This window comes from Solanum dulcamara, chromosome 9, assembly GCF_947179165.1.
Source record: "Solanum dulcamara chromosome 9, daSolDulc1.2, whole genome shotgun sequence".
NCBI classification, from domain to species: domain Eukaryota; kingdom Viridiplantae; phylum Streptophyta; class Magnoliopsida; order Solanales; family Solanaceae; genus Solanum; species Solanum dulcamara.
Genome location: NC_077245.1, coordinates 43,695,191 through 43,839,369, shown reverse-complemented (window position 1 = coordinate 43,839,369; position 144,179 = coordinate 43,695,191). Strand labels below are relative to the sequence as shown.

Sequence of the window (144,179 nt, the reverse complement as noted above, 5' to 3'; positions counted from 1 at the left end):
CGGAAAAAAGTTATGAAAAGAGGAAAAGTTGAGTAATTTATGTAGAGATTTTTGGATTTATTAATTTAAGCTTATTATTATTATATAGATTATAGATGATAAATACTATTATTAAATTAGATATTTAATTAGGAATTAATTTAAGAAAGTCGAAAATTCATTAACATTTTAATTAAAATGATACAATTTAATAATTAAATATTTTATAATATTTTAATATACAGTAGGCGTAAAATCGTAATTCAACTTTTAAGTTTAAAGCTTTTCACTTTTAATAATATATGATATATGATATGATATTATGATGATGATACATGCATGTGTGTATTAGAAATGGAATATATATTACTCTATCCTTTTTCTTTTTCCTTTTCCTTTTTGTCTTTTTCTTTAATTCTTCTTACTTGCTATTCTTTATTACTCCTAAATTAAGAGTCCGTTTGGATGGGCTTTAAGTTGGTCAAACCAACTTATAAACTCTTTTTTAGCTTTTGGACGTATTTGTCTAATGTTAACTTTAAGCCATAAAGTTCTTAAAGTCATTTTGTTTGACCATGGAAATTATTTTTTTATCCCTTATATTTTAACTAAATTTTCAAACTACCCTTTTTATTCTTTTAAACCTAAAATCCAAACACTTATTTTCAACATAAGCACTTTTATCCAAACACTCAACTGCTTATTTATAAAAATAACTTTCAGCAATTCAAAGTTCTAAAAACACTTCATACATAAAAATTGCTTTTTTTAAGCCCATCCAAATGGGCTCTAACTCTTTTTAGTTTTAGTTAAGTTTTGACTTTTTATTTTCTCTTTCTTTAAATAAGTTAGTCTCTTGATACGCATATTGTGTGCATATTTCATATCAATGAGTATTATTTTAAAATGTCACATAAATATTACTCCATAAAAATATATTTCAATAATAAATTGTAATTTTTTTAAAAGGTTAGATTTTTGAAAATGATAAATATTTTTATGTTGAGAATTTTTAAAATTTAAAGGTTATTTTAATTGTTCACTGAAGTTTACAATAAGTGAAGATGACTGATTTGAAGCTATAATTATTAAATTTTTTTCAACTATATATCTGTAATAATACACAAGGAAAATGGAGTATGAATATATTGAGGTAACTGTATTAGAGGTTTATACAGGTAAAAATTTTAATGTGAAAACTCTTTTTCTTTCTCAAAATTTTAGAGAATATTTATTCCTAAAAGAATGGACTGCATAGGTATTTTAGTCTCGAAATATCTAAACCAGAATATTACTAAACAAATTTCCATATTCAAACAATTTGCCTATATAAATCGAAAAGATAATTAATCCTAACTGTATCTATGACCCTATTTGAACGGTATGGCACCTGAAATCTCCAAATCTTGAATCCACTTTTGTTTCTAGCATTTCCATCCAGTAGAGCAGTGTTGTAACTTGTAACTATAGCCATCACCAGGTCACCGTACCCTCATTCTTTAGTGATTCTGGATAGCCTCCTCCAAATTCCCATCAACTTTGTGTTTATACAAGAGATGCTTGAAGGCATTGTACGAAGAATGGGAAGGAAAAGAATAAGTTCTCTACGGTCTCTACCCTATCTCTATTGGGAAAACGCGGACTAACATAAAAAATACATATGGTCAAAATAATAAAATAAAATGGAACATAATGACATCAAAATATTACGTGAAAACTCTTTTAAATAAGGGGAAAAACCACAGGGGCAAGAGCAGGAACAGATATCACTGTAGTAAGAAATTTTACACCGTGTAGTCACGAGTACAATACTCAAAATGACTACCACACACTCAAAAGGAATAACACACTTTTGATTTACCACCTTACTAAAATATCGCTCACACTCTATTTTTCTTCACAGATTATTTTATTATATATAGTCTATGGAAACTTCACAACTCTCTAAATATTTTTCTTTCTCTCTGTGAATTGGTGTGTTTATAAAGAAGAAGTGGTACTCTATTTATATAGAGATTTCCAACAAGTTGAGCCAATTAGACAATGATGAAATTTTTGCAATTTGCTAACAAATTGTTTGAGCCATATCATCTCATTGCCAGCTTCAGTAGCTGCAATATACTTAGCTTCAGTTGTAGATAATTCAACACACTTTTGTAACTTTGGCTGCCATGATATAGCTCCCTCCCCCCCTCCCCCCTCCCCCCCGAAAAAGTAATAAATATCCAGTAGTGGATTTTCTGTTATCAAGGTCACCTGTCATATTTATAGCCCTTCAAGATTGGATTTGATCCTCCTAAACACAAACATTTATTCGAACTTCATCTAAAATACTTGAGCATCCACTTTACAGCTTTCCAATGTTGTTTCCCTGAATTATCGAGAAACCTGCTGACAACACCAACTGCGTGAGCAATATCAGGTCTAGTGGATACTATTGCATACATTAGACTTTCGACGACGGAGGAATATAGAATTTTGGCCATACTCTCTTTTTTCTCCCTAGCTATAGGACATATTTTCTTGCTCAACTTCATATGACTAGCAAGAGGTGTGCTAACAAACTTCGCATTCTTCATGTTGAAGCGCTCTAGTACACGTTTAATGTACTTCTCTTGTGACAGATAAATCTTCCTTTTATCTCTAAGACGAGTAATCCTCATGCCCAAAATTTTCTTGGCATGACCTAAGTCTTTCATGGAAAAAGACTTACACAACTCTTTCTTTAACTCATCAATCTTTGAAATATTTTTGCCCACAATTAACATATCATCCACATATCGTAAAAGGATGATAAAATCATTGTTGGAATTTTTTTGGACAAACACACAGTGATCTGAAGAAGTCTTCTTGTACCCTTGCTCCCCATAACAGATTTAAGCTTTTGTACCACTATCTAGGAGCTTGTTTTAGCCCGTATACACTTTTTTTGAGTTTGCACACAAAATTTTCTTTACTATTTACTTTGAAGCCCTCAGGTTGTTCCATATAAATCTCCTCTTCTTAGTCACCAAGAAGAGAAGTCGTCTTCACATCCATCTACTCAATCTCTAAATTAAGACTAGCAGCCAAACCAAGAAATATACGAACGGGGGACATTTTCACTATAGGAGAAAATATTTCGTCAAAGTCGATATCCTTTCTTTGACTAAATCCCTTAACAACCAATCTAGCTTTGTGCCTGGGCTTCAAGTTGTGTTCTTCAATTTTAACTTTGAACACCCACTTGTTCGTCAAAGCTCTCATTCCCTTAGGTAATTTCACCAACTCATAAGTGTGGTTTTCATGCAAAGATTTCAACTTATCTTGCATGGCTTCAATCCATTGATCCTTATGATCATCTTCCATGGCCTCCTCATAAAACTCAGGTTCACCCATGTCAGTGAATAGCATATACTCATTAGGTGAATAACGAAAGGAGGAAATATGTTCTTTTTTGGACCTCCTAAGAGAAATATTTGATTCATCCACAACTTCATGAGTAAGAGTATCATTAATAACAACATCATTGCTATTATCAACATCAATATATTGATTCGAGACTTGATTCTAAGCACTACCATGATCATAAAGCCTAATAACGTTATACATACTTGTATGAGGAACTTGATCATGATGGACTATTCCATCTGAACTTAAAGATTTTAGCTTCTGCGCTTAGTCAATATCTTCAATGGTTTGATTTACCAGTAGAAAATATGCCAACTTAGTTATTTGGTCCACTATAACCTAAATAGAATCATGATGTCTTCTAATATGAGAAGAACCCATCACAAAGACGATACTGCAGCTTCTCACAAGCTTTTTCTCAATTAGATCATATAGCCTATAATCAAATTCATCAAGGTCATAACTAACAAAGATGCACTGCCTTGTCTTGGCATCTAACTTTGACCTCTCATATTTCGGCACATATATAAAAGTTTTGCAACCAAATACTATTAAATGTAGTGGTCAATAAGGCTTCACTCTAAAAGGAGTTTGGCAACTTTGCTTTAGAAAGCAAATATCTAACTTTTTCCATCAAGGTCTTGTTCATCCTCTCAGCCTACCCATTAAGCAAAGGAGTTTTTTGGTGTTAAATACCTTGATGCTTGCAGTATTCATCAAATGGTCCATAATATTCACCACCAGTATCAATACGAATACATTTTAGTTTCTTTCCAGTTTCTCAATCAACTGAATCTTGAAAATGCTTAAAGACACTGAACACCTGGTTTTTAATCTTCAAGACATAGACCCAAAGCTTTCTTGATCATTCATCAATGAAAGTGACAAAGTAGAGTGCACTATCTAGAGTCCTTGTCTTCATTGGACCACATAAATTAGAGTGCACCAACTCAAGCAACTGTCTTTATTGAAGGAGGATTAGACTTAAAGGAAGCTCTATTTTATTTTCCAACCAAGGAGTGCTCACACTTTTCTAATTTGGCACTTTGGAAATCTGACAACAATTTTTTCTTGTCTAGAACATTAAGTCCTTTTTCACTGATATGGCTAAGCCTTTTGTGTTATAATGTTGAAGAGTTATCTCTCTCAACTGCATTCTCCATATTGGCACAAGTAAAAGCAGTAGTCCAGTATAGACCACGATATTTGTTACCACAAACCACAACCAAGGAATCCTTAATGAGTTTTCATTTTCCACCGCCATTGGTACTAACATATCCTTCATCATCTATAACACCAATAAAAATTAGGTGCAAACGAACATCAAGTGCATGTTTTATATTGTTCAAAACTAGTTTAGTTCCAACACTAGTTTCCAAATAAATTGTCACCATCCCCCTAGATACAGTCTCATTATCCATACTCAAGGTTCTAAAGTCATCAGGAGTATAGGAAGAGAAGAAATCCTTCCTTTATGTCACATGAGATGTGGCACCAGTGTCCACAACCCAGCTTGACTCATCACAAGCAATATTTATCAATTCTGCATCAAGGAATGTAATAAGATTTTCGGTGGAAATGGTGGCTAAGTAATTTTTATTGTCATCTTCTTTATTATCCTCTCTATCTTTGTTCTCCTTCTTCAATTTCTAGCAAAACTTCTTTGTGTGCCCTTTTATGCCACAATGATAGAACTCAATATCTTTAAGCCTGCCTCTGTATTTTCTCCTATTATGTTCTCTATTTTGAGAACCACGACTCTTGCTTCTCCCCTTGGAGACAATTACCAGCATATCCGATGAAAAAGAACCTTGTGATTTTTTTCTCATCTCTTCCTTCAAGACACAACTCTTGGCGAAATCCATATAGATCACACTATTCAGAGAAGAATTTGACAATGAAGTTTTAAATGTTTTCTATGAGTCCTTGAATTTCTTCATCAAATTTAATGTCCATAGCAGGTAACTGGTTCATGATTCCCTGAAAATTATTCAGGTGATCTGTCATTGGAGAACCATCATGATATTTTAAACGTAACATCTACTTTATTAAGAACATTTTATTGTTTCCTGTCTTCTGAGCATACAAGCTTTTAAGATGCTCTCATAGGGTACGATCATGTGTCTCCCCAAAAATATGGTACAACATATTATCGTCAACCTATTGCCTAATAAATTTACAAATTTGTCTGTGCAATAGATTTCACTCTTTATCTATTTTATTATCTGGCTTTACAGTGGTAAAGACTAGTTGATAAAAATTCTTGACAAAACAAAAATCCTCAATTTTCTCCTTCCAAATGACATAATTAACACCATTCAAAATAACCATTCCACTAGTGCTGTCTTTTATCGTTTTCTCCAAAAATATATAACTATTCCAAACCAAAGTAAATCTTTTTTTATGTGGAAGTTCAGACTATGCTGCAACCACAGAGCATACTCAGATAAAACCTTGATATGATACTAATTTATTGGAAAAAAGTGGACTAACACAAAAATATATATGGTTAAAATAATAAAATAAAATGAGAAAATAATGACACCAAAAATTTTACGTGGAATCCTTTTAAATAAGAAAAAAAACCACGCCCAAGAGGAGGAATTGATATCACTATAATGAGGAATTTTACACCGTGTAGTCATGAATACAATACTCAAAAAATAATTATCACACACTCAAAAGAAATAACACTCTTTTGATTTACCACCTTACTAAAATATTGCTTACACTCTATTTTTTCACAAACTATTTTATTATATATAGTCTATGAAAACCTCATAGCTCTCTAAATATTTTTCTTTCTCTCTATGAATTGGTGTTTTTATGATTAAAAAGTGGTTCTCTATTTGTAGAGAGATTTCCAACAAGTTGAGCCAATCATACGAGGATGAAAGTTTGTAATTTGCTAACAAATTGCAACATTTTTTTGACAAAGAAAAAAAAGGGTTGCAACCTTTTATGACTTTGGAAATGCATCCTTTTATTACTTTGGAAAAAATGGGGAATGGACCCCACAATCTCCACATAGTAGACGTTTGTCATCCATACTAATTTCAAGTCTAGATAATCTATCCTTGGTAAGTAGCCACTTGTGCATTATAAGCCAATAAATAAAGTTATGTCTGGACATGCTTCCCTACTTACACACATCTCTACCAAGGTCATTCCTCAATGTACCCCATTATATTTTGTAGTACCTAATAATAGTGTAGTTACCATAATCGACAATCACTCATTACCATTCTAGATATAGCCTAGAACAATTATGTCTCTCCTGTTGCATTATTTTTCAGTACCAACACAGTCTTGAAGATAAAAGTATCATCATGTGTACTTTAAGTATATCTAGTTGATCCATTTTATCCAAAGAGTATCATACTTCTGATATCTATTCCACACATCCTTTATTATGGCATCTTCATTCCACTTGACACATTAAGTGGGTAAGACCCCTTAAGTTGAAAACTCGAAAGAAGGAAAATTGTTGCAGAAATCTCCTGGTGTCAGTTTGTACGATCCTTCTTATGATTTGTACAAGGATCTACGGACCGTAAGAGGTAGACGTGGAAAAGAGACCTGAGACATGGAAGAAAATTTTTGTCACTGGTGCTTTGGACGAGACCATCTACTAACTGTATAAGGTCCTACAGCCCATAGAAGGGACTGTAGATGGAGATTCAAAGACTTGAGTTTTTGAAAGTTGGAACGATGAGAGAGTTACATGATTTGTGTAACGTTTTTTTGACCGTACAAGCGGATCATGGAAGGAATCTTTTGAGATTTGACATTCAATGCTTTGGGTCTATGGAGGGTTGGAACAGGTCGTACAAGGTTCTACGGGCCATATAAGGGACCCATAGACCTTGAATTCAGAACACAAAAACTCAAGGTACACCCGTAGAACCTTGAATTCAGAACACAAAAACTCAAGGTACTTTCTAGGGATGGCCCTTTATGGGCCATATAGGCTTCTACAGTCCGTAGAGGCATAGACTTGAACGTCTGTTATTTTTCCCAACGCTACTTTGGACATTTTTCATTCTTTTAATATTAAAGTTGTGTCATTTTTTGGTTATTTTCTAATACCTATAATTATCCAAATTCCTCAAAAACTACTCATTCCCTCAAAATCACTCAAAAGTTCCTAAAAGCTCTCAAGGTTTTCTCTCTGAAGGTCATCTTCTTCTCCAAGCTAGGGTTCCAAGAAGTCAAGTCTCCTCTGAAGTTTCAAGTCTAGATTTTAGTAAGGTATGTGGGAATTTCATCCATGGATACCATTCCATCCATGGATACCATTCCATCCATGGAGTCCCAAAGAATTTCTCTACTTTTTTATAAATTTCAATCTAAATTTCTAGGGTTTTGATGATTTTGCATTGGGTTCATTCAATTATGCTTTTACTCACTCTATATGATCTTATTATGCATGAATGTATCTAAATTACATGTGTTTGATGAGTTTTATATGAACTCATGCATCATGAATTTATGACTATGATTTCAAGAATGTTTTTATGTAAAGAATCAATAACTATTTTGATGAAGACAATGGTTGCTTCAATGTAAAGTATTCTATCATGAATTTTATGAAACTAAGGTTTAATTTGAAGGGGAAGTACTCTAATCATGAAGGTTTTCCATGATTTTTTATGAATGGGCTTATTGTGATTTTGATGCTTAGATAAGTATCCCTATGAAAATGGTATGATTCATGATAATTTGCTAAAGGAGTTATTCTTATGATTTTTAAGGATACTGTGATGATATTATGATATGATTATTACTATTCTATTTCAAGTATACTATGATGATATTATGATATGATTATTACTATTCTGTTGAGAGTATTATCTAGCATCGATTTGGATTAGATGAGATTACCTAGGTCCCAGAATTACGTGCCCCTATAGGATTGCCTTAATTGGCCTTAGCTAGTGGATACACGGTAGCTTATGTTTATGGTTCTTACCGTGGCAAGTAGGACAATATCTTTTTGGTGTGGGAGGTATGACACCATACTCCATGTTATAGCTCACATTGTTTATTGTCGGTTAAAAACATCTCTCACTATGTTATGCTTTACTATGATTTCCTTATGAGTTATTTTGCATTGATCATGTCTTATGTTTTCTTATGATGTTTTAAAGGTTTTCTTATGATTTTAGCATGGTCATTGCATTATCATATTTATGCCACACATTGCATTCTCCATATCAGTACGTTGCATAGTACTGACCACATATCTCTTTTGACTATATTATTTTATAATACAGGTCATGACTCTCCTCATCTGACTCGCAGTTGGTATTTTGTTTATTCCACGTACTTGTTGGTGAGTCTTCATGCTTTAAGGGCACAATGCTTCATGATGTTTTTTGTTTCATGTTACTTTTTTTGGGTGAGCTAAGACTTGTGTTATTCCTCCATCTATGGTAGTAGAAGCTATGTCATACTAGTATGTTTTCTTCCGTATCTCAAATATTGTTACTAGATTCTTTTATTTGGGTTGTTATGAAAAGATTATTTTAAAACTTATCTTCTGCATTTCTCATATGTTGATTCTTATATTATGCAAAGTCATGTTATATTATGATAAGAGGCTTGTTTAGGATATCTCGGAATCATATTTTTCATGTCATATTTAAGGTATAGCTTGAATCCTGACAAATTTGGTATCAGAGCATCAGGTTTAAGTGTCATAGGTTGTCTGACAAAGTCGCATCGAGTAGAATATTGTTCATGAATGTGAAGCACTCCACATTTATGAATGAGAGGCCAAGAAACTTTACTTCTTTTATCACTCTTAAGTCATGCGATAGAGTTGGACTCTATAAGGTTTTCCTTCTAGGTCTTGTTATTTGCGTTACAGAATCATGCCTTCAAGAAGAACTTAAGTGAGAACAAATGTGAATGCAAGTACGGATGAGGAGAAACAAGCTCCTATAGATCTCTTGGCCAAGCAAGTCTCTCATGCCAAATTTTGGGCCACTTTTAAAGTGCTTGTTAATGTGTCTCCAAAAGACGACATTTACGACGCCCAAAATATAGAATTATTATAAGTTCTCAAGCGCGTTTGTTAGTTTGATATGTGTTTTTGCTTAGTTTTCAGATAAATTGAAGCGCGCTCGACTTAATGATCTTTGGATTGATTTATATGGAGATGTGAGTGAGTTTGAATTAAATAAGTATCTTGGTGTTGAGAAGAGAGCACAAGGAAAGCACAAGGAAATAAACTACTCAAGAAGTGCTAAATTTACTTGATCTTGGTGAGGTTTTGGGATGACTTGAAAGGAGAAATAAAAGAACGAATTTCACTGTGTATTAAAGGACCTTGACTTGGATGTTTGGAGATTAAATCAACATGTTTGGACTAAGGATGTACACCACGAGACCCTTCAAGGGTCGTGGTGTACACCACTGCCTGTGAAAGGAAGTTCTCCATCCGTGAAAAAATAATCTAGGAAAGGTAGCCAAGAATTTGGCTAAGGCACACACCAAAGAGCACCACCACGATCCATGGTGCTCTCTACTGGCCGTGGTGAGTACCGTGGTGGGATGGCCTCCATCAAATGGCTAAGGCAACTACCAAGAAGCATCTCCATGAGCTATGGTGCTCACCACTGGCCGTGGTGGTGCCCGTCTAGGGACCATATGAGCCCAACAACATTAGTTCTCCTAGTTATTTTAGGATTATGTTTCAACTCCTATAAATACCCTATTTTATTCTAGGTTTGAGACACTTTTTCCTACACTTTTCACACGTTTTTTATATTGTTTTAAGGCTACACTGCATGACTCTAAAAAATATTTTTTGAGACATTTCCATAACCAAATACACACTTGGGCAGCAGCTTAAGAACACAAGTTTTTGTGTTTTCTTTTTGGATTTTGTTTTGGTGATTCGATTGTAAGTTTGGTTCATTGTTATTTGTAAGCTTTATAATACCTGATTTATTCATATTTTTTGAGTTATTCATCATAATTATACAAGGCTAATTCCACAACTAGGGTTGTGGGAACCATGACGACTTAACTAGATAGGCAAACGCATGATTGATATTCATGATTTATTTTTGCATGTATTGTGATTTTGTTATTCAAAAGTCTTTCATAGTGAGTGCATGCATTGAGAAATTTTCTGTATTCATTACATGCCCAGAAGTGAAGTAGTGACTAGAAAAAGAACATCACAATAGAAATTTGAAGAGTCGGGCTTTGACAGAAGGGATAAACTTTGTCTAAGTTACTTGAGACCAGGAGGAAATAGTACTCTAGGATCTATGATGAGGGTTAGTAAAACATATATTCTGAGAAAAGATGAATTAGATACATCTAAGAAGGACTGGGAGGTGAATTAGATGTTATCTAACTCGCTAGATTTTGCATGTAATACATTGAATCGATATCATGAATAGAGTTGTCTATTAAGTTATATGTCATGCGGCATGCAATATATTGAATTGATATCATGAATACGAGTTATCTATTAAGTTATATGTCATGGGGATCATAACTCTAACCTAGTCTTCATCTTGTTTGAAACCTAATTACTGCTTACTTGTCATTACAAGGTTATTTGTTCTTTAACCAAACCCAAAACCCCCACTTTTACTTTATGCATATTTATTTTCAGGAAGTAGCAACTACAATTGAATAAGTGATAGCTAATAGTCTTTTTTTAACCTATTCCCTCTGGGATCCATCCTGACTCTTAGTTGGGTAAAATATATTGCTAATGATCATTTATATTTCTTTCGAGAAGTATACTTGAGAGTAATCAAAATGGAACCATTGTTGGGGAATATAATTTTGAAATAGTCTATTAGTTGCTAGTTCAATTTGTGGTTCTCTTTTCTAATTTTACTTTTGGTTTCTTATTTTTATTTCTGAAGGGAACGGATAGTGCATGCCAAGAACTCGCAGTATGGGTGAACCACTCTTTCCCTATGACCCTGAATTGTAAAAGACCATTCAAAAGATTAATGCGCAAGAGCATAAGGCGCAAAGGCTGAGCGATCTTGACGATAACCATGTCAAGGATGATTTCCTAGTGGACGATAATGCTGATACATATGGCGCAGGAGCGATTGGAGCTATAATTCTTCCACAACTACCTCAAAGTTTTAAGTTCACTATCACTAGCGCCATGCTGCAGATGTTGAACCTCAAATGACTATTTGGTGGAGCAACAAGTGATGATGCTAACCAGCACTTGATGATTTTTATTGCTATCTGCAAGTCATCTAAAAGGTTTAGCTAATCAGCTATATGACTGCGTCTATTTTCATTATCATTGTCTGGGGCGACAATGAAGTGGTTGAATGAGGTTCCTCATCAATTTATTACCACATGTAGGGAGGTAAGGGTAGAAATTCTGGAGAGGTTCTTCCCACCATCTAAGAAGTTGCAAATCAAGGATGATATTAATGCACACAAGCTAAATGCCTAAGTTGAGGGTGGATGCTATAAGGAGAATTAGTTTGTGAATCTTTATCTTGAACTCAGTCCCTCCTAGGAGATTATGTACTTCAACTCAGGTCAAAAGCCTAAGTTGAGGGTGGCTATCCTAAGGAAAAATAGAAAAGTTGGGTTATGAAAAGAATGGTGGGATGTAAAAAAAAGAAATGCATGGGTTGTGGCCTCAAGTGAAAAAGAAAATAATTGCGAAAATGAGTCATAAAGAAAGAATAAGATCAAACAAAAGCAGAAACCACTCCCAAGAAGAAAGAATGAGAAAATAAGGAAACAACAAGAATTTGGGGGAAGCTGAAAATAAAAAGCTAAGACAAAGTAGCGTTTGAAGGGCAAACTAGTCACTTTTATCCTAAATGTACCCTACCTAAGCCTGAGCCTATGTTACAAACCTAAAAAGTCCTATTGTAATCCTAAAAAGGTTATTCAAGAGTTGAAGTGTTGAAAATAAGGGCAAGCCTATGATCTTTACTTTTGAATTGTTTAAACTTCTTTTGAGAGTGGGGGTAGCTTATTCCAGTCTCTGTTTATCCTTTATACACTGTGTGAGAGACTTCTTTGTGGTGAGGGCACTATGATTGTATTTTTTGGTTGCTATATTGACTAAGTGTATGACTATTTGTATTGATTTGGGTAGATGTGAATAGTACGATGCTATGAAGTAATCCATGAGAGTTGGTTAGAGCATGAGTGCATTTTATAAGTGAAGTTGGGTATAAGGTTTATGTTGTAGGGATGCTATAGATTTCTATGAGTTGGTTGTATTTGCGGGTCGTATGATTTTATGTTGTGTTATTGGTTGAGGACAAGCAACAATTCTAAGTTAAGGGTGTTGATATGTCTCCAAAAGAAGATATTTACGACACCCAAAATATAGAATTACTATAAGTTCTCAAGCGCATTTTATTAGTACAATATGTGTTTTTGCTTAGTTTTCAAGCAAATTAAAATGCGCTCGACTTGATGATCTTTGGATTGGTTTATGTGGAGATATGAGTGAGTTTGGATTAAATAAGTATCTTGTATTTGAGAAGAGAGCACAAGGAAAGAAAACTACTCAAGAAGTGCTAAATTGACTTGATTTTGGTGAGGTTTTGAGACGACTTGAAAGGAGAAATCAAAAAATGAACTTCATTGTGCATTGAAAGACCTTGGATTGGATGTTTGGAGAATAAATTAGTATATTTTGACTAAGGTGTACACCATGAGACCCTTCAAGGGATGTGGTGCACACCACTACCCGTGAAGGGAAGTCCTCCATCCATGAAGAAACAATCCAGGAAAGGCAGGCAAGAATTTGGCTAAGGAACACACCAAGGAGCACCACCACAAGTTGTGGTGCTCAACACTAGCCGTGGTAGGTGCTGTGGTAGGGTAGCCTCCATCAAATGGCTAATTCAAGTACCAATAAGAACCACCAAAAGATGTAGTGCTCACTATTGGCTGTGGTGGTACCCGTCCAGGGACCATACAAGACCAACAACTTTAGTTCTCCTAGTTAGTTTAGCATTAGGTTTCAACTTCTATAAATACCCTATATTGTTCTAGGTTTAAGACACTTTTTCCTATAATTTTCTCACGTTTTTTATATTGTTTTGAGGCTACATTGCCCGACTCTAAACATCATATTTTTGAGAGGTTTCCATCAACAAATACACGCCTAGCGGCAACTTAAGAACACAAGTTTTTCTATTTTCTTTTTGGCTTTTGTTTTGGTGATTTGAATCAAGATTTTATTCTTCGATTGTAAGTTTGATTTATTGTTAAGTGTAAGCTTTCTAATACATGATGTATTCATCTTTTATTGAGTTATTCATCATAATTATGCAAGGCTCATCCCACAACTAGGGTTGTGAGAACCATGACGACTTAACTAGATAGGCAAATGTATAATTGACATTCCTAATTTATTTTTGCATGTATTGTGATTTATTCATTCAGAAGTCTTTCATAATGAGTGCATGCATTGAGAACTTTCCCATATTCATTAATTTTTTAGAAGAGAGGTAGTGATTAGGAAAAGAATATCACAATAAAAAATTTAACGAGTCTTGCTTTGAAAAATGGGATAAACTTTGTCTAAGTTACTTGAGATCGGGAGGAGATAGTACTCTTGGTCTAGGGTGAGGGTTAGTAAAGCATACATTCTAAGGCCGGGAGGAAATGAATAAGCTATGCCTAAGAAGGAACAGAAGTTGAATTAGATGTTACCTAACTCTCTAGATTTGCATGCATTACATTAAATCGATATCATGAGTATGAGTTGTCTATGAAGTTATATGTCACGGGGATCATAACCCTAGTCTATTCTTCATCTTGTTTGCAACCTAATTATTGTTTACTTGTCGTTACATGGTTATTTGTTCTTCAACAAAACCCAAAACCCTCACTTTTACTTTATGCATCTTTATTTTTAGAAGTAGCAACTACAACTGAATAAGTGATAGCTAACAGTGTTGTTTCAACCTATTTCCTATGGGATCGACCCCGACTCTTAGTTGGGTAAAATATACAGATAATGATCGTATATATTTCTTTCGAGAGGTATACGTAAGCGTTATCACTTTCCCAAGTTGTGGCAGCACAAGCTAACCGAGAGGTGGTAGCTCCCTTGAAACCAAATATGGATACGGTGGCTACAAGAGTTTGTGAGTTCATAAGAATATATTCTTCGGGATTCCATGGTTCAAAGGTGGATGAATATCCACAAGAGTTCATAGAAGGTATTCAAAACATTGTTGATATCATAGGTGTGACTCCGGTGGAGAAGGAGGATTTGGCTGCTTATCAATTAAAAGGAGTAACTCAAGTTTGGTTAAACCAATAGAAGGATGAGAGAGCTATAAGTAAGGGTCCCTTGGATTGGGGCAAGTTTAAAGATGTATTTCTAGACAGTTACTTCCCCTTGAGTTAAGGGAGGTAAAAGTGCAAGAGTGCATAAACTTGAGACAATATAGCATGAGTGTGAGGGAGTATGCAAAGAAGTTCACATAATTGTCTAAGTAAGCTCTGTATTTGGTGGCTGATTCTAAAGCTAGTATGAGCAAGTTTGTTTCTGGTGTCCCAATCATGAATGTCAAAGAATGTAGAACCACAATGTTGATCTAGGAAATGGATATCTTGAGGTTTATGACTCAAGCCGAATAAATTGAGGAGGAAAAACTTAAGAAGAGGGATAGAGAGTCCAAGAGGGCCCAGACAAATAGTAGTGATTTCTCTCATTCAAAGTCCAGTCATGGTGTTCACGCACAGTTTGGACAAAATGTCTCATGTTAGAATTCATCTAGTGCTCTGACTCAGAAGCTCAATAAGGATAACATGTCTAACCCTAAGCCTGAAGGAGGACCTTCGATTGGTTATACTATCCCAAAATATAGAAAGTGTAGAAAGAACCATCGGGTAGATTGCTTAGTAGGTTCTGATGCAAATTTAGTTGAGGTAGGATGGCTCACAGGGTGAAAAATTGTCCTTCACTTGCTAGTAAAGGTGGGGATGGTAGAATTCTGACTCAGGCTACTTCTTTGGGTCACCTAGCTCAGCAGGTTACGTTATCAAGTTTTGGTAGTAGTCAGTGCCAAAATATATTTTAAGCTCTTCAAACTTGACAAGATTTAGAGTATTCTCCAAATATGGTTACTAGTACGTTACGAGTCTTTCAGTTTGATATTTATGCTTTGTTAGAACCTAAAGCAAATCTTTCTTAAATGACTCCTTAGTTTGCTATGAAGTTTGATATCAATTCCAAAATCTTGTTAGAGCCCTTCTTAATCTATATTCTTGTTGGTGATTTGGTCTTAGCTAAGTGGGTTTACAGAAATTGTCTGGTCTCAGTTTTTTATAAAATCACCTTAGCTGATCTTATAGAGTTAGATATGACTAACTTTGATGTTATTCTAGATATAGATTGACTTCATGCATGTTATGCCTCTATTGACTATAGAACCAGTGTGGTTAAGTTTCAACTCCCTAATGAACCAGTCATAGAATGGAAGGGTAGTAATTCTATATTTAAGGATCAGTTTATGTCATGCCTTAAATCTTGAAAAATAAAATTTCTAAAGGTTGCATATATCATATGGGTTATGGATGCGAATTCAGAAGCCCCTACTCCTGAGTCAGCTCCTGTTGTGAATGAATTTTCGAAAGTATTTCCTGATGATCTTCATAGTATTCCTCCCAAAAGGGAAATGACTTTGGTATTGATCTTCTCCTAGATACCCATCTTATTTCTATTCCTCCTCAGAGAATGGATACGAAAGAACTTAAGAGATTGAAGGATCATTTAAAGGACCTCTTGGATAAAAGCTTCATTAGATCGAGTATCTCTCCATGGAGTGCTCTAGTTCTATTTGAAGGATGGTTCTCTCCGTATGTGCATTGATTATAGATGGTGGAATAAGGTCATAATCAATAATAAGTATCCTATTCCAAGGATTGATGATTTGTTCGATCAGCTTCAAGGTACTTCTTACTTTTTTAAGATAGATCTTCCATCGGATTATCATCATCTTAGAGTGACAGAATTTGACATTTCGTAGATGACTTTTAGAACTCGATATGGTCACTTTGAATTTTTGGTTCTCTTTTGGACTAACAAATACTCCTACAACTTTTATGGATTTGATGAACAGGGTGTTCAAGTAATATTTAGAGAATTCACTATTGTGTTTATCGATGATATTTTGTTCTATTGTCAGAGTGAGGATGAGTATGCCAATAATTTGAGGATTGTCTTGCAAGTTCTCAACGATCATCAATTGTTTTCAAAGTTTAGAAAATATGAGTTTTGGTTGAGGTCGATTGTATTCCTTTGACATATTATTTCCGATAATGGTATCCAAATTGATCCTAAGAAGATCGAGATGGTTAAGAATTGACCTAGACCTCTTTCTCCCTCAGATATTCAGAGTTTCTTGGGTCTAGTCGGTTACTATAAATGGTTTGTGGAAAGATTTCCATGTATTGCTTTGCCTTTAACTTCATTGACGCAAAAGAAAGTGAAATTTCAACGGACTGAAGCATGTGAGGAGTTTCCAAGAGTTGAAAGATTGACTTACTTCTACCCCAGTTTTGAATTTATCAAAGAATTTGATAGTTTTGTTGTGTATTGTGATGCCTCAAGGATCGATCTTGGTTGTGTATTAATGTAAAATGGTAAGGTGATAGCCTATGCTTCTAGGCAACTAAAGGTGCATGAAAAGAATTACCCGACTCATGACTTGGAGTTAGTGGTGATGGTGTTTGCTTTGAAGATATGGAGACCCTATCTTTATGGTTTCCATATGGATGCATTCACTGATTATAATAGATTGCAATATGTGTTTAAGCAAAAGCATTTGAATCTCCACTAAAGGAGGTAGCTTGAATTGTTGAAAGATTATGACATGAATGTTCTTTATCATCTGAAATAGGCAAATGTGGTTGTTGATGCTCTTAGTAGATTGTCTATGGATAGTGTTGTCCATATTGAGGATGAGAAAAAGAAGTTGGTCTCGATGTGCATAGGCAAGCTCATTTGGGTATTGACTTGGTTGATTCTGAAGAGGGTGGCATTATTATGCAAACTGGCTCAAAATCATATCTTGTGTCGGATGTGAAGGCAAAATAAGATAGCGATCCAACTTTGGTTGAATTGACGAAATTAGTTTTTGAAAATATCATTGAAGCTTTCTTCCAAGGAGGAGATGGTGTGCTCTGTTATCAAGGTAGATTATTTGTTCTCGATGTTGATGGTTTGAGGGAAATGATATTGTCCGAAGCTCATAGTTATCGATATTCTGTTCACCCGAGATCCACCAAGAAATACCATGATTTAAGAGAAGTTTACTAGTGGAATGACATGAAGAAAGTTATTGTGGAGTTTGTGGCTAAGTTTCCAAATTGCCAATAAGTGAAGGTTGAGCATCAAAAATTGGGGGGTGTGGCTCAAGATATTGAGATTCCTACTTGGAAGTGGAAGAATTTGAATAAGGAATTCATTATGGATTTGCCTCGTACTCGTAGGCAACATGATTAGATTTGAGTGGTTGTATATCAAATGACTAAGTCGGCACATTTTCTTATTATCAAGACTTCTTATTCATCCTAGGATTATGCTAGGCTCTATCTTTGAGAGTTTGTTAAGCTTCATGGTGTTTATTTCTCTATTATTTCGAACTGAGGTACTCAGTTTATTTGTCAATTTTGGAGATCGTTTCAAAAGGATCTTGGTACTCAATTTAAGCTTAGTACAACTTTTAATCCTCAGACTATGGTCAAGCTGAGCAAACTATTCATACTTTGAAGGATATGTTGAGAGTTTGTGTGATTGACTTTAAAGTTAATTAGGATGACCATTTTTCATTAATTGAATTTGCCTATAATAACAATTATCATTCGAGCATTCAAATGGATCAATTTGAAGTTCTCTCTATGGTAGAAGTTGTAGTTATCATATTGAATGGTTTGAGATTGGTGAGGCCACTTTTATAGGGCTCGAGTCTGTTCATGAAGTTGTGGATAAGGTTAGACTCATTAGAGAGAGATTGAAGACTGTCCAAAGTCAACCAAAATCCTATTCAAATGTGAGGAGAAGAGAGCTTGAGTTTCAAGTTAATGCTTGGGTTTACTTGAAAATCTCACCTATGAAGGGTATGATGTGTTTTAATAAGAAAGAAAATTTTAGTCCCCGTTATGTAGGCTCATATCAGATTTTTCAGCATTTTGGTAATGACTTATGAGTTGGATTTTCCTTCGTAATTCACATCGGTGCATCTGATGTTTCATGTTTCTTTGTTGAAGAAGTGTATTGGTGATCCTAACTCTATTGTGCCATTGGAGAGTGTTGGCATGAAGGAGAATCTATCTTATGAAGAGGTTTCGGTTGAAATTCTTGATCAACAAGTTCGAAAGTTGAGGAATAAAGAAGTTGATTCCGTTAAATTTCTTTGGAGGAATCAATTAGTTGAGGGTGCTACTTGAGAGGGAGAAGCCGATATGATGACATGTTATCCTCATTTTTTCCTCTGCTTCAGTTTCATCTTGAGGTATTAGTTTCTCATGTTTACTCTTTCGGATTCATGTGTCTCAGTTATTCTCGTATTTTTATATGCATGCATGTTCATAAAATTGAATTTTAAAGTCATGTTTTAGCTCGGAGTTGATTATCCATGTTTTTATACATTTTAATTTGTTTTTCATTCATGTTAGGTTGTAAGATATTTTCCCCTACTTTATTCATGCTAGCTTGAGTCCCATTCGAGGAAAAATGTTTCCAAGGGGGAGATATTGTTTGACCTCGAAAGTTGAAAAGTTGAAACGAAGAAAAAATATTATAGAAATCTCTTGATGTCAATTTGTACGAGCTTCTTATGGTCCGTACAAGAATCTACAGACTATAAGAGGCAGCCGTGGAAAGGAGGCCTGAATTTGGAAGAAAATTTTGGTCAATGAAGCCTTAGACGAGACCATCTACGGACCATATATGTTCCTATGATCCGTAGAAGGGGCCAGAGATGGAGATTCAGAGACTTGAAGTTTTTAAAAATTGGCAGGACGAGAGGGTTACACGGTCCGTGTAACGTTCTATTAACCATACAAACAAATCATTAAAGGAATCTTTTGAAATTTGACAGTTAATGCTTTGAGTCTACAGACGATTGGAACGGGTCGTATAAGTTTCTATGGGCCGTATAAGGAACTCGTAGACCTTGGATTCAGAACTCAGAAACACAAGGTACTTTCTACAAATGTCCCTTTACACGTCATATAGGCTTCTACCGTCCATAAATGCATCCGTAAACCTTGCCGTCAATTATTTTTCTCAAGGATATTTTGGAAATGATTTCTTATTTTTTTTAATACTAAATCTTTGTCATTTTGGGTTATTTTTCAATACCTATAACTATCCAAACCCTTCAAAAACTACTCCTTCCCTCAATCACTCAAAAGTTCCTAAATGCTTCAAGGTTTTCTCTCTAAAGTTTATCTTCTTCTTCAAGTCTCTTTTAAATTTTCAAGGCTAAATTTTAATGTGGTATGTGGGAATTTCATCCATGGATATCATTTCATCCATGGAGTCCCAAAGATTTTCCCTACTTTTTTTTATGAATTTCAATCTAACTTTCTTGGGTTTTGATGATTTTGCATTGAGTTCATTCAATTATGCTTTTATTCACTCTATATGATCTTATTATGCATGAATGTATCTAAATTATATGTGTTTGATGAGTTTTACATGAACCCGTGTATTAGGCTTATTTTCATGAAATTGACCTATGATTAAGGACTATGCATGCATCATGAATTTATGACTATGGTTTCAAGGATGTTTTTATGCAAAGAATCAATGACTATTTTGATGAAGACAAAAGTTGCTTCAGTGTAAAGTATTCTATCATGAATTTTATGATACTAATGTTTATATTGAAAGGAAAGTAATTTAATCATGAAGGTTTTTCATGATTTTTTAATGAATGAACTTATCCTGATTTTGATGCTTATTAGATAAGTCCTATGATAATGTTATGATATCATGATATTCTAAAGGAGTTATTCTTATTATTTTCAAGTATACTATGATGATGTTATGATATGATTATTACTATTTCATTGAGAGTATTACCTAGCATCGAGTTGTACTAATGGCGATTACTCAGGTCCCAAAACTATGTAGGATTGTCTTAATTAGCCTTAGTTAGTGGATCCATGATAGCTTACTTACTTATTGGTCCTTACCTTGGCAAGTAGGACAATCTCTTTTCAGTGTGGGAGATAATGACACCAGACTCCGTGTTATAGCTCACATAATTTATTCTCGATTAACTGTATCTCTCATTATTATGTTTTACTATGATTTCCTTACGATTTATTTTGTACTGACCATATCTTATGTTTTCTTATGACGTTTTAAAGGTTTTATTATGAATTTAGCATGGTCACTACATTATCATGTTTATGTCATGCATTGCATTTTCCATATTCAATACATTCTATAGTATTGACTGCATACTTCGTTTACCTATATTATTTTATAATATGGGTCACGACGCTCTCCATCAGGCTCACAGTTAGTATTTGCTCCAGTCGACGTACTTGTTGGTGAGTTCTCATACTTCGAGGGCACAACCGCTTCATGACGTCTTTCGTTTCATGTTACTTTTGTTTCAAATTATTTGGGAGAGATAGAATTTGTCTGATGCCCCCATCTATGATAGTAGAGGCTATGTCTAGAGCTGTCAAAATGAGTTTGGCTCGTGAGGTCGGCCCAACCCAACCTTTGAATTAAGTGGGGTTGGGATAAAAAAAAATAACTCATTCAGGAATGAGGCTTTTTACCCCAGCCTCATGGTCTCAACCCGCGAGCCTCAGAGGCAAGCCTGTGGGTCATGAATTTTAAAAATACTTATTAGATATATTTTAAGTAGTATTTTATTTTGCCAAATATTTAGCAACTAAGCAATTGAAGTTATTATAACTATGAATTTTTTACCTTTTTTACTTTTGTGTTTATGCCTAATTTCTCGTTTCTCCTTTCTTGTCTAGTTTATAAAAAAATGATCATATAATGTATGTTATTATGATGAATCTTATGATTGATGACTTTTGTATTTTGCATGTTCTATTATTTTGTAAGTATTCCACTAAAGTCTGTGGAACTCATGGATGTGTAAATATTTGACGTATTGATGTTGTGTTGATCGATGTTCGATAGTCTTTCTAAGAGGCCAATGTTGTCCATCTTTTGATTGAAGGGTCAACCCGTTCTAACCCGTAGTCCGCTTATGTCTGGGTTGCACTACTATTTTATAAGCCCTTTAGTTAAAAGTGTCAGCCCGTCCTAACCCATTTAACTCGCTAGCCCTTTCGAGTTGGGTTGGGTTGGGTTGGGTTGGGTTGGGTCAGCCCATTTTGACAGCTCTAGCTATGTCAGACTAATATGTTTCCTTCCGCAGAATGGGCATGTTTGTGTCATGAACTTTTTCAGTCAATTATTTTGGAATTTTGACTTTTTTTATCAAGTATACTTTTGTTGAAAAAAGAAACTCCGTGTAGGAATTTAATTATAATAAAAAAAATCTTCTTCATTTAATTTTTATTATATTTATTATAGTCAATATTTAATATCATTAAAATAATGGTATAATGATTGAGAAAAATAGTGAAAGACGATTTTAGCTAAAGTGGGGTCTTTTAATAAAGGGAACAATTTCTAAGGAGTTTCCTGTTTTTAATATAGTATAGATAAATAAATTATACTAAAAATAGATATCTATTTTTACTTGTCCAATTTGAAAAATCAGAAATATTTATTACTTATTTTCTAATGTATTCTTATTACTAACTATAATAATTTTCAAAATATTAAATTCATTATATGTAAAAAAGATGATACAGTAAAATTAACATTTTATTTCTTGCTTCTAAAAACATATGTTAAGTCAATATCAAGTAAAATAGAAGAGAGGAAAACATCATATGTCCATATCATTATAGTTTCTTGCATTTCACTAAAAAACATTAAAGTGTGTCGGTATTAATTGATGTGCAACTACCGGTTGTTGAATGAAACACTATGTAACCAAGGCAAACGCTGTGTACCTAATGCAATGAAATTCTTTACTTCGTGCTTAGTACACATGATATTAGTTGTATAAGGTTCTTTCATCTCATAAATTTGTGAACTCAAAAACATAAGATTTGGATCCACTAATTTATCAGATCAAAAAATAATGTCATACAATTAGGGTGAAACACACAGTAACAAATTGGGAAAAGATATATAAAATATATCCTAAATAAAAGTAATTACTCAAAATTGTTTCCCCCAAACTAAAATTGAGCAACTATTTCGTTGCTCGAAAATATCTACCCTAGATATCTTCATTTGTTTACAACTGGAGGCTAGAAGCTAAGTGCTCTATTCTTCTTTTTTTTTTTTTTTTTGGCCTTTCACTTATTGTTTATCTTTTTCTTTACTATATGTTCTCCTTTTCTCATTTTTAATGAAACTTACCGAAATCTCATTAGTCTAGAAGCTAATTATTTAGAAATATACTAGTTTACAATATTATGAATCTTATTAAATTTTGGTGCATTCAAATATGTCCAGATATATGAGGTCAAAATTAGATACAATGTATTTTAGATACACTGTATATAATTGAATTTGCAGGTATCTAGGATACATAGGCAAATCTTGCTCACCTCTCTCCTATGTATTTGGTATCTCATATACATGTGAATTACATCAGATACAGGTATCTAGTCAATATCTAGTTTGATTCGCATATATCTAGGATACATAGACAAATCATGCTCGCTTTCCCTCATGTTCTCGCTCGCCTTTCCCTATTTTAGTGTATTTGGTATCAAAATATATGCATTTGGGTATATCTAACTTGAAATTTGGTATGAAATTATTAATTAGTGAAATAAAATGTAATCATTTCAAACTATAGAGAAATTAGTAAATATGATATGAATATTTGTGTAATTAGAAAATTTCTCCAAAAATCTTTTGTCTCCTTGTATACTTTATTTGAGATATTACTAGATAACATTTTTATCATTTTTTTCCCTTTATTGTTTTATTTTGTTTTCTTTTCTTCTTCTTTTTTCTGTTTTTTCTCTTTTTTGTTAGTTTATGTTCTTTTAAATATTTTATGTCTTTAACAACCTAAAATCTAAAAGATATATAAAAATGTTCGATTAAGAAAAATTTAATTGACTCTTGAAATTATAATTGTGTCACATAAATTCAGACGAAAGACTTAAAAAAAAGGGCAGTCCGGTGCACTAAAGCTCCCCCGCTATACCCCGGGCCGGAAAAAGGCCTAACCACAAGGGTCTATTGTACCTTATAAATGATCATAAAATATTGTGTTAGAAATGTTTTATAAATCGTCTTGAATATCATATTTCAAAAGAATCAAGTTTTGTAAATCATTCAAAATATTGGTAAAAAAACCCATTTATAATATTTATTAGGAAATTATAGTTAAATCTCATGACACACTTAATTGATGAACTGATAAATAATATAAAATGGATGTTAAAATTCATTAATAAAATAAATGAATTCACTGTCATGGTTTTATAGTATATAACTTAAATCTTCTTAAAATTAAAATGTAGTAATATTTGTGAATGATAGTTTTGGGTTGAGATTCCCTCCAGTAACCTTTTCTCCAAAATTTTTCCAATAAGGTGTTAGATGACTGCCATTTATACACTGAAATTATTGATAGTGATAATTTATTTGATCCAATTCAAAGACTAACCACTGTTAAAGAGACGGATTTAGATACTAACAAAGCTCCCCCTCTTCTTTTTCACTCTGAGATGTGAATCTATGTACTATAAATAATATTTTACAAATTTCACAAGTGCTAGTGGCAAATTAAAATTCTGCAACTAAAAATTCGATTAATATATATATATATATATATATATATATATATATATATAATCTAGATAAATATTATTGAAGTTAGGTAAAAATGTGATGGGGGTATAGGGGTTGGGGTGAAATTAAATGTATTAGAGGATAAAAAGAACACAATCAATATAAAATTCCACTTGTAGAACTTATTTTTCCTAATTTTATTATGAAAATCATTTTTTTCATTATTAAAAAAATTAATTTCCTAAAAAAAAAATCCAAAAATTTAACCAACTAAACATAACAAATTATTCCGTACGAAACACACCCATGGTCTCTTCTATTTATGCATGCATATATGGTTTGCTTCGAAATATGTCGATTATAGACCAAATTAGCGTGACAGTCTCTCCCAAATTAGCATAAAGTGTCGGCTAAGCTTTGGCTGTTAAGTTAGCTGTACGGATTTCATTTGTAGACCTACACACTTCAATTTTGTCCATTTCTTTATTGTACTATTTTTATTTCAATTGTTAGAATAGCATTATTATTATTTTTTGTCTTAATTTAATTTATGTAGTACGATTGAAATTTTATAGTTTAAAACTTTTATTTTGAATTTGGATATTAAATTATGTAAAAATTATTATAAATTATAATAATTTATTATTAATTTTAAATATTTAAAAGCTATAATAAAAAGATTTGATTAAAAACAATAATTAATTCTCAAAATTTGCGCTGCATAAATTGAAATAAAGAAGCATTATTTAGCCCCCTAGATTAGTACATGTCGGTTGTCACAGAAACTATGCATGTGAAATAATAAAAAGTGCCACTCTGTTTAATGTCTTGAATATTATCATTGTACTCTGCATATATAAAGATTATTCTTCTGGCATTTAAGATTTTTGTGAATATGGGTGCATTATCAAAGAAAAAAAAATTGTGATAGAGTGGTAACTCTTTCTTCGTTCTTAATCAGAAGTTTTCAGTTTGAGTCCTCTCGGCTACACAGTCCCTTTTGATAGAGAGCACTTTATCTCCCAATGTGGGACTTTTCGGTGCATCAAAAAAAGGAGGAAAAAAATATATATTTAATCGAAATAATCTCTGATATTTTTGTATAAATAACTCAACATTTAATCAAGTGCATCATTCAATTCTGACAATTTATATATATTATAATTTAACTAAAGAATTATGAATTCACACGCAGCACAATTTTCCTACTAAATTTGCCCTTGACAAAAATAACTTGAGCTTTTCATTAAGAGAGGAATTAAATATATCTACACGTAGTATGTTGAGTTGTACATTGAGCTTTTTTTGTATTTCCTCTTCTTTTTTTGTACATTAATCTTTCGATTTTGTTGATTTCCATGGGTTGTTGAGGTTCCACATCTAATAAAAAGATGCCAAAAGCCAGCATGTGCTGTGTGCCATGTGCAAGGGAAGCTACAAAACAAAACACAAATGGAAGATTCCCTACGCAATCACTATTATTCTTATTTTACTTTACATAAGAAAAAAATACCCACCAAAAATAGTAACAAATTCATTTTTAAATGATCAACTTTTTCATAGTCATTTTCGTTATCATTACTATAGTCGTTTGCTTATTGTTTTCCACTTCCCATAATCATTCATATCAAGATTATAAAATATACTAATATACTAGCCTAAATCAAAAAGTAGTAATTATCGAAGTTTGAAATTAGAGGATTAAGCTTTCACAGTAAACTTGAGATCCACCCATGGCGTGATCCTTTCAGGATATGTCACGCGAGAGGGAGAGGGGAAGAAAAGAGACTGCATCTTTGTGAATTGTGAAATTGAAATTGTTTCATTCCACATGTATGACAGTATGAGTACACTATATAGCATGTTCAACTCTAGTGAGGGATTCGATAGCACTAATTTGTGGAAGTGTGGCACAAGGAGATGAGACCCTCATGTAGTTAATCCCTCACAAAGTGGAAACCCACCTCGATGTGTTTTGTTTTTTCATGAAGAAAAATATTTATATGCAATGTTAAGAGCTGTATGACGTGTCGCAGAACACCGATATAAGAGTGGGATAAGGGACAATGAGTTCTCAAAGTAATATTTCAAGTTGTCACGCAGAATCTACACCATATGCATGGCCGATACTCGAAAATTATTGATGGTTCTAAGCAAATTTGGATGACTACTAAGCAGAAGACCAAGCTTGTATAAATGAGCATTTTAAATTATTTGAGAACATCTCGAGCAAAGTCTGAAATAACTAAATATAATCAATAAGAATGTTTTCCTTTTAGTTATGTTTTTTAATAGAAATGAGCATTTTTAATTATTTGGGAACATCTCATGCAAAGTCTGAAATAACTAAATATAATCAATAACAATGTTTTAAAAACAACTGAGAATATGAAAGTTGAAATGATTCTCTATCCTACCGATGAAGCCTTTGTTAAGTGAAGTCAGGTGTCGGGACAAGACCCACAGCTACCTCAATATGTACTAATTGACTATTAATATTGAAAAGCATAACTAAAAGGAGCCCTCTGAAAGTAAGGATATCTCACCAAAGGCTGATGAATTGATGATCTCAACGAAGCGCATGTTGATGATTCTAAACACATGTATCTGCATCATAAAATGATGCAACGTTGAATAATGTCAATACATGAAATGTCTGGTATGTAATAAAGCTGAATGAAATAATAATTGAACTGGATAAATTTACTGAAAGGAATATTGAAAACAACTTGACTGAAAATAAAGCAATGCAGGTGTAATGAAATTAAAGCGAAGCTTTACAACAAAGATAATGCAATAATACACTTTCTAAATTAATAACTTTACTTTTCTTGGGGAGTTTCTCTAAACAACAACCACCACTATGAGCCTCATGGTGCTACAACGTCTAGCCTACGTTGCCAAAGCCATCCAGTACCTTGCCAAAGTATGGGACAACAAAATTGAACTTATGGATCTATCTAAAATTCCTAATCAGGGGCTGGGTGAGGAGTCACCCAAATCAATGGCACGATCATATCTACACTGGCAACGCAGTTTATGGAGTTTGAATAATATGAACTCGTACCCAAGTCAGTGCTCAATATTACTCCAAAAAAATATGTATTAACGCTCATAATAATAATATAGATGTATTGAGTAACTACTCAAAATACTCTTTTATAAGTATACTGAACTTACTTTATCTGACTGAAACTGCTTTCTCAAACTGATTAGGCTTTCTTTAAACTCGCCATGCTCTTACTTGTGAAAATAATGCATTTAGAACAACTCGGGTTTTTAAAAACCCTTCTTCAACTGATAACTTAAAATATTTTGTCTTTACCTTTTTTCATAAATCAATGCCTGAAAATAGTTATGCAAAAACTTTCAATAATTTTCTTAACTAAATGGGGTTCATGTGGTAAAATAAGCATGAAAAATCATTCAAGAATCAGAAAATACATGAAGAGTTATAATATCAATGATGAGAATCAGAATTCAATGATAAGAAATAAAGGCCAATTCAAATTTCAAGAAAAAACTTGGGTAGAACCCTAGGTTTAAATCTTACTGACTGAATTTGAATGTAGGGCATGAATACGAACTTAGCCCATCATTATGAGTAGCCTTACTTACCTGGAACAATAAGGTTCTTGAAGAGGATGCTTGAAATCCTAGAATTCTCCTCTTGAATCTTGCTCTAAGTCTTGAGAATGAATATGAGAGTAATTCGGTCGAACTATACTTAGAAAGACCTTATTGTGTTCCAAAACATCGGAGTTTAGGCTTAGAGAGGATGGAAAAAGACTGAAATATCCTTTTTTAAAATTATTGAAGTTGTCTACGAGAGCCATCTATGATTCATAGATCCTTTTACGGACCGAAGAAACCTCTTCGTAGAATTAGGTAAAATTTTTGAAATTTCTGAAATTTTGATTTACGAGTACTATTAATGGGTCATAAATCTTTTTACGGGTCATCCTGATCGATCATAGAAATTAGGTTAAAAGTCAAATTTTAGGACGTCATTCTACAAAATCAACTACGGCTCGTAATTGTCTTTATGGCTCATATTAATCGATCGTGAAAGTCAGGCTAGAAAGAAGTTTTAGCTCTTTGATCTACATACCCAAACTTTTGTCCGTAAAATGATCTACGACTTGTAAACCAAGTACACCCTATACACATAAAAATGTTAAGCTTCTAAACTTAATCTACGGATCAAGTCTACGACTCATAAAAATTTTACGATCCCTAAACTTGATCCGTAAATCTCAGACCTTTTTTTCCAATTTCTGAAGTTGATTATACAAGTTTACGAGTTGTAGTTCTATTTATGATTCATAAATGGTGCTCTTAAAAATTGTCTTTCTACAGACTTGAATTCTTTTCCTCAATTTTTTTGTCTAATCTAAGTTGAAATTTTTGGAGTGTTACAATACCAACTCACCAACTACTTTTCTGATGGACTTGTATTTAGCCTCAATAAAAGATAAAGAAATAATTTTCTGCCTTTTTTTTATATCCAACTGATAGGACTATTACCCAAAAAAACTAAGTAGCCATTAGAAAATTTTTTGAAATCTAGGAATTAAATCTAATCAGAGTCACAAAAGGCTTTGACAATGCAATTAGATAACTTGGACATGAAGAACCCAAAAGTGGTATCACCCTTCAACCATCTTAGGAGATGAAAAGCAACCTTCAAATGTGGCTCTCTAGGATACTTCATAAACTAACTGACATATTGAACAAGATAAGTTATTTCTACCGTGATATTGGTTAAGAAGTTTATTTTCCAACCAATGACTTCCTGTAGTAGGTAGGGCCGGACTATAGTACTCTCTTTAGACTTAAGCTTCACATTGGGATCCAAGGAAGAAGTAAAAACAATAATGGTTGAGAACTCATAGTCTTTGAGTACATCATGAACAAACTTCTTTTGTGAGATTTCATACCATCATCTTTGTACAAGATTTTTAGATCAAAGAAATAGTATAACCTGTTCGGATCCTTAATCCTGACATTGTCATGAAGGAAAGCTTTGCATTGTTGAATCTCAAGCAAGTAAGTTTCAATGATTAGAACATCATCAATATATACTACTCCAAATATGACTAAAAAGTTGTATTTTAACAAAATAGTCCTTAATAGGGTGACTATAACCTTTGGAACAAAAAGCTTATGTGATCTTTGCATTCCATTGCCAATTTGCCTACTTTAGATCATATAGTGATTTCTTTAACTTGTACACAAGAGTGGAATTATCAACAAATCCTATGAAATTTGCATATAGACTTTCTCATGGAAATCTTATGAAAGAAGGCATTATTGACATTCAATTGATAAATACCCCAGCCTTTCTTTTCTATAGTGACAATCAAGGACCTCACAGTGGTCATCTTAATGACAAGAGAGAAAGTCTCACTGTAGTCAATGTTCAGTTGCTGAGTATATTCTTTCACCATCAGTTTTACCTTAAATCTTTTAATACTACTATTAACTTTGTGTTGTACCTTATACACCTACTTGCACAGTTGCACTCAATAGTATGATTATTTATTAGTAAGGAAACTAAATATCAAGTATGATTTTTATAAAAAGTTTTGAACTCTTGTGTCATGGTCCTTTGCCAAGAAAGATTGATAATTGTTTTTCTGTATGAAAAAGATTTATTTTCATGACAAATATTTCATATATGTTGACTGTCATGTTTCAATTCAGGTGTATTATATTGATGTAATAAAAATAAAACACTAGGAGAATGAAGAAAATAATGAGTAGAAGGAGGTTTTTGAGAACACGGTAATGAATATAATATTGAAAGTGAGTAGGAAGTTTTGATTCTTTATGGAAACTCCTCAATCTTTGTGTGTGAATGGGACTAGGGATAGTAAAAACATGTATTGATGGTGTAAGGAGATTTGAAGATGAACTATTAGGAGATAAGGTAGGTGGTACATGGTCAACAATGTCACCTTGAGGACTGTGTATAAGGAGTTCCTAGGAGGAGGTGTCATGACCCAGCCCATCGGATCGCGTAGGCACCTACATTAACACCTAGATAGAAGAACTTTTCCATCCTTTCAAAAACTAGGTCAATGCAAAAATTAAGAAAACATAAGAAATCTCTTTCATAATTTAAAACAGTTATGACAATACATAGAAAGTCTTTTGAAATACCCAAAAAAATCCTCCTAATCAACTAGTCTAAACAGGTATAAGAGTTTCTCAATGAATAAGAGATTTAAAATAAATATGACATAACTTCCACCATAAAAAAAGAGTAGAATCTGTTGAAAACAATCATCGTGTTCACCTAAGAGGAATCACTAATCCATCAAGCAGACTATACCAAATGGTATAGCTAAAGTAGTCTTAGTACAAATAATACATATTTGTAGGCATCATCGATCGATCCGAATCTATCACATAATATCATGTAAATAGTTAGAAAGAAAACATGCAATATAATAATTATGCACTCCAAACCTGATCACTATGCCCTATCCTGAATATCCATAACTAGTACACTTTGATCTCGATTTTCTACCTTCTTCCTCTGCCAACTCTACCATTTATCACTCCACTCTCTCATCTTTCTAGGGCTTTACCAAGATTACCCCTTATAGTATACTAAGGATTTTCAAGTCTGACACTTTATGAACACTAAGGCTTCACAAGACTAACCCTTGATACACTCTAAGGTTTCCCAAGCCTAACCCTTATAATACACTAAGGCTTTTCAAGCCTAACACTTCATACACACTAAGGCTTCCAAAGTCTAACCCTTATACACACTAATTCTTTCCAAGCCTAAAACTTTATACATAATAAGGGTTCTCAAACTTAACCCTTATAGTATACTAAGACTTCCCAAGCCTAACACTTTATAAACACTAAGGTTTCCCAAGCCTAACACTTTGTACTCACTAAGGCTTCCCAAGACTAAACTTTATACATACTAAGGATTTCTAAGTCTTACACTTTATACTCACAAAGATTTTTTGAGCTTAACACTTTATATACACTAAGGCTTCCCGATTAATAACCTAACGTAATCATCATATGAGTCATGAATAAACCATCATGCTCAGCTATACCTGAGTCTCACTCACATTTCAGGCAACCCGAACCACTAAAGGATCCTTAAGACAAAGCTACGATATTTAACATACAACCCTGGTCTACACAATAATAATTTTTGCATTTAAAAACAACAACCAGGCCATTCATAGACCAACATGGCTAACACATATCATAATAAGTCATTAACAGAAATAGACTCTCAGTCTCAAGTTTAGACTTAATAAACACATGAAATATTTCTCACATGATCACAAACTACCCGATCCATATAAGGAACCAATACACAATCAAACCCCTATCAAGCATGGTATCCGATCCAACCAAATGATAACTTATACCAGATGTAGTAATCGAGCCAACCGATGATATCATGTATCACAATCACAACACAATGAATAGAAATCTCACTTGTATATGCAAGTAAACAGTTTGATCGCATGTGAGTGACAATATTTATCATTTCAAATAATGTTATTTCATTTTTTTTCTAATCATGCATGCAATACTAACGAAGAAATTGACAAGAACATATAACATAAAGGGAAAAATAATAACCAATTTGGTTCTCTCATGAAACCCACACACAAACTATTAGTGTACCGGTGTGGTACCCATTTCAATTATTACTGTACCATCGTGGTACCCAAATATATCAGCATGGTACCCAATCAAAATGTACCAGCGTGATACCTAATCCAAATGTAACCAATATGGAACTTGATCCAAATATACCAGCATGAAACCTTGTAACACCCCATGTTGTTCTAGCCTAGATGGAGTTCGAGAACCATAAGAAGAGTTGAGAAAATGAACTGACCCAGTGGACCGCGAGTGTCACCTACAATTCGTAGATAGTTCTATGAATCATATGGATGACTCGTAGGTCCCTCCAATACTTAGTGAATAGTTTGCTCCTGAAGACCCTTCCTAGGATTGACCTTACGACTCATAATGGTTTCTAAGAGTTGTAAAAACCCTTATGTATAACCCCTTGACACTTAGCCAAATTTCAAAAATTGAAGTAATTCCTATGAGTAGAGATGATGACTCAAAGATTCAGGGTCTAGGAAGTTCCAAGGACGAGTGGTCCTTACGATCCGTCATTCTTTCTACAACTTATAGAAAGGAGCCAATTTTAGTGAAGTCAAATTTTGGGCCATAATTTCTAAGACTGATCTTCTACGATCCGTAGAGGTTTCTAAGAGTCATAGAAGGCCCCGTAGATAGCCAAAACATAGTTTTAATGGGATTAGTTTGTCCTTTTCCCACCCTTCCCAAATAAAAATCCAGATGTTTTGGGACTATTTTGAGTCTCTATCAGTAACATGAATGCCTAGACTCTCATTAACACTTAGAATTATTTGAGAGCAAGGATTGAAGAGGAGAAAGAGACTAGGGTTCAAGCGTTCACTTCCATCTTTCAAGTTTTGATTACTTTTTTGAGTTCTAGGTATCTAAGGCTAATCACAATGTTGGACTATATTCGTCTAAACATTCCTACATCTTCTTTGAGTTGAATTGATCCTAGAGTCAAATTCAAATGTTCCTATGATTTGAGTTTTTATGATACATTTATGCTCCTAATAAGTCTTTGCATATACAAATTTGAATATGTCTTATTGATGTCGATGAGTTGAGTAATTGAGATATGTGTTCATGCCTTCATTCCCATAAACCCTAATTAAATATTATTTTTAATGTTTTATCATATGACTTAGTCTTAAATATTTGATTGGTGAATGTTGAATGAGAATGAGTTGACCTTGGGTTGCATATTATAAGTCTTTATATTTACTATCATTTGATTGAAAATTTTAGAGTCTATATAATTGTTGATTCAAAGTCTTAATGAGTCATGAATGAGTCTTGAAAAGAAATCTAAATGAAAGAATTGATGAATTGAGATAGGATTGAGTTGATTAGAGTCCGATGTGACTAGATAAGGCGATTTGCATGATTTGATTTGATTTAAGTCTTATGAGTAGGAGGAGTATTGAGCATCGAATAGAGTGAGAGTAACTAACAAATCAGACTCAATAACTAGTAGCCAGCGTAGGAGAGGATTGAACCATAAAGTTGGATGTTTCCCTTTTATCCCAAAGAGGACTTGATTTGATTGATTATGGATTCAAGATTGGTCGATTCACTCCTTCCCATGGAAAAGTATCGAATGGAAATGGAAATGACATCGGTTCGTTTATATCACCGGCTCATAGGTGGTGGTATTCAAATAAGAGAAACTCCCAAATTTAGAATGAATGGTTTGAGTGGTTGAGTTACATATTATTGAGTCTTTTCTCTCTAAATGCATTTGTTTACTCTAAGCTTTCTTTCTTTATCAAGTCGAGTTGATTGTAGAGTTGTGTCCCTTAAAGTGAGTTGATTGATGTTGAGTCGATTTATCACATTCTTCTCTAACTATTTTACATACTTGTATATTTCATGTATTGATATCATTTGGCCTCCATCATTTTATGATACAGATACAGGTGCAAGAGATTATCAACAAGTGCTCTGTTGAAGATCTATTTTCCTATTCTGATAGTGGTGAGACCTTCTTGCTTTCAGAGGAATCATATTACTTCATTTTACTTTTGATATTTTTCTTTTGGAGTAGTCATGTACTTGTCATTGGAACCTCCTGGATAGTGATAGAGGCTTCATAGACATATAGTGATAGTGTTGATTTATTGTTTTATTTTCAAAACTATTCTTTGACATGGAGTTGAGTTGAGATTTCATTTAAATATGTTATTCTTTCTTGAGTTGTTGATTTGGTTAGCCCAATTGATTATCCCCTTTTCTGTTATTTTAAATCTTTCACTGAATGAATGAATGTATGAATAGACCAAGTGGTTCTCTTGGGGACCAGTAATGGTCTACGAGTGGTGGCCATGCCTAGGGTACCACTCAGGGCATGACAAACTTGGTATCAGAGCACAAATTTTAAGAGTCCTAGGGTGTCTATGAAGTCATGTCTAGTAGAGTCTTGTTTATGGGTGTGTCGTGCACCTATAATTAGGAGGCTATAGAATATTAAAATATTTCACTTCTTCATATTTTGAGTTCGTGTGAAAGAGTTCAGCTATAAAAATTTCCTTCCTAATTCATGTGTTTACACGTTTATAGATAATGCCTCATAAATGTATTGTCAACCAGTGGAACGGAGCTAGTATTAAGGTTCCATAAGAGATGCCCCCACCTTCTGGAGTGAGAACTAGGGGTCGACCTTCCCGGTCTATGGAGGTAACCCAAAGGAGTAGCCAAAATTCACCAGCTCCTAGCTCTATCTCTCAAGAGTGATCAGCTCCTATAAGGATTAGAGATTTCTTGAGGATGAACCCACTAGTCTTCATAGGTTCTAAGGTTGAGGAAGACCCCCAAAATTTTGTCGTTGAGATGTTGAAGATATTGAAAGTCGTGCATGCTACTGATATTGAGGAGTTGAGTGGTTTATTACTAGCTCAAAGATGTTGCTAATGTTTGGTTTAGCTAGTGGGAGGAGAGTCATGGTAAGGATGCTGAGCGTACTGTTTGGGATGAGTTCGAGGGAGCATTCCTGGATCACTTCTTTTCCAGAGAATTAAGGGAAGCACAAGTTAAGAGTTTATGAATTTGAAGCAAAAAGGAATCATGGTGAAAGAGTATTGTCATAAGTTTGTCCAGTTGTCTAGATATACTCCAGAGATGATCCCAGATATGAGATCCAATACGAGAAAATTTATCTTCAACCTGGGCAACATATGAATAAAGAGTGTAAGGCATCACTTATGATTTCATACATAGACATTTCCAGTCTTATGGTGTATGAACAATAGGTTGAGGATGACAAGAACAAAGACAAAGAAAGGCATATGAGCAAGAAGGCCAAGTCAGCCGAACATGAGAATGAGAAGAAGCAAAGTAAGGGCATCAGGTCCTTCTTCTAGAAAAGGTCTTCTAACTATGCTTCATCATCGGTAAATGCACCTGTACCAAATAAAAGGTACGATCAGAAGGCACAGAGACTAGAATTTTGAATTCCAGGGTTTGCAATCCCAAGCAAGTGCAGCTCAAGGTTTGAAAGGGAAGCTACCTTGAGGAAAGTATGGTAAGCTCGACTTGGGAGATTTAAGATAGAGCGGGAATGGTTGTTATAAGTGTGGTCAGGTGGGCCATTTTCAAAGAAAATGTCTAACATGGGAAAACAAAGCCTAATCTTCCACTACGGCACCACTAGTTCGAGCTAATCAGAGAGTTGTTACTTAGGGTACGAGCGTAGGTTCAAATCATCTATATGCTATGGCTAATCGCTAGGATTAGAAGAACTCACCAGATGTTGTCACTAATATGCTTAGAGTCTTCTTTTTCAATTGTTATGCTTTGCTTGTTCCATGTGTCACCTTGTCTTTTATGACCTCTTATGTGTCTAATAAGTTTGATAAAATCCCTAAGTGTCTTCTTGAGCCTTTTAGTGTGTCTACTCCTGTTGGTGAGTCTATTCTAGATAAGAAGGTCTATAGAGATTGTTTAGTGTCCATCTATCACAGAAATACCATGGCTGACTTAGTTAAGTTAGACATGGTTGATTTTGATGTCATTCTTAGCATGGACTAGCTTTTTGCTTGTTATGCCTTAGTCGATTGTAGAACCCAAATTGTTAAAATTTAATTTACGAATGAACTTATCCTAGAGTGGAAGGGTCATCTTGTTATGCCTAAGGGTAAATTTATTTCCTACCTTAGGGCCAGAAAGTTAATCTCAAAAAGGTGCATTTAACACATCGTGTGAGTTAAAGATGATATTGTGGAATCTCCATCCCTTGAGTCTTTCTTAATTGTTAATAAGATTCCCAAAGTCTTTGCTAAGGATCTTCCCGAAGTCCTTCCAGATAGAGAGATCAACTTTGGTATTGATATCCTTCCTTTTACGCAGCCTATCTTTATTCTGCCATATAAAATGTCTAATTTTGAGTTGAAAGAATTAAAATATCAATTGAAGGATTTGGTAGATAAGGGCTTCATTAGGCCAAGTGTCTACCTTGGGGTGCTTCTATCCTATTCGTGCGAAAGAAAGATGGGTCATTGAGAATGTGCATTGACTATCACCATAAAGAACAAGTATCCCTTCCTAGGATAGATAACATGTTTGACCAACTTCAGGTGCCACTTGTTTCTCAAAGATAGACCTCAGATCAGGCTATCATCAATTGAAAGTGAGAAAATGTGATATCCCAAAGACTGCTTTTCGGACCCGATATGGTCGCTTCAAATTTCTTATTATGTACTTTGGTTTGACAAACACTACTGCATCAATTATGGACTTGACGAACTGAGTGTTCAAATAGTATTTGGATATATTTGTGATTGTATTTATCGATGACATATTGGTCTACCCCAGAGATATGGAGGAGCACGCCAACTATCTCAGAATTGTTCTTTAGACTTTCAATAATAGGGAGTTGTACCCTAAGTTTTCAAAGTGTTATTTTTGGCTTGCTTTGATGGCATTCCTAGGCTATGTTATATTTGGTGACGCTATACGAGTTGATTCGCAGAAGATTGAGGTGGTAAGGAACTGGCCCAGACCCATATCCTCGATGGACATAAGAAGTTTCTTCGGCTTGGCTAGTTACTACTGGAGGTTTCTTGAGGGGTTTCCATCTATATCATCTCCATTGACTAAGCTGAATCAGAAGAAGGTAAGTTTTAATGGTCAAACGCTTGCGAGAAAAGTTTTTAAGAGCTGAAAATAAAGTTGACTACTACTCCAATTTTGTCCCTACCCAAGGGAACAGATGGGTTTGTTATCTCTTATGATGTGTCTAGAGTTGGATTGGGTTGTGTATTGATGCAGAAGGATAATGTTATTGCCTACGCTTCCAGCCAGCTTAAGATTTATGAGAGAAACTAACTGACTCACGACCTTGAGTTGACAGTCATAGTGTTCACTCTCAAGATTTGTCTTCACTATTTCTATGACATGCATATTGATGTGTTCACTGATCACAAGAGCCTTCAATATGTGTTTACTCAGAAAGAATTGAACTTGAGGCAGAGAAGATAGATTTAGCTGCTCAACGACTATGATATGAGCATTCTCTACCACCCAGGTAAAGATAATGTTATTGTTGATGCTCTTAGAAGGTTATCTATAGGGAGAACTGCCTATGTAGAGGAGGGATAGAAAGAGTTGGATAGAGAGGTGCATAGGCCTGCACATTTGGGAGTTCAACTTATTAACTCTAGTGTAGGTGGCATTATTGTTTAGAATGGGGCTGAATCATCTTTAGTTGCTGAGGTGAAGGAAAAGCAAGATCAAGATCCCATCCTCCTCCAATTAAAAGATGATGTTCACAAGCAGAGAGTAATGACTTTTTCCAAAGGGGGAGATGGAGTATTGAGGTATCAAAGGAGATTGTGTGTTCCAAGTGTTGATTGTATTCGAGAAAGAATCATGGCAGAGGCCCATAGCTCTAGGTATTCCATCCATCCGGGTTCTACAAAGATATATCATGATTTAAGAGAACTATATTGGTAGAGTGCAATGAAGAAATATATACCAGAGTTCGTGTCGAGGTGCCCAAACTACCAACAAGTCAAAGTTGAGCATCAAAGACCTTGTGGAGTGGCTCAGAATATTGAAATTCTAGAATGGAAATGGGAGATGATCAATATGGATATTACAGCCAGTTTATCGCAATCCCACAGGCATCATGACTCTATTTGGGTGATCGTGGATAGGATGACCAAATTAACCTATTTCTTACCCATTAATACTACTGATACCATAGAGGACTATGCAGATTCTATCTTCGACAAATTATTAGACTTTATGGGGTTCCTTTGTCTATCATCTTAGATAAAAGAGCTTAATTCACTACTCAGTCATTCCAAAAAGGTTTGGGTTCAAGAGTGAACCTTAGCACTACCTTCCATCCATAAACAGATGGTCAGGTAGAGCGTACAATTCAGACTTTGAAGGATATATTGAGAGCTTATTTCATCAACTTCAAAGGTAATTGGGATGACCATTTACCTCTTATTAAGTTTGCGTATAATAATAGCTTCCATTCGAGTATTCAAATGGATCCTTACAAAGCTCTATATGGGAGGAGATGTAGATCACCAATTGGTTAGTTCAAAGTTGGTGAAGCTGAGTTGATTGGACCAGACTTAGTTAACCAGGCCATAGAGAAGGTGAAAATCATCCAAGAGAGGTTGAGGATTGCTCAGGGTCACCAGAAATCCTACACTGATGTTAGGAGGAGAGATTTGGAGTTCGAAGTGCAGGATTGGGTACTTAAAGTTTTCACCTATGAAGGGTGTGATGAGATTTAAGAAGAAAGAAAAGCTTAGTCCCCATGCATTGGTCCTTATTAGATTATGAAGAGGATTGGTAATGTAGCCTATGAGTTGAAGTTTCCATTAGAGTTAGCAGCTATTCATTTTGTGTTTCATATTTCTATGCTTAAAAAGTGTTTGAGAAATCCTTCACTTGTTGTTCTAACTGAGAGCGTTGGGGTGAAAGAGAGTTTGAGTTGTGAAGAGATTCTGGACCATATTCTTGATCGTCAGGTTTCGCAAGTTGAGAACCAAATAGGTTGCATTCGTCAAAGTTCTATGGAGAAACCAATTTGTTGAAGAGGCCACATAGAAAGCTGAAGAGAATATGAAGGATAGATACATGCATCTATTTGTGTTTTCTAAGGATGATATTGAGATTAATGTTCCTTTCTTTTATCTTTGAGTTGATGTTCATTTCGAGTTTGAGTATATGATACGTATTCTTGATTTTGAGTAGTTGATTGTTAGAGTGTTTGAATATTTGAGCTCTTGATTGTATTCATGCCTTGAAAAACCCTTATCTTGGTCTTCATTCGAGGACGAATGATTCCAAGGGGGAGATATTGTAATACCCGTGTTATTCTAGCCTAGATAGAGTTCGAGGACCATGAGAAAAAGTTGAGAAAATGAACTGACCCAATAGACCATGAGTGTCACCTATGATTCCTAGAGAGTTTTATGAGCCGTATGTATGATTCGTAGGTCCCTCCAACACTTAGTGAAAATTTTAGTCTTGAAGACCCTTCCTACGATTGACCTTATGACTCATAAGGGTTTATACGAGTTGTAGAAACACTTACTTAGAACCCCTTGACACTTAGCCAAATTTCATAAATTGAAGTCATTCCTATGAGCAGAGATGACAACTCGTCGAGTCTATGAGTCGTAGAAATGACAAATAGAAAAGGTTCAGAGACTCAGGGTCAGGGAAGTTGCCAGGATGAGTGATCCTTACGACCTGCCATCCTTTCTATGACTCATAGAAAGGATCCATAGACCCAAAGTGCCAATTCCAGTGAAGACAAATTTTGGGTTATAGTTTCTACGAGTGGTCTTCTACGATCTGTAGAAGTTTCTACGAGTAGTAAAAGGACCATAGATGGCCAAAAGTTAGTTTTAATAAGGATTAGTTTTGGTATTCTTCAACCCTTCCCAAATCAAAACCCTAATGTTTTAGAACTATTTTGAGTCCCTTATCAGTAACCTGAACGCCTAGACTCTTACTAACACTTAAAATTATTTAAGAGTAAGGATTAGAGGGGAAAGAGACTAGGGTTCAAGCATTCACTTTCATCTTTCAAGTTTTGATTGTTTTTTGAGTTTCAAGTATGTAAGGCTAATCACAAGATTGGACTATGTTCGTCCACGTGCCCTACATCTTATTTGAGTTGAATTGATCTTAGAGTCGAATTTGAATGTTCCTATGATTTGAGTTTTCTTGATATATTTATGCTCATAATAAGTCTTTGCATATACAAATTTGAATATGTCTTGCTGATGTTGATGAGTTGATGAATTGAGATACATGTTCATGCCTTCATTACCATTAACCCTAATTGAGTATTATTTTTAATATTTTATAATATTATTTAGTCTTAAATGTTTGATTGGTGAACATTGAATGAAAATGAGTTGACCTTGGGTTAAATATTAGAAGTCTTTACATTTACTATTATTTGAATTGAATATTTTGGAGTATAAATGATTATTGATTCGAAGTCTTGATAGGTCATGAATGAGTCTTGAGAAAAAGTCTAAAGGAAAGAATTGGTGAATTGAGATAGGATTGAGTTGATTAGAGTCCAATGTGACTAGATGAGGCGATTTACATAATTTGATTCGATATAAGTCTTATGAGCATATTAATTCTTAGCAGGAGTATCAATCATCAAATTGAGAGAGAGTAACTAATAACTCAAACTCAATAACTATGTAGCCAGCGGAGGAGACGATTGAACCATAAAATTGGATGTCTCCATTTTTTTCCCAAAAGAGGACTTGATGACATGACCCAACCCCGTAGGACGTGACTGGGGTCCGAGCTGGACCCCCCATAAACATATCTATTAGCTATGGTCACATTGAATCAAAAATAAGATAATATCATGCAATAGAGCCCCACTGGGCGATAATATTTTCATAAACCTGTAGCCTTTTTCGTTTGTGTCACAACATGACAGGGCACGCAAGCCGACAAGGCTGCCATAACATAATCAAGTATATCATATATCAGGTAGACCCAGCTGAATCAAACTGACATACACAACCCACATATACATGTCTACAGACCTCCAAAAATAAGTATGACAACATATGGCGGGACAGGGCCCCCGTCGTACCCCTGAATAAATAAAATGATGATATATATCAGTGGCTAGTGCCAAAACTAGGCTCCGATACAATGGAGCCTCTTTCAGCTGAGCTAAGCGGAATTCTAAGTTGACAGACTCCCAAAACCCATACCTGTACCTGGGGGCATGAAACGCAGCCTCCCGAAGAAAGGGGGTCAGTACGACATATGTACTGAGTATGTAAAACATAATATAATACAACTAGAAGCATATCTGAAGTAGAGAAATAGGGGATAAACTATCAAAATTGGAAACCTGTACCTGTACTCTGTGAGTCATAAAAGCATGCATGCTCAAATTATACAATATAGCCAGCCCTTTCAGGGATCCGGTGAATCATATCTGTAGTATCAGTATCAGGCCCCGTACCATCGTCACCTTATTACAACATATCATCATTATATATATATATATATATATACGTACCCAACCCTCTAGTGAAGGGCTAGGTGGACAATGTAGTGAGTTGTGCACGATAACGGACCCGGCCCGGGACTCGGTGAAAGAAGTGTTACAGTATACACGAGTAGAGTAGTGAGAAATAAAACACAGTTTAAATCATTATCTGAGACTCAATGAAGTCATCAAGTGAACCATCACCTGGGGATCAGGTCAGAAGGTATCTGACGTATACTCTCTAACTGTCACTAAGGACTATGTAAAAAAGAGTTTTTAGAAATCTTAGACGTATGCCAATGTGAAATATCTTATAGCAGTCCGAGCATTGATTATCTCAGAGCCTTTCTTTTTTACAAACAAGAATTTAGTTGAATCAATTGTTATACAGTCGTATAGAAGACTCGAAGATAGCAGCTTACTACTTTAAAGTTTAACATTCAAAAGTGAGTGAGGGTCCTGAAGTCATATTCAGAACCTGTGAATGGAATTACCCCCAAAGCTCATATCATATCCTGCTTACATCTAAGACATGCCAAAAGAAAAAAGATAGGCTTTACATACCTATACCAAAAACATACCAAGAGAAGCTTCACATACCTCTTGGGAGTTACTCTTTATCCTGCTCGTCTCGTCGTCCTCTGAACTTATTCAATATGAAAGTAATACGAATATCAACTACTCTTAGCTTTCCAGCATCTTAGGTTACACCTTAGTATTAATGGAATCTATTTCCTTAGTCGTTTCCTCGACTAGTTCTTTAGTTTGTTAAGGCATTAACAAAAATTGGGCAGCACCTCTCCTATAATGTGGCCTATCCAAATTTCCAATTAGTTCCCTAAGACCTACAGGCAACCAACAACAACAACCTGCAGCATATGCTTAAGTAATCCACACCAACAATATACAACATAAACTCCAAACGACTTATTCAAAAATACGATATTATAATAGGGCGTCTAGCCTTTATTTTGTAACGTCTTTCATTATACACAACGAGGGGTAGTGTGTCTGCAACCAGAAGCATCCACATCCCTTTTAGAATGCATTTAGGCCCTGCAACAATATATTACACCCCTGCAGCAACAACTCACTCAAAACTATCAAAACGTGAATTCTGGACAGCTTACTATTTTACCTTGTCGCTTCATTTCAAAGGGGTAATGGAGGGAAACAGGATTTATATCCTTCATGAAAGTTATACACATGTGTCTTAGGGTCGCATACAATTTTTCGAATCACCCCTACATCAATTTTGTACAAAATGATATGCCCAAAACACCAACAGCAATTCGTGTAAGATTTCCAAAACCAAAATCTGGGCAGTACCTCCTCTACACTTCATCACCCTTTCCAAAACATATTGAATCACCCGAAACGAAGCTATACACAAGAAGTTATACCAATATTACTAACTACTGTCCCCTCCAAAAATGGATTTGTTAACTAGTTTTTAACGTTTTCCCTCTTTGTTCTTTCAACTTCCTCTCAAGTTCCAAGCTGAAGAATTAATTCCGTAGACATCGTAAAATACATATATAAACCTCCACGTGCTTAGGGAAAACCATAGATAATTAATTCACAGAACAAAAGTGAAGAAATTACCTTAATTTCTTAGAAACCATGGCTGCCTTCTTTCTCTTCCTCTCTACGTTTTTGTTTTCTTGTTCTTGGCTGAATTTTTGGCTAAGAATGAGATACTTAGTCACAATACACATATATATAGGGTGGATATGGGGTGACACGTGTCAGCCCCTTAGGGTGAAACATGTCCAGCCGTGATTGGGCCACCATATCTATATAACCAATTAGGGGCTGCCACGTGGCAGTGGAGCCCACCTTCCCCAAATAGATGGGTCACCTATTTGACCCCAAGCAGGTAGGTCACCTTCTTGCTTGAGGTGCTGCCACATGGCACTCCTACATTGGTTGCCACGTGTCACTTTTTTCTTCTCCCTCGTGGGTTCGTAATCTCGTCTTATTTTAAGAGCCTATTTAATCTATGCTATGCAAGCTTGGTACGTACTCCAATAGCTTAAGTATATAAGACTTCCAAGTTAGTAGCTTACATAGGTAAATCGAGTCCTACGACTCATTACTTGGCCTCAAATTCCTTCCGGATTCTTATGACTTCATCTTCAACCTTCTGTACTATGGGGTATCACATCCTCCCCTCCTTGGAGTCATTTGATAGTGTCGTAGCGTATCCGTCTCACATGATAATGTCCAAGGAACTTATGAGACATTTCGAGTTTAAAAATAGTGGGGTGTAACACTTGATTTTTTGATTATGGATCCAAGATTGGTCGATTCGTCCCTTACTAAGGAAAGCATTAGACGGACGTTGCAACAACGTCAGCTCGTTGTACATCCTCAGCTCATAGGTGGTGGTTGTCAGATAAGAGAAACTCCCAAATTTAAAATGAACTATTTGATTAGCTGAGTTACATATTACTAAGTCTGTTTTCTGTAAAAGCATTTGTTTATGCTAAACTTGCTTTCTTTATCGAGTCGAGTTGATTGTAGAGTTGAGTCCCTTGAAGTAAGTTAATTGATGTTAAGTCTGTTGATCGTATTCTTCTCTAGCTATTTTACATACTCGTATATTCTATGTACTAACATCATTTTACCTGCATCAATTTATGATACAGATACAAGTGCTAGAGATCTCAACAAGCACTCTATTGAAGATCTATTTTCCTTTTCTGATAGTGGTGAGACCTTCTTTCTTTTGAAGGAATCATACTATTTCGTTTTACTTTTGGTATTTTTCTTTTGAGGTAGCCTAGGACTTGTCACTAGTATCTCCTGGATAGTGATAGAGCTTCATAGACATATAGTAGTAGTGTTGAGTTATTGTTTTGGTTTTCAAAATTATTCTTTGACATGGAGTTGAGTTGAGATTTGGTTTAAATACGTTATTCTTTCTTGATTTATTGATTTGGTTAGCCCACTTGATTGTCCCTTTTTCTATTATTTTATGTTTTTCGCTGAATGAATGATTGTGTGATTGGACCAAGTGGTTTGATTGGGGACCAGCAATGATTTTTGAGTGCCAGCCAAGCCTGGTACACTCTCAAGGCGTGACATAGCCGATCCAATAATAAACATACAATACAATCACAACCACAATGCAATAGCCACACTTAAGGCATAAGTCAATCAATAGGTTCATTGCATGAGATTATTAACATGAAGTCATTTCACATTCACCCTTTTATTCCTGAATATGCATTATACACACACATATGAGTACCCATTCTTTTTCTCGATTTGCCTCCCTAATTCCATGAATTAAGTACTCTTTGTTTTGATTTTGCTCCCCCCGATTACCCCAAGTATCAGGATCTTCCCATAACCCAACAATGTTCTTACACATTAATCTTACAAGAACAATCAACCATATCAATAATAAATATCAAGGTTAACAATCAAGAATTGGACAACCACCACTAGTCATAGAATACTCATACCCATACAACACACTCTACCCTAACAAAAATAACAACTCATTTAACCATTTATACTCAATGTGTAAATGCATATATATGATATCTCCTGTCAATTCATAATATATTGTGCAATGGGAATAAGTCTATAATTACTTAGTTAAGAAAACCTAGTCCACTTGGGCACCAAGCAACTGCTGTAGAAGTCTGATCACGAATTTTAACTCATTTGAGAACTTTACCTTATTTTCGGTCTAAAACAATAACGCAAGTGCAACAATCAATGACAATGGCCTAATATACCCAAATTATAACTTAATATATCATACGCCAAATTCATGATCATCCATCCAAATTAGGGTTTTTTCCCGCCATTAATTCAAGTTAAAACCTTCTCCTAAGGTTACCATCATAGATTCTAAGGCTTGAGAATCGAATTTCAAGTTAGGAAAGTAATTAACTTACCTTTATCAAAATAATTGGTGGAAAATTAAAGAAAATAACCCTCGGTCGCACTTTCTTTTCTCAAGAACGAAGTTGCAGAATAAAGAGTAGGTTTGAGACTTTTTTGTATTAAATTTGTGATTGTCCTGCTATAATGATCACCAGCCCGTTATAGCGGCCCCACTATAATTGTATTCCTTCCTCTCCCTCTATGGAGGCTTGTACGGAGACAGAAACTCGAATATTCCCCGCATCTATTTTGCAACACTCCCTCAAATATTGATGTTCTAATAACCTTTTCACGCCAAGTTTCATATTGGGAGTTCTACTAACCTGATTTCAGTTCTGAAAAGTCCTATTAATTCCTTAACACCTTAGCTATAAGAAAATAACATGCTTAGTCATTAACCCCAATTTTTTTTTAGATTTTTCTAGACCTCACCTTACTTAGATTTTGTTTGAGACTAGCCTAGTCTGAACCTTTAACTTACTATTATAGAAATTTTCTAGCCCCATTATTTTCACCATTGGTTTACCCATAACGATCGAAGTGGTCATTATAATAGATTCTAATTTTCCCATCTCTCGTCTTCAGGAGATTAAATAAGAAAAAAGCTGACTGAGTCAGGAATAAGGTGGTACTTGAAAGCTCAAACAAATGAGAGTATTTTTACAACATTTCCTACTAGATTTTCTAAGTGGCTCCTTCAATCAAAAAATGCTTCCATTCAACCCTTACTAGCCTTATTTCCTTAATACTCAACTTTCGAACATTCTGATCAAAATTACAACTGGCTTCTCTTCATACTGAAGATCCATATCCAATAATATCAAGTCCCCCTTGATAATGTAATTTCCATCTCCATTGTACCTCTTAAGCATGGATACCTGAACCCGACAAACTAGGCGACAAGGATAATTTGTAGACCGCAGACCCCACACTGTCAACAATCTTACATCTAGGGCTAAGTTTACCCTTCTTTCCAAACCACATGACTCATTTCATTAGTGACACTTTCAATAGAACCTGTTCAACCAACCTGAAATATTATGTCCCTTACCTTTTCTTGATCATAAATCAACTACCCACGATCACCTTTTCCAAAATAAGACACATCAATCATCACAATATCAACATAACCTAAGGCAATCTAACCCCAGCCTAAACTACAACTAACCACATATTTAACCATCCATCTTCTCTATTATTTAGGTCCCAAATATAACCCTAATACCGACACAACAATGCATATCCCAAGACCAAACCCAATGATGCACATCTCAAGACCAAATACAGCAGTGCTTAACTAAGACTTAACATCATATTATCATAAAAGCTATTTATGAATCACACCTAAATATAGTTTACACATAATATTTTCACAATTACATTAGAATAGCCTCTTTATACCATGATTCTCAATAGGGCTGACTGTCTTGAAATCAAAATTTCCCCACATTCATAATTTAATTCCTTCCCCTTACTATTTTTACCAACGGTAAGTCCATGCATAACTTTAACACATAGATTTTTAGTTAATCACATAGAAATTTATCACTAAATCATTACATATAATCAACTTATGACCCTTTTTCTGACCATAATATCACAGAAACCCAAGAAATTATATACCACATAATTTCGAGAATTCAAGCAAGTACACTTCACATATTTGAATTCAATCAGACTATCACGATCAAAGCCTAGGGCCTAACATGACACGGTGAATGAGGAATCCGAAAGTACCTCGAACAAGCCTCTTAGCATTCAATAAGTATTTCATTTGTAATGATAAATAAAATAAGTGAAAACATAAGGAATGTAGGGACTAATGGGCTTCACATTAATAAGAGTCAAAGACAACATAACATCCTTTACTAAGTCCAACAATACCTTCTACATCAAGACTCGGCAAGGGCTAAGACATGTCCCTAGCTCACCCTCAAGATTAAGTAAAAATACCAAACTTAATTTAAATGTCTAAACATAACATAAGCTAGATAAGATAGGAATGACGTTCCTGGAAAATGGGCACTCACCAAAGTGGTAGCCTTCAATGATCAACTTAGACACGGGGAGAAGAGTGTGAAGCGACGTTGGTCCCTACATGGTGATATCATGTAGGCAAAAGTATGTATTAGTACTTTGAATGTACTAAATATGTGAGTATGCTATGAAATGAAGAACATAAGATAGACATATGTAAAAGCAATATGCATAAGTGAATGCATGCATGAGAAATCATCATGTGAAAACTTAAACATTCATTTTGTGTGGAAGAGACCATAACCAACATTTAAGATCATGCGAGATATTACATGGAATCCAACATATCCCTTACGTTGGCACAGGGAGACTGCTTGCCAGGTAGAGATCCGATCAACTTTAAACATTCTTTAACTTTAACTTTAATGGCTAATCGTGGATCCACTAGCCTAAAATAGCTAACAAGGGCCCCTATGGTGGCACAGAACTAATGCAATATGAGACTTTACTTAAGGACCTCTTTGGCCGAGCCCCTATCTACATTCGATGCTAGGTCAAGTCCCACGGAATAACATTTAAACATCAATTTAACATAAGTATTATATAACTTTAATATTAAAACATTAATCGGTGGAATAGCTCGTTAAAATATTTGTTTTATAATATCATCATGGATGTCTAACCCCAATTACCATGATACTAATGAAGCTTGATTTATAAGAAAATTAGGTCTACAATCAGTGATGGTATTCCAGGTACTATGCTAATTGGACCTAAAAAATGTTCAAAAGCATTGACAACATATAGGGATGTCATATATGTCATATCATAATCTTGAACATTTCATTTGATTCAATGTGAGAATTGTCCTTTCAAATTGAAACCTTACTTTGGCTAAGAAGCTCTTTCATCAATCAATCATTTCATAAAGACTCCCCTTCATAAGCATTTACTCCATAACATTCATTGGATTCAAACTTTATTTCAACTTTACTTTATCATAGGAAACTAGGTGGGTTCATTTTATAAAAACCTTTCAATGCCTTTAAAGACTTTGTGCATGCATGGGAGTGATGAAAAGGCATAAAATATAGATTTTTAAAATAACCCACCATATATGTCTTAAAACTCTTTTTGAGCCTTCATATAGGCACTTAATAACATCATAATTTCATAAAATCAAGAGTCAATATACATCAATATATGTAAGAAAACTTCAAATATATCATAATTTATGCATTTAAAGTTATAAGGTAAAATCCCATAAGATTTCATCATCAAAAATTTAAAAGCTAGTTTGAGAAAACATTTTGGCTCCATGGGTGGAAAGACCAGGGATGAAAACCCACATACCTTGGGGAAAATGAAATCCCTAAAAACACTTGAAGGAGAAAGGAGATTTGAATGCCTTAAACTTGGAAATCCTAACTTTGTCTTCAAGCTCTTGGGAGTGTTAGAGAGAGGGGCAATTTAGTATATTAAGTCTAAGTGTATTTAATGAGGCCTTGGAAGAGTTTAGGAATTTTAGATAGAGGGATTCAGTCCTCAAAACGACACCATTTTGATTTAAAATGTAAGAAAAGACAAAAATGCCGATTAAAAATCTGGCTAAAAGAGACTTCACGGAGACCTATTACGGTCTGTGGTGGTCACCATGGTTTGTGGTAGGGTCCCGTGATAAGGAACTTAGAGAAATTCGGAAAAAGGACTTGCAGGGTAGTCTTTGAAGTTTCTTTATGGACACCTTGACAGTCCATTGCATCAAGGCCCATGAAATGCGGTCGTGGTACAAGTCTTGCGGGAGGCCTATAGAAGTGGACACCACGGATCACACCACGGTCCGTGATGGTCATCCGTGGACAGGCCTTGGGAAAAATTCGAAGGGCTTTATGGAGGTCTCACCACATAAGGTTTCACAGTCGTGGTGCTCACCACAGTCCGTGGTCCTCCATCGTGGTTCATCCCTTGTAGTCTGACCTCTGAATCTCTACCACGGTTTCACACCATAATCTGTGGTGCTTCGACGATCTGTGAAGGCTTCTATGGTCAACTTCGAGTGGCAGTTTTCAGCACTTTCTGAAAATTCATCCTTTGTTCCATGGTTTAGGACCTTTTATATTTTCGAGGTCTTACAATATCTCCCCCTTGGGAACATTCATCCTCAAATGAGAATTATTGATATGGAAAAGGACATGGCATGAGGACTAGCAACACAACATATATACAATGACACTTAAGATGCATTAAACATGAGACCTTTAAACTTGAACTTAAAACATAACTTTAAAATTCAACTTCATGAATATGCATGCACATGATGACTTGGGCAAAACTGAAACATAAGATTCTTAAACATTTGAACATGAATGACTTATTACCTTAGGCTTGAGTAGAATAAAAGAGATGAGGATAATGTTTCATCATATCCTCTTTCGCTTCCCATTTAGCACTTTTGACTTGTTGATTCCTCCAAAGGACTTTAACGGAGGCAACTTCTTTGTTCCTCAACCTTTTGACTTGCCTATCCAAAATTTCAATCGAGACTTCTTCATAGGTCAAATTCTCCTCAAAATTCACCACCTCCAAAGGCACAATGGAGTTAGGGTCCCTCACACATTTTTTCAACATAAATGCATGGAACACTTGGTGAACCATGGTAATTTTCAATGGCAACTCCAACTCATACTCAACTTTTCCAACCCGCATTAGGATCCTATAAGGCCCTACATACCTAGGGCTCAATTTCCCTTTCTTACCAAATCGAACCACACCCTTCATGGCTGAAACCTTTAAATACACCCAATCATCCACATTGAACTCAAAATCCCTTCTTCTAGTGTCGGAATAGGACTTTTGACTACTTTGAGCCGTAATCAACCTTTATCTAATGATTTTCACCTTCTCTAAAGCATCAAGTACCAAATCGGGACCTAACAAGGTCATCTCACCCACTTCAAACCACCCAACTGGGGATCTACATATTCTCTTATAAAAAGCCTCAAACTGCACCATCTCAATACTTGAGTGGTAACTATTATTGTAGGCAAACTCGATGAGTGGAAGGAAATCATCCCAACTCCCTTTGAACTCCAACACACAAGCCTTTAACATATCCTCTAGGGTTTGAATTATCCTTTCGGCTTTCCCATCGGTTTAAGGATGGAATGCGGTGTATAACTTTACTTTAGTACTAAGGCCCTTTTTAAATGATCTCCAAAAGTGAGAAGAAAATTGAGTACCATGATCCAAAATGATTGAAAATTGAGTACCATTTCTTGAATATACAATCGGTAGGAAATCAACCGACTTAGTCATTCTATCAACAATTACCCAAATTGAATTATGACGCTGTTGAGTGTGAGGAAAACCCACTAGAAAATCCATATTCACTTCTTCCCACTTCCAAGTAGGGATCTCGATTTCTTGGGATAGGCCACCGGGCCTTTGATGTTTGGCCTTCACTTGTTGGCAATTCGAACATTCGGACACAAACCTTGCTCCTTCTTTATGCCACCCTACCAATATAACTCTTTCAAGTCTCGATACATTTTCGTCGAACCGGGTGAATGGAGTATGAAGAATTATATGCATGTATCAAGATCAGACTCCTTAGGCCATCCACGTCCAGAATACATAACCGACCTTGTTAATATAACACCCCATCTCCCCCTCGTAAAAAGACCTCTACCTTCTTTTCCTTCACCAACTTCTTTAACTCGACAAGTGTCGGGTCAAGGTCTTATTTCTACTTGACATCCACCACCAAGGAGGATTCGTACCCATTTTGGACAACCAAACCACCATCATCAGTACCGCACAACTTTACCCCTAGTATCGCCAACCGGTGAACATCTTTCACCAACTCCCTCTTTCCTACATCAACATGGGTCACACTCCCCATAGAGACTCTACTAAGTGCATTGGCAACCACATTAGCTTTACTCGGATAATAGTGCATACTCATATCATAGTCCTTGAGGAGCTCTAGCTACCTCCTTTGTCATAGATTAAGGTCCTTTTAGGTGAACACATATTGAAGGCTTTTATGATAGGTATACACATCTACGTGTACCCTATAGAGGTAGTTCCACCAAATTTTCAAAACAAAAACAACGGCCGCCAACTCAAGATCATGGGTAGGCTAGTTACACTCATGCACTTTCAATTACCTAGAAGCATAGGCTATGACCTTACCATTTTGCATTAAGACACAATCCAAACCAATCTTTGAAGCATCACAATAAAACACAAACCCTTATATTCCCTCTAGTAGGGTCAAAATAGGAGAGGAGGTAAGTTGATCTTCAAAAGTTTGGAAACTCCTTTCACACTCATTCGTCCATATGAATTTCTCCTTCTTTTGAGTCAACTTTTTCATAGGAGATAAAAGGAAAGAAAACCCTTCGATAAATCTTCTATAGTAATCGGCTAGACCTAAGAAGCTCCTGACATCCGAAAGGAGACAATGGTCTTGGCTAATTCTTGACCAACTCCATTATCTTAGGATCAATCTTAATCCCCTTGTCGAACACTATGTGACCAAAAACGGCCACCTCCTTCAAACAAAACTCACGCTTGCTAAATTTTGTAAACAATTGCCTATCCCTCAAAGTTTAGAGCACAATCCTCAAATGATCCTTATGTTCTTCCTCACTCCGAGAGTAGATTAAAACATCATGAATGAACACCAAAATGAAAGTATCAAGGTAGGGTTTGAACACCCTATTCATTAGGCCCATGAACACCGTTGGCACATTCGTCAACCCAAAACTCATTACCACAAATTTGAAGTGACCATACCTTGTTCGAAATGCCATCTTGGGAATGTCACACTCCCTCACCCTTAGTTGGTGATAGCCGGAATGAAGGTCGATCTTGGAGAAGTGACTTGCCCCTTGCAATTGATCAAACAAGTCGTCTATCCTAGGAAGTGGATTCTTGTTCTTAATAGTTACCTTATTCAATTATTGGTAGTCTATACACATTCAAAGAGACCCATCCTTCTTTCTTACAAATAGCACAAGAGCATCCCATGGTGAAATACTTGGCCTTATGAACCCCTTTTCTAGCAAGTCCTTTAATTGTTCCTTCAACTCTTTCAATTTCGTCGTGGCCATTTGGTAAAGAGGGATAGAGATAGGTTGGGTATCATGGAGGAGATCAATACCAAAATCAACTTCTCTTTCAGGAGGAATATCGGAAAGGTCATCAGAAAACTCATTGACTACGGGGACCGACTCAAGAGGAAAACTTTCGAAGTCGACATCTTATCTCTCACTATGTGGTAAATACAACCCTTAGGATTCAAAATTTGATCCTTGAGACAATAAATAAATCTTCCCTTCACCACTTAATCATGACCCTCCCATTTAAGAACGAACACATTTAGGAATGAAAACTTGACTCGATGAGTCCTACAATCTATGGAACCATAAGATGCATGTAACCAATTCATTCCAAGGATAACATCGAAATCTACCATGTCAAGCTCTATAAGATCACAAGGAGTGACTTTATGCAAGATGGACACAGGACAACCCCTATAGACCTTTCTAGCCACAACCGACTCACCAACGGGGGTAGACACCAAATAAGGCTCTACTAATATTTTGGGAAATAAATCAAACCTATTAGCTAAGAATGGAGTAACAAATGACAATTTTGAACCCGGGTACAACAATGCATATACATCAAAAGTAAAGATCCTTAACATACCGGTAACAATGTTTGGTGCTTCCTCAACCTCTTTCCTCCTATGCAATACATAGAAATGGTTGGTGCGTTGACCACCTCATTGAGCTTGTTATCATGAAAAACTTGGCCTTAAGGTCTATTACCACCACCACCTCTACAATCCTTAGAATGGTGACCCGGTTTACCACATTTGAGATGGCCAAGCACTCCCCCTTGTGGATCCTCCCACACTTCTTACATGGGGGAAAAACTTAGGCACCAATATTATCTCTTGGGACCATTTGGTTAGGACCCTTATCCTTGTTGAACTTGAGAGGAGGAGTATTAGTAGAACCTTATCCCATAAATCGTTGCCCACCTTGACCTTTGCTATTGCTACCATAACTGAACCTTTGAGGGTTGGACCCTCCACAATCTACTCTAGCTTTCTTGAACCCTGTAGACATCTCCCTCAACTTCTTGTCTTCGATTTGTTTGACATAAGTCATTAACTGGGAGATGTCTATCTCCTTGACCAATATAGATATTTTGCACTCCTTGGACACTAAGCTTGAGATATCGAAAATATACTTACTCATTCTTACTCGGGGGTCGGAGACCATAAAGGAATTATACTTGGACAATTTTGTGAACTTGAGGGCATATTCTCTCACACTCATACTCCCTTTACGAAGGTTGATGAACTCTTGGATTTTGGCTTGCCTAAGCTCTAACGAGAAGAAACGGTCTAGGAAAGCACCTTTGAACTCTTCCCATTCTATCAGTATCATCCCATCATCCCTCTCCATAATCCATTACTGATACCACACTCGAACTATACCTTTGAGTTGATATGCCACTAGCTTAGCCTTCTCATTTGGTGGCATACATATGATGGCCACAATTTGGTACACCTCATCGATAAACTCCATAGGATCCTCATCAAGTTTAGAACCATCGAACATGAGCGGATTCATCCTTTGAAAATCCTGAATCCGAGAGGCCAGATTTTACACTTGAGGAGGAGGGACACCTTGATGCCCTTTTTGGGCTAAAACTTGAGCCAATAATGAGATGATGTTGCAGAACTCGGCATGAGTTACCCCTTTCTAATGATATGGGATATCCATAACCGGAGGAGCTTGGTCCACATCATCAACCCTTACTCTTGGAGATGCTCTTCAATGAGGCATTATCTAGAGAACATAAAATTAATCGTTAGTTAGAGGAAAACTTAGGACACTCTATAGGACATGAAATGAATTGAAGAAAGTGACGACTTTCCTAACCATCCCATAGTCTCATATTCATAGTTGTGACGCACTTCACAATCATATACAAGACCCTCTTTGATGTGGTATATTGGACTCCGAGGACCATTTCAAAACCTTGTTCTCTAATACTAAGTTTTTCACGATCAAAGCCTAGGGACTAGATGTGACATGGTGAATGAGGAACCCGAAAGTACCTCAAACAAGCCTCTTAGAATTCATTAAGCATTTCATTGGTATTGATAAATAAAACAAGCAGAAACATAAGGGATATAGGGACTAAGAGAATTCATATTAATAAGAGTCAAAGACAACATAATATCCTTTATAATATCCAATAATACCTTCTACATCAAGACTTGGCAGAGGCTAAGACATGTCTCTAGCTCACCCTCAAGATTAAGTAAAAATACCAAACTTAATTTAAATGTCTAAACATAACATAACCTAGATAAGATAGGAGTGACATTCCTGGAACATGGTCACTCACCAAAGTGGTAGCCTTCAACGATCAACTTAGATACGGGGAGGAGAGTGTAAAGCGACGTCAGTCCCTACATGGTGATATCATGTAGGCAAAAGTATACGTTAGTACTTTGAATGTACTAAGTATGTGATTATGCTATGAAATAAAGAACATAAGAGAGACATATGTATAAGGAATATGCATAAGTGAATGCATGTATAAGAAATCATCATGTGAAAACTTAAACATTTATTTTGTGCTGAAGAGACCATAACCGATATTTAAGACCATGCGAGTTATTACATGAAATCTAACATATCCTCCTACGTTGGCACGGGGAGACTACTTGTCAGGTAGAGATCCGATCAACTTTAAACATTCTTTAACTTTAACTTTAATGGTTAATCGTGGATCCACTAGCCTAAAATAGCTAACAAGAGCCCCCTATGGTGGCATATAGTTAATGCAATATGAGACCTTACTTAAGGACCCCTTCGGTCGAGCCTCTATCTACATGCTACATTTGGTGCTAGGTCAAGTCCCACGAAATAACATTTAAACATTAATATAACATAAGCATTATATAACTTTAACATTAAAACATCAATCGGTGAAATAGCTCGTTAAAACCTTTGGTTTATAATATAATCATGGTTGTCATACCCTATTTACCATGCTACTAATGAACCTTGATTTATAAGAAAATTAGGTCTATAATCAGTGATGGTATTTTGGGTATCATGCTAATCGAACCTACTTTTTGGAGAAAATGCTCAAAAGCATTGATGGCATATAGGAATGTCATACATGTCATATCATAATCTTGAACATTTCATTTGATTCAATGTGAGAATTTTTCTTTCACATTGAAACTTTACTTTGTCTAAGAAGCCTTTTCATCAATCAATCATTTCATGAAGACTCTCCTTCATAAGCATTTACTTCGTAACATTCATTCGGAGTCAAACTTCATTTCAACTTTCTTTATCATAGGAAACTAGGTGGGTTCATTTTATAAAAACCTTTCAATGCCTTTAAAGACTTCTTGCATGCATGAAAGTGATGAAAATGCATAAAATACACATTCTTAAAACAACCCACCATATATGTCTTAAAACTCTTTTTGAGCCTTCATATAGGCACTTTAATAACATCATAATTTCACGAAATCAAGAGTCAATATACATCACCATATGTAAGGAAACTTCAGATATATCATAATCTATGCATTTAAAGTCATCATATAAAAGCTCATAAGATTTCATCATCTAAAATTGAGAAGCTACTTATAGAAAACATTTGGTCTCCATGGGTGGAAGGACCCATGGATGAAAATACACATACCTTGGGGGAAATAAAATCCCTAATAACACTTGAGGGAGAAAGGAGACTTGAATGCCTTGAACTTGGAAACCCTAACTTTGTCTTGAAGCTCTGGGGAGTGTTAGACAGAAGGAGAATTTAGTATATTGAGTCTTGGTGTATTGAATGAGGCATTGGAAGGGTTTAGGTACTTTAGATAGAGTGATTCGGTCCTCAAAACGACATCATTTTGATTTAAAATGTAAGAAAAGACTAGAATGCCCCTTAAAAAATTTGGCCGAAAGAGACTTCATGAGGATCTGTCACAGTCTGTGGTGGGGTCCCATGATAAGGGACTTAGAGAAATTTGAAAAAAGGACTTGCAGGGTAGTCTCTGAAGTTTCTTCATGGATACCTTCACGGTCAGTGAAATGCATCACACCCCGTGAAATGCGGCCATGGGGCAGGTCCTGTGGGAGGCCTGTAAAAGTGGCCACCATGGTCCATAAAAATCTCCATGGTCCGTAGTGGTCGTCTGTGGACACTGCCTTCGGAAAATTCATGAGGGCTTTGGGGATGTCTCACCCCGAAGGGCTTCATGGCCCTTAATGCTCACCACGGTCTGTGGTCCTCTATTGTGGTTCATCCATTGCAGTCTGAGCCTTTGAATCTTTACCACTGTTGCACACCTCGGTCTGTGGTTCTTACCACGGTCCGTGAAGGCTTCCTTGGTCAACTCCTGGTGCAAATTTTTTGCACTTTATGAAAATTCATCTTTTATTCCTTGGTTTAGTACCTTTCATATTTTCGGGGTCTTACACAGATAATACTATGCACATAAACACAATATCAAGATTAATCATCAAATCTAATCGCAATCGTTAATGTAAATTATTTTGTCTCATGGATGACTATTAGCACGTATAAGCCTCTAAGGTGAGATACCAATTGGATCTTTCCGGTTCTAATTTTTCTTGCTTGTATTCCTTTAGCCATAACAATGACATCCATTTTACTTCGTTTGAGATAACACTTGAAATTTAGAGATACCAATTGGACTCAATCCATAACACAAGCCAGAGACCGTAAGAAAAGAGAGAAAGAAATGAAACGACTTTCTACAATGCTTCATAGCTTCATGAAGATTAGATGTGGATGTCAACACACCAATCCTCAGGACTTTTTTTGACATTTTCTCTTGAATGGGAAGATCGGTAACCTAGGCTCTAATATCAAATTATCACAACTCAATCCATCGGACCGTGCAAGCACTTACTCTAACACCTAAATAAGAGAACCTTTCCATCCTTTTTAAAAACAGGTCAATACATAACTTAAAAAACATAAGAAATCTCTTTAATAATTTAAAACAGTTATGAAAATAACCTGAAAACCTTTTGAAAATACCAAGAAATACCTCCCTCCCAAGTAACTAGTCTAAATAGGTACAAGAGCATCTAAAGTAATAGGAGATTTAAATAAATAAGAAATAGCACCCATAATAAGGAAAAGAGGAGTAGAAGCTGTCGAAGATCATCATCGTCTTCACCTAAGAAACATCATTGATCCTGCAACAAGACTTAAGAGTCGTACCAATATAAATAATACTCGTACTGATAGGCATCATCAATCTATCCGAATCCACCACATAACATCATGTAAATAGTTAGAAAGAAAACATGCAATATGATAATTATAAACTCCAAACATGGTCACCATGTCCCTATTATCCTGGATATACTATCCATAACTAGTACACTTTGATCCCAACTTCTCACCTTCATCAATTGCCAACTCTACCATTTATCATTTCACTCTCTCACCATGCTAAGGCTCTACCAAACCTGCCCCTTATAGTACACTAAGGCTTCCCAAGCCTGACACTTTATGCACGGTAAGGCATCCCAAGCATAACCTTTGATACACACTAAGGTTTCTCAAGCCTAACCCTTATAGTAAACTAAGGCTTCCCAAGCCTAATACTTTATACACACTAAGGCTTCCTAAGCGTAACACTTTATATACACTAAGTTTTTCCAAGCCTAACCGTTATACACACTACGACTTCCTAAGCCTAACACCTTATACGCACTAAGGTTCCCTAAGCCTAACCCTTATAGTACACTAAGGCCTCCCAATACTAACACTTTATAAACATTAAGGCTACCCAAGCCAAATCCTTATACACACTAAGTCTTTCCAAGCGTAACACTTTATACATACTAAGGCTTTCCAAACCTAACACTTTATACACACTAAGGTTTCTCCATTATCAACCTGGCTTAATCATCACATGAGACAAATCATCATGCTCACCCATTCTTGAGTCTGATTCACCTTTCAAGTAACCTAGACCACTCAAGGATCCATAAAACATAGTCTACAATATTTAATATGCAACCCTGATCCACACAAGAACCATCCCAACTTTTAAACACAATAATCCAGCTACTTATAGATCAACATGGCTAACACATATCACAATAAGTCAAATACGAAAATAGACTCTCAGTCTCAAGTATTGACTTAATAAACATATTAAGCACGTCCAACATGATCACAAACTACCCGATCCATCCAAGGAACCAATCAAGGGAGGATCTAGGTGGGAAAGAGGGGTTCACCCGAGCCCCCTCATTAAAATTATTATACTATATTTATAAGGTTAAATTTGATATTTATGGATATATATAAAATAAAATGATTCCCCTTAGAACAGCTGAGAAGCTTAGATCAACGGTCTAGGGGGTTCAAAAGTATATCTACGATCGCGAGATCGTCTCTCTGTGGTGAGTGGCTTTTCATCTTTTACGGTTTTCTCCAATATCCTCACGGACAACTTTCAGTTATACTTATAATACACATATCTCCAAAAACTTAATAGGAAATTGGATTAGAATTTTATAAGAATTAATAATAATTAATTAACATAACATTTGATTGTTTCTTTAAAAAAAAATCATAACAAATATTTACATAAATTATGTGGAAAATTTTATATTATTTTACGAAGGATATAATATGGAATAAGAATATGGTACTACTAAATATGTTTACAAATTAAAATAACAAACTAATAGCGTGATTGACTAACTTTCTAAAATTTATTATTATGAAAAGTACTTTTGTATCAAAGTATTTTTGTATATTAACAATTTATGCTTGACTAATCAATTTGTTAATATTAGAGTTCTATTTGTGCTTAATCAAGATTCTAAAATTATTTTTGAAGAAAGTTATTATTTCAAAGATAATGTATGATTGAAAGGACATTAATTCGAAAGAAAATAGAATATTGCAAAGTGAAAGGAAAATGAGCACAATAAATTTTAGAAAGGGCTTGATGTAAGAACAAAAGTAGTGAACAATGTTAAACGGAACATGACAAGGTGAGATAAAATTTAGTGGGTTAAGATTAGTCTTGACCTTCATCGCCCCCCTCTCTTTAGTCATCTTATAATTTTTGCACCTTTACTTCATATATATTTTGACCCCTCTAAATAAAAATTCTGAATTCGTTATTGGAACCAATACACAATCAAATCCGTACCTGGCATAGTATTCGATTCAAATAAACGATAATCTGTACCAGGCATGGTACCCGAGCCAATCGATGATACCATGTATCACAATACCATGAATAGCAATCACACTTGTACACCCAAGTAAACACATTGATTGCATGTGAGTGACAACATTTATCATTTCAAATCATGTTCTTTCCTTTTCTCTAATCATATATCATGCATACAATACTAACGAATTAATTGACAAACACATATAACATAAACGGAAAAACAACAACCAATTTGGTTCTTTCATGGAACACACACACAAACAGTTAGTATATTGACATGATACCTATTTCAATTATTAGTGTACCGGCATGGTACCCAACAAAATATGTCAGTGTGATATCCAATTCAAATATACTGATGTGATACCAGATCCAAATCTACCAATATGGAATACGATCCAAATATATCGACGTGGTACCCAATACAAATATTCCAGCATGGTACTCAATCCAATAATCAACACACAACACCACAATGCAACAACCACACTTGAAGCCACAAATCAATCAATCGGTTCATTGCATGAGATTGTCAACATGAAATCATTTCATCTTCGTCCTTTATTCCCTGAATATTCATTACACAAGTATTTCATATGGAACTGTCAACATGAACATACACACAAATATCCCAGTATTGGACCCCCTTATGAGTGCCCATTCTTTTCGAGGATTTTCCTTCCTAATCCTATGAATTAAGTACTCTTTTTGTTCATTTGTTCCCCCAATTATCACAAGTCTCAGGATCTTATCATAAACCATCAATTTCCTTACACATAAACCTTACAAGAACTATCAATCATTTCAAAAAGAATTATCAAGATTAACAATTAAGAACTAGACAATTATCGTTAGTCATAGAATACTCATAACCCACACATCACATTCTTTCCCTAACAGTAATAACAACACGATTAATCATCCAAACTCTATGCCCGAAGACTTAGGCATGATATATCCCGCCAATTCATAATATCTTATGCAATGAGAACAGATGTATAACTAGTCAGTTAAGAAAATTTAGTCTATCTGCAAGCAGTTGTTGCAGAAGTCTAATCACGAACTTTGACTCCCTTGAAAAACTTTAGCTTATTATCGGTCTAAAACAATAATGCAAGTGCGACAATCAATGACAATGCCCAAATATACCCAAATTATAACTTAATCCCAAAGCCCAGACCAATTTCATGATCATTCACCCAAATTAGGTCTTTTTTCCACCATTAATTCAAGTTAAAATGCTCCACTAAGGTTACCATCATAGATTTTAAGGCTTAAGGATCAAATTCCAAGTTAGGAGATAATTAACTTACATTTACTAAAGAAATTGGTGAGAAACTGAAGAAAATAGACCTAGGTTTTCTTTTCTTTTCCCAAGAACGAAGTTGCAGAATAAAGAGCGATTTTGAGACTTTTCTGTATTAAATTCACATCTGTCGCGCTATAGCAGTCCCGCCATAGCGGGATTCCATCTGTTATGGCAGCTTGCACGGAGACAGAAATTCAAAATTTTTCCCTCAAGCCCCCATTTTGCAACACACCCTCGAATCTTGATGTTCTAAAATAACTCTTTCACACCAAGTTCGATATCGGGAGTTCTACTTACCCGATTTCAATTATGAAAAGTCTTACGGACTCTTAACGTCTTAGCTATTAGAAAATACAATCCACGCTTAGACATTAACTCCAATTTTATCTCGGATTATGCCATACCTCACCTTACTAGATTCCGTCTGAGACTGACCTAGTTAAAAAAATTTAATTTACTACACAGAAATTTTCTAGACACATTCTTTTCACCATTAGCGTACCCATAACAATCAGAAGGATCATATTAGAGGGCATGTTATGAATGATATTTAAATAGTGATATCATTTTGATCATTTTGTATTAATCTAACATATAGCCTATGTGTTCTCTTTCACAATCCGAATTAAAAAGAAAGTTTGAAGGGTACAATTCTCTAATGAAAAATAGCATCTTTGAAAATATGTATTTTCTTAGTGGCCAAACTTAAAATTGTGTACCCCTTGATCTCAAAAAAGGAAATCCAACAAAAATATGGAGTGTAGTTCTCGGCTCAAACTTGTGTTTAAGGTGTTTGAAAATAGTGGGCCAATATAAGCAACCAAAAACTCTCATATGAGAGAGTCTGTTTTTTATGCAGAAGTTCAAGGGGATATTTTTTTGGAGGTAATTTGTGGGAAGCATCTTTATTATATTATTAGTCATGAGAAAGTGCTCTCACAACATTTCATTAGGAATTGAGATTATCTATGCCCTGCTTCTTGCAAAATGCACACTCAACTCTATACTTATATTATTGTATGAAGATTGACCATTCTGTGGAGAATAATTGATTCTAAAATCATTACTATAATTTTCACTACCTTCAGAGATAGAATAATTAGACTTGAAGGTATTACCACTATTTTTACTGTATCCTTCAATTGTAGAAGTATTAGCATTTAAGAATATCAAACTAATTCCTAACTGATTATCAACCGTCTCTCATTGAACTAATGAAGGTAATGGATTCATCATTAGAATATTCCCTCTTCTTGTAGTATACACTTTATTCAAAGCCCTATTAAGAATTGAATGAGTCTTCGTCTTTCTCTTCCTTGTGTATACTACATTAAGTTGTTGTATTAAGGTTGCTTAGCTCTTTCCAGAGTTTGTTCATTTTGGTATAATAACTGATACAATCTAGAGTACCTTGTGAGAGATCATTAATTTCTTTCAAAATTTGATATAGCTTTGCACCATTAGTCTGATCATATCAATCTTTCAATTCTCATTTCAGAGTTTGACTATATCATGTATATATTCAACATTGGCAGCAATCTCTTTAGCAAAAGAGTTCAAAATCCATGATGTGATCATATCAACACCCCTCTCACATAGTCAAAAGTTTGGAGAGTCTACAACTGGCTTTTTACACTTGCCATTAATGAATCCAAATTTATTTTTCACTGAGAGAAAAGGTAGTACACCTCTTCGATCTCCAAGGCCTATATCCAACTCCATTGAAAGAAGTTGGTACAAGCATCGCAGCCGGATCATCTGATGAATGCATGTAGAACAGACTAGAAGAATTAGTTGTAGTCTGATATTCCTTATTAGTGACAAACATGACTATCTATTATTGATTCACAAGCATAAGTAAAACCTAGCTAGATAGAAAGTAAAGAGAACAACAAATCTCAATTGCAACAAAGAATACTAACACAAATCACAAATCTAAAATTGCCTGCGTGAGCACACAAATTATCCATAATTAATCATCTAATAGAGTCTTGTTCTGATGCCATATCAAGTTTGAAACTAGGGGACTAAGCTTTCACAGTAAGTTTGAGATTCATTCATGCATGGCGTGATCCCTTCAGGATCTATGTCATGAGAGAGAGGGAAAAGAGAGATTGCATCTTTGTGAATTGTGAAATTAAAATTGTGTTTCATTCCACATGTGTGAGTATACTATATAGCAAAGAAAGGAAAAATATCTAATTCAAGTTTAAACAACTCTAACTATATAACTGACAACTAACAAATTAATTGCTAAGCTAATAACAGACTAACTGTGAGAGTTACTACACTAAAGCCTAGGCATACTACAAATACAACACACAGTAATACATAAATACATCTCAATAGTACTTAATATATGCATAAAGAGCTAAGTATTATTGCATATAAAATTAATATCGTATTTTATTTTTTTCTGATTTTATTTATTGGTGATACTTATATCTTGTGATATTGATGTTTTTTTCTTTCTGACAAATCTTTTCATTCTCTTCTATACATTAGAATTTTGTGATACATTTGCTTCAAAGTACTATTAGAATCCATGTTTGAGAATCTGTCATATAATATCACTTTTGTTTCTTTTAGGACCATAATATCATCTAACTACTTATATTTTCTTCAAAATATACTCCTCTCTCCTAATGTGATGTCATGTCATATTATTCTCTTTTTTTCAAACAAAAAGTTTTTTAACAATACAATAAAAGCTTGTTTAATGTCTCTATAAGCAACTTATTTTAGATATTCAATTGAAGCATTTACCTCATTCTTGAATCTTATAAAAGGTTATCAAATTTTAAGTTGAATTAACTAATATTTATTATTTATTTATCAATATTTTTAAAAAATAATTATAAAAAGTTATTCTCTTATTTATTCGTACATTAAATTAATATTATTAGTACACAACTTTTTAATTTGTTATGATATCACTATGTGGGTGTGATAAGCTACACTTTTAGTTTTTTGCAATGTATTTTGTTGAACTATTATCAAGGCAAATCTTTAGTTTTGATTACTTACCTTGGCAAAAATCAAATACTTCATTTGTTTTAATTTATTTATCCTAATTTGCTTGGTCCATTTTAAAATATCTCTTTTTTCTATTTAGCAACGTTTTTGTTTCAATTTTTCACATGACATGTTTAAGACACAAAATTAAAAGATATTTTAGTATATTTGACATATGTTTGATTTAAAATCAAAAGATTCTAAAATCTTTTTTCATTTTCTTAAATTTCATGTCAAATTAAAATAGGACAAATAAATTAGAATGTGGAGAGTAATAAATAAATTACTATAAAATACATACATAAACATACAAATTTAATGCATGATTAATCTATGCATTTCATACCCGCATAATACATGGATATTATAAAAGTCCATAAGGACAAATATATTTATTTGAAATTCAGATATTTTATATTTTTTGTTATGTTAATTCAATAAAAGTGTATTTTTATATTCAAGTTATAGTTGACTGATACAGTTGGAAAAATATATAGGACTTTTTAAAATAAATATTACGTATTAGAACTCTTGCAGGATGGAACCTATACTTCAATTTCAATACGAATTATCATTCTTTTTATAATTTTGTTAGTAAATTAGTTTGTGAATTTTATTTACTTAAATTTTTACTTATAAGTTTATTATAATTATTTTATAAAGATATTGACAAATAAATAATAAATATTAGTTATTTTTAATTTAAAATTTGATTACCTTGTATAAAATTCAAGAATGGGGTAAATGTTTCTATTGAATACCTAAAAGAAGTTGTTTGTACATACATTAAACAAGTTTATATTGTATTATTAAAAAAAAAAGAATAATGTGATATGGCATACCATTAGGAGAGACAAGTATATTTTGAGGAAAACTATGAATAATTGAGTGATATTGTGATCCTAAAAAAATAAAAATAATATTATAAAGCAAATTTTCATACATGAGTGACAATTTAAGGAATTTAAAAATAGTACCTCTAAAATATTACACTATATATGATAATAACATTTTAGATAAAAGCGAGCTGAATATATATTTGACTCTTGAAAAAACCAAAAGTATTAGAAATGAGTAAATGATGTAGAAGATTATTTTCTTCAATATGTTCCCAATTTTAGTATATATATTCTTATTCAGTGGGATCAGTAAAAACGTACGAATCATAAAGAACTTTAGTTTTAATTATTTTTATTTTCTCTTACTTTGAAGAAAATTAAAAGAAGGGAAACAATGAGACAATGTACATGAATGGTGAATTTTTTAATGCTAAGAGTTGAGACAGGGATCAGAACAGACATATCATTGTTGGAGAATAAAGAATGGGCGATTTATTAAAACCAGCTGGGTAGTTCCCTACACTTTGCTGTTGAGTTGATTATTTAACTAAACTTCCATGTTGTTTAATATTAATTAAAAAATCTCCTTGAAATATGTCTTAAGCACATGGATTTATTTATGCATTAATAGTACGTAATTACAACAATTAACAAACTTATGATAATTTTTGTAACTGATGTTTTCATCATGTAGTGTATATAAATAAATAATACATAAATATATTTTTTAACTTGACTTAAACTAGTATCTATATTTTTCAATTTTGAATGTACACAAATCGTAGATATTTAAATTTATATAGAGTTGAACAAATAGACACACACATCATACTTGACGTCTTACGTGGCAATTCACATCTACATGTGACCGTCCTATGTGTATTATGTCACATGAGATATGTATGTCTACTTTTTTCAGTTTTACACAAATTTAAATACACTGCACATCCAAAATTAAAAGTCATAGATACTAACTAAAATCAAATTAAGAGGCATATTTTTTATTTTTTTGAGTTAAAATTCAAATTACGATTATAGGATCAATTTAGATGAGTCATGACCAATCAAAATTTTAGCCCATTTTAACCCAAATTAATTTAAATGAGCCATTACCCCACTTTAATTTCTCCAATTTCAATTTAACCACCTATTTCAGACCAAAGTAACAATTTTATGATACATACTAGTATATCGTGTTTTTTAAAAAAAATCCTAAAGAAAATTTTGTAGTGGTGGGTCCCTCTTCGTAGATCTGTTCTCTTACAAGAGTAGTGTAGTAATAGTAGAATAGGTAAGAAAGTTCCGCTTGGTGTCATTGTTAGCGTAGAACATGAGATACTCTCTTACAAATACTGTCTTCCTTATCAGAAAATTTTGGTATTTTTCTTATGTTAATACTCTGGACCACATGACCTATATATATATATATATAAATAAATAAAGACAGATATATTACTAGCTTTAGATTCCAACTTTATTCGCATTAAATTTTATAGCCTTCTTGTTTTTTTTTTATATATATTTTATCGCATAAAATTTTATAGGCTTCTTGTCTTTTTTTTTATATATATATATATTTTATCTATAGGGAGAAAAAAAACAAGAAGAGAGAGAAGGTCCATTGAAAATAAAAGGAGACTCTCCTTTACAAGTGAACTATTTAAGAACTTATATGATTTAAATTTAACATGATATATGAATAATTAAATGATTTAAAAGTTAATAATATGTTAAATTTATAAAAATACACATTTTAATTAATTAAAAATTAAATGTATTTAGCTAAATTTGATATTGATCAAATAAGAATTTGTATATATCATATGGGGACTAAAAGTGCAAATTTACCATTTTTTTGTCCTAGAATATTTGTATGCAGATTCCAAAACAAATAACAGAAGGAAAGCAATGATAAAGTTATAAGCCCCTTGACGTTCTATAACTACCTATTTGAGGGAAATTACCTGTTTAAAATATGGTAGTGACGATATATAGTATGATATGGGATTAGTGTCATTTAATTTAGTTTCATCAAACACTTATAAAATTCAATTTAGAGTGTGAACAAATAAATAATTAAACTCGTATAAAATTAAATAAATAAACACATACGTCCTTTCAAATTGTGTAGAAGCAAACTCTCCAAATTTATGACCAATCTTTCCTTCAGTAATCTTACAACGAACAGGAGTCTGACTATGCAGAATGCTTTCGAGAAGATTAAGACCTCCAACAATTATTCCAATAATTACCTATCCGATTTGGCCTATGGACGAATATGCAAGCATACATTTCATGCTTGTTTGAGTAATAGCAATGAGATTTCCCATCATAGTAGCAACTTTAATTTTTGTTCGTCAAGCCAGGGGCTTATAACCAGACCAATGGTGTCGGCGTTGGTGATAAGAGGTCATGTCAAAGGAAGTTGGATGTCAATTACATCTCATCCCATTTTAGAGGTACCATTGTTTTCTTAATGAAAGGGGGAAAAAAAATTAGAAACACAACTTAAGTGAAAAGGAGCTTAATTATGGTACAAGTACATTTAAAAGAGGAAGTGGAGTGATTGGGTAATTCATGTCACTACTTCATTGTCCTTTTGAATGAGAATGATTCTAAAGTGTAATGGGGAGAAGATACTCTTTAGCTATTTCACTTTTATCCACACATGTTATTCAATTATAGGACATGGAACCTTAAAAAAAAGTTAGAATATTTATGTGGATCTACTTATAATAGTGCAATCAAATAGACGGAGAAACATAATAAAGTGAATGATTAAAGGCAAAGAATTAAGAGTATCTATGATTTAATGTACAACAATAGTAATAGTATTGTATCATCATTTTATTGTTTCTTCCTTTGCAGGATCCAACTCAAAACTTATTAACGATATACTTCTAACATATGGTATTACTAAAGAATTTCTGATTCTTCTTCGTGTATATATATATATATCGCCCCTAAATGATACAACGTATCGAAGAATAATTAGTAGATTTAACTAATGTATCTAAAAATAATACCCAAAAAAATTATCTTCAAGAATCCTCGATTGATTCAAGGGCTAACTTAATGATAAGCTTTACCTTTAAAAGCCTGTTTGGATAAACTTATATTTGGCTTATTTTTGTCTTTTTGACTTATAAATATTTTTTTTATTTTATTTAAATATTTAAAAATTATTTTAACTTAAAAACACTTAAAATAATTCAATCCAAACAAGTTATTGTTTGAGTTCATAGGCTCTGTAGTTGTGTACTAGGAAAATGGGAGCATATTTTAAAGGTGTAAATAAATCATAAAATAAAGTCAATACTACTACTGTCATTAATAGTAATTACAACAAGAAGAGTAATAGAAACAATAATAATGAAAATTAATGAATTGTCACACTTAATTGAAAAGAAATAGTCAAACGTATGAAAGTAGCCGGCCATTGTCTTCAGAAAATATTAAACCGCGTGATATGTATATGTAAATTGAAGTGTACCATTCGTAGAGAAAATATTTTTCATACATTGACTAATCAAATATAAAAAAAAAATTAGAAAACATTTTTTGAAAAATATCTTCCTCAGTACCAAATACATAGAGAGAATTTTCTCTCTTTTGATTGTTGACATTTGATTCCTCCTGTATTATTTTAATTTCTAAAAGAATAAAAAATAAACTGAAAAGTATAGTTGTTTGGAAATCAACAACCTAGGTAGTGATAGCTATGTTGATTATAGAATAATGGACGCTCCTAACCCCTTTTGAAAGGCAAAGAAAGTGCTTTTTTACCTATAATAATAACGATATATTCCTCTTGCTTTCCTTATCATATATCAAATTAATAAATACATAACGAATAATTTTATACATAATATTGTGATATATCTGAGTTTTCTGTATTTTAACTTTAAATTTTGTTTAATCGCGATATATTGATGCGAAATTGAAAATTGAGTTAGTAAAATTGAATTATTCATACTTAATTTAAGAAGGTACTATCGTTTTTCCCTTGCTATTTTGAAAATGTATATTTTCTTTTGTATTTAATCACAGGTTTTTGGATTTTCATCTTGCTTTTCTGAAATGTGTACATGGTATCCCAATTTCTAAACATGCAGAGAAAAAAGAAATGGGACAGAGGATTATTTCAAAAGTTAAAATGTGCCGTTTGACCTCAAATTTCCAAATATTATTGACAAGTTATTTTTTGGTGAAATTTTATCATGCGTTTGATCACAAATTTTTTAAAATTTTGGTAAAGTTTTTTAAAAAATATTATTTTATACCTGTAAGTTTTAAAAATTATTAAAAATACTCATAAATTTGTGTTATAATATTATAATGAACATGTTTCGTTAATTAAAAAACTTTATAACATAATTGATAATAATCAACAACAAAATAACAATATGGGCAAGAGCAATACCTTAATCGAATTAAAAATAAATTATTTTTTTTCTCAATCTTGTCACTCAAACTATTCATTTCTGGGGAGGTAATAACAAACTATTCTTTTATAAAATCTTTTCACATTGTACAAATAATATCTTCCCGACAAGCTATCATCACTTTCATATTTAGAGAATATTCCATCACTGCTTTGATTTTCACACAAAAATTATGTAATACGGCACAAACAATTACTATTTTTACTTACTTGTCTAAGTTATAGTTGTTCATGCCTTGTCGTAGTATTCTGAATCTATTTTTCATTCACCAAATATTTTTATAGGTAAGTTTTATTTAATGGTGTTGATTGACCATATTAATGGAGTAAATTGGTAGATAAATATTTAGTTAAAATTAATAAATAATGGATATTTTTATAAAATATAAAATTTTGGGCTAATTTTTAAAATTTTAAAACATTTCAAGTTTCCAAGTTCTTGTTTTTTTCTAGAATTTGAAAACTTGAGATTTTTACCAAATATATTTGCCAAGTAATGACAAAATATATTGACAAATACTAATTGTCAAAAAAGAAATTATTTTTTTTTTCAAAAAATACTTGGGCCGAACACATACTTAATTTATGAATAAAAAAGTGTTTTAAATCATCAAAGGTTGATCAAAGGGTCAAGTTCAACGTACGTTACTTTCTTGCTTCACAAATTTTTTTTTTTTGTTCTATTGGTAAATTCGTAATATAGATTAGAATGAGAGAGAAATCATATATTAAAAAATAAAAATCACAAAAAAAAGAAGAAAGAAAGATAAAGATTGATAATTTAGAGGGTAACATAAATATTTAAAATGTTCAATTGAGTTAAAAGAGAGAGAGAATATTTATTATTTAAAGTGGTAAAATATGTTTGACTTTTAAATTAATTTTCGAGGAAGAAAATATTTTTCATGCAAAATAAGATATCTCACTTTGCAATACAAATGAACACTACAAAATAAAGTTAACAATTTAAAATTGCAAAAATAATACTTGAAATAACAATATTAAAGAAAACTGCTGAATAATAATAATTAATAATAATAATAATAACAATAATGACAACAACAATAACAAAAATAACAATAATACCAACAACAATAATAATAAGGTGGAGTGTCACTCAACTTTGAATGTCTCACGAATCTTATCCTACTAGGTAGTGCATTTTGAAATGTAGACGTCACTTTTGGGTACTAAAGTTTCAAGACCATTAAATTAATGAATAATTGAAAGAAAAGGCTTTTCCTCATTTTTGTCTTTCTTTTTTCACTTAGTGGTTGTTTGCTAGTTATATACACAACAACAATAACTCATTAAAATTCCATAATGTGAGATTCAGAGAGGGTAAAGTATAATGCAGATCTTATTTCTATCAAAATAAGATTGCTATTTTTGAGAGATTCTTGACTCAAAAGAAGCATAAAAAGAGGTCAGATAAATCTAAGAAGTTCAAAGCGTTATGAGAAAACAAATAACAAAAGCGACACAAATAAAATAAAATAATCAAAGTATAAAAAATAATAATAAAATAATAATTTTGCAAATCATTGTGTAATGAATAATATTATAAAAATTATTTTTATGTGGGGATTAATTACTTTTACTGTCTTTTGTCTTTGATATATCTTTTTATTTATGTATTGCTAATATACGTTTTTATATTTCATATTTTATTTCGCATAATAATAAACAAATTTTTGAATAACTTATTGCAAAATATTAGTAATACGGAGTTTAAAAAGACCTACAATTTTGTGGAAAAATTTATGTTGAGAGAAAATATACTCTTTCTGATTCATATTAGGTTGAGAATTTTCAATATCTCAAAATAAGTAAATTTTTCATAGTCTAAACAGAATTATTGAGATTTTTTAGTGAAATTTTTAATTACTTTATTTTTTTAAAAAAAGTAATCTAAAAATAATCAAAGAATAATAATGAAATATAATTAATTTTTATTTTTAGATATATATTTTTTAAAATGTGTAATACCTCAATAGTTCACTAATATGAATGAGGGGTAGTTTGAGAATACTTTTTATGAGATATTCTTGAAGGGTCAGATTTTTTTTTTACTTTTTTAAATTCGAAATTGGAATTGCCGTTTAGTTCATCTCAAAAATGACTAGGAAGAAACTGATACTTTAGCTTTTTTGTGTTTAGAATCAGAAGAGATATACTACAATACCAAAGACTTTGACAGGACCCCGCCCCCCCCGCCCCCACCACCACCACTTTCCACCAAAATTTAACACTCTAGTTCCTACGCCCCCACCCCCAACCCTCACCCCACTACAACTCTTGTCTTGTTTTGCAATATCTCCTTCACCGCCTACCCTTCTTCTCCATCATTCTCCATTTCCTTCAATTCTACTCCTTACACCTTCACACACTTTTTTCTCTCTATAATTTCTTCTAGAAGACTGTTCCATGGCTAAGTTAATAGTACAAGTTCTTGATGCAAGTGATCTGATGCCTAAAGATGGACAGGGTTCAGCAAGTCCTTTTGTTGAAGTAGATTTTGATGAGCAACGACAAAGAACTCAAACAAAAAACAAAGATCTCAATCCCCAATGGAATGAAAAGCTTTTCTTCAACATCAAGAACCCAAGAGACCTTGAAAATCAGACAATCTCTGTCTATGTTTATAATGACCAAAGACAGGGACACCACAAGAATTTTCTTGGTCGTGTCAAGATTTCTGGTGCTTCTATCCCCTTTTCTGATCCTGAAGCTTCAGTTCAGAGATACCCACTTGATAAAAGAGGACTTTTTTCACATATCAAAGGTGATATTGCCTTAAGAATCTATGCAATTCTTGGCGGTGGTGATAATGTCATCCCGCCGGTGGAAACTGAGCAGCAGAATGTGAATAATGGTGAAGATAGAGCAACCCCTTTTCAAGAAATTAACACCAACAAATTTGAAGAGCAGTACATGAAGGAGACTGAAATCAAGAAGACGAAGAAGAAGAAAGAGCCAGAGGTAAGAACTTTTCATTCTATTCCGGCACGGGCACCGGCGCCGGCGTCTGGCCCACCACCTCCTCCGGTGGTTATAGAGAAAAGGGCTGATTTTGCAAAGACTGGTGGATCTATGGCTAGCAATCTAATGCAGATGCAAATGGGTGGTGGTCCAAGGCCTGAATTTGGGTTAGTGGAAACAAGGCCACCTTTGGCTGCAAGAATGGGGTATTGGGGTAGAGATAAGACTGCTAGTACTTATGATTTGGTGGAGCAAATGCATTTTTTGTATATTAATGTTGTCAAAGCTAAGGATCTTCCAGTTATGGATATATCAGGGAGTCTTGATCCTTATGTTGAGGTGAAACTTGGTAATTACAAAGGTGTTACAAGGCATTATGAAAAGAATCAATACCCTGTATGGAACAGTGTTTTTGCCTTCTCTAAAGAAAGACTTCAATCTAATTTGATTGAAGTTACTGTAAAAGATAAGGATTTTGGGAAAGATGATATTGTTGGCAAAGTTGTTTTTGATATTGCTGAAGTCCCTCTTCGTGTTCCACCAGATAGTCCTTTAGCTCCACAATGGTACAGGTTGGTTAATAAGAAAGGGGAGAAGATTCCACACGGTGAAATCATGCTTGCTGTTTGGATGGGAACTCAAGCTGATGAGGCTTTTCCTGAGGCTTGGCATTCTGATGCTCATATGGCTAGTCAACACAATTTGGTTAATACGCGCTCCAAAGTATATTTCTCCCCTAAATTGTATTATCTAAGAGTTCAAGTTATTGAAGCTCAGGATCTTTTGCCATCAGATAGAAGCCGGATACCTGAGGCTTATGTCAAGTTACAGCTTGGACACCAGGGAAGGACTACCAAGCCCTCACAGATGAGAGCCATTAATCCGGTGTGGAGTGAGGAGCTAATGTTTGTTGCATCTGAGCCTTTTGAGGAGTATTTGATAGTAGATGTTATGGATAGAGTACCGGGAAAAGATGAATTGATTGGCAGGGCTATGATATCGGTTAAAAATTTTCCAACCAGATTTGATAATTCTAAGCTACCAGATGCTATATGGTTCAATCTTCTCAAGCCTTCTCATGCAGCAGATGATGACGAGAAGAAGAAAGAAGTGAAGTTCTCCAGCAAGATTCACCTTAGAATTTGGGTAGATGCTGGTTACCATGTTCTTGATGAGTCCACACATTTTAGCAGTGATCTTCAACCATCATCAAAGTTCTTGAGAAAGCCGAGTATTGGAATTCTTGAATTAGGTATTCTAAGTGCCAAGAATCTCGTGCCAATGAAGAGTAAAGAAGGTCGAATTACAGATTCATATTGTGTTGCTAAGTATGGGAATAAATGGGTTCGAACAAGAACACTCATTGATACTCTCGCTCCACGATGGAACGAGCAGTTCTCTTGGGAAGTGTTTGATCCGTGTACAGTTGTTACCATTGGGGTCTTTGACAATTGTCACATCAATGGCAAAGATGAAGCTAGAGATCAGAGGATTGGTAAAGTGAGAATTAGGTTATCGACTTTGGAAACTGATCGGATCTATACACATTTTTATCCATTGCTGGTTCTTACACCCTCTGGTTTAAGGAAACATGGAGAGCTTCATTTGGCCATAAGGTTCACTTGTACTGCTTGGGTGAACATGGTAGCACAATATGGGAGGCCATTGCTCCCGAAAATGCATTATGTGCAACCCATTTCCGTTAGGCATATTGATTGGTTGCGCCACCAGGCAATGCAGATAGTGGCTGCAAGGCTGGCCAGGGCTGAGCCACCTCTCAGAAGGGAGGTTGTTGAGTATATGCTGGATGTGGATTACCATATGTTCAGCCTCAGAAGAAGCAAAGCTAATTTCTTTCGCATAATGGCACTGCTTTCTGGGTTTTCCGCAGTTCATCGATGGTTTGATGGGATTTGCTATTGGAAAAACCCTTTGACGACTATCCTTGTCCATGTGCTCTTCTTGATATTGATTTGCTACCCAGAACTCATTTTGCCAACAATTTTCCTGTACCTGTTTGTAATTGGCTTGTGGAACTACAGGTTTAGGCCTAGAGCTCCACCCCACATGGATGCTCGCCTTTCGCAAGCTGAAAATGCTCACCCAGATGAGCTGGATGAAGAATTTGACACATTCCCTACTTCCCGGCCAACAGACCTCGTGAGAATGAGGTATGATCGACTAAGGAGCGTGGCCGGGAGGGTGCAAACTGTAGTTGGAGATTTGGCAACACAAGGTGAAAGGGCTCTTGCCATACTAAGCTGGCGGGATCCAAGGGCTACTGCTATATTTATAATCCTTGCATTGATCTGGGCTGTGTTTCTATATGTTACTCCATTCCAATTAGTTGCAGTGCTCATAGGCCTTTACTGGTTGCGCCATCCACGGTTCAGGAGCAGGCTGCCATCAGTACCTGTGAACTTCTTCAAGAGATTACCATCTAAGTCTGATATGCTTTTGTAAGATGCTGGTAAATTTTCACCTTGTCTATGTATTCAAGTTGTAAAATAGAGAGATGGGCTCAGTGAATAAGTGGGATAAAAGGCTGCTACAGAAGACACAAATGGAAGAACAGTTTTCCTTGTTACCCCACTCCCCACAATCCCTACTTACATAATGCACGTCCCACATTCTTCAAGCTCCTGTATTAGATAACAAGTCTCTCTTTCTTGGTTGATATTGTAATCATATGAGGTTGTAGAGTATAGTTGTTTGTACCTGTTTAGATGTAAAAAGGAACTGCAAATTCAAAGCTGATAAAGAGTAGTGTTCCCATCTTTAATTCTCAAATTACTTTCATTGCCAGACTCATTTTTTCTGGTTACAAGAGAAAAAACAGCAGAGAAATTACTATTACAGCAAAGTGTGTATAGCACATGGTTGACACAAAATCCATCACATTAGCTGTTTCTACTATCATATAAAAACAAACCACAATGTCAAACTCTTGCAAGAGCGCATCTGCCCTCAACTTTGTGATTTGCAGAAAAAAAGAAGTTAAAAGATACAAAATTGATTTTACTTGGATGACAAACTCCTAGATCCAAGATTCAAAAATAGAGCTACTATTGTGAACAAGCTCAATAATATTCCACTAAGTAGGGCTATATCAACAGGACTCCAAGCGCTTTGGCGACCTAAATCCTGTATCTGCTTCTCCTTAGACTCCAAGCTAGTTAAGTCCATCTTTTTGGAAGACTGATTCTTACGATTCCTCAGAAACCATCCAATTAAGTTTCTGCTGCTATGATTATCTTGATTAGGGTCATTCTTCAGCAGTGTTATTGCTTCCTGAGTTGGAATGTCACTGCAGCAACCAGATGTTGCAGAGCAAGGTTCTAGCTCTTTTGAATGGGCACAAGCTTCTTCTGAAAGGGCGCATGGGGAGCACCTTTCATCAAACCTCCTATGTGAGTGGACATCCTTGTTATTTTGGCAGATGATCTCAATCACTTCTCCGAAGACTGACCATCTACCTACGGATGTTATTTTCACCATAGCTGAGGTACCCAGCATGCTTTCTGGACCAATCACTAGGACCTGAATGTATCCCTTAGTGTGTCCCACCTATAGACCATTGGGGAAAAAAGAGAGTTACTCATGGGAATGAAGCTATTTGCATCTAACATGCAACATCATGCACTGGTCATTCAGGAAATGAAATGCATATAAGAATTTGAGCAGAAATTTGAGCACTCATGAATTTTTTTGTAGGGAAATTATTTACTTGCTTGTCACACACAAATGGAACTACCAGTAGGAGATATGCGTATTATCAGAGTTTGTCTTCGCTGGTTGATCTTATAGACTAATTTGTGTTTCATAATTAAACTTTCAACAACTATTATACTTTAAAATAAATTAATTTACTTGGAACATAGGAAACCCATCATGTCCCAGCAAACAACTGCATCTAGATTGTTAAGGCTTTAGAAGAGTCGAAACAGCATTATGAAACAAAAGCAGTTATCTGGATATCTGGCTCTATCATGCTTACCAAATGAACTCCATCTGAAGCTATGTCAGTAATCCATATCCTCTCTACTTTGCCTTCCACTCCAGTGTATGGAGTAAAGGACTCGAATACAGCAGTTAATTCACGACTCCGTTGCTTCACCACATTACTAGGAACCTTCTTCATCCTTGCAGCAGGAGTGCCTGACACAGATTTATGATAAACAGAAGTACCAATTTAATCCATTAAGCAGGTTATGAAATATCAGTCTTTAACAACAGATGACTGGATATGTCTGTATAAGGGCACTTAGTTCCAAATTGTTGCATGTAACCAGATAGCAAGCAAATAATTGAGAATTTGAAATCATGCATCACAGAATGTACAGCTAATGAAAAAGCTTCACATCCCTCACTTGTAGATGCAATAACTAGAGCTTTTTCCTATAATTCTTTTCAGAGTGGATCAAGAGAATAGGAAATCTTTTTTCCTTTATTTTCCAGAATGGTATATGACAAATAACAATTGAAAAATTGGAAAAAACTGAAAAACAGCATACCGGGCCTAGGATAGAACTGTGATATATGAACTTGAGCAAGCTTGTAGTCCTTAATAAGGTCAACTGTCTGAGCAAAATCTTCATCAGTTTCACCTGCAAAGCAAGGACAAAACGTCGTGCTTGGTGCAAGGTCTTTCCAGCAGCAGAATTGATCAAAATAAATCTAGGTCCAAGGCTAAACTCTTGATGATTTGGCAAAATCATAATAAAAATCAAAATACTGCACAATATTTCAGACCAGAAGTCTGAACAGTGGCTCCAACACAATAAGCAGTAGCCAATTTTGATACTCTAGAATAATCTGATAATAGAATATGACCAAAAAGAAGCAAATGGAACAATTTCCCCTTTTTACAGTAGTTATGAGGATTATAAATCAACCATTTTCTTTTTATAAAAGGAGAAAGATGTTTCATTTTATTATTCAGAAAAAAATCCTATTCTAAAATCACACTGCAATTTAATTGATTCCAAGGAGGAGGGGACTTGAGAATTTGTAGAGTGGCTACTTGGAAGACTAAGCTTCTAACCTATGTTGCTCGGACTAAAATATCGGCGGGTGCGTGTTGGATTCTCCAATATCGAATTTTTGGATGATCCGCCACTGGTACGGCAACATTTTTGGAGAGTCCAAGCAAATAGCTTCTAACTTGTGGAGACAAAAATCAGGTATACTACTTATTGAAAACATCTTACTAGGCAGCAAGATGTGCAGACATACCAGGAAATCCACAAATTACATCCGTTGCAATCTGCATCCCAGGGACCAGTTCCATTAATGTATCCACCACCTTCCTGAACTCATCCACAGTGTATTCACGGTTCATTTCCTGAAATTGACGAACAGAGAAAAGAGAGATTTATGATGAACAATTTTGTGGCAATAACATAACTCTATGAGGGCGAGCATAGGGCCTATTTCACAAGGGTTGTCCAAAAGCAAAAAGAAAAGTTAATGTGGATTAATATTATGTAATTCAAACTTACACCCAAGATTGAATCACTACCCGACTGAACTGGCACATGAAGAAAAGAATACACACATGGATGACATAAGACATCAGCTATCTCCTTCAAGTGCTCAAGAATATAAGGAGGATTGGTCATCCCAATTCGGAGCATTGTACTTCCATTCAAAGGAAGCTCTGCAACTATAGCATTCAATAGAATAGGAAGATTAACTCCAATGTCACGACCTGCGAAATCGAGAAACACACAAGAGCTTTACATTCTTGATAGACTAAGGCCTCATTTGTTTGCACTTAATGGAGGATTGAATCTGAATGGTTCCGACATTAAGTGCATTTATTTACATTAAGATTTAAGCATTTATTTGGTCTTAATAGGTCTTAATCATTAACATCTTGAACAACAACAACAACAAACCCAGTATAATCCCACCATGTGGAGTCTGGGGAGGGTAGAGTGTAAGCAGACCTAACCCCCACCTTGAAAGGTAGGACGGCTGTTTCCGAAAGACCCTCGGCTCAAGAAAGGAAAACAAGATAAAAGGTCAGATAGGGACAAGCATATCGAAAACAAGATGAAAAGAAGGAATAGCAAAAGTGAGAAAGTCATGGTAGAATAGTATGGAAAGAAAGAGGCATTAACTACTATAAATAAATAAGATAATCAAAGTGCAACGGCCCCACACCTATAAACACCTATAAACAGCAATATAATGCAAAAATCAAATGGCAATAAACAATGAGCAGAACTACAACTACTATGGTGTAAGGATAAGTCACCTAGCCTTTTATCCTAATTTAAGTCCTCCACAAAAGAAATTATAGTGCGCTAATGCGCCTACTAATAGGGACGAATAACGAGACTATGTACTAGCCTTCTACCCTAATGTGGGTCCTCCACACCCTCCTATCTAATGTCATGTCCTCGATAAGCTGTAACTGCGCCATGTCTTGTCTAATCACCTCTCCCCAATATTTCTTCGGCCTACCCCTACCTCTTCTGAAACCATCCATGGCCAACCTCTCACACCTCCTCACTGGGGCATCTGTGTCTCTTCTCTTCACATGCCCAAATCATCTCAGTCGCATTTCCCGCATCTTGTCTTCCACCGAGGCCACTCCTACCTTGCCCCGAATAGCCTCATTTCTAATCCTGTCGCTCCTGGTATGCCCACACATCCATCTCAACATTCTCATCTCGGCTACTATCATCTTTTGAACGTGAGAGACCTTAACTGGCCAATACTCCGCCCTATATAACATAGCCGGTCTAACCACCACTTTGTAGAACTTACCCTTAAGTTGTAGTGGCACCTTCTTGTCACATAGCACACCGAAAGCGAGCCTCCATTTCATCCACCCTGCCCCAATACGATGTGTGACATCATCGTCAATCTCCCCGCTGCCTTGCATGATAGACCCAAGGTACTTGAAACTACTTTTTTTTTGGATGGCCTGGTCACCAAGCCTAACTTCCATGCCAACCTCCTGAGGTGACTCACTGAACTTGCACTCTAAGTACTCTGTCTTGGTCCTACTCAGCTTAAACCTTTAGACTCCAAGGTATGTCTCCAATCCTCCAGCTTAGCGTTAACTCCGCTACGAGTCTCATCGATCAGGACTATGTCATCCGCAAAAAGCATACACCATGGCACCTCACCTTGAATTTGTCGCATCAATCCATCCATCACCAAGGCAAATAAAAACAGACTAAGGACTGATCCTTGATGCAACCCCATCACAACTGGGAAGTGCTCTGAGTCCCCTCCTACTGTCCTTACCCTGGTTTTGGCACCCTCATACATATCCTTGATCACCCTAATGTACACCTTTAGCCTCCAAACATCTCCATAGTATCTCTCATGGAACTTTATCGTAAGCCTTTTCTAGATCGATGAATACCATATGCAAATCCCTCTTCCTCTCCCTATACTGCTCCACCAGTCTCCTCATAAGATAGATGACTTCTGTAGTTGAGCGTCCCGACATAAATCCGAACTGGTTCTCTGAAATAGACACGTCTCTCCTAACCCTCATCTCCGCCACTCTTTCCCACACTTTCATAATATGGCTTAGAAGCTTGATACCTCTATAGCTGTTGCATCTCTGGATATCCCCCTTGTTTTTGTATAGAGGGATCGTTATGCTCGACCTCCATTCTTCGGGCATCGTTGTTGTCTTAAAGATGACATTAAATAACCTAGTCAGCCACTCCAAACCTACCGAGCTCGCGCTCTTCCAAAATTTCTCAAGAATCTCGTCAGGTTCGGTCACTCTTCCCCGGCGCAACCTACGCACAACACCCTTAACATCTTGAACAAAGTTTTAATATCATTAAGAGGTATTTTTATGTAAATAATTTTCACCACCACTCTATCCACAACCACCAACCACCACCTCACCACCAACTACCTTTCTCATCACAACCACCACCAAACACTATGATAGTCGCTACCACACTTACCACCTCCACCACTACCGCCACCGCCACCGCCACCGCCACCGCCACCGCCATCGCCATCTCCACCATCACTACTTTCCACTACTGCTGTTGCAGCCAACTCTACAACCAACCACCAACACCACCGCTAGTTACTATCATCAACCAACTCTACTATCACCACCACCACTACAAACTATCTCCACCATCACTAACGAACATAAATGTATTTTTAATCAAATATTAATTTTATTATATTAAATTTATATTTAATTACTTTTTTTTAATTTGAATTATATTTATTATGTTTAAAAATAAACAAATTATGTACATTCAAAAGTTGAAAAACAAACAGTATTAATCATTTAGAGCCCTTTTTAGCTTATTGTGGTGTTTACCTAATGCTAACTTTAAGCCATAAAGTTCTTAAAGTCAGCCAAAAATAAAAAGTTAGAATTTCTAAAAAAAATTTCTAAGTGCTTAAAGCCATTTTCTTTGACCATAAAAATTACTTTTATATCCCTTATATTTTAACTATATTTCCAAACTACCCTTTTTATTCTTTTAACTCTAAAATTCACATTATTTTCCTCAGTTCTTCGGCATAAACACTTTTATCCAAACACTCAACTGCTTATTTATAAAAATAACTTTCAGCACTTCATACATAAAAGTTACTTTTTTTACTAGTCACACAAGTGAGCATTAAGTAGGTATGGGAGGGGAACCACCTCCCGACGTTGAAACATTTCGTTCGAAAGATAGGATCGTAGATCCTGTCGAGACGAACGTAACGCAAGTTACCATGTCCCGAAAGTCCAAACACAGCTCCTCCAATCCCCCAAATACTCAGGCGATCACTGTGGACATTTCTGAGGAGGAGCTGAGAGCAGATCATCGATTTGCAAAAGGATGGTTTGATTCGAGTAGTAAGAACAAGTGCATATGATTCCTCAGTTATTGGACTACATAAAGTCCAAAAATTAGAACAAACTATATCACCAATTGTGCACACTGATTTTTCAAACTTGGAGCTGAAGAACACAGTCGCTCCGGAAAAACAAATAGATATTCGAACAACTTCCGGCGACATTCGAGACTTCGGACCCACTGGGGTTTGCTCTCCAAGTCAAGATGCACAAAATGGTATAAGTTTCACCGGTGTTGCCATCGCCGACGAAAAAATTGTCGGCAGCGCCGGAGCTCCGGCCACCCTATCGACTAAAACTCAATACCATCGTGTTCAGCTAGATAAGGAGCACCTCCCAGGCATCAAGCGCCAGCTCGAATCACCACCAACAACTTCGAATATCCATTCGACAACTGAAGGTAATGGTGTCGCCGGAGCTCCGGCGAACCAATTGTCACAAGAACAATACCAGCAGGTTCGCAACAGTGCAGGGATGACTCCTAGCTATATGGGAGGGCTCGAATCACTACCAAAGAATTCAAATTTGGAAAGTCGTCAAGACGACTGTCAAGGTGGAGCTGCCGGAGCTCCGATGAACCAAATGACAAGGGACCAATGCCAAAAGGTCTCTAAAGGTATTGTGATGATGCCCAGACACACCATTGAACTCGAATTATCACCTACAAGTTCAAATTCTAAAAGTCGTCAAGGCACACTTGAAGGTAATGGTCACAGGAATAATGAGTCTCAAACTGAGGAACCTACATTGGCTCAGGTTCAAACTCAGTATCTTGGCAATGATAATTCTTACCTAACTACGCAAAGGAATTGTAATGATCAACTTCAACTTAGTTCGGATCATCATAGCAACAGCTCAAACAAAGGAATTCAAGGTAAGTATTCTCTAACTTTTGTCATACTAAGTCAAGGTCAGTATACCTGTTCTCCTGAAATTCAATTACATCCTAATGCTGTTGACCATTGTAATAATCGTGTACAAAATGTGAAAAGTAATCTGAAGTCTAATGTTGATAAACACAAATCTCACAATGGTAAGAGTAGTGCAGCAGGGCAGGCCTCTAATTTCATAATCTCTTATGCTAATGAATTGAAATCCAGTGGAGTCAATAAGCTCCCTGGTACTGATCTTAATGATTGTATGCAGGGTACTGAACATAATATTATGGTGCCTAGTGCTGATATGCAAAATTATCATACTAATGAGAATAGTGCAGCTGGGCATATTTCTTCTTCTATGAATGTTGATGTTAATTTGTTGAAATCCAATGGAGCAAATACACTCCTTGGTACTGCTTCTAACAATCTTATGCAGGGTAATGAGCATAACACTACCAAGCCTAATACTAATCCTGAGACCCTGACCAACAACATACTTCAAACTCATAAGCATACAAGCACTCAAAATACCTTCCCAAAAATATCCTCCAACTTTGATAAGCCTAGCCCAAACAATCAAGCCCCTAAACCTGTTAATACCCAACCTCAACAACTTGAAAACAATAATAGAAATCCTCAAAAGAATCAGTTCCCCAATAGAAAGGAATAGGTCCCTCACCCTGCCCCCTACACTGTGATCCAAACCTTTGCTTCTAAGCTTAGATTAAACCAAGCTAAGAATGACACCCCTCTTGAGCTATCAACTCCTATTTATACCACTAGACAAGGGTTACCAGCTGTGATATATGACAATGATGACTTCATGATTAAATTGGCTCAAAGATGCAAATATACTCTTGTTGGGAAATTTAGTAACACCATGCCAAAGATGGAACTCATAAGGAGAAGTTTCATCCTCCAAATACATGCCTTGCATTAAAATGGGCAATCTTAACAGGTACTACTCCAATGACCAATGTTGCAATGGACTCAGGTATTGACTTTACTCTCCCAACCCCCAGGATGCCCCCAATTTTTAATACTGTTGATGTTATTGATGCTGAAGCTGTTGGGGGTCAGGATGGAAGTGAAAAGGAGGCACACCCTAACCTGCAGGAAGGGGTAACCACAAGGGGAAGGGATTTGTCTCATGTTTTGCATGAGAACCAAAACACTGACCCTAGGAGTGACCTTAGAGCCCCTGCAACCTCTGAACACACTGATATAAATGCTACTGCCCACCTTGAAACTACTGAAGAAAAAGATCTTACAAAGGGTCCTACCATGCCAAGTCCCAAGGGCTCTGTGGCTAAGGATTTGGGATCTCTTGCCAGTACTAGTGACAAGCCTTCTACTGCAAAAAAGCATAAGTTGAGTAAAAAAAGGAGGGATGCTATAAAGAAGAAAATTGATGAAAAAAATCATGCTGAGAAATGCCAAATTTCTAAGCTTTTTGATAGTACCTCTCTACAGCAGGTTGGTCAGAGTTGTCAACAATTTGTACTAGATGATGATCAAGTGGGAATGGATATAACTCCTCTTCAGGCCCATTGTATCCCCACTACTCCCCTCCATTCAGCAGACTTCACTCCTGAGGCAACTAATCAACTCAATTGTACTCTTAACACCAACAGTGAAATTCCTCCTAAAGTTGATGAGTATGCTGTGTGTGTATCTGAAGATGAGGAAGATAGTGATAACCAGCCAATGCAGGAAAATGATGAGGATGATGTGGTAAGTGAACAATTGATAAGAGCCTTCAACTCATCCAGGGATAATGCGTATGAAGATGAGATCCAACAGGTTGCTAACTCTCAAGGATTATCTCCAAGAGGTACTTATAGGACCAAGTTCAACTCCAAACCAAGTAGCACTGCCACCAAAGGTAGACCAAACACTAGATCTTACACTTCCAAAATATCCCAATGATTAGTACTCTCTGTTGGAATGTGAGGGGTATTAATACCCAGGGAGTCATGGAAAGACTTAAAGCTTTCAAGAATATCCATCAGGTTTCTCTTTTTGCTATTTTGGAGCCTTTCTCTGATAGCACTCAAATTCATCATTTCAAAAATCAGCTCAATATGGACCATGCACTTAGCAATCCAAATGGTAAGATTTGGCTTTTTTGGACCAAGGATGTGGATTGCAAGATTCTAGATAATGGAGAGCAAGTGATTACTTGTGAAATTAACCATGTAATGAATCCTAATCAGTTCATTGTATCATTTGTATATGCTAAGTGTAAAGACTACCTTAGAAGACCTCTATGGGATAGTATGCTTCAGCAGTCCAATACCTCTCTTCCTTGGTGCACCTTAGGTGATTTCAATGTGATTACAGATCCTGAGGAAAAGCTGGGAGGTGCCATCTACAATATGAGAAAAAGTTTTGAGTTTATTAGCATTATTGAAGCTTGTGGCTTGCAGGATTTGGGGTTCTCTGGTCAGAAGTTTACCTGGTCTAATCAGAGGGGTATTCTTTCCAGAATTTGGAAGAGATTAGATAGGGGTATGGTCAATGACAAATGGCTGGAAGTGATGCCTCAGACGACCATTACTCACCTCCCTACTGTGGGCTCAGACCACTGCCCCTTGTTGTTAGAAATGACTGAGCACAATCATCACCACATCAAATATTTCAAATTTCTGAACTGCTGGACTGATCACCCAGCTTTTATGGAGACTGTTAGCAACTGCTGGAACAGTCCTACTGAAGGCAATCCCATGTGGTGTTTCCATCAGAAAATGAAGAGATTATCTACTACCCTTAGTAGGTGGTCTAAGCTGCATTTTGGAGACATATATACCAAGGTGAAAGAGTATGAGGACAAGGCTAGACAAGCTGAAGAGGAGCTAATTTCTGCTAATTCTGAGGAATGTAGAGCCAACCTGCATGCCATCAATGCTGAGCATATTAGATTTTTGAAGTTAGAGGAATCCATGTTGAAACAAAAAACTCAATTGCATTGGTTCAAAGAAGGTGACATGAATTCCAAGTACTTCCATGCAGTCATCAGAGGAAGGAGGAGGAAACTTTACATTCATAGAATTCAAGATGAAGAAGGCACCTGGCTACAGGGAGAAGAAGATATAGCGAGGGCTGCTTGTGATCATTTTCAACACATCTTCACAGGTGAGGAACAACATATTCAGGAAGATGTCCTTCAGTGTGTTCCTAAACTAGTCAGTGATGCTCAGAACAAGAACCTCCAAGCTCTTCCTACCTTAGAAGAATTGAGAACTGTTATATTCTCTATGAATCCCAACTCAGCAGCTGGCCCTGATGGGATGAATGGAAAATTTTTTCAGGAGTGCTGGGAGATCATTAAGGAAGACTTGTTCAGAGTGATCCTTGCCTTCTTTAGTGGTCAAACCTTGCCCAAATACCTGACCCATACTTGTTTGGTTCTTCTTCCAAAAGTGAACCATCCTAACAAGCTCTCTGAATTTAGGCCTATTAGCCTTAGCAACTTCACTAACAAGATTATCTCCAAGCTTTTATCTCTTAGACTAGCCCCCATTCTTCCTAATCTTATTTCCCTTAACCAATCTGGTTTTGTCAAGAATAGGAGCATTTCTGAGAATATCATGCTTGCTCAAGAGATCATTCATCAGATAAAGAAGCCTAATGTGGGTGGTAATGTGGTCATCAAGTTGGACATGGCCAAAGCATATGATAGAGTTTCTTGGTCCTACATTTGTTTGGTCTTGAGGAGAATGGGCTTTGGGGAAGGGTTCATAGATATGGTATGGAGGATTATGTCCTATAACTGGTACTCCATCATCATTAATGGCTCTAGACATGGTTTTTTCCACTCCACAAGAGGCCTTAAACAAGGAGACCCTCTTTCACCTGCCTTGTTCATCCTTGGGGCTGAAATGCTGTCTAGACTTATGAACAACCTTCACCATCATCCCCATTATCATGGCTTTTTCATGGCAAAGAGGGGCCCCCAGATTAATCATCTCAGCTTTGCAGATGATGTTATCATTTTCTCTTCTGGGAGGTCTCAAACCTTGCAGCTCATTATGGATACTTTGCACACTTATGAAAGTACCTCTGGGCAGTTGATCAACAGAGATAAGAGCCACTTCATGGTCCCTTCTAATGCTTTCAAGTCTACTGTAAGAAGGATCAAGAGGGTCACTGGCTTCAAGCAAAAGACCAGCCCTATCACTTAATTGGGGTGCCCTCTTTACATTGGTAGGCAGAAGATCAACTACTACTCTGATCTGATTACCAAAGTTGTGAATAAAATAACAGGGTGGCAGGCTAAGCTCCTCAGCTATGGAGGCAGAGCCACTTTGATTAAGCATGTTATTCAAGCCCTTCCTATTCATCTTCTCTCTGCTAGTTCCCCTCCTACAACCACTATCAAACAAATTCAGAGCATCACTGCAAACTTCTTTTGGGGGTGGAAGAATGATAAGAGGAAGTACCATTGGTCCTCTTGGAAGAACCTTAGCTACCCCTATGATGAAGGAGGTATTGGTGTGAGACAAATCTCTGATGTGGCTAAGTCCTTCCAGTATAAACAGTGGTGGGTATTTAGGACCAAAAACACTCTGTGGGGGGGAATTTCTCAAAGCCAAGTACTGTCAAAGGTCCAATCCCATTACCAAAAAATGGGATACTGGACAATCTTTGATCTGGAAGCACCTGATGAAGAATAAACACAATGTTGAGCCTCACATACAATGGCAAATCCAGTCTGGCTCTTGCCTCTTTTGGTGGGATAACTGGCTGGGTATTGGTCCTTTAGCTCAATTCAGCACTCACAGCTGCAGGCTCAACAATACCCAAGTATCAGCATTCATGAACAATGGGCATTGGAATGCAGACTTGCTCATTCAACAGGCCCCTCCCCAATTTGTTCCTACCATCCTTGCTACTCACATCAACCACCAGCCCCTCAAACAAGACCAGCCATGCTGGACTCTTAACAACTCTAGGGAGTTTAGTTGTTCCTCTGCTTGGGATATCATCAGAGACAAGAGGCATAGAAACAGGATTAACTCCAATATCTGGCACCAGCACATACCTTTCAAGTGCTCCTTTCTTGTTTGGAGGGCTCTTAGAAGAAAGCTTCCCACCAATGACAAACTTATCAGCTTTGGTCACCCTCCCTCTCAGTGCTACTGCTGCTACAGACCTGGCCAAGACACCATAGACCATATCTTTGTTGCAGGAGCCTTTGCCAGGAGTATTTGGAGTGGGTTTGCTGATTCTTTGGGCATTAATAAGGAATACATCCCTCTTAGAAATCTGCTAATGAGGTGGTGGAATTCAAAGTATAAGAATGAGGCCCACAGGCTCTTGTTACAGGCTCTCCCTATCTTCATTTGTTGGAGCCTTTGGAAAAATAGATGTGCTTCCAAGTATGGACGAAAGCAGTCTAACCTTGCAAGGGTTAAATTCTCTGTTTTTAAGGACAACTTCCATCTGCTACATAGTGCATTTCCTTATATTAGTTGGCCTCACAACTGGAGGGACCTGGTCCTCTTAGTTGAACAATGCTACCAAGATACCAAAGTTACTCCTGTATGCTGGACCAAGCCTCCTGATCATTTGGTGAAACTAAACACTGATGGCAGTGCTCTCAGTAATCCAGGCAACATTGGTGGTGGAGGTATCCTTAGAAATGCATCTAGTGAGCTCATTTTTGCTTATGCAATTCCTTTAGGTGCTGGAACTAACAACCAAGCAGAGATTAAAGCTGCAATCTTTGGTCTCTCTTGGTGCCTTCATCTTGGTTACTCTCAGGTAGTGCTGGAGGTTGACTCACAGCTCCTTATCAGATGGCTGCAGCATGAAGCAAAGCCTCCTTGGTCTATCAAAGAACAGCTGGACAAACTCAATAACCTCATCATTCAATTCCAAGAGTTCAGCTGCAAACATATCTTCAGAGAAGCCAACTCCACAGCTGATAGTCTTTCCAAATACAGCCATAAATGCACAGCTCCTGAGCTCTACTTCACCAAGCAGGACCTCCCCAGGGAAGCTAGAGCTCACATGGAAATTGACATGCTGGGAATGACAAACTTCAGAAGAAGAAGGCTCAAAAGGATCAAGAAACCCCCCTTGACCTCCCCAAAACTGCTGTTCTAATTGATCTTCAACTTGGATATCTCTATGTATAGTTATAACTACTTTGAAGATCCTATAATTAGGACCATTGTAAAGGGGAGAGTCTCCTCTTCATATTGCTTGCCTAGACATAACAACTTGCCTCTTGAGGTAAGGAGTAGGGTAGTTCTTCTTTCTTTTCCTCTCTTGGTTGTCTGTGCAGGTACATACAAACCTTCTACATTTCTCAACAACAACATCCTTCAGCAACAGATCCACCAACCTGCAATACTCAAGGAACACCTACAAGTCATTAGTATTAGTTATTATAACTTGCAGAATTGTTTGTTTGTGTGTTTTTCTGTTTTTATGGGTGGGTGCAGGTACTCTAAGGAGCTGATCCTGATCACAACTAAAGGTCTCCTCTTGGGAGTAGCTTGCAACAACAAGCATCTCAACCTCCTCCACTATGGAAGTAACATGGACCTACACAAGGACTTGCAGCAGCCTGTGCATATATTTCCCTTGTTTGTCTCTTTACCACTTGTCTATACAGGTTCAAAGCACCTCACCAGAAGAGGGACAACAGCATGGCATACTAGGACCTCTCTTCAGCCTCCCATTCATGCCAAATTCTTCCCTGCAACATCTGAACCTAAGCTACAGCAGGGTATGATGTGCAGGGTGTTTTGCACCATGTGGACCTGTCCAAAGGCCTCCAAACTTTGCAGGATTGCAGCAAATACTGTATTAACAAGGCCCAAGAAGTTTCAGCTCGAACGGATAATTGGAGACGTTAGGCGAGCGACCTTGAAAAAATCAGCTGTCTTAAGCCTAAAGAGAGATCCTTTTGTAATTTGGAACCTCCAACTTGGGAAACAAGCCTTCAAATTTTGCAAGGTTAAAGAAAAGGCTATATATGAAAACCTCATGAAGTTTCAGCTCAAACGGATAATTGGAGACGTTAGTCGAGCGACTTGGAAAAAGATAACAGGCTCCAAAGCTCTTACTAAGGTCCCTTCTTTTTTGCTAGTTTGTGATAGCTCTTTTTTGCTTGGGTTTGTTTGTTGTATTATTGCAGGTTGCTGGAGTGATATATCAACTTTCTTTAACAACAAATACATAGAGAAAATCACAAATACAACTTCCAAACCCCCTGCAACATCTAAGCTTCAGCAGGGTAGGATGTGCAGGGTGAGTTGCAGCATGTGGACTTGCACCAAGGCCTCCAAAATTTGCAGGATTTCAGAAAATACTATATTGACAAGGCCCAAGAAGTTTCAGCTCAAACGGACAATTAGAGACGGTAGGCGAGCGACCTTGAAAAAATCAGCTGTCTTAAGCCTAAAGAGAGAGCAATTTGCAATTTGGAACTTCCAACTTGGGCAAAAAGATTTCAAATTTTGCAAGGATAAAGAAAAGGATTTATGTGCAAACCTCATGAAGTTTCAACTCAATCGGATAATCGGAGACGTTAGTCGAGCGACGTTGAAAAATCTAATAGACCCCAAAGCACTCTTGGAGGTCCTTTCCTTTTTGTTAGCTGTTGCAGGTTCTTTCTTGCCTTTGGTTGTTTGTTGTATTGTTGCAGGTTGCTGGAAGGATTCATCAACATGCACTAACAACAAATGCATAGAGGACATCACAGATACAACCATCAAATCAAATAGAATCTCCAAGACCCCTACACAAGGCCCATCCTGGTTTTTCTGTTTGGTTGGCTGTTTGTTTTTCTTTGATGATTTTTGTGTAGGTACAACAACTGATGGGGAACCTTGGCAAATAAAAGGAATCAACATAGAGATAACAGCCTTCCAAGCTAGGACCTCACCAACACACCAGCCCTACAACCATACCTATGCCTACATTGCAACACCTGCAGCAGATCCATTGTACCCCAAAACTATTGAAGCTCCTTGCTCCTTTAATTGTTATGTGCAAGCACATAAGATACCATCAAAGGAGCTGCTCAATTCTTCTTTGGAGCCAATAAGAAGCTGCCTACAGGTTTGCAACAGCCCCCACAACTCTCACACTTGTTTGGCTCTTTGGTTGCTTGTTTGTGCAGGTAAACAAAGCCACAGACAAAGGATGATATCAGCCACAATTGCAAGGGCTTCACCTACTCCCATCAACTCTCCCTGCACACCAGATGTACTCCTTCAACACCTGCAACAGCCCCCTCACATCCAAGACACTTGGTTCTTGGTATATTTGTGGGTATGCAGGTATATGAATACCCCTGATCAGCTTCAACAACAATGGAACCATGCAAAATGCAAGGCACACACTGATAGACATCCAACCAGCTGCTCAAGCCAGGGATGCATCACATACAAGTTGCATTATACAACTACTCTAGTCTTCATCTTCTTCGACAACAACCCAAAGGCTGCTGGCTGCTATAGCTCCATTTACTTCCTATCCTTTCATCCTCCTTAGCTGCTACTATTGATGTTGCTGAATATTTCCTTGGACTTACTTGGTATGACAAGACTAAAAAGAGCAAAGATGAAAAGAATTTCCCATCCCATGCGAGATAAAAGTTTCGTATACTTGTTCTTCTTCAATTTAGCTATGTCAGATACGTAGCATAGTTGAATAAGACTAGTGTAGGTTACTTAATTTTTTCTCATGGAAGGGGAGAGTCTCCCTCATTTATGCTTTCTTAGTTGATTTGTACCGGGAAGAGTCCTCTCATAGGTTTAATGCTTTCTAGTTATAGTTAGCCCTTTTTGTATCGGGGATGAGTTAGCCGACCTTAGTAGGTTAGTCGACTTATGAACCAACATAGGATCGGAGGTAAGGTTTATGTCCCCCTCCTTGTACTTTTATTTTGGTTATTTATGTTAAGGCTTGGGGGTGTTGCTCAACCCCTGACTGTGCACGAGAGGTGGGAGCCTCGTGTAGGGTCTGTTCCCAAAAAAAAAAAAAAACGGGCTCTCAGTGTTCAGATCTTGAAAATACTTCTTAATCATTTAGATGTCTTAATCTTAATGCAAACAAATGGAGCCCAAGCATGCTAGGCTTGTGTCCTACACTTAAATATGTCACAAGACTAGCATTATCGCCAACTATTGCTTTTCTACCGTTCACAGCTTGCGTGTATTGCCAATACTATTGTAGTAACTAAATCAAGATAATATGTCAAAGTCACTCGAGAAAAGTAGGTAAAACTAAAAGGACACAAGTTTAAAACATGTTCAATTTTGTGTTTCTTAGTGCTTAATAATTGTTACTTTCTCCATTATAAAAAGAACAACATTATTTCCTTATTAGTCTGATAAAAAAAGAATGAAACCTTTCTAAATCTGAAAACAATTTAGCTTGAATTTCCCATTTTTAGTTTAAACGATAAGATTTTATAGTCACACAAATGTTATGACATGTTTAAGACCAGATGTTTTAAAAATCTTCCAACCACACAAATGTTATGACATAATGATGACCACAAGTTTCAAGAAATAAAATGGACGCCCCCCCCCCTTCCCCTTTACCCCCATCTGTTTCTTCGAAAGGTAGAATGAAGAAAAAAAAAACTTAAAAGTTTACCATATGCCCCGGTGTCTTCACTACTCAGCCAGATCTCCCTCACTCCATCAACAATGACATTTTTGACTCGGCCCACCTAAATTCAAATTCTGAATCAAAAAGCTAGAAAACTCAAAATATAGGTTTTCCTACTCTTATAAGTTATATCGGAGGACTTACAAGGCTGTCAACTGTGTAACTTCCTAAATGACCACGGGCATGCTTCGTCTTGCAATAAGTACAAGCACCTAAACAGCCAACATTTATTGGAAGAATCTCAACAAACTTGTTCTTTCGGACCTGTAAGATATATCCAAATAAATTGAGGGGCCAATATATGAGAGCTAATGTTTACTGTAATAAATGAAAGCTGGTCATAAACTCAAAACAGATATTTTCTATTGTTTGGTAAAGTTTCAACTCAAATAAATAGAAAATTATTTCAAATTTGCACCTTTGGAAGATCAAGTGCTGGTAATGTCTTCCGGGTTAGTAGCCGAACTTCGTGACCTTTCAAAGTTTCCTCCACAACCTCAACCACACGGTCAATCTGCTGAACTCCTACTATACTAACTCCTTCTAGCTCTTTCAGATTACGGCTTCCTTGAGGGACACAACCTGCTACTACCAATGGCTTTTTTGCACTTCTTCCTTTACTTATAATAGTATCCATAGCAGACTGACTAGGAGATTTGACTGTGCATCTGTATCATATGAGAGAGTATATTAGCTGAAACCTTGAAATTAGTTAGCAAATAATACAGAAATATTCCATTTAGAAGCCTGAGCTACAGCCGACAGATTCTCACTAGCAGAGAGCAATAACCTGCTAAGCTTATGTATGCAGGCATGGAAACCTCTTTTGTAGACATATGTAGTGCATGATATTTGCACTAGCATAATGACCCCTAGTTTTGGGATTAAGCATAAAATTCATAAAAAAACATGAACCAAAAAAGGTGGATAACAGATGGTGCATACATTTGCATTGACATAAAAACAAGAAAGAATATGACTTAATCAAACCCAAGGCATGAGTGGACCCTGTATTTGTGGTAAAACATCAATAACATTATCATTTTTCGATATCATTATCCCCCAAATCCCCCATTACCAAGGAGTCAACAGTGGTCTCTTCTCCCACTTTGTTCCCTTGGTGACTATAACATTATCATTTTTCGATATCATTATCCCCCAAATCCCCCATTACCAAGGAGTCAACAGTGGTCTCTTCTCCCACTTTGCTCCCTTGGTGACTCAAGCTTGCAACCTCGTGGTGGAAGTGGAGTGTGCTTGCCATTGGAGCAACCTCACTTGTCAACACCAATAACATGATTCTGAGTATAAAAAAAATGTGCTAAACTCCATCGTTATTAAATGTGATCATTTTGTCGCTTAAACCAATGGAGCAATGCAAACCAGAGTCATCCCTTCTTATGAGCGACTTAAATCGAGCACTTTGTTTTTCGTCAGTTTCAAAAATAAAAAAGTAGCGAGCACTTTGATTTTTATTCTTTCTTAAAGCCTCAGGGGCTTGTTTTTTTTGCGGTTTTCACTTTTTAAGACACTAGCCATTTCTTTGTGCGCAAGCTGGCCCAAACATCACGGTAAAAAAGACACTGGCTTGTACATATTTACATAAATATATATATATAATTTTTAAAGAAAATTTTCTAACTCCATTGATCCCCCAACTTTAAAAAAAGAAAACCATGACATTTAAATACAACATGCACATCAATTCAAATCCGTTACAAAGAGAAACTTCTGTCCCAAAGAGCTGGTTATTGCTGGGATGGAAATAAGGGAAAGAAGGCCTTTCACTTGATGAAGACGTAATAGATGCAGAATAGCAAAGAAACCAGAAGCCATGAGCAGTAAGCCTCTTAAAAAATATTTGTTTTTAGCTATGCAAATGTTACAAAATATTGAAACTAAGCAAAGCTTCCTTATTTCCAGATGAAAGCACAAGACAAGTATGCATACTGAAAAAAGGAAAAACGCCTCACGTATTTATCATCCAGAGGTCTGCCTCATCAGGATTATCACTCAGAGCATAACCAAACGCTGAAAGCTGACCAGCCATATATTCGGAATCACTCTGCAAAATGAGGAAATAAGACAATCAACACAAATGTAAAAGGAACTTATATTTAGTTACAATAGCTGAACTAAATAGATGCAAAGGCTTCTAGCCTCTTAGAAATGGTCCAGCTAAGTGGTCCTATATAATTTCTAGCTTTTAGTTCGCTAGCTTGTTGCCTCTGAACAAGTGAAATGATTCCTTATTTTGCTACTACCAGTCACTTAAAAAGCATGCAGCTTTTCCAGATATCAACTGATCAAGCAGAATATTATTACTCTTTTGTAGAAGGCAATAATATTTTGTAACTATCCTTAGTAGGCAACCCTTAAAAGTTTCTTCCTTATTTCTCAACAAAATGCCTGTTTTATAATATAAAGATTCATGAACTTCGACATATTTTCTGACACGTTCTATTTGAGAAGTTTTAAAATGTTTGACACTATTCTATGTGTATACAACTTTCAAGAATTCAAACTAATTAACCTATTTAAGTTTAAACTTTGTTGTGCTGCTCTCTCTATCAAACAAACTTCTCAACTATTACGTTAATATTTTTCTTCTACTATCACTATTTTTCCACAAACTTTTAAACGAAGATGGGGACAGAGACATTGTGCTCGGCGATTTGGCGTAGTCTGATAGACTACGGGACTTTGGGTACTGTAGGTGTATTATAGTTGAGGAGGTTAGACGTGTTATTAGCAGGATGAGAAGGGGAAGAGCGACTGGTCCCGATGAGATCCTGGTGGATTTTTGGAAGAGCACGGACAAGGCAGGTGTAGAGTGGTTGACTAGGTTGTTCAATGCTATGCTTAAGATGGCAAAAATACCCGACGAATGGAGGTGGAGTACAATGGTTCCTTTGCTAAGCCACACTATGAAGGTCTGGGAAAGAGTGGTGGAGGTAAGGGTGAGGAAGTGGGTGTCTATTTCTGAGAATCAATTTGGATTCATGTCAGGACGTTCGACTACTGAAGTCATCCACCTTATGCGGAGATTGATGGAGAAGTATAGGGAAAGGAAGAGGGATCTTCATATGGTGTCCATTGACCTTGAAAAGGCGTATGACAAAGTCCCGAGGGATGTTCTCTAGAGGTGTTTGGAGGCTAAGGGTGTCTCGATGGTGTATATTAGGGCGATAAAGGACATGTACGATGGAGCTAAGACTTGGGTGCGAACGGTGGGAGGAGACTCAGAGCACTTCCCAGTGGAGATGGAGCTACACCAGGGATCAGTCCTTAGTCCTTTCCTATTTTCCTTGGTAATGGATGAGTTGACGTGATCTATTCAGGAGGAGGTTCCTTAGTGTATGTTATTTGCAGACGACATAATATTAGTTGATGAGACGTGGGACAAAGTTAATGCTAGGTTGGAGGTTTGGAGACAGACTCTGGAGTCCAAAGGATTCAGGTTGGGCAGGACCAAAATAGAGTATTTTGAGTGCAAATCCGGTGGTGTGGTAGATGAAGCAGACGCAGATATGAGGCTTGCCACACAACCTATTCCCAAGAGAGAACTTTAAGTATCTTGGGTCCATAATCCAGGATAGTGGAGACATCGACAGTGATGTCACACACCGCATTGGGTGGCATGGATGAAATGGAGGCTTGCGTCTGGAGTCTGGTGTGATAAGAAGGTACCGCCCAAACTTAAAAGAAAGTTTTATAGAGTGGTGGTTAGACCGTCCCTATTATATGGAGTGGAATGCTAGCCAGTCAAGAACTCTCATGTTCAGAAGATGAATGCTACGGAGATGAGGATGTTGAGATGAATATGTGGTCATACTACGAGCGACAGGATTAAGAATGAGGTTATTCGAGAGAAGATAGTTGTGGCCCCTGTGGAGGACAAGATGAGGGAAGCGAGGCTGAGATGGTTTGGACATGTGCGAAAGAGGTGCGTTGATGCCCCAGTGAGGAGGTGCGAGAGGATGGTTATAGGGGGAATCAAAGGGGTAGAGTTAGGTCGAAGAAATATTGGGGAGAAGTGATTATACAAGATTTGGCACAACTCCATATTACCGAAGACTTAACCCTAGATAGGAAGGAGTAGAGGACACGTATTAGGGTAGAAGGTTAGTAGGGGGAGGGATTTAGTGGAAGATCAGCGTTTTGTGTGTGTAGTGTATCTATATTATCACTTTTTTTGCTGAGTTGTTTCTTCATTGTAGACTTTCCTATTAATTGCAATGTTGTATTTATTGTTTATTATTTTGTTACTTGGGTTTGAGACACTTGAGCCGAGGGTTTTTCGAAAACAGCCTCTCCACCTCCTCAAGGTAATGGTAAGGTCTGCCTACACTCTACCCTCCCCAGACCCCACTTAATGGGATTCCACTGGGTTGTTGTTGTATCACTATTTTTTTGTGGTATTTGACAAAACATGATTGAGGTGTTTAATTGAACTTGGAAGGTTTTTGGATAGACTTTTTACAAAGTAGATTATAAGTTGAAAGCTAAAAGCCATAAGTCGGAAATATCCAACTTTTAGCTTTTTAGCTTATTTTTGTACTTTTCTGGCAAAGTAAGTGCTTAAACGTACCTTTTATCTTTCCCAAACACTACAAAAAGGAGAAAAAAGAGCTTAAAAATCAAAAACAATCAAAATAAGTCACACCCTCTTATATTATCAAATCATGTCTTGTCAAATATCATAAGAAATGAATAAAAGGAGTATCTTCTTCAAATTCATCCTCTACAGATTTTCTGCTTTTCATATCTGTATTGTACTATCTTAGTATTCTGCTTCATTAATAAAATTACCTGACTATATTAAGAAAAAAAAACACTGCTTATATTCTCTTTTTTGTTCCAGTGTTATCAAAAGCAAAATACACAATAAAGCTCCAAGGTTCCTTGGGGCTTTAAGTGCAAATAAAGCGTGGACTTTAATTTTTAAAAAAAAGCGCAACAGAAGAAAAATATGAATACATATGTTTGTCCAAGACTAAGAGCCCGTTTGGATGGACTTAAAAAAAGTAACTTTTATGTATGAAGTGCTTTTAGAACTTTAAAGTGCTGAAAGTTATTTTTATAAATAAGCAGTTGAGTGTTTGGATAAAAATGCTTAAATGAGGAAAATTATGTGAATTTTAGGATTAAAAAAATAAAAAAGGTAGTTTGGAAATTTAGTTAAAATATAAAGGATATACAAGTAATTTTCATGGTCAATGAAAATGACTTTAAGCACTTAAGAAAAAAAAGTTAGGAATCCTAACTTTTCATTTTTGACTGACTTTAAGAACTTTCTGGCTTAAAGTTAGCATTAGGCAAACACGTCCAAAAGCTGAAAAGAGACTTTAAGAGGCTTTAAATATCAACTTAAAGCCAATCCAAACGGGCTCTAAATAATTATATGCATGAATGACAAATACATGAGCAATGAAATTAAAAAAGCGATAAAGATAAATATCAATTGTTAAGTGTCACTTCTTCAGAAGAGGCTCATTGGCAAGAACTTGGTGACGACATTGAAGCGCACATTAAGTGAGGCGAATCGCTCAACATGTTTTGAGTCTTGTTTTGGTGCTTAAGCGAGCCTATTGATATCACTGCTTCTTTTTTTTTATACATAAGTAGCATTGTTAAGGCCACTTTTTGTAATGTACTATTAGGGAACTCCAGGTTCTCTTTCAGCATTCACAAAGCATGTTCAGCGAATCAAAACCCGCAATTTCGAACTAATCTTGCTGAAATTTTAGAGCAGAACACAGAGCTTAACAGATAAAAATAAGTAGGAAAACCATTATAATAATATATCTGTTAGTCCTCCAAACTAGGAAAACCAATCTACGCTGCAGGGTCCTATACTCCTATATTTATACAATTCATTATTTGGCATCTGAATTTATTTACCCTACAACTATAGGGATATCAAATTACAAAATTACACTATAAAAGTTTGGGAGAGAGTGATTAGATGAGGATGAAGAGGAATGTATTGATTTCCGAGAACAAATTCAGATTAATGCCAGGGCAATCGATAATGGAAACCGTTCACCTTTTAAGGAGATTGTTAAAGCAGTATAGGGAAAGAAAAAAGGACTTACATATGGTGTTCATGTATCTAGAAAAGATATACTACAAAGTCATGATAGAGGTTTTATGGAGATTCTTGAAGTCCAGAGTGTACATGTGGCAAACGTTAAGGTGATTAAGAACATGTATGATGGATTCAATACCCGAGTGAGTACAGTGTACGGAGACTCAGAACACTTTTGAGTCAAGATGGGGGGGATTTTACCAAGCTCGGCACTAGAGGAGCATTTTAGAAATTTGAGGTATCGCTTGAAATGTAATAAGGATGAAGTCTCATTCATATAGTATTGTCCCTAGCTTGCGCCCTATTTGAGACTAAGGAAGGTTTGGAACCCTGTCCTAGCCCTCGATTTATGTGTTATTTATCATTTCTACTTTTTATGCCAATGTTGGTGACGGGAGATAACTCTTTTCAATTATTTCTGGGATGGGAGGGAGTAGGTCTTGCTTCATAGTTGTTAACTCATTTCTGATTTACAAGACTTCAGGCAAATAAAGAAGCTATAAAAGCTATGCTTGTCAATCGAGTAGGTGATTTTGGATTAGCTCCTCGGATTTGGGGTTGTTTTACTCAATATTATTAAAGGAGACAAGCGCAAAAAAGCTCTAAGGTCCGTTGGGGCTTTAAGCGCAAATAAAACGTGGGCTTTAATTAAAAAAAGGCGAAAAGGGAGAAAAAAAATAAAATATATATGTTTAGACCAAGACTAATAATTATAAACATGAATGACAAATATATGATCAAAGAAATTGAAAAAAAATGTGATAAAGTGAAATATCAATTGTTTAGTGTGACTTTTTCAAAAGAGACTCATTGGCAAAGAAAAGTTTGTCTTAGAACCTTGATGACGACACTGAAGCGCACATAAAGCGAGGCAAAGTGCTCAACACATTTTGAGCCTCGTTTCAGCGCTTAAAGCACGCCTTTGACTACACTGGTTTTACTCTATTTCCAACAATAGACTTTTCAACCATTTTTTCTTATGTTAGTGCCCCTAGAAACTCTGGTGCTGGTAAGGTTGGGACCATGGTCATCCATCTCCGGTTTGCCAACCAATAAGATCTCTGAGATTAACCACCCAACTAGGTTGATTTGTCTATTCTTTTCTATTGAAAAAGAGTCAGTTGACTGCGCGAGTCACCTTCTTCTAGGCTCTGCTAGACGACACAACATTATCATTCAAATATATATAGGTCGGCAGTACTTGTGATGGTTCCCAAGTATGAATAATGAAAGATGAGGAAGAGTATACTCTGTAGTGAGATAACAGTTCTCCTAATCGACTACTTAATATAATAATAAACATTCCACTTAAAAACGACCCTCTAGGCGGTAACCTTTTCTTTCATATTCATATTTATATCATCTGCAACAATTAGTGCTTCTAGATCTCATGGAATAAAGCACAATTTCTAACAAAACTTTTCACCTCTTGCTTTCATAGAAAAAAGAATTTAGGAGATAAAATCCCAATAACATTACTGCAGGCCAAAATTTGATTTAAAAGAGCAAACCAGAGAAAAGAAGCGTTCGGATAATACCTTTAATCCTAATTTCATCTACTGAGAAAGGGAGCCCCCTTGATCACCTGAAGAGATTTTAGGCAGAATTGGCAGCAAGCAATTAGTACACGAATCCCTTCCTCTAGAAGGAGTGAACCCGACCACTTCATTCTGAAGTTCATACTCATACCGATCTACGAACTACCCTTCTCTTTGATTTGTCCTTCCTAATCTTTCTTAAGCCTTTCAATGATCGTTAGGTAGCCTCCTTAGGACTGAATCGAACCCCTTTCCTTACAGTCAAGTGGCCTAATAGCCCCTTTAGAGATAGGGGAAAGATTTTCCCCAACTTAGGGAATCGCATCCCGCAGGATACAGATGATAGAGATCATATTGAGAAATAGAAGAACTTCGTAAAAAAAAAACTATTATTTGAATGAAGTGAAAAAATTCTTTGGATAAAAGAAGACTAGCTTTCAGAGTGGATTCATTTCCTAAACTAAAGAATTTACTTACCTTCAGCCGGTGTCATTTTACTCGAGTCAAGAACTCTTGTTTACCTTACAACATGTATTCCTTCTTATAGATATCATCAAAAAAGTGGAAGACTAAGAAGACTTTTCTTTGCCTCGTCCACACCCAGGAAAGAAAAGATCAGATTAGTAACAACAGACTTCTTGTTCCTTTTGTTTTTCTTACGGACAAAGTGGGCTTTCCCCAAGGTCGAGCTTGAAGTTGAGACGCACATAACTACCTTTTTTATCTTACGCAAAATAGGTATGGCTCTAGAATTTTTTCTCTTCCTCAAATAAATAAGGTAGGGTAAGTCTAAAAGAATATTTAGGAATAGAATTCTAATTAACAACAGTGCACCCCCAATGAATAAAAACACCTTTTGAAGGTAGGGAGCCATCCTTGAGATCAATAAAGTGGTGAACCCAATGGATCAATTCCATGATCCCAAGCCAGTAACAAAAACTAAGTTGTTCGTAGAAAACGAGAGGTCGGGGTTTTTGAAAACAAATCCATCATTGAAGGGCTAGAGGCTAAATCGCTCACTCAACGAACTCTTAGACCATTTTTATTTTCCTTTGTGATGAATGAATTGACACGGGATATTCAAGAGAAAGTATTATGGTGTAAGTTATTTGCAGACGACATAGTATTGATTGACAAACACATGCTTAGCTAACGATAGATTGAAGATTTGAAGACATACCCTAGAGTCTAAAGACTTCATGCTGAGTAGGACTAAAATAAAGTGCATAGAATGCAAGAATAATGTCGTATCAAATGGGAAAGTGAGGAAGCTTCAAGTATTTTGGGTCTATAATCCAAGGCAATGGGGGGAGCAATGAGGATATCCCACACCGTGTGTAAGCGGAGTGAATAAAATGCAGGCTCGCATCCAGTGTCCTAATAAGAATGTGTTACTGAGTCATGAAGGAAAGTTCTATAAAGTGATTCCTAGACTAACTATGTTGTAGGGGTTAGTGTTGGTCAATCAAAAACTCACAGGTTCAAAAGATAAAGATAGCGAAAAATGAAGATGTTTCGATGGATGAATGGACATAGGAGAAGAGACAAGATTAGGAACGTAGGTATACGGAGCAAGGCGGAAGTAGCCATTGCATTGGACAAGATAATGGAAGTGAGGTTGCGATGGTTTGGGCATGTGAGAAAAAAAGCCCAAATGCCCTAGCGAGGACGTGCAAGAGGTTAGTGATGATAGGATTACAGAGAGGTAGAGGTAAGTTTGAGGTAGAATTGGGGAGGAGTGATTAGACAAAACATGATACATCTTTAGTTCACTGAGGATATGAACCTAGATAAGAGAGCACAGAGGTCGAGGATTAGGTAGATGGTTAGTAGTTAGTCAAGAATTTTCTCTCTTCCCAATAGTAGAACAAGATGCTAATCTAGAGTTCCTTCCTATTCCCTTACTGATTTTATTATTATTATGATATCATTATCTATTCTTCGATTTTATTACTATTGTGTTCCCTTTTCTCTGACATTATCTTATTCTTCAATTTTATTACTATTGTTATTCTCAGTTCTTGGTTATCTCTAATATTTTTACCATCAATAATTTTCTTTCTTTAATATTTACATCATAACTTCTTCTCTTGCATTTCTTTCAAATCATGTTTCTCGAATCAAGCTTTTATTGCGACATACTATGCTTTCTCCCCCATTGCTAGTAGGTTGATGGGTCGCGCGCCCGGCAAACATGTTTTGGCCTTGTGTGTCCATAACTCAAAATAGGTGACCTAATAGCCGCCCCCCCAACTAAACATATCAATAGTCACCAGATTCATATGAGCTACTGAGAAGTAAGCAATGATCTTCTTAAGATCGATCTACCTTAAAGTGGTTGAGGAAGTATACATTATAGAAATCACGCTTAAAGTATAAATGAAAGGAGTGGAACAAAGTGTCGCTTCGAGAAACATGGGTATTGAAAATCTTAAAAACCAGTAGGTTCCCAATTTTAAAGCAATTCCTGCCAAGATGACAGATCCTGTCGTAGGTGCCTCTACATGAGCTTCAGGTAACCAAATATGAACTGGTACCACAGGCACTTTGAAGGTTAAAGAAGCAATCCATAGAGAGATTTGGCGCCGCTCACTAAATTCTGTGGTTAATGAGATTTATAAATCGGTTGTTTCTGTTTGGAGAAGAATCAACAGAATAGCTAATGGCATAAAAACAGATCCAAGTAAAGTATAAAGGAACAATTGATATGCTACCATGATCTTTCTCTGTCTCAAACCCCATACCCTTATAATAATGGTAGAGTCAGGGGTGGCCCCAAAGCGAAATTGACCAGTGGTGCTTGGTCGAAGCTCTAGTAGGTAGCCACTCCCTTCTCAGAAAACCGTACGTGAGACTTTCGCCTCATACGGCTCCGTCTCGTGCTTCCGTTGTCGGCCTTGGCATTAAACCTCTATCTGTGCATGTATTTTCAGCCTGGACTGGCGAATATTTTGCTTCTCGGGTGGTGTCGAAAAATGGTGCTTGGGTTGCGGGAGATGCTCGCCCGCAAGGTTTGGCCTGCTTCCCGCCTGAAAGAACCGCTCACTAGATAGCCGGACTAGTGGGAGCCCTATTTGGAGACATACTGAAAACCATGCCTTCAACTTTCCATTCCATTTTCTTTTCTTTTCATAGGCTCTTTTATTGAGACCAAATCGTTTCTTGTTTCAAAAGAGTCCCCCCCTCCCGCTATTACTACTACAAAGAGACTAGCCGCGGCAAGAGATGAAATAGGACCGGGGTCGTTCAAAGCGGAAGAAGTTTCGATCACAGACAGTTTCTAAAAGAAGAGAAAAGAGAAGAGGGGCAAGGGTGGCAAGACCAGAGAAGGAGCTAAGACCGTTTAGGCCTTTTACTAATGCCCCCACACTAAAAGAGAGAAATATATGTAACGTTGGATCTTAGCAGCAATTTTCGAAAAGACTAGTAGCCCTTATTCCTTGCATCAACAGGCAATCCCGCATAAAAGAAAGGTTACTAACTTGGCGGATTCAACAAACAAGGGAAAAAGGCATCCATTCAAACTGCTCTCATTCCTATGTTGACACCAAGAAAAAGAAACCCTGGAGCCTTCCTCTCTATTCATTCCTTTTTCATAATCATAAAGGATGGAAATGCTTAGCTTACTGAACCAGCAACAACGGAGTAAACTCCCATATCTGTGAAGGACTGTTTTCCAGCAGAGGAAAACTAAGGCATAATATTGAAAATGCTTATTCAATGAGCATTCTCAATAAGAGAGCTCAGATCGAATAGGTATATCAATACCGATTTGATCCGAGCTCTTGGATTTGGAATAAATTCGGCAGCGGATCGCAAAATCTTGGTGATCTTCTCTATCTAATGAATGGGGAGTCCTCTTTAAAATCGTTAGACCGTAACCCAGCAGATAAAGTACATTACATAGTCCAGGGATTGGCGACTTACCCATTCAGTGACTTTGGCACTGGACGTTCCCAAAATGGGACTATCGGGTAAATTCAATATAATAGACGCATGTTGGCATTCCAGCCTTTCTTCTCCTTTCAGGGCCTATCCGAAAGAGAATCCAGTACTTTTTGGTCGTGAATATCTGCACTGGTTGTTTGGGATTCATTCACTTGCATTCCTTCTAGCACTACAAATAGCTCCGGTCTCAACACCCCGACTACTGTTGTGCAGCCTTTCCTCGAGTTCCAGAATGTGTTTTGACTCTAGCTTTGAGCTAGATGATCAATGTTTGACATTCCTCAATTAGCTCTACCCTTTCCCAAGGTATACTTTCTGAATCTTGTAGTAAGTGAGTGAGACTAAGAGAGTCTGTTTCCATAATCACCTCCTCCAATCCAACCCTTTTACAGTGTCTTAGAGCTTCTAGCATAGCAATTCTTTCTACCTCTATGTTAGTCCATAGGATTTGGCTTTTCGCGGTAAAGATTCTAGTGTTTACCAAGATTTTTTGAGTTATTTTCTTGATTTTGATTGATTGCCTTTTTTGATCCCATGCTTTTCATTGAAGAACAAATATTCCAAATCGATCAAAAGGGCCTCCAAAGAAGAAAAGAAGAATTAGCCAACCTCTTAGAACCTCTCATTCAAAAAAAAAAAAAGGAGGCAGAGGTATTTCAAACCATCAAAAAGTCGGGACTGAATGGAATCCGTTTGGAAGGATCTTATACTGAAAAGGTGATCAAAATGATTCCAAACCTCCATAGCAAGCTCACTCTTGATGAAGAGGCGACCAATACTTTATTTATCATGCTCTGAATAGCACAAGCATTTGCTTGCTAATCTTATACCTTTCGTCTGAATTTTTTCCCTTAACTGATTCTGAAATCGGAAACAAGATCGATTTGTCAACACCGTACCCTCCTCAGACCCCACATGTTGGACTATAATGGGTATGTTGTTATTGTTATTGTTGGGTTTCTTTACCCTCTTATGAAAACCACAAATGCACATTAATCCCAAGTATTTCTTTGCTTACAAGTAACATTTCAAACAAGTCTTTGTGAGAAAGTTGAAGTTTAGATCAATAATAAGAACTACGAGGACATAGAGAAGTATCAAAGCATCGTCTTTCTATCAGCACGTGCATAATTGAGCGAACACAACTGTACCTGATTATGAGAACATCCGAATGTCTTGATGTAAATAGTCTGCAATATTCACATTCAAACAAGTAATAATTGTCAAACAAAAATACATAAGTCTAGCTACAAAATGTGTAACAAGAGTTCTTCGGGAAAAAAAATTCTGAATGAAAGAGAGACCTGAGTGCCAGGTATTTTAGGTGCAGGAGAGTCTTGGACAACTGTTAGCTTCGTTACACCGTTCTTTTTCCTTTGCTTTGGATTGACTCCAACGGCCGCCGGAACCGATAACCGGAACCCAGGAGGCACACCGGCACCGGTACCCACCAGCAAATCTTCAATGTCTTCCATTTGCTCAGCAGTGCGTGAAAGAGATGGATTTGTGTACACGACGAGAAGCTCTAGGGGTTCGGACTTCAGAATATTTTGGGAGTTCCCTTTTGTAGCCCAAGCAAATCGGGGTTTTGTTTGCGACTGTTGATCCAAAACTTTGGCCCAAAGAGAAAGCACTGAGATAACAAAAATAAAAAGTTTCTTAATTTGGAAAATTACAAGAATAAGTAAATATATATTAATTAATTAATTAGTTAATATAGTTATAATTTAGCTAATTTATAATTCGCCATTAATAATTATCATTAATTATAGTTCAAGTTTTTATAATTCAAAATTAGTATAATATAATTTGTATAACTTTTGTATAATGTAATTTTGTATAATATAATTTGTATAATTGTTTAAAGTTCAAATATTTATATTTGTATGAATTCGCTATTTTGAGTTTATACAAAAATAGCTTAATTATTCGCGAATTATACAAACCCGCAAGTTCTACAAACAAGATAGCTTAAGGTATAGTTATAGCCTGTAAATAGGCAAACTATAGTTAAGGAACATAATTAAGATACTTATAGTAGCTATTTTTGTGAAATTTCCTCTTATTAAAAAGGTCATTGCAAGAATGTCGAGAAAATATCATAAATAGTCTCTTAACTATAAGAGTAGGTCTAAAATGATCCCGTAATTATATACTTATCGAATTTAGTCTTTTAACTATTCGAAGACTTATCAGGTTTGGTCTCTTAACTATACACTTATCGATTTTAGTCTCTTAACTATACACTTATCGATTTTAGTCTCTTAACTATACACTAACCAATTTTAGTCTTTTAAATATTTAAAAACTTATCAGGTTTGCTCTTTGTCACATTTTTATATAAATAATTTAGGTTTATATTAACGAAATTCATGCATGAGTGAATTTTAATTCTTAATCGATTTTTTCAGTTATTTCTCTCACCCGCTACTTTTTCTTTAAATTATTCCTATGAAAAGAACCTTAACCTACACGATCAAAATAAAATTCACGACCAAAAAAAATACAAGTCATAATTTTATTCAACAGAGGATAAAATGAAGCATATTATTGTTTTTTTTTGCTTCAAAACGGAAGTATTTAATAATCTGGATCATCCATACAAAGTGGAACTACAGTAGATTTAATAGTTCCAATGGCATCTCTTTCGAGTCCATTCGTTACAAAGAAGGGGATGCTTCAAAAATATAGGGCTGATTATTGGTCATGCTTGGATCCTTTGTTTTCCTTCCATATTTAGCTAGTAGATCTGCTACAGAGTTAGCCTCCCTCGGAATGAGCTTCAGTACAGTTTCTTCCACTTGAAGGATTAATGACCTGCAATCATTGTATATATGTGAGTATTTATGGTTGTTGCTATATAAGGTATTTATCAGTACTTGAAATCCAATTTCCACGAGCAAGTGTTTTATATTTTTACTTTTTGCAAAGTTGAGTCCATGTAGCAAGGCCAAGGTTTCTGTGTATAGGGTATCTTGTCCCTTGACTTTGCATGTGAAAACCACAATCCACTTTCCTATATGATCCCTTAATTACTCCTCCTGTCCCTCCATTAGAAGATTGCAATTCTAAAGAGCCATCAATGTTCAGTTTAATGTCACTATCAGGAGGTTTATACCAAGTTATTGGGATTTTTTTTCGAGACTTTATAGCTAGTGGCTTGAGAAAGATGATAGTATTCCAAGGCTTGAAAAGAGATATTATGGATGGTTCTACGGATTTTACTAATGTTTTTATTGTTATATAGCTTGCTATTTCTATTCTTCCAAATATTCCAAAGAATTATTGGCATTAGAATAGTTGTGGTCATCAGAAGCTAATCACCATCCTAAGAGCTTGGATTACCAATATATCATCGACCATATGAATAGCAAGTTAGGGGGATGGAAAACCCAATTGTTATCTCTAGCAGGAAGAACAACCCTCATTAAGTTAGTTCTAGCTTCCATTCCCACCTATGTGATGCAATGTAATTTACTTCCTCAATCAATCCGAAAGCATATTGATCGTATCCAAATAAATTTTCTTTGGGGATCCACTAAAAAAGAGGAAGCTTCATTTAACAAATTGGAACTTAGTAACTACCCCCTTCGAATATAGAGTCTTGGGGCTCCAAAAAACATATGGGAAAAACTTTGCCCTACTAGCAAACTTAAATTGGAGATTTTTAAAAAACAAAAATCACCTTTGGGTCAAGGTTCTTTCTAATAAATACTATAATAGATACCAACACTCTAAACTAAATTACTATCCCTATGACTCTTACATATGGAAAAGCCTTGCTAGATCTTACACCCTATTTAGAAATGGTATCTCCTAGAACATAGGTTATGGAAGCATTATTAAGCTCTGGGAGGATAAATGGATCGAAGCTACATACTCGCTACGGGAAGTTATCCAAGGGCATCTAGAAAAAAAAAGAAACAGACATGATGTTAAACTGTATCCTTAAAAATAATTCCTGGGACTTCTCTTACATATCCTTCGATATTCCGAGAAGCATAAAGATTTCATAGAAAACACTTATATACAAATGTCCCCATCTAGAATAGACAAGTATTTTTAGAATAGTAGTAACGATGGAAATTTTACTTCAAACAGTGCTGATAGATTATACCTCTTAGATAATAATGATACTTCTCTGAATATAAACTACTTTTTTAACTAGATATGAAAAATAAAAGCTATAAAAAAATAAAGGTTTTCATGTGGTTACTGCTATCCCAACAACTACAGAATTTACAACAGGAAAATCTCAAAATCTAAAAACTGCTCTGCGTGCCTTATGGAGGAATACACCCAACATATCTTTGTAGAGTGCCCGGATGCAAAGTATATCTAGCATATTTTTAATATACACTTATCCTCTAATAAAGTATTCCTAACACATATTACGGAGAAGAACTATTTCGAAAAAGTAAAGCTTACCTCAATTGTAGCATGAATTTCCTGCTCAGTTAATACAAAGGGTTCTATTGTGACTTCGGAGCTTTTCCAGAATAGAGCAATCCCTCCAGCACATCCTATTGCAGGAACTTGTATAACATCAGTGAATTCAAGAGCATGAAGTAGTTTATTATGATCCTCCATTTTTTTAGTGAGTGCGAGTACAGTTAGGTTATGAGTATCCATCAGTGCAAGCATATTAGTCATGAAGTTTGCATTATAAGCACCCCTACAGTTCCAAAGTAGTATCTTCATTGATGGTCCTTGTGGTGTGTTTGAGTTCCCTCCTAGTGCCAGTGAGATATCCAGGTTTATTAATTCTGATTTGCTGGTCCCAACTCCCTGTTCCAAGGTCTATTTCCCCATCGTTGTTGGGATGATCAATGCTACATATTTTGGTGTTCCCTGATAGTTGGAGCAACATATGTTGATGTCTGCTTTGTATGCCTCTTGTGATACTTTGATGAGGAACTTTCTTTCTGTATTTAGTGAAATGTCCATAGTCAAAGGGTTCTTCAAATATAGGGTTTGCATTAGGGGATCGAGGATATTTGGTGCCTCTTCTCTCAAGGTGGTGGGTGACAACATCCTCATTGTCATTTCTGGTACAACTTGATCTTCCATGTTCTCATCTTCCTCGTTGTTCATTGTCTCCTCGTTTGACTGGCTTGGATTGTGTATTTGCACAACTTATTGTAAGAAGGAGTTGACAAAGTTGTTCAGTAGGTATATAAGTGAGAGATGTTACATATTCAGGTGGATAGAGGAGTGGGGTAATGGAGTATGTGGTAAAACTCTAGTGTTGTTTGTTCCTGGGGTAGTTCCAGTTATGACAATTCTAGCCTTATGAGGCTACTCGTTAACCTCTCCTCTATCATATTTGGTAGGGGAATGGGGTTGGGTTCATTTTTTGTCAGGTCTGGCATCCCTTCCCAATTTGCATAGGGTGATGTTTGGACTGCATCGAGAAAGGTTGTTAGTAAGTGAGAGTTCATTATTGAGTATTTTTTACCAAAAAATGTGAGGGGGTTTATTAGATTTTTGAACATAGGGTTCCTTGAAAAGGAGTTTGGTATTTCTGGTGGTAGTTGGTTTTCGTATGGAACTGAGCTTGGTAGTGGTTGGGGTAGTTTGGATATGGAAGTGGATGTTGGTTAGGATTGTTTCTTAGCCTTTGATATGGGTATTGGTTGTTGTTCATTATAGTTCATAGATTTTGGTATTGGAATGGGTTTTGTCTGGGATAGGGAATTGGGATATTGCTGAACTAGGACATAGTTGCTTGTAGTTTGGTTATTTTCATTGAGTGGCAGAGAGATTTGAGTGTAGCATTTAAGGATATTATTTTGGGTAATAAATTCTTGGGAGTATATACTAGGTTGTACCATTTGTACTTTGTCCTTGTATGAATCACGTGAAATGTTTCCCAACACTGAAGGAGATTTAGGATTTGGAAGGGGATTTATGGACTTGGAGATTTTGTTACCATTACCAACGGTGTTTTTTGACACAACACATTCTTGTTCACTTTCAAGGGGAGTTGGTGTGGATAGTTTAGATGATATTGACATAATTGACTTAGCTCGAGTAAAGTGAAGTAATTGCCTTTTTTTTCTCCGGGCAACTTAGGACCTGATGCAACCCCTACCTCTGAAAGTTAAAGGGGATTCATCGGCCAAAAATTCACATGGTCAAATAAGCATAAGAATAACAAAACTCTTATAATGGAATGATTTGATTGCTTCCTTGGTAATATGTCATGATCCAAGCCTAGGGGCTAGACGTGACACGGCAAATAAGACACTCGGAGGTACCTCACACAAGCCTCTTAGAATTCATTAAGAATTTCATTGGTAATGATAAACAAATCAAGCAGAAACATAAGGGACATAGGGACTAAGAGGCTTCACATTCATAAGAGTCAAAGACAACATAATATCCTTTACTGTGTCCAACAATACCTTCTATATTAAAACTTGGCGGGGGCTAAGATATGTCCCTAGCTCACCCTCAAAATAAGTGTCAACAAATGCCTTAATAGAAGTCTTAATGTTCTACATAACATAAGCTTAGAATAAAAAGGATGTTGCTCCCGTAAGATGGAAACTCACCATAAGCAATCTTCAAACTAATCTGAGCTAGCCACGTGGAGAAGATCGAGGAGGAACACCAGTCCCTATATGGTGATATCATGTAGGCAAAAATATGTGTTAGTACTTTGAATATACTAAGTATGTAGGCATGCATGATGTTAAAGAATCAATATGACATTAGCATAATATGAAATATAATGCAATACATGCATAATTAGTCATGTACACAATATTTGAAAATTTTTATTTATGGGGAGATGACCATAACCGATATTTAAGACCGTGCGAGCTATTACATGAAATCCAATATATCCCCTTACGTTGGTACGGGGAGACTACTTGCTAGGTAGAGCTCCGATCAACTTGAAACATTCTTAAATTTTAACTTTAACATTTGATGGCTACACGGCCTAGCCGACAAGGGCTCTTATGGTGGCACATAGTTAATGCAACATGAGATATTACTTAAGAACCCCTTCGGTCGAGTCCCCATCTACATACTACATTTGGTGCTAGGTCGAATCCCACGGAATAACGTTTAAACATCAATATAAAATAAGCATTATATAACTTTAACATTAAAATATCAATCGATGGAATAACTCGTTAAAACCTTTGGTTTATAATATCATCATGGCTGTCATACCCTATTTACCATCCTACTAATGAACCTTGATTTTTAACAAAATTAGGTCTATAATCAGTGATGGTATTCTGGGTATTATGCTAATCGGACCTACCTTTTGGAAAAATATTCAAAAGCATTAACGGCATATAGGGATGTCATACATGTCATATCATAATCTTAAACATTTCATTTGATTCAATGTGAGGATTGTCCTTTCACATTGAAACCTTATTTTGGCTAAGAAGTTCTTTCATCAATCAATCATTTCATAAAGACTCCCCTTCATAAGAATTTACTTCGTAACATTTATTGGAATCAAACTTCATTTCAACTTTACTTTATCATAGAAAACAAGTGGGTTCATTTCATAAAAACCTTTCAATTCCTTTAAAGAATTCCTGCATGCATGAGAGTAATGGAAATGCATAAAATACATACTTTTAAAGCAACCCACCATAGATGTCTTAAAACTCTTTTCAAGCCTTCACATAGACACTTTAATAACATCGTAATTTCATGAAATCAAGAGTCAATATACATTAATATATGTAAGGAAACTTCAAATATATCATGATCTATGCATTTGAAGTCATCATGTAAAAGCTCATAAGATTTCATCATTTAAAATTAAAATTCTAGTTTGAGAAAACATTTGGGTTCCTGGGTGGAAGGAACCATGGATGAAAACCCATATACCTTGATGGAAACAAAATCCCTAAAAATTCTTAAAGAAGAAAGGAGACTTGGATGCCTTGAATTTAGAAACCCTAGTCTTGCCTTGAGGTTCTTGAGAGAGCTTGGGAAGAGAGAATTTAAGAGCCTTAAGTCTAAGTGTGAAGAATGAGGTCTTGGAAAGGTTTAGGGTCTTTAGACTCTGTTGGAAATTAGACTTTTGACCATGATGCCCTAAATAACATCACATTAAATCATTTTCAAAATATATACTCGATTAAACTTATTGAAAGTGACTACTAAAACCCACAACATGCAAAAATGTTTTGTCTATAGAGGATAAGAACATCATTGGTAGATCCCTCACAAAAGAGGAAGTAAAAAACATGTTATTTTCTCCTTTAAGCTTTTGAAATCACCTGGACTTGATGGACTTTAGCCTTTATTCTTCTAAAAATATTGGAATGACACTGAAGAATCTGGTAAGTATTTGTTGGCAGGGTATGGGAGTAGAATTTTCATGTGTACTTTTCTTTGTTGGCTTTCTTTTGGACGTGGTTAAAATATTATTCCCTACGTTTTTTATATCCTAATTACTAAAAGTGAATTGTGAGACCAAATTTTTAACGTGGCTTATGTTTTCTATAGGTGGTGACGTGAATAAATTCACATCTTCAACGTGGCTTATGTTTTCTATAGGTGATGACGTGGCTAAATTCCCATCTTCCAAACTTTTGGCTGCATTCCCAGAATCAATGATTGGGTCACTTTTGTGTTATGGTTGTTCTTTGTTTGGACTCTTCTATGTATATTCCCTACTATTTCATAGGGATTATTGTTTGTTTGTTGGTTGACTAAGGGTGTATTAATTGGGATATGGTGATGATCCACATTAATTGGAGCATAAGAAAGCTTTTGGCTAGAATTTTGTTTTTTCCTTTTTGGGTAGGTTACTGTAGTCCAGCCTCCATTTTCATTTGATTCAGAATGGATTCCGTTCATGGTTGTCTTCATTTGGTTTGGATTGCTGGACGTAGATGGAATATCGTTTGGATTGTTTGGACATGAGTGAACTAAATGACCAAGTTTCCCGTAAACAGTACATAATGGTGTTGAATGTTCATATTGGATACTTTGGAGGTGGGTACCTATTAGTATATTTGTTGGTAAGATTTTTGATAGTGGTGCTAGGATACAGATTCTAACGTATCTTCCTCTAGAGGTATTTACGGTGGCAGTATCTATTTTTTGTACACTTCCTATTTAGTTACCTGAAAGGGAGCCTTGGAGTAACTGGTAAAGTTGCTGCCATGTGACCAGGAGGTCACGGGTTCAAGCCTGGAAACAACCTCTGGCAGAAATGCAAGGTAAGGCTGCGTACAATAGACCCTTGTGGTCGGGCCCTTCCCCGGACCCTGCGCATAGCGGGAGCTTTAGTGCACCGGGCTACCCTTCCTATTTAGTTACCTATTTTTTGTAATATGTTGAGGTCATAGAATTTTGTAGGAAGTTCTGGTAGTCTTATCCAAACTGTTAAAAAAATTAGCTTTGCCATTGAGGGGTTGAATTTTGCTCCTATTTCCTAATGGATATGAAATGTGCTAAAAATCATGGTCCTTGGTGCAAATTTTTTTCATAATTTTCAGGTTTTGTTAGTTTAATGAGGCAGAAGTCCTCACTAAGATCTATAAGATTTATTTTTTCGATAGGTTGCCAAAAATCTTGGAGTCGATTTCAGAAATATAAGTATTCAATTTTTTTCTAACTAACTTGACGATTTAGGAAAGTTTTCAGGGAGGGTATAGTCTATATTTGTCTTCTTTGTATATAGGAATGAAGTTTGGGTGATTTTGGGGATATGCTTGTTCATCTTGGAAGTTGATATTATCTAAGCTTTGTGTAACATAGCTAATGTCGTCTTCCTCTATTGATGATTTAAGAGAATCTAAGAAACTTCTTTACTCATAGTAGTCGTTGATGATTCCGTTTGCTTCTATGTTTTTGTACTCCGGCGAAGTAGATCCGTTTCTTGGTCGCTCATGTCGTGGTCTTCATTTTCTATTATGCAAGTTCTTTTTAGTGAGAAGATGGAGCTTTTCTTTTTAGAGAGTTCTTTTCAGTGAGAAGATGGAGCTTTTCTTTTTAGAGAGTTCTCTTCAGTGAGAAGATGGAGCTTTTCTTTTTAGAGAGAGAAAAGCCTTCCTATATTATAGCTACTAATGACTTGAATATATATATATATATATATATATATATATATTTGTGCTAAAATTTATTATAAAAAGAAAAAAATCATCACCCTTTAGGTTTGGGGAAAGATTTATTTATATTTAATAGAAATAATTTTTTTGCACTAAGAATAAAATTAAAAGTTCTTTTCTCACATGTTTTAATTTCAAATTTTGTACTCCAACGACTTTATTGAAGTGAATTTGTTAAATTTTTCAGAAGTTGAAATTTATAAAATGGTAGATTTACAACTTTTTTTTAATTTTTAAATAGATCAATTTTATTATTCTGTTTGTTTCATTTTACGTAGAGAAATTTGAATTGTTTGATCAAATCTCTTATTTTTCTTTTGTATGAAAAATAAAATTTTAAAAAATCACCTGATTTCGTTAACATCTAAAGAAGGGAATATATCATATTCAAGTCATTAGCAACAATAACATGATTCATTTTATCCTACATTGAATAAAATTAGAACTTATATCTTCTTTCCTCATTAATCTTATTTTGAATCGTTGAGGTTATTGTTCTTTTTATAAGAGTAATTTAAGAAAATATTAGAGAGAGTGAGAAACAACTGAAAAAGGGTTAAAGATTTAACTTTAGGAAGGCATGAGTTACGTTAATATAATTCTAAGCTATTTGCATTAAAAAATAGACAAAGACCAAACTTAATAGGTTTTTGAATACTTAAAGGGCTAAACCAGTAAGTGTATAGTTAAGGGACCAAACCTAAGAAGTTTTTGTAGAGTAAAAGGACTAAATCCGATAAATGCAAGGTTAAGGGACCATTTTAGACATACTCCTATAGTTTAGGGACTATTTATGACATTTTCTCCAAGAATGTCCCGCCAAATAAGTATAAAAATAAGGAAAAATTACTTTAGTACACAACCATTTTAAACTGTTTTTTCTAAAATTTCCTACCATTTGAAAAAATTATAAAAATTTCTCTTTCCACTTCACGCCTTTCTTCCCCAATTCACGCACGCACATGTATCAACAATTTCTTCCAACTCAACATTTTTGAATTACAATAGTATTATCTTAGTCTTCCATCGATTTTTCAAGTTCTAAAAAAGGTAGAATGATTTCTTCAATTTTTTCTTTTTAGTAGTTCAGATTTTCATTTTTTTTTCAAATTTGGGTTGCTCATCTGTAATATTTTGATACATATGAATTTTTATCCATCGCTTACTGTCGGTCTTACCCAATTAGTTACACAAACTGAAGATCTAGTCCCTCGTGTTTTTTATTAGGATGTGATGATTTTCTTGAAAATAGATCCAAAAAAAATGATCCATTAATCATGAAGAAATTGCAAGAGGAGAATTTGAAGAAGGATGTATGTTCAAGTTCTAAATCGCTTGTTGAAAAAGCTTTCAAAAAATTGGAAAAAAAGTCGAACCTGTCACTAAATTAAACCCTTATTATGTACAATATATCGTGTTCAAAATAAAGGTTTTGATACATAACCCTATTTTATTGAAACATCGATTAGTATGTATCAGGTTCATCATATATGTATTTGATACATGAATACTACAAATTGCCTATTTTATTATGTATCAATTATTGTTATGTATCTACAATCGTATGCAACTTAGAAGGCTATGTATCTGTACACATTGCCAAATAATATTCTTGATACATAAATCCTACTATTTTATAATTAAAACATTGTGTATCAAATTCATTGGTAATGTATATGATATATAAAAGTGTCAAATTAATCTATGTCGGTGTGTATCATACTATGCTTTGATGCAACATCTGATGCCATTGTCTGTGTCGAAGGTGCAGAAAAGGATGCACATGCTCTTACTGTAGTTGAATCAAAAACTAGTGATTCGTGTTATTTATCAGAATTGGAAGAAACAATTACATAACTGATACAAACAATGAAGAGGTGAAGGAGAAGCAATTGTTTAAGGATACTTTCATACTCCAAGGATAGTCCTCTAAGTAACATTTTAGGACATAGCTGCATAATTTGTTTAACACTTTACTATATGTATCAAATACATATCAAACCACCATTGCGTTATTGTAGTAACCCTCCAGGTCATTTTTGCCTTAATGCCTTCTTTTCATTATTTAGAGTATTCCTATAGCGGCCCCAAGTTATTTATGACTTGCTGACACTAACATCAGGTAAATGACCTCAGAACAAAATTCTAACGATTCCATCGACTCCAAAATAGTCAAATTAGGCTAGTAGCATGGCCGGCATGAGTATCGATGCATTCAGTGCAAGTTTGGGGCCATTTGGTGTTTTAGCCATTGAAATTTGGCTTAGGGTTGACTTTGGTTAATATTTTTGGAAAATGCATTTGGATAAAATTTTTGTCAATGCGATTAATTTTGAAATATCAAGTTTGGTCTAAAACGGCCTTTTGTTCGCTTCCCGAGGCTTTCAGTTTAATTTTGAGCCCCTTTCTAAAATTTAGCTAAAAATGACATTTGAATGTGGGATCCACTTTTCATTAAAATGACCTTGGATGAAAATTTTAAATGCGCCATTGAGTTTGGAATGTCGAATTTGGTGGGGTAACGTATCTTGTTTGCGCACACGGGATTCCAAAAGAATCTCGAGCACCCCGTCGGAGACTTGGACAATGCTAAATCTCATGTTGCAGCAGTTGCTGGTGCAGGAGTGTTTTGTTCTCCGCATTCGTGGAGGCCTATTGGCTTCCTCTCCGTGTTCACAGGCTGCTTTCCATATTTGTGGAGGTCTGTGACCTTCCACTCCATATTCGTAGGCCACTCTGGTCGTGTTCGCGGAGGTTGTTTTTATCTGGTTTCTTTAAATTAGAGAAAACGCATTTCAGCTCACTTGAGCAATTTCAAAACACGATTATGGGAGCTATAAAAGTCCAATTTGGGTGATTTTAAGTCCTGTGAGTTCGTAATTCTTGTGGCTATATGGGTTAGTGATTGAAATTGTTGGAGAGTCTTTATTGGAGGTAAAATTCTTATTTTAGCTGCTGTCTCATAAGCTTTAATTATGATTTAATGTCGAAATTCTTTCATGTTCGTGTGTTGGCTGTTTCGAGCCCTAAATCGTGTTCCATTTTGGAACACAAATTCGAGAACGTATTTAAGACCTTTTCACAGAGTCAATTCTGGAATTACCGAAGCAGTTCCCACATTCTCATTTTTGACTATAAAATTGGTCTATCTCTGATTTTAGTGTTAAAACGACCATATTAATGGTGTGTACCTAGTTTTGATAGTATGGTAGTGTTCGGAGGCCATTTAGAAGGGAAAAACTCTAATTCTTTGATTTTTGGAGCGCTCGTGGTCGGCGTACATGTAGGTTACAATTTCCCTCTCTTTAGATTTAACTTGAGAATGTGAATTCTTGTTGATTAGTTGAAATTTGGGTTGGGTAGCTATTCAATCATGCTTAGACTTTTAGAAATCATGTTTTAGGCCTATTTTGGAAATTTATTGGGTACTTGTGAGCATGTTGCTTTCCTTTATTGATCATTCATTCCTTGTAGTATAGTTGAATGCTTGGTTTCTTATTTATTTGAGTATGTTAGGCGTTAGTCTAGGTTTGACTAGTGCTTGCCTTAGAAATGCATAATTCGGATCCGATATGTCTTAGTTTTGCCTCGAGGTCACTTTGGTCAGCTTAGATCCTTCTAGACTAGTGTAGCAAACTTGAGTCTGATAGTTTGAGACTTAGCTAGATGGTACTCTTGCTCCGACGATATTCTATCCTTACTTCCCCAATTTTGTGACTTTGCGAGTTTTGATGGTGACACCGAGTTCTATTTTGTGATTCAAGATTTGTTTTGGGTTTAGGTTAGATGAGTTAATTGATTGGTTAGGTGTGGACTATGTTCCATAGAGATTTATGACTATAGACCATTGGGTGCACTTGTAGTAGCTATATTGGCACTTTGGGCAAGCATCCGAATTCAAGCTCTAGCCTTGACCACATCTACACTTTCGAAAAGCATCTAGTTAGAGGTCCAACCTCGATCATTCAAACGCTTATAAAGAACATTCGGTTAGAGCTCCGACTTGTATTACATTGGTAATTCTGATCCGTTACTTTGATACTTTTGATGAGCATCTGGTTAGAGGTCTGACCTCCGTACAATCAGATTCTACTGGTTTGGGTGGAGGTTCTAGCTTTGTGTTTTCCTATCTTGGGTTCTCAAGTTCAGTTCTTGGTAGTTATAGTTATATTGTGACTCATCCTGCTTATGGGGTTCTATTCGAGTTTTTATTTAAACATGTGAATGAGTGTACCTTTTGGTCTTATGGGGTCTAGTTAGGGTTGTTTCTACACTTGTGTGCATTTCATTACTTTACATTAGACTTCAGTTCTTGACCGTTATTTCTATCCTATTCCTTCTTTTCATATTGCTTTTTACTTTTCAAGCTCAGTCGATCTATGAAGCCTACTGGATACCTATTGTCTTGGTACTCTTATTACACGCTGTATTTATTTTTGTAATATAAGTCTAAGCACCAGTGGCCAATATTATTGGGGCTTGCAACAGTCTGATTTGGAAAAAAGGGTGCGCACTTGGCATTTTGTATAGTTTCATTCTCCATTTGTATATATTTGACTAGTCTTTTGTTTTTTAGAAAAGTCTTGTTTCTGGGGTCAATATTATGACTTGTACTGTTTTAGGAGGGATTATTTTGTGTAGTTATTTATTTTGGCTTGTTTCCACTTATCTATCTGGTATATCTTTGAATTGCTTATTCTTGTTTATTTTCTACCCTTGAAACCATTACTTGCTGTTCCGGGTTATGCGTTAGCTTACCTACTAGTGGTTTATAGTAGGTGCCATCATGAATCGAGAAATCTGATCATGACAAGTTAGTATCAAAGCCAGGTTCACCGGTCTCTCTTGTACAAAGCTAACATTTGGTAGAGTTTTGCGAATCGGTGCGAAGACATTCCTAATTAATCTTTGTAAGGCTACAGGATGTCGCCCATGTTTATTATGCTCCCTAATTGGGTATGAGGACAGATTTCTTGGCAGAGCCGATTCATGTTTCAACCCTAGTAGGTGAGTCCTTAGCAGTGGATTAGGTTTTATGATCTTGCTTAGTGACCATCCAGGGTATTGATACTAGAGTTGATCCTATTCTACTAGATATGTTATATTTTGACGTGATTCTAGGCATGGTGGGTTATTTCCTTACCGTGCAGTCTTGGATTGCTACGCCAAGGCCATTACCTTATCCATGCCTGACATTCCTCTGGTATTATGGAAGGGTGCTTACAGTCACATACGGTCATGGATTATCTCTTTTATACGGTCTCGACAGTTGGTTGCTTTAGGATGTCTAGCTTATTTAGCCTATGTGTGAGATGTTAGTAGAGAGGGCCCTTCAGTTGACTCAGTTCTTGTGGTTAGAGATTATGCGGATGTGTTCCCTATAGACCTACCTAGCCTTTCCCAGTGCATGATATTGATTTTTCCATAGACTTAGAGCCAGGCACCCATTCTATTTCTATTCCATCTTATCAGATAGTGCCTGTAGAGCTCAAGGAGCTCGGTGTTCAGCTTGAGGACCTCCTAGGTAAATGAGTCATCTATTCGAGTGTGTCGCTGTAGGGTGCTCCTGTTTTATTTGTGAAAAAGAAGGACAATACTATGAGGATGTGCATTGACTAAAAACAACTGAACAAGGTGACAGTGAAGAACCGTTACCCCATACCTTACATTAACGACTTATTTGATCAGCTTTAGGGTGCTGCAGTGTTTTCTAAGATTGAATTGTGGTTCGGTTACCATCAGCTAAGGATTAGGAAAGCGAAAATCCCTAAGACCGCATTTCAATCTCTTTACGACCACTATCCTTTCCTTGTGATATATTTTGAGTTGACTAATGCCCCTTCCGCCTTCATGTACTTGATGACCTGGGTGTTCAGAACATACCTTAATTCATTTGTTGTTCTCTTCATCGATGACACATTGGTATACTCGTGAAGCTAGAGTAAGCATGAGCAGCATTTGAGAATAGTGCTCTAGACTTTGAGAGATCAGTGGCTTTATGCCAAGTTCTCAAAGTAAGAGTTTTTTCTTGAGTCTATAGCATTCTTAGGGCACGTAGTTTCCAAGGGGGTATCATGGTTGATCCGATGAAGACTGAGGTTATTCATGATTGGGACATGCCCATTTTTGTTACTGATATTTGTAGATTTGTTGGGTTAGCGAGTTACTACAAACTCTTTATCATTTTTTTTACAATTGGAGCCCCATTGACTCGGTTTACTTGCCAGGATGTTCTTTTTGTATGGTCATAGGAGTGCGAGATGAGCTTTAGGAGGCTCAAGGAGTTGTTTACCACTGCTCATATTTTGACTCTTCTTGTTGAGGGTGAGGGCTTCACGGTATATTGTGGTGCATCTAGTGTTGGTTTGGGTTACGTATTGATGTAGTGAGGTCGGGTTATAGCTTATGCATCGAGGTAACTTAAGCTACATGAGCACAACTACCCCACCTATGACTTGGAGTTGGATGTAGTATTTTTTGCGCTTAAGATTTGGAGGCACTATCTTTATGGAGTTCGTTGTGAGATCTACACTAATCACAGGCGCCTTTAGTACATTATGAGCCATAGGAACCTTAATTCTAGGCAGGGTTGATGGATTGAGTTCCTGAAGGACTATGACCTCTCTATTCTCTACCATCCAGGAAAGGCGAATTTAGTAGACCTTAGATGGGGTAATTAATTGGCTAGGTATGGATGCCGTTCTACAAAGGTTTGTTACTATAGACTGTTGGGAGTACTTGAAACAACTATATTGACACTTTGGGCGAGCATCCGGATTCAAGCTCTGGCCTCGACCACATTGACAATTTCGAAGAACATCCGATTAAAGGTCTAGCCTCGATCATTCAGATAGTTATAAAGATCATCCGGTATGAGGTCTGACCTCAGTTACATTTATTCTTCTAATGGGTAACTGATCTTGGGTACATTTACGTGCCCAATAGTAAATAAAACCCATAATTCATTAGTCACGTTGAGACCAAATTCCTAGAGTTTAGTTCATATTTATGTATTGTTGTCACCAGCCAATATGATTAGACACTTTCAGGGCTAATTTAGAAAGAATGGATGTTCAAAGCATGATCATATTGAAAGTGGAGCTCAAAGGAGAAGTTGGGAACAAAATATTAAGAAAATACACTATAAAGAACAATGTTCGTGTCGCGGACTTGAGCTACAGTGATTAAATTTCAAAACTTGGAATTTATTCGACTCAACAGTGTGGTGCGAGCTAGGTCCGCGACGCGGACCTGGTTCTGGATAGAACTAATTTCTACAGACACAGAAAATAAAAAAATTGCGCTGAAATAAGCAAAGTCCGCATCGTGGACTTCAATGGACTTACTTTAATTCTGCGTTTTTGGTGCAATAAATAACACCTTTACATACTTTATTAAAAACTAGATCAGATTGTCGGAAAAGGGTTAAAGAAGACGAATGAAGAGCTACTTTTGGTGATATTTTCTTCTTTCCTTTCATTTGAATTCAAGTTTTTATTTTATTAATGATTCATGTAATTATGTTACAAACTATGAGTTGCTAAATCCCCTTGTTCTTGGGTTGTATCCACAATATGAATGTTTAAATCTTGTTTACTTTGGTTGAAAATGGTTTTTTTAAGTGATTACCCTTATATTCTTATTTTGATTGTTTTAATGCTTGATCACCATTAGAATAAATTTGTTGTCCACTCGGAACTCGGAAGAAGGGAAAGGGATAGAACACTAGAATATAAGGAGCATGTTTGTCCTAGAATTGTCTAGAATAATTTATGTATAGAATGACCGTGATGCATATCTATACATCATGTTTGGTTTCTAAACAGGATGATATGATTAATGCATTTTTGTTGGTTCATGCTTATCCCCACTCAATGATGTAGTTAAGTTATCAACAAGAGTGGGCAATTAGAGGTCGAAAGATCGTTATTGTAAAATTAACCATGTAAATCAATAATCGAAAAACCCATTGGATACCAAAATAAAGGAGGTTAGACTGTAAATCTATGAGTGCTACAACCTTGGGATTCTTCTTTAAACTGATAAAATTTCTCTAATAGCGTTAAATTAGTTTCTTATATTATTTTTGGTATAATTATTTTGTAGATATAAATGAACTCAAATATTTGAAAACACACATGAAGAATTTGATTCATTGAAAAGCTAACTAATGCCTAATTAAATTTTCCTGTGGGTTTGATAGCTGACTCTTAAAAAGGGTCTCTATATTACTTTTGAGACCGCATATACTTGCGTGTGCGTTTGGGTAAAACAGTAACTTTGATACTTCTAGTGAGCATCTAATTAGAGGTCTAGCTTGCGTACTGTCAGAATCTACTAGTTTGGGTTGAGGTTCTAGCTTTGCGTTCTCCTGTCTTGGATTCTCAAGTTCAGTTCTTGGTCATTATAGCTATATTGTGTAGACGTTGGGCTTATGGGGGTCCGTTTAGGTTTTTATTTAAACTTGTGCTTGAGTATTCTTTCTGCGCTTATGGGGTCTAGTTAAGTGTAGTTAGCTTTTAGGTTACATTAGTTAAGGTCATTTCTAAACTCGTGTGCATTTTATTACTTTACTTTAGTCTTCCGTTCCTAACCTCTGTTCTATTCTATTCCTTCATTTCGTATTGCTTTTACTTTTCAAGCTCAGTTGGTCCATCATGCTTATTGGGTACCTATTGTCTTAGTACTCATACTATACTCTGCATCTATTTTTGTGATACTGGTCTGAGCACTAGTGGCTAGTTTTGATTTGAGCTTGCAGCAGTCTGATCTAGAGATGGGGGTGAGCACTTGGCGTTTTGTGTTGTTCCAGTCTCCATCTCTATATATTTGACTAATCTTTTGTTTTTGAGACAAGTCTTATTTCTGGGGCCCACTATTGGGGCTTGTACTCTTTTATTTAGTTAGCTTTGTACTTGTGATTTCTAGGTTCTAGGAGGGGTCTTTTTGTGTATTTATTTTTTTGGTCTTGTTTCTGCTTATCTATCTGGTATATCTTTGAACTGCTTATTCTTGTTTAGTTTCTACCATTAAACCCATTACTTGTTGTTCCAGGTTATGGGTTGGTTTACTTATTGGTGGGTTATAGTAGATGCCATCATGATTTGAGAAATTAGTTTGTAATAAGTTGGTATCAAAGCCTAGGTTCAACGGTCTCACTTGTACAGAGCTAATGTCTGGTAGAGTCCTTAGAATTGATGCGAACACATTGATGATTTATCTTTAGGAGGCTACAAGATGTCGTTAGAAAGATTTCCTCTTTTGTTTTGGTTTCGTACTGCGTGTGTCTTATTGGTTCTTTAAAATCCCACTTGTTTACTCTTTTACAGGATGTCTCACACCCATGGTACAACAGCGGGGAGTGATGTACCCATGCCTGCAGATAAAGCCCGAATTAGGGGTAAACGCCGATCTATAGTTCGTGCGAGGGTTGTAGAACCAACCCATTATATGAAGCAGAATATGGAACCCAATAACGAGCTCTAGGAAACATTTGTACCTCCACAATCGGTGGGGCCAGGACTAGCCTAGCCACTACCTACACTAGCTGCATCTCAAGACCTTTATGCTATGCTCACCCAAAGTTTAATGGCTGTAGGGGAGATGCGGCAGACACCAGCTCTAGTTCTATCTCCTGCACTATAGGGTCAGCCTACTGCAGTGGCCCCAGAGGTTCAGCCACTACCAGCTTTTGTGGCTGCATAGTTAAATTTAGATGGTGGGGTTATGCCATTGCACGAGTAGAAGATGATCGGGGTATTTGAATGATTGTCGCTGTTGATATTTATTGGGGAAATTGGGGAGGATGCCCATGAATTCTTGACTACATGCCAGGAGCAACTTCCGTCTTTAGGCCTTAAGGAGTCGAGAGCAGCCGAATTCACCGCATATCTATTCCCCGGCCAGCCAGACAATGGTGGCGCTCGTACTTGCAGTCAAGGCCAGCTGGATTGCCTCTTATATCTTGGGATGAGTTTTCTGAGGCTTTCTTGTCCCATTTCGTAGCATAGAGCGTCAGATACATGCTTTATGACCAGTTCTTAAGGTTATAGTAGAGATTTATGACTATCTCATAGTATGAGGCGAGGTTCCATGAGATGTCCCGCAATGCCACCATGATCTTACTCATGGAGGAGAAGAGAGTCTGTTGCTTTGTGCATGGGTTGTGGTATTGACTGAGGGTTGAAATAGAGTATCTAGCTTCAGCAGGCTATTCATTTCTTGATGTGGTCGATCATGCCCGGTCTATGGAGCATATTCATCAAGAGTCCCAAGAGGGAAATGATAAGATGGCCTGCTACTAGGGTAGTTACAATGGGTCCCAAACTAGAGGGAGGGACTCTTATGATGGGCCCCGCTAGAGGTTCTAGCCAGGTCAGTCCAGCCAACCTGTTTAGGCAGCATTGCCTACTTCTGAGGGCAGCCAACATCAGTAGGGTGGTCTTAGCATGGGCTAGAGTTTGAGGGGATTGGATGCGGGTTCTTAAGGACATGTTTCCTTATCCTTATAGGTCGATCTTCTAAGGGGTGTTATGTCTACGATAACTTAGACCATTGGTCAAGAGAGTTCCCCCGATGAGGGCGAGGGGCAATTGTAGCAGCTCCCACTGTAGCTAGACTAGTGGCAGAAATGCCTCTCTAGTTAGAAGTGGCGGTCAAGATCAGGTTAATCAGGGCAGCCGATAGGGTGCTAGAAGCAAAACATGGGAAGGCAGGTCAGAAGGTAGATCAAACACCAGGCAGATAGTTCAGGGCCATTTCTATATATATCTTGTGAGGGTAAACGCTGAGGCATCTGATGATGTCATTATATGTACGCTTCTATTATGCCACCAACTTACCATATGTTTATTTGATCTGGGGTCCACCTTTTCGTATGTATCTATTTATTATGCTCTCTAGTTAGGTATGAGGTCAGAGTCCTTAGCAGTGTCGATTCACATTTCAACCCTAGTAAGTGAGTCCTTAGTAGTGGATCAGGTGTTGTGATCTTACATAGTGACCATCCCGGGTTATGATACTAGAGTTGATCTCATTCTACTAGATATGTTAGATTTTGATGTGATTCTTGGCATAGAATGGTTATCCCTTTGTGGACTTGGATTGCTACGCCAAGACCATTACCTTATCCATGCCTGCCTTTTCTCCAGTATTGTGGTTGGGTGCTTACAGTCATATACTGATGGGAATTATCTCTTTTATGCGAGTTTGGCAGTTGGTTTCTTGGGTTGTCTAGCTGATTTGGCCTATGTGTCAGATGTTAGTAGAGACGGCCCTTCATTTGACTTATTCCCTATTGTTAGAGATTATGTGGATGTGTTTTCTAAGGACCTACCTAGCCTTCCTCTAGAGTGTGATATTGATTTTTCCATAGACTTGTGTAAGACCTTGTAAGTTGAAAATTCATAACGAAGGAGAAACCCTCTGAAAATATGAACTGCCCCAAGTCTACGAGTCCACCTATGAGTTGTATGTACTTCTATGAGTCATAGGAGTGACTCGTAGAGAGGATACTGAGGGAAAGGAAATTGTACCAAGTGCAGAATGAGTTTGTGAGTCAAGTTACGACTCATAGAAGTTTAGAAGAGTCGTAGAAATGACTAGTCAAAGAACTTCAGAGGCCTAGACTTGCAGGGTTCTCATACCCTACAGGACGGATGGGTATTATGACCCGTAGACACAATGACAACTCGTATAGAAAGTTTTAAGACTCACTCCTTAGGGTTTCTCTGACCATGTAGGATGAGTCCGTCCTTTTTACGAATCGTAAAAGTATCTACAACTCGTAGAGGAATTCCCGAGGATCAGTTCTCAAAGTTTTTCTCAGACCCTGTAGGACCAATCCTCTCTACGACTGGTATAAAGTCCTATGAGTCATAAGGACCAGTCGTAGGGTCTGTTCTGGCCAGGTTTTAAGAGAGGTATTTTAGTCCTTCCTGACGTTTTAACATCAAAGTGAGGTCGTTTTGCAAACTAAATTTACCCTATCAAAATGACCCTAAGTCTTTCCCAAACTCGTTAATCTTACTCAAAGTTCCAAGACACAAAACCCTTCCTTCTCTCAAGGTATTCTCCTTCACCAAGGAAAGCTAGGGTGTCATTCCAAGGTCTTCAAGTCTCCACTTTCAAAGATGCATTAGGTCTTTATTCCCCAAGGTATGTGGGTCTCATTCATGGGTTCTTCCACCCATGAAGCCCAAGTATATTTCTAAACTTAGTAACTCAATTTAAATGGTGAATTTAATGGGTTTTCATATTATGATTTCATATGTATAGATTCTTGAATATTTGAAGTTTATTTATCTATCTTAGCTTATATTGACTCTAAATTCATGGAATGGTTGATTTATCAAATGTCCTTAAATGAAGGCATGAAAAGGGGTTTAAAGTATATTGGTGGGTTATTTTAAAGAGATTTTAATTGATGCATTCCATTACTCTTATGCATGCTAGTAATAATATTAATGATTTGAAAGTTGAGTTGAATAGAACCCACCTAGTTTCACTACATTTCAATGAAGTTTGAATTGTAAGCTTTGAGTTGAAAATGAATGTTTATGAAAGCAAATGTCTATGATAAAAAAAAGTCTTATGAAATATAAGAACGATGAAATGATGATGAAATGATGGATTCTACTTGTAAAAGACCAATTCTCACTTGTATGAATCAAAGAAAGGTTTTAATGAGCTATTCCATTGAATGATGTTTTGATGATCTAAAGATATGTAAATGGTTATGTTCTTATGTTATATTAAACTATTTTGTAAGATTGACTTAGCACAGAATGGAGCATTGAGGTGGGATTCGATAAGGGAATCCTAGTATCAACCCCTTGTCTCATTAATTATGTGCCAACATTGGAGCCCTTATAGGCTTAGGATAGTGGATCCATAAATAGCCCTAAATGTTAAAAAATGAATGAAGTTGATGGAGTTCTACCCGACAAGTAGTTTCCCCATGCCAACATAGAGGGTTATGTTGGATTCCATGTAATAGCTCGCATGGTCTTAAATGTCGGTTATGGTCATCTTCCCATAAAATGAATATTTTAAGTATTATCCATATTGGTTGCTTATGCATGAATCTACTTATGTACTTTTTCATATAATGCTTTGACGTTTTCATTGAATTGTATGCCTACATACTTAATACATTCAAAATACTAACACATACTCTTTTTCCTACATGATATCACCATGCAAAGACCGGTGTTGCTCCACATTCATCTCTACGTGGCTAAGTGAATTTGTTGAAGGGTACTATTTTGATGAGTTCCCATGTTTCAAGAATAATATTTCTTTCCTTTCTAGCTTATATTATGTAAAGACTTTTGGATACATTTCATGGTACTTATTTATATTTCAATTGAGGGTGAGCTAGGTAGATATCTTATCCTCTGCCAAGTCTTTTAGTATAGGTATCTTTGGACATAAATGTATGATGTTCTAAGTTTGACTTTTGACTCTTATTCTATGATGTTTCCCTTAGTCCCTATACTCTTCTTTATTTCTGCTTGTTATTGAAAGTCGTTACCTATGAAAAGTTAAATGAATGATAAGAGGCTTGGGTGAGGTACCTCCGAGTGTCTCATTCGCCGTGTCGTATCTAGGCCCTAGGCTTGGGTCATTATACTTGGAGTTAGGTGCCCATCCTATTTCTATTCCACTTATTGAATGGCACCTGTAAAGCTCAAAGAGCTCGGTGTTTACCTTGAGGACTTCCTAAGTAAGGGGTTCATCCGTCTGAGTGTGTCTCCATGGGGTGATCTTGTTCTGTTTGTGAAGAAGAAGGATGGGACTATGAGGATATGCATTAACTATAGGCAGCTGAACAAGGTGACAGTGAAGAACCGTTACCCCATGCCTCATATTGATGACTTATTTGATCAACTTTAGGGTGCTGTGGTATTTTCTAAGATTGACTAGAGGTATGGTTATCATCAACTGAGGATTAGGGCAGCGGATATTCCTAAGACAATATTAAGGACTCGTTACAACCACTATGAGTTCCGTATGATGTCTTTTAGGTTGACTAATGCCCCTTCCGCCTTTATGGACTTGATGACCCGGGTGTTCAGGCCATACCTTGATTCATTTGTCATTGTCTTCATCATGACATATTGGTATACTCGCAAAGCCGAAGTGAGCATGAGAAATAGTTGAGGGTAATGCTTCAGAATTTAAGAGATCAAATGCTTTTTTCCAAGTTCTCTAAGTGCGAGTTTTGGCTTGAGTCTATATCACTCTTGGGGTACTTCGTGTCCAATGAGGGTATCATGGTTGATCCAGTAAAGATTGAGGCTATTCATGATTGAGACAGACCCACTTTTGTTATTGAGATTTGTTGCTTTGTTGAGTTAGCAAATTACTACAGATGCTTTGTCAAGGGCTTTTCTACTATTGCAACCCTATTTACTTAGTTGACTCTCCTTAATGTTTCTTTTATGTGGTCGGAGGAGTGTGATATGGGATTTTAAAGGGTCAAGGATTTACTTACCACTACTACCATTTCGACTCTTCTAGTTGAGGGCGAGGGCTTCATAGTATATTGTGATGCATCTAACATTGGTTTAGATTGTGTATTGATACAGTGAGGCTGGGGTATAACTTATGTGTCGAGGCAACTTAAGTTGCATGAGTGCAACTACCTTACCCATGACTAGGATTTGCGATGGTAGTTTTCACACTTAAGATTTAGATGCACTATCTATATGGAGTTTTTTGTGATGTATACTGATCATAGGAGCTTTCAGTACATTATGAGATAGAGGAACCTAAATTCGAGGTAACATCGATGGATTGAGCTTCTGAAGAACTATGACCTCTCTATTCTCTATCATCCAGGCAAGAAGAATGGAGTAGTTGAAGCCTTGAGCTGAAAAGTGGTGAGTATGTGTAGTCTAGCCTTTCTTTCTATTTTGGAGGGACCTTTGGCTTTGGACATCCAATCCTTATATAACCGGATGATTCGACTTAATATTTAAGATTCTAGATGGGTATTAGCCTATGTGGAGTTTTAGTCATCTTTGATAGTTCGGATCTGGAGTCGTCAGTTCGAGGATGAGTCCTTGGTGGCAGTCAGAGATAAGGTATTAGTAGGTGATGCTGGGTAGGCTACCTTAGATTTATATGGGGTTTTGAGATTCATTGGCCGATTATCTATTTTGATAATGGAGGGGGTGGGGTTGATTTAGCTAATTCTGAGCGAGGCCCATGATTCTAAATATTCCATCCATCCGGGCACAACTAAGATGTATCATGATTTGAGGCTGCATTATTGGTGGAGCGATATGAGGAAAGACATGTCAAACTATGTGTCTTGTTCTTTTTGTTGCCAGCAGGTGAAGGCTTAGCATTTGAAGTCTCATGGTGAGTTCTAGAGATTACCCATTCCGGAGTGGAAGTGGAAGTGTATCTCTATGGACTTCATTGGGGGTTTGCCTCAGACTTTTAGAGGTGTTCATAATATTTAGGTCATAGTAGATAGATTGATTAAGTCAGCACACTTCCTTCCATTCAAACTTTATTCAGTGTTGAGAGGTTGGCTCGTATCTACATTCAAGAGGTGGTTCACCATCATGAAGAGCCCAGACAGGGGTTCATAGTTCACTTCCAGCTTTTGGAAGACCTTTCAAAAGGTATTGGGCGCTTGTTTCACCTTAGCAAAACATTTCACCCATAGACTAATGACTAGTCAGAGTGTACTATATGTGTCCTTGAGGATATGTTGTAGGCCTATGTTATGGATTTTTCTGGTCAGTGGGACCAGTTCTTGCCTTTGGTGGTGGTTGCATACAACAACAATAACTACCACTCTAGTATTTAGATGGCCCCATTCGAGGCCTTATATGGTAGGCATTGTCTTTCTCCGATTGGTTGGTTTGAGTCTATGGAGCCTAGGCCATACGGTATAGATTTACTTCGAAAGGCCTTAGATCAGTTGAGGGTGATTTAGGATAGGCTCAAGACATCTCACAATAGAGATCATAGTTATACGGATCACAGGCGTTGGCCGTTAAGGTTTGCAATTGGTGAATGGATATTTTTTCGAGTATTGTCCATGAAGGGTATGATGAGATTTGGGAGGCGAGGAAAGCTTAGCCCCAGGTACATAGGGCAGTTTGAGATTTTAAAGACAGTTGGAGATGTGGCCTGTGAGTTATCCCTACCTCCAGCACTATCAATTATCTACCCTATTTTTTAGGTTTTGATGCTACGCTGGTATGTTATAGATGAGTCTCATATGCTCATGTATGATTCAGTTGAGTAGGATGATCGTCTGACCTTTGTAGAGGAGCTGGTGGCCATTTTGACTAAAGATGTTAGAAAGTTGCGATCGAGAGACATTAATAATGGTAAGGTCTTGTGGAGGCTCCTTCCAGTCAAGGAGGCTACCATGGAGACTGAGTAGGAGATGTGAGAGCATTTTCCTGACTTATTTGAGCCTTCAGGTACTTCTTGACTCTTACTTTCACAGACTAAAGATCTTTTTAGTAGTGGACGTTTTAATAGCCCTCTAGGTTAATTTTGCCTTAATGCCTTATTTTTATCCTTTAGAGCGTTCCTATAGCAACCCAAGTCATTTGAGACTTACTAGAACTAATTGTTTGGTTGTCTGATTGTTTTTTGGGTTTTTGGCCTATTCCCTACTTTGGATCATTTAAAACTTGAAAAGTTTATTTCGGTCATAACATCAGGTAAATAACCTTAGAATGGAATTTTGACGGTTCATCAGCTCTGGAATGGCCAAATTAGGCTAGTAGCATGGTCGGTGTTAGTATTAAGGCATTCGGTGTGAGTTTGGGGCCATTTGGCATTTTAGCCTTTGAAATTTTGCCTAGGGTTGACTTTGGTCAACATTCTTGGAAAACACACTTGGATGAAAATTATGTCAGCGCTATTAGTTTTAGAATATCAAGTTTGATCTAGAATGGTCTTTCATTAGCTTCCCGAAGCTTCCAATCTAATTTCGAGGCCTGTTGTGGAATTAGGATAAAAATAACATTTAGGTGTGGGACCACTTTTCATTAAAATGAAATTGAATGGAAATGTTGAATAAGCCATTTATTCTGGAATGTTGAATTTTGAGGGGTAACTTATCTCATTTGTGCGTACGAGATTCTGAACAAATTCTGAGCACCCCGTCGAAGACTTGGACAATGGCTAAATCTCATGTTACAATAGGTGCTGGTGCAAGGGTGTTTTCTTTCCCACATTAGCGGGCCCCTTGGCCACATTAGCGAGAGGAGGCTTTTTGTTCTACAGGCTATTGGCCGCGTTCGCGGAGGCCTATTGATTTCTTCTCCGTATGCACGGACCCCTGACTGCATTCGCGGAGGGCTGTTGACTCCTTCTCCACCTTTGTGGGCCCCTGGATGCAGTTGCAGAGGGATGTTGGCTCCTTCTCTACATTTGCTGGCCTCAGGCCGTGTTCTTTAAGGTCCAATACCCTCCACTCCATGTTCATGGGCCATTTTTGCCGCGTTTGCGGAGGCCTTTTTTGTCTGGTCTCTTTAAATTAGAGAAAAACGCATTTCAACTCATTTGAGCAATTTGAAAACACGATTGTAGGATCTATAGAAGTCCAATTTGGGTGATTTCACGTCATGTGAGTTCGTAATTGGTGTGGCTATGTGGGTTAGTGATCAAAAAGTGTCGAGGAGGCTTTATTGGAGGTAAATTTCTTGTTTTAGTTGCTGTACCTTAAGCTTTAATGGTGATTTAATGTCAAAATTCTTGCATATTCGTCTTTGGGCTGTTTTGATCCCCGAATCGTGTTCCATTTTAGAACACATGTTTGGGAAGGTATTTAGGACCTTTTCACGGAGTCAAAGCGGGTCCCACATTCCCATTTTCAACTCTGAAATTGGTCTATCTCTTATTTTCATAATTTTAGTGTTAAAAAGACCTTATTGATGTTGTGTACCTATTTTTGATAGCGTAGCAGCATTTAGAGGCCGTTTGGAAGGAGAAAGCTCTGGTTCTTTGATTTTTGAAGCATACGTGATCGACCTACAAGTTGTATACGACTTTCGTCTCTTTAGATTGAGCTTGAGAATGTGAATTCTTGCTAATTAGTTTGAGGTTGGGTAGCTATTAAATCATACTTAGATGTTTAGAAATCACGTTTTAGGCCTCATTCAAGAATTTATCGGGTACTTTGAGCATGTTACTCGTCTTTATTGATCATCCATGCCTTGTGGTAAATTTGAATCCTTGGTTTCTTGTTTATTTGGAGCATGTTAAGCCTTAGTCTTGGTTTGACTAGTGCTTGCCTTTAAAATGCATGATTAGGACCCGATAGGCCATAGTTTTGCCCTAATGTTGCTTCGGCCTGCTTAGATCCTTGTAGAGCGGTGTAGCAGACTTGAGTTTGATAGTTTTAGCCTTATCTAGGTGGTACTCTTTATCCAAAAATATTTTATCCTTACTTTTGGTACTCTTGCTCCGACAATATTCTATCCTTACTTTTCCAATTTTGCAGATTTGCGAGTTTCGATATGACATCTAGTTCTGTTCTGTAATTCAAGATTGGTTTTGAGATTAGCTCAAATGTGTTAATTTATTGGCTAGGTGTGGATGTCGTTCCATAGATATTTGTGATTCTAGACTATTGGGAGCACTTGCAGCAACTATATTGGCTCTTTAGGCGAGCATCCGAATTCAAGCTCCGACCTTGACCACATTGACACTTTCGAAGATCATTCGGTTAGAGGTCTGACCTCAATCATTTGGACACTTATAAAGAGCATTCGGTATGAGGTCCAACCTCAATTACATTGATACTTCTGATCAATTACTTTGGTACTTCTGGTGAGCATCCAGTTAGAGGTTTTGTACTATTAGAGCTCCACGTTCACCGATCCCACTTGTACAGAGCTATATATAGTAGAGTCCTATGAATCGATGTAGAGACTTTCGTGACTTATATTCGAGAGGCTATAAGTTGTCGTTAGGAAGATTTCCTCTTTTGTTTCGCTTTGGTGCTGCGCGTGTCTTATTGGTTCCTTGAAATCTCACTTGTTTTACTCTTTCGTAGGATGGCTCACACGCTTGGCACAGCTACCGGGGGTGATGCACTCGAGCTTGCAGATAGAGCCCTAGTTATGGGTAGTGTCACGACCCAAGCCTAGGGCCTAGATATGACATGGCAAATGAGGAACCCGAAAGTATCTCAAACAAGCCTCTTATCATAATAGTAAATCTTCAACTTACATATGTCCAACAATACCTAACTTTTAGATTTAACGGGGCTAAGACAAGTCCCTAGCTCACCCTCAATCATAATAGAAAGAAATGTCATAGTAAGTGTCTAAAGATCTCAACATATCATAAGCTAAAAATATAAAGGAGTATTGTTCCCGAAACATGGAAACTCACCAAAAGTAGTCTTTAAACAAAATCTCAACTTGCGACGTGGAGTAGAACGAGGAGGAGAACTGGTCCCTACACGGTGATATCATGTAGGCAAAAGAGTATGCGTTAGTACTTTGAATGTAATAAGTATGTAAGCATGCATGAACATTGAGGAAACATTAAAACATTTATGTAATATGAAACATAATGCAATGCATGTATAATCAATCATATAAATATCCTTTAAAACATTCATTTTGTGGGAAAATGACCATAACCGACATTTAAGACCACGTGAACTATTACATGGAATCCAACATAACCCCCTACGTTGGTCGGGGAGACTACTTGCCATGTAAAACTCCATCAACTTCATTCATTTCTTTAACTTTAACTTTAAGGGTTATTTGTGGATCCATTAGCCTAAGCCTACAAGGGCTCCTATGTTGGGACATAGTTAATGAGACAAAGTGTTGCTACTAGGATTCTCTTACCTAATGCCACCTCAATGACCCATTCAGTGCTAAGTCAATCCCATGGAATAGCTTAATACTTTAAAATAGTCATAGCATATAGCTTGAGAATTCAAAACATCACATTCGGCGGAATAACTCATTAAAACCTTTGGTGATTCAAATATGCAATAACTATCCTTATAGCATAAAGAATCCATTATTTATAGCATTTTATCATTCTTTTATTTCATTAAATTTCCTTTTGATCATAGACATTGCTTTCATAAATATTTTGTTGGAGTCAAAACTTTCAAGTCAAACTTCATTGAAAATATAGTAAAACTAGGTGGGTTCAAATCACTTCAACTTTCAAACATGAATGTAAATGAAATTATGCATACATACTTTGAAATCCATCAATTAAAAATCATGCTTTAACCAACCCACCATAAATTTCAAGAACCTTTAAAGAGATAAATAGAGAAATTACTTGCAAACTATCAATTTATACATGTGAAATCATGTTGCATCAAAATAGACCAATAATTATTAGTTTAATCATGATTAATGCTATTAAGTAAAAGTAAGAGTTACCCATAAGAAAATATTCCTTGAAATCAAGAGATTTAGTTGAAAGAGTTTTAGACTACATGATGGAAGAACCAATGGATGAACACCCACATAACTTAGAGTAAAGCTTAAAGAAAATAAACATAATTTATTATATAATCCAAATACTTTAGGCATGAAAGCGGAATGAATAATCTCATTGAAGCCTTACATAACTGGAATCTGAAGCGTTACTTAGAATCGAAAGACTTAATTATCACTCTTAAATCCTAGCCTTTTCTCCACGTCGGAGCATTTTGTGTACTACCCGAAGTATATGAATTACCAAAATAATATTTCTACACTACTAAGAACTAAAATTATATTTTGAGAATGAGCAAATGAGTGTATAGATGGAAGAGTTGCTTGAAAAAATTTGATGAACAAATTGATGAAATAAGGTGGGTATTTATAGGTGTGGAGGAGAGACCTAACAATAGTTAAAATAATTATAAAAAAAATCTTAAAATTTAATGGAAGATTGTGATATCATGGAAATGTCAAATGGAGGACTATTGATGTCATGAGTGATGTCAAATGGATCTAGATCTTTTCATGGTTGGTGGGATTAACCTTCCTTTAATGAAATACCCTTTTTCGAAGCTACGTTTGAACAAGATAACTTATTTATTAGGATTTGGTGTCTTCATATGAATTGTTTATCTAGAATTCTACTTTCATGTTGTTTAAGAATCAACTGATTTGGAGCTTCCTAAAGTGAGATATGATGTTTCTTCTACAAATACTCTATTTTGTTACCGCACCATATCTTGCGACAATTAATTTATTTTATCTACTTAAACTTCGAAACTTAAAATATGATCTTCATAAAAGTTGTAGGTAATGATGTCAGGTTATTCAAAAATTTGAATCACCTAATTTAGACCATCCTATTAAAAGTTATGTCCAAAATACAAATGCAATATCATTTTCATCAAGAATTGGAACATCATATACAACGTTTTTAGGGGGTGTTATAGGTAGAGACCGACCTATAGGTCATGTGAGGGCTGTAGAACTGACCCATTAAAGAGAAGAAACTTTGGAGCCCAAGAAGGAGACCCAGGCAATATTTATACCCCTCAACCGTTAGGGTCTGGACTAGCTATGCCACCACCTGCACCAGCTGTAGCTCTAGACCTCAATGCCATCCTTGCCCAAATTTTAGCGGCTATAAGGAAGATGTGGAAGGCACCAGCTCCAGCTCTAACACCGTAGGGTAAGCCTGCAATAGTGGCCCTAGAGGTTCAACTGCTACCAGCTCATGTGGTCTCACAATCGTATTTAGAGGATGGGGTTATGCCATTGCATGAGCGAGAAGATAATCTGGATATTTTAGAGATTATCACTATTGATATTTACTAGGGTGACTGGGGAGGATGCCCATGAGTTCTTGACTACATGTCAGGAGCAACTTCAGTCTTTAGGCTTTGTGGAGTCGACAGGAGCTGACTTCACTACACATCAATTATGTGGGCCATCCTGGTAGTGGTGGCGCTCATACTTGCAGTCTAGGCCAGCTAGGTCACTTTTTATATCTTGGGATGAGTTTTCAGAGGCTTTCTTGTCCTATTTCATACCACGGAGCATTAGGTATTAGATTTATGACCATTTTTCTAGGTTGGAGGAGGGCTCCATGACCGTCTCAAAGTATGAGGCAAGGTTCTAAGAGTTGTACCGCTATGCCACCATGATCTTACATATGGAATAGGAGAGAGTCCATTGTTTTATGCGTGGTTTACAGTACCGTCTGAGGGTTAACATATGGCATCTGGCTTCAGCAGACAGTTCATTTCTTGATGTGGTCAATCATGCCTAGTGTTACACCCCACACTTTTAAACTCAGAATCTCTCTTAAGTTTCTTAGACATTATTATGTGAAGTCGGATAAGCTACAACACTATCAAATGACTCTAAGGAAGGGAGGATGTGATACCCAATAGTAGAGAAGGTTGGAAATAGAGTCATAAGAATCCAAAAGGAATTGGAGGCCAAGTAATGAGTTGTAGGACCCGATTTATCTACGTAAGTCACTAACTTAGAAGTCTTACATACTTGAGCTACTTGAGGACACACCAAGCTTATGTAGCACGAATTACATAGGCTCTTAAAATAGGATGAGATTACGAACCCACGAGGAAGGGGAAAAGATGACATGTGGCAGCCAATGAAGGAGTAATATGTGGCAGCACCTCAACCAAGCAGGTGACCCACCTGCTTGGGGTCAATTAGGTGACCCACCTACTTGGAGGGAGGTGGGCCCCACTATCACGTGGCAGCCCTTCCTTGAGTGCATAGATACGGTGGCCCAATAGGGGCTGGACATGTATCCCCCTTAGGGGCTGACATTTGTCACCTCCTAGGACCACCTATATATGTATAATATGTGAATAATCTTCAGTTCTTGATCCAAAAAACTTTAGCCAACAAAGAAAACAAAAACCCTAAAGTGGAGAGAAAGTAGCGACAGCTTGGAGAAAAAATAAGGTAAGTCCCGATTTTGTTCCGTAAATTAATTATATAGCATATAAGATGATGATATGGAGGTATTATTAGTATAAAATCATGGCTTGGTGCAGTACAAATTGGACAGCAAGTAGCCACGGCATTTAAATCGCGCTAGAGAAGTTCCGAGGTGCAATTTTGGCGAGTTTTGGCCAATTTCGGGTAAGGTAAGGTCTTCCCTTCTAATTTGAAGCTTATGGTGTTTCTAATAGGGTGTATTACACACTTGTAGGCTTCTGGAAGTTGAAGAAAATGATGGAAATGCTCGACGTTTGAAATAAGCTAAATTGGAATCATTATAGTTAAATTGTAGTCGAAATGAAGTGTTGTGTATGTGGGGATTACTGCTGGTCGTGTGGTGGTGTGTTAGCATGCTGGAATATGTGTTAAGAGAGGTGTGGGTGCTTCTGTTTTCATCCACCCGACCCTCCATTTGGTGTAGTTAAGGGTTTTGTAAAATTGAAACTAGAAACCCTCTTTTGGTATCGTAGTTTCGAGCAAGTCGTTTGGAGTTTATGTTGTATATTGTTGATGTGAATTGCTTAAAAACATGCTGCAGGTGATGGTTGTTGATTGTCTGTAGGTTTTAGGAGTATAATTAGAAATTCGGATAGGGCACATCATGGGGGAGATGCTGCCCGATTTTCGTTAACTCTTTAACTAGTTAAGGAACTAGTCGAGAAGGCGAGCGAGGGGATGAGTTCTACAAATACTCGTGTGTAACCTAAGGTGATGAAAAGCCAAGGGTTTTTAATATTCATATTACTTCTATGTTAAATAGGTTTGGAGGACGACGACGTGAATGTGATTAAGAGAAGTCCGTAAAAGGTATGTAAAGCCTATCCTTCCTTTCTTTTGGGCATGTCTTAGATTTAAGTGACAAATGATATGTGTATGAAGCTTGGGGTAACTCTATTCATGAGCTCTGAACATGATTCATGATTCATAATTCGTGTTCACTTCTAAATGTTAAGACTCTTAGCATAGTTAAGCTCCTATTCCTCAAGTCTTCTATATGCCGAAAAGTAGTGTATGTAAAGCATATCTCTTCTTTTCTTTTGGCATGCTTTCAAGTTAAGTTATGAACGATATGAGCTTGGAGGTCATCCCATACCTAAGCTTGGTATATAACCCATGACTCGTACTGCTCGTGAATGTTAAAGTCCCTATAAAAGTAAAAGTCTCTAATTAAATAACTTATATGTCATCGCCTTGACACATGCTTCTGATGCCTGAGACTTCACCCGATATGATTCTTATTGACCGTTAGAGGGTACTTAAAATGACTGCTACCCTGATCTTCAAGTGGTGGTTCGCTTGATTACTCGGTTGGGCCTCAGATGGTAATTTAGTTACATATGATTATGCGCCGCCTTGCTCACGCATACTGTAATACATCCTACACCGAGTCTCAGGACGACTATAAATATGTGTATACGGTCATATGATATGTGGATCGGGCCGTCGTTCCTTGGCACTAATATATGAGATACGGGTTGGGCCGTCATTCCTCAGCACTAATATATGAGATACGGGTTCGGCCGTCGTTCCTCGGCATTATCATATAATATGTAGATCGGGCCGTCATACCTCGGCGGAGACTTGCTATATACATGGATCAGGCTGTACATTCCACAGTGCTAATAATATGCATATGCCTATCATGATAGATGATGTATTTATTACACCAAGTCCCTGAACCGGCCGAGTACAGTACGTGATTATAGCATGTATGACTTTGTTTTATAAAAGGCAGGTACGGTGACTGGCTAAGCATTATACTTGCCCCTGCATCCCTGTTTTAACTGTAATTTTTCATATAATGTTGTATGCTAACATACTCAGTACATATGTCGTACTGACCCCCTCTTTCTAGGGGAGGAGGATGCATTTCATGCCCGCAGGTGAAGACATAGGTTTTGGGAGTCTGCCAGCTTAGGATTCCGTTCGGCCAATTTGGAAGAAGCTCCATTGTATCGGAGCTTAGTTTTTGGTATTGACCCTTGGTGTATATATTTACTTTCCTTTATTCAAAGGTACAATGGGGGCCTTGTCCCGCCATATGTTATCATTGCTACTCTTAGAGGTTTGTAGACATGGGAGTGGGTTGTGTACATATGTATGCTTAATCGTATTTGTATGAGATATGTTTGGGATGTTCCCTCTGTCGTGGCAGCCTTGTCGGCTCGCATGCATATATATAATGGGACAACCCCACATGTTATGATATTCTCGTCGACTTATATGATATGCTACCTGAATAATAAGTTGTAGCCTCCCAGGAGTCGGGTCGGGCTAATACATGATCATACAATAGGCTTACTGTCACGACCTAACCCCATGGGCTGCGACTAGGGTACGACCTAGACCCCCATGTACCTATCTATCAACTATAGTCAAATTGGACTATGTATAACGTGATACTACTCACAAAAACCTCAATAGGTTAAAAAAATTTCATATTCATATAGCCTCCTAGATATAGGAACCAAACACATGAACCCAACGGGTGATAAAATATTCATACACGTGTAGCCTCTTTCATTTGCATCCTGTCATGAAAGGGAAAGCCAGCCGACAAGGCTGCCACAACATAATAGCTTTTACAATATATCGCATAGTCATAACCAAAATAAACTCTTAAACAACCCACACACATATGTATACAGACCTCTAAGAATAGGAATGACAACATATGATAGGACAGGGACCCGCCATACCCCTGCATAAACAAATATATACATCGTAAGACCAGTACCCAAAAGCTAGGCTCCGAAATAGTAGAGCACTTCCAATATAGCTGAGCGGAAATCCTAAGCTGGCGGATCTCCAAAATGAACATCTGTACCTGCGAGCATGAAATGCATTCCCCCCAGAGAAAGGGGGGTCAGTACGATACATGTACTGAGTATATAAGCATACATAACTGAGATAACAACTGAAACAGGAATGCAGGAAACTAAGTATAGCATTTAATAGGGTACTGTACCTGCATCTCATAAAATAAAGTCATGTATACCATTATCACGTATCATATCCGGCCCGCTCGGGGACTCGGTATTACAAACACATCATTTATCATGATAGGTATATGTATATTATTAGCACTGTGGGATGTACAACCCGATTCATGTATACAGCAAGCATATGCCGAGGAACGACGGCCCGATCCATATGTCATATGATAATGCCGAGGTACGACGGCCCGATCCATATATTACATGATGATGCCGAGGTACGATGGCCCAATCCGCATAATGCATAATAATGCCGAGGTACGACGGCCTGATTCGTATAATGCATAATCTATTGTGGAACGTACGACCCGGTCCTTACATAGAAAAATGTGTTGAGGTACGTTCGGCCCGATCTATATATATCATAATGCATATACGTGTGCGCAAAACTCTGTAACATATCAAACATCCCTTAGATATCATCATAAAGCATGTTCAAGAGCCCCTAGGTATAGGAGCTTACACATCCCAACCCTATTCAACCTATAGGAGGCTCAAGGGTCGTAGTTCAACTACTTCAAGGCCTTTATCATTCAAAAATGGGTACACGTCATGAGTTACATCCAGAATCTATAAATGGGTCTATATCCAAATCCATGTCCTATAGCACCTTTAGTCTAGTCTTTCTAGAAGCAGGAAAAGACAAGCTTTACATGCACCACTTCCTATCACATGCAAGACTTGAAAAGTAATGACTCAACTTGTTACAGGAGTTCTAATCAGTAGGAAGTGAACAAGAGCCTTAACTCACACTCAGAGTTTTAAGAGTGGAATAACTTCAAACTTCATATACATAATACTTACATCTAAGTCATGCCAAAAGAGAGGAAGAATAACTTTACATACACTACTTCTCAGCATATAGAAGACTTGAGGAATCGAAGCTTAACTACTTTAAGAGTCTTAATATTCAACAGTGAACACAAATTATGAATCATGAATCATGTTCAGAGCTCATGAATAGAGTCACCCCAAGCCTCATACATATATAACTTGTCACTTAGATCTAAGACATGCCCAAAATAAAGAACAGATAGGCTTTACATACTTATACCAAAACATGCCAAAAGAAGGAATAACTTTACATACTTATGCCAAAAATATGCCAAAAGAAAGCTTCACATACCTTCTATGTACTTCTATTAATCGTGTTAATGTCGTCGTCCTCCAAACCTATTTAACATGGAATCAATACGAATATCAACCACCTTATACTTTTCCAGCATCTTATATTACCTACGAGTATTCACAACATTTATTTCCTCACTCGTCTTCTCGACTAGTTCCTTAACTAGTTAAGGCGTTAACGGAAATCGGGCAGCACCTCCCCTATAATATGCCCTATCCGAATTTCCAATTACACTCCTAATAACTACAGCCAACCAACAACAATAACCTGCAGCACATGTATAAGCAGTTCACACCAACATAATACAACACAAACTGCAAATGACTCACTCGAAATCACGATACCAAAATAGGGTTTCTAGTTTCCATTTTGCAAAACCTTTAACTATACGAAACGGGGGGTCGGGTGGATACAAACAGAATATCCCACACCCATTTTAGTATACTTTTAGGCCCTTCAACACAACACCACAACCTGCAGCACCACACCATAAGCACAACACCTTGCTTCGACTACAATTCAACTATAGCGACTCCAATTTAATTTGTTTTTAACGTCCAGCACTTATATGAAGTTCTTACACTTCCATCACCATAAAAGATGTATAAAAAACCCTATGATAACACCATAAACTTCAAATTTAAATGAAAGATCTTACCTTCCCCGAAATTAGCCAAAACTAGCCAAAACCTAGCCTCGGAAGTTCCTTAAAGTGCTGAAAAGTAGTGGACTGTTTGTATCTTTTTGGTGCTGATACAAACCATATATTTATGTTATGAACACCCTCATAATATGTACAAACCCTTACCAAAACGTGGGAGAAGATAACCACACCATACCTTAACGAACGGCTTCCTAAACTTGCTGAAAAAATTGGCTTTTGAAGCTCTTGTTGCGGCTGAACTTCGGTGGCTGTTTGCAGCCCTATATTTCTGCCCCAATCAATTAATTTAAGTTTTTAAACACCTTCATTTAACCGAGGGATACCTTAAATAATTAATTTACGGAACGGAATCGGAGCTTACCTTTCACTTTGGCCAAAGCCGTCACCCTTCTCTCTTAGTCTCTTAGGGTTTTCCTTCTTTTATTTTGTTCTAAATGCTGAAGAATGAACTATGTAAAGCATGTAATACATATATATATATATACCTTCTTAGGAGGTGACACGTGGCATCCCCCTAGGGCGCCACCTCAATCATGCGACCAATCCAAAGCTGCCACATGGCAGCATGGGTCCACCCCAAGTAGGTGCGTCGTCTCCTTATCTCTCTTTTGTAGTTTTGTAATCTCATCTCACTTTAAGAGCCTATGTGTTCCTTTCTACTTAAGCTCGATGTGTACTCAAGTAGCTTAGTATGCAAAATGTCCCAAATAATAGCTTTCACAAGTACGTCGAGTCCTACGACTCACTACTTAGCCTCCAACTTCTTTCGGATTCTTGTAACCCTATTTCCAATCTTCTCTCTTATGGAGTATCTCCTTCTCCTTTCCTTAGGATTATTTGATAACGTTATAGATTACCCGACTCACATGACGACTTCTAAGAAACTTAAGAGTCTTTCTAGAAACTTAAGAAACTTAAAAAGCATTCCAAGATACCAAACTACGGAGTGTAACACTTACTTATAGTTTACAGGAGTATACACGAGTGTCCAGCTTGGGCACTCGGACATGGCCCATGGGGTTGGGTCGTGATACCTAGTTTATGGAGAATATTTATTGTGAGGCTCAAGGAGGTAGCGATAAGAGATATCACTACCAGGGCAGTTACAGTGAGTCCCAAACTAGTTGGAGGGACTTATGATAGGCTTTGCCATTGCTTCTGAGGGTAGCTATTATCAGCAGAGTGGTCCTAGCACTGGCTAGAGTTCGAGGGGACTGGATGTGGGTTCTTAAGGCTGTGATGGACAAATCCTTATAGGTTGTTCTTCTCAGGTTTGTTATGATTGTGGAATTTTAGTCCATTGTTCTAGAGAGTGCCCGTGGCAAGGGCAAGAGGAGATTGTACTAGCTCCCCTTGTAGCTAGACCGGTGATAGCAGTGCCCCCTTCAATTAGAGGCAGTGGTCAGGATCAGGATCGGCAAGGTAGTCGACAAAGTGCTAGAGGAAAAACATGAGGAGGTAGGTTAGACGGTAGATTAGACGTACCAGGTAGAGTTCCTAAGGACCATTTCTATACTGCCCTGATAAGGGCTGAGGCTGAGGCATCCGAGGATGTCATTATTGGTACGCTTCTATTATGCCACCATCCTATGACATATTTTATTTGATGTGGGGTCAACCTTTTCATATGTATCTATTTATTATGCTCTCAGTTACGTATGAGGTTAGAGTCCTTGGCAGAGCCGGTTCATAGTTTAACCCAGTGGCTGAGTCCTTAGTAGTGGATCAAGAGTTACGATCTTGCTTAGTGACCATCTCAGGTTATTATACTAGAGTTGATCTTATTCTGCTAGATATGTTAGATTTTGACCTGATTCTGGGCATGAACTGGTTATCACCTTACCATGAGGTCTTGGATTGCTACACCGAGATCGTTACCTTTTCTGTGCCTTGTATTTCTCCGGTATTATGGTAGGATGTTTATAGTCACATAACGACAGGGATTATCTCTTTTATATAGGCTCAACAATTAGTTGCATCGAGTTGTCTAGCTTGTTTGGCCTATGTGTGAGCTGTTAACAGAAAGGTCCCTTTATTCGACATAGACCATATGGTTAGATATTATGAGGATGTGTTCCTTACAAAGCTACCTGTCCTTCCCTCAGAGCATGATATTGATTTTGCCATACAATTGGAGCCAAGCACCCGTCTTATTTCTATACCATATTATCAGATGGTACCTGTAGAGCCAAGGAGCTCAGTGTGTAGCTTAAGGACCTCCAATGTAAGGGGTTCATCCATTCCAGTGGGTTGCCGTAGGGTGCTCCTGTTCTTTTTGTGAAGAAGAAGGACGGGACTATGAGGATGTGCATTGACTAAAGGCAGCTGAACAAGGTGACAATGAAGAACCATTACTCCATGCCTTGCATTGATGACCTATTTGATTAGCTTCAGGGTGCCACGATGTTTTTCAAGATTGAATTGAGGTCCGGTTACCATCAATTAAGGATTAGGGCAACAAACATCCCTAAGACCACATTTTCGACTCATTAGCCACTATGAGTTTCTTATGATATCTTTTGGGTTGACTAATGCCCTTGCCGCCTTCATAGACTTGATGACCTGGGTGATCAAACCATAACTTGGTTTATTTGTCATTGTGTTTATCCATGATATATTGGTATACTCGCGAAGCAGGAGTGAGCATGAGCAACATTTGAAGATAGTGATCCAGATTTTTAGAGAGCAGCAACTTTATGCCAAGTTTTCAAAATGTGAGTTTTGGCTTGAGTCTTTAGTATTCTTGGGGCACATAGTCTGCAAGGAGGGTATCACGATTGATCTGGCTAAGATTGAGGCTATTTATGATTTGGTTATGCCCATTTTTATTACTGAGATTCATAGCTTTATTAGGTTAGCGAGTTACTATAGACGCTTTGTTGAGGTCATTTCTACTATTGCAGCCCCATTGACTTGGTTGACTCACTAGGATATTCCTTTTGAATGGTTGGAGGAGTGTGAAAGGCTCAAAGAGTTGCTTACTACAGCTCCCATTTTGACTCTTTTGATTGAGTTTGAGGGCTTCACGATATATTGTGATGCATCTGACATTGGCTTGCGTTGTTTATTGATGTAGATAAGATAGGTTATAGCTTATGCATAGAGGCATATTGAGATGGATAAGCGCAACTACCCCACCCATTTCTTGGAGTTGGTGGTCTTTAGTTTTCACACTTAAGATTTGGAGGCACTATCTTTATGGAGTTCGTTGTGAGATCTATATTGATCACAAGAGCTTTCAATGCATTATAAGCTAGAGGAACCTTAATTTG

At 36.4% G+C, this 144,179-nt stretch overlaps 2 protein-coding genes across 2 annotated transcripts; one reads left to right on the top strand and one right to left on the bottom strand.

The window, feature by feature from the left end:
• The first annotated feature begins 71,543 nt into the window (after positions 1-71,543).
• LOC129902296 (FT-interacting protein 7) lies at positions 71,544-74,912 on the top strand. Its single transcript, XM_055977474.1, has one exon. The coding sequence runs from the start codon at positions 71,576-71,578 to the stop codon at positions 74,591-74,593; it is 3,018 nt and encodes a 1,005-aa protein (XP_055833449.1). The 5' UTR covers positions 71,544-71,575; the 3' UTR covers positions 74,594-74,912.
• A 98-nt stretch (positions 74,913-75,010) lies between these two features.
• Positions 75,011-104,655, bottom strand: LOC129902297 (uncharacterized). The gene is made up of 11 exons (XM_055977475.1): positions 104,377-104,655; positions 104,224-104,262; positions 93,469-93,560; positions 91,914-92,163; positions 91,640-91,759; positions 91,481-91,556; positions 77,632-77,840; positions 77,366-77,474; positions 76,645-76,737; positions 76,128-76,288; positions 75,011-75,697 (listed from the first exon to the last, which is right to left on the bottom strand). The coding sequence occupies exons 1-11, from the start codon at positions 104,545-104,547 to the stop codon at positions 75,149-75,151; spliced, it is 1,869 nt and encodes a 622-aa protein (XP_055833450.1). The 5' UTR covers positions 104,548-104,655; the 3' UTR covers positions 75,011-75,148.
• Between the last annotated feature and the right edge of the window lie 39,524 nt (positions 104,656-144,179).

Excerpts from the sequence above, each read along its gene's own strand:
- LOC129902296 (XM_055977474.1), top strand. The coding sequence starts at position 71,576 with ATGGCTAAGTTAATAGTACAAGTTCTTGATGCAAGTGATCTGATGCCT.
- LOC129902297 (XM_055977475.1), bottom strand. The coding sequence starts at position 104,547 with ATGGAAGACATTGAAGATTTGCTGGTGGGTACCGGTGCCGGTGTGCCT. Across the intron at positions 92,164-93,468 it reads GACCTCTGGATGATAAATAC|ATGCACAGTCAAATCTCCTA; the intron begins GTGAGGCGTTTT and ends CATATGATACAG. Across the intron at positions 77,841-91,480 it reads TGAAGACACCGGGGCATATG|GTCGTGACATTGGAGTTAAT; the intron begins GTAAACTTTTAA and ends TCGATTTCGCAG.